The sequence below is a fragment of the Eriocheir sinensis genome, chromosome 56 (assembly GCF_024679095.1).
Source record: "Eriocheir sinensis breed Jianghai 21 chromosome 56, ASM2467909v1, whole genome shotgun sequence".
NCBI classification, from domain to species: domain Eukaryota; kingdom Metazoa; phylum Arthropoda; class Malacostraca; order Decapoda; family Varunidae; genus Eriocheir; species Eriocheir sinensis.
In genome coordinates, this window is record NC_066564.1 from 242131 (window position 1) to 357611 (window position 115481).

Genomic DNA, 115481 nt, shown 5'->3' on the forward strand with positions numbered 1-115481 from the left:
TATGTGTTCATCACCACAGCCCTGTTGTATTCTGTTGTATTATCTTTATTCTGTTGTATTCTGTTGTATTCTCTTTCTGCTGTATTCTGTTGTATTCTGTTGTATTATCTTTTATTCTGTTGTATTCTGTTGTATTCTCTTTTATTCTGTTGTATTCTCTTTATTCTGTTGTATTCTGTTGTATTCTCTTTTATTCTGTTGTATTCTGTTGTATTCTTTATTCTGTTGTATTCTGTTGTATTAACTTTTATACTGTTGTATTCTGTTGTATACTCTTTAATTCTGTTGTATTCTGTTGTATTATCTTTTATTCTGTTGTATTCTGTTGTATTATCTTTTTATTCTGTTGTATCTTCTTTTATTCTGTTGTATTCTGTTGTATTCTTTTATTCTGTTGTATTCTGTTGTATTCTCTTTTATTCTGTTGTATTCTGTTGTATTATCTTTATTCTGTTGTATTCTGTTGTATTATCTTTTATTCTGTTGTATTCTGTTGTATTCTGTTGTATTCTTTTATTCTGTTGTATTCTGTTGTATTCTCTTTTATTCTGTTGTATTCTGTTGTATTCTCTTTATTCTGTTGTATTCTGTTGTATTCTCTTTTATTCTGTTGTATTCTGTTGTATTCTTTATTCTGTTGTATTCTGTTGTATTATCTTTATTCTGTTGTATTCTGTTGTATTCTCTTTTATTCTGTTGTATTCTTTATTCTGTTGTATTCTGTTGTATTCTCTTTATTCTGTTGTATTCTGTTGTATTCTCTTTTATTCTGTTGTATTCTGTTGTATTCTCTTTTATTCTGTTGTATTCTTTTTTATTCTGTTGTATTCTGTTGTATTCTCTTTTTATTCTGTTGTTTTATGTTGTATTCTCTTTTATTCTTTTGTATTCTGTTGTATTATCTTTTATTCTGTTGTATTCTGTTGTATTCTCTTTTATTCTGTTGTATTCTGTTGTATTATCTTTATTCTGTTGTATTCTGTTGTATTCTTTTATTCTGTTGTATTCTCTTTTATTCTGTTGTATTCTGTTGTATTCTCTTTTTATTCTGTTGTATTCTCTTTATTCTGTTGTATTCTGTTGTATTATCTTTTATTCTGTTGTATTCTGTTGTATTCTCTTTTATTCTGTTGTATTCTCTTTATTCTGTTGTATTCTGTTGTATTCTGTTGTATTCTCTTTTATTCTGTTGTATTCTCTTTTATTCTGTTGTATTCTGTTGTATTATCTTTATTCTGTTGTATTCTGTTGTATTTCTTTATTCTGTTGTATTCTGTTGTATTCTCTTTATTCTGTTGTATTCTCTTTATTCTGTTGTATTCTGTTGTATTCTTTATTCTGTTGTATTCTTGTTGTATTCTCTTTTATTCTGTTGTATTCTGTTGTATTATCTTTTATTCTGTTGTATTCTGTTGTATTCTTTTATTCTGTTGTATTCTCTTTTATTCTGTTGTATTCTGTTGTATTCTCTTTATTCTGTTGTATTCTGTTGTATTATCTTTTATTCTGTTGTATTCTGTTGTATTCTTTATTCTGTTGTATTCTCTTTTATTCTGTTGTATTCTGTTGTATTCTTTTATTCTGTTGTATTCTCTTTTATTCTGTTGTATTCTGTTGTATTCTCTTTTATTCTGTTGTATTAAATATCTTTTATTCTGTTGTATTCTGTTGTATTTCTTTTATTCTGTTGTATTCTGTTGTATTCTCTTTTATTCTGTTGTATTCTCTTTTATTCTGTTGTATTCTGTTGTATTCTTCTTTATTCTGTTGTATTCTGTTGTATTCTCTTTTATTCTGTTGTATTCTGTTGTATTATCTTTTATTCTGTTGTATTCTGTTGTATTCTCTTTTATTCTGTTGTATTCTCTTTATTCTGTTGTATTCTGTTGTATTCTCTTTTATTCTGTTGTATTCTGTTGTATTCTCTTTATTCTGTTGTATTCTGTTGTATTATCTTTTATTCTGTTGTATTCTGTTGTATTCTTTTTATTCTGTTGTATTCTCTTTTATTCTGTTGTATTCTGTTGTATTCTCTTTATTCTGTTGTATTCTGTTGTATTCTCTTTTATTCTGTTGTATTCTGTTGTATTCTCTTTTATTCTGTTGTATTCTGTTGTATTCTCTTTATTCTGTTGTATTCTGTTGTATTATCTTTTATTCTGTTGTATTCTGTTGTATTCTTTTATTCTGTTGTATTCTGTTGTATTCTCTTTATTCTGTTGTATTCTGTTGTATTATCTTTTATTCTGTTGTATTCTGTTGTATTCTTTTATTCTGTTGTATTCTGTTATTCTTTTATTCTGTTGTATTCTGTTGTATTCTTTTATTCTGTTGTATTCTCTTTATTCTGTTGTATTCTGTTGTATTCTTTTATTCTGTTGTATTCTCTTTTATTCTGTTGTATTCTGTCTTTATTCTGTTGTATTCTGTTGTATTATTCTGTTGTATTCTGTTGTATTCTTTTATTCTGTTGTATTCTGTTTATTCTGTTGTATTCTGTTGTATTCTGTTGTATTCTTTTATTCTGTTGTATTCTGTTGTATTCTCTTTATTCTGTTGTATTCTCTTTATTCTGTTGTATTCTGTTGTATTCTGTTGTATTCTGTTGTATTCTGTTGTATTCTTTTATTCTGTTGTATTCTGTTGTATTCTCTTTTTATTCTGTTGTATTCTTTTATTCTGTTGTATTCTGTTGTATTCTTTTATTCTGTTGTATTCTGTTGTATTCTCTTTATTCTGTTGTATTCTTTTATTCTGTTGTATTCTCTTTTATTCTGTTGTATTCTGTTGTATTCTTTTATTCTGTTGTATTCTGTTGTATTCTTTTATTCTGTTGTATTCTGTTGTATTATCTTTTATTCTGTTGTATTCTTTGTATTCTGTTGTATTCTCTTTTATTCTGTTGTATTCTGTTGTATTCTTTTATTCTGTTGTATTCTCTTTTATTCTGTTGTATTCTGTTGTATTCTCTTTTATTCTGTTGTATTCTGTTGTATTCTCTTTTATTCTGTTGTATTCTGTTGTATCTCTTTTATTCTGTTGTATTCTGTTGTATTCTTTATTCTGTTGTATTCTGTTGTATTCTTTTATTCTGTTGTATTCTCTTTTATTCTGTTGTATTCTGTTGTATTCTCTTTATTCTGTTGTATTCTCTTTTATTCTGTTGTATTCTGTTGTATTCTGTTGTATTCTGTTGTATTCTGTTGTATTCTTTTATTCTGTTGTATTCTGTTGTATTCTCTTTTATTCTGTTGTATTCTGTTGTATTCTCTTTATTCTGTTGTATTCTTTATTCTGTTGTATTCTGTTGTATTCTGTTGTATTCTCTTTATTCTGTTGTATTCTGTTGTATTATCTTTTATTCTGTTGTATTCTGTTGTATTCTCTTTTATTCTGTTGTATTCTGTTGTATTCTCTTTATTCTGTTGTATTCTGTTGTATTCTGTTGTATTCTCTTTTATTCTGTTGTATTCTGTTGTATTCTCTTTATTCTGTTGTATTCTGTTGTATTCTCTCTTTATTCTGTTGTATTCTGTTGTATTATCTTTTATTCTGTTGTATTCTCTTTTATTCTGTTGTATTCTGTTGTATTCTCTTTATTCTGTTGTATTCTGTTGTATTCTCTTTATTCTGTTGTATTCTCTTTTATTCTGTTGTATTCTCTTTTATTCTGTTGTATTCTCTTTATTCTGTTGTATTCTGTTGTATTCTCTTTATTCTGTTGTATTCTGTTGTATTCTCTTTTATTCTGTTGTATTCTGTTGTATTCTTTATTCTGTTGTATTCTGTTGTATTCTCTTTTATTCTGTTGTATTCTGTTGTATTCTCTTTTATTCTGTTGTATTCTCTTTTATTCTGTTGTATTCTGTTGTATTCTCTTTATTCTGTTGTATTCTGTTGTATTCTTTTATTCTGTTGTATTCTGTTGTATTCTCTTTTATTCTGTTGTATTCTGTTGTATTCTCTTTTATTCTGTTGTATTCTGTTGTATTCTCTTTTATTCTGTTGTATTCTGTTGTATCTTTTTATTCTGTTGTATTCTGTTGTATTCTCTTTTATTCTGTTGTATTCTGTTGTATTCTCTTTTATTCTGTTGTATTCTCTTTTATTCTGTTGTATTCTGTTGTATTCTTTTATTCTGTTGTATTCTGTTGTATTTCTTTTATTCTGTTGTATTCTGTTGTATTCTCTTTTATTCTGTTGTATTCTGTTGTATTCTTTTATTCTGTTGTATTCTGTTGTATTCTCTTTTATTCTGTTGTATTCTGTTGTATTCTGTTGTATTCTTTATTCTGTTGTATTCTGTTGTATTCTTTTTATTCTGTTGTATTCTCTTTTATTCTGTTGTATTCTCTTGTATTCTGTTGTATTCTGTTGTATTCTGTTGTATTCTTTTATTCTGTTGTATTCTGTTGTATTCTTTTATTCTGTTGTATTCTGTTGTATTCTCTTTATTCTGTTGTATTCTGTCATTATCTTTTATTCTGTTGTATTCTGTTGTATTCTCTTTTATTCTGTTGTATTCTGTTGTATTCTCTTTTATTCTGTTGTATTCTGTTGTATTCTCTTTATTCTGTTGTATTCTCTTGTATTCTGTTGTATTCTCTTTATTCTGTTGTATTCTGTTGTATTATCTTTATTCTGTTGTATTCTGTTGTATTATCTTTTATTCTGTTGTATTCTTTTATTCTGTTGTATTCTTTTATTCTGTTGTATTCTGTTGTATTCTGTTGTATTCTTTTATTCTGTTGTATTCTGTTGTATTCTCTTTTATTTTGTTGTATTCTGTGTTATTCTCTTTTATTCTGTTGTATTCTGTTGAATAATCTTTTATTCTGTTGTATTCTGTTGTATTCTTTATTCTGTTGTATTCTCTTTTATTCTGTTGTATTCTGTTGTATTCTGTTGTATTCTGTTGTATTCTCTTTTATTCTGTTGTATTCTGTTGTATTCTCTTTTATTCTGTTGTATTCTGTTGTATTCTCTTTATTCTGTTGTATTCTGTTGTATTCTCTTTTATTCTGTTGTATTCTTTGTATTCTGTTGTATTCTCTTTTATTCTGTTGTATTCTGTTGTATTCTCTTTATTCTGTTGTATTCTCTTTTATTCTGTTGTATTCTGTTGTATTCTCTTTTATTCTGTTGTATTCTGTTGTATTCTTTTTATTCTGTTGTATTCTGTTGTATTCTCTTTATTCTGTTGTATTCTGTTGTATTCTTTTATTCTGTTGTATTCTGTTGTATCTTTTATTCTGTTGTATTCTGTTGTATTCTTTTTATTCTGTTGTATTCTCTTTTATTCTGTTGTATTCTGTTGTATTCTCTTTATTCTGTTGTATTCTTTTATTCTGTTGTATTCTGTTGTATTCTCTTTTATTCTGTTGTATTCTGTTGTATTCTTTTTATTCTGTTGTATTCTGTTGTATTCTGTTGTATTCTCTTTATTCTGGTGTATTCTGTTGTATTCTGTTGTATTCTGTTGTATTCTGTTGTATTCTCTTTTATTCTGTTGTATTCTGTTGTATTCTCTTTTTATTCTGTTGTATTCTCTTTATTCTGTTGTATTCTATTCTTTTTATTCTGTTGTATTCTGTTGTATTCTTTTATTCTGTTGTATTCTGTTGTATTCTCTTTTATTCTGTTGTATTCTCTTTTATTCTGTTGTATTCTGTTGTATTCTCTTTATTCTGTTGTATTCTGTTGTATTCTCTTTTATTCTGTTGTATTCTGTTGTATTCTCTTTATTCTGTTGTATTCTGTTGTATTCTTTTATTCTGTTGTATTCTGTTGTATTCTCTTTTATTCTGTTGTATTCTTTGTATTCTGTTGTATTCTCTTGTATTCTGTTGTATTCTGTTGTATTCTGTTGTATTCTGTTGTATTCTCTTTTATTCTGTTGTATTCTTTTATTCTGTTGTATTCTCTTTATTCTGTTGTATTCTGTTGTATTCTCTTTATTCTGTTGTATTCTGTTGTATTCTCTTTATTCTGTTGTATTCTGTTGTATTCTCTTTATTCTGTTGTATTCTGTTGTATTATCTTTTATTCTGTTGTATTCTGTTGTATTCTTGTATTCTGTTGTATTCTGTTGTATTCTCTTTATTCTGTTGTATTCTGTTGTATTCTCTTTTATTCTGTTGTATTCTGTTGTATTATCTTTATTCTGTTGTATTCTGTTGTATTCTGTTGTATTCTCTTGTATTCTGTTGTATTCTCTTTATTCTGTTGTATTCTGTTGTATTCTCTTTTATTCTGTTGTATTCTGTTGTATTCTCTTTATTCTGTTGTATTCTGTTGTATTCTCTTTTATTCTGTTGTATTCTCTTTATTCTGTTGTATTCTGTTGTATTCTCTTTATTCTGTTGTATTCTGTTGTATTCTGTTGTATTCTCTTTATTCTGTTGTATTCTGTTGTATTCTCTTTTATTCTGTTGTATTCTCTTTATTCTGTTGTATTCTGTTGTATTCTCTTTTATTCTGTTGTATTCTGTTGTATTCTCTTTTATTCTGTTGTATTCTGTTGTATTCTCTTTTATTCTGTTGTATTCTTATGTATTGTGTTGTATTCTGTTATATTCTTTGTATTCTGTTGTATTCTCTTTATTCTGTTGTATTCTGTTGTATTCTCTTTTATTCTGTTGTATTCTCTTTTATTCTGTTGTATTCTGTTGTATTCTTTTATTCTGTTGTATTCTGTTGTATTCTCTTTTATTCTGTTGTATTCTGTTGTATTCTCTTTTATTCTGTTGTATTCTGTTGTATTCTCTTTTATTCTGTTGTATTCTGTTGTATTCTCTTTTATTCTGTTGTATTCTCTTTTATTCTGTTGTATTCTGTTGTATTCTCTTTTATTCTGTTGTATTCTGTTGTATTCTTTTATTCTGTTGTATTCTGTTGTATTCTTTTATTCTGTTGTATTCTCTTTTATTCTGTTGTATTCTGTTGTATTCTCTATTATTCTGTTGTATTCTGTTGTATTCTCTTTTATTCTGGTGTATTCTGTTGTATTCTTTTATTCTGTTGTATTCTGTTGTATTATCTTTTTATTCTGTTGTATTCTGTTGTATTCTCTTTATTCTGTTGTATTCTTTTATTCTGTTGTATTCTGTTGTATTCTCTTTTATTCTGTTGTATTCTGTTGTATTCTCTTTTATTCTGTTGTATTCTTTTTATTCTGTTGTATTCTCTTTATTCTGTTGTATTCTGTTGTATTCTTTTATTCTGTTGTATTCTGTTGTATTATCTTTTATTCTGTTGTATTCTCTTTTATTCTGTTGTATTCTGTTGTATTCTCTTTATTCTGTATTCTGTTGTATTATCTTTATTCTGTTGTATTCTGTTGTATTCTCTTTATTCTGTTGTATTCTCTTTTTATTCTGTTGTATTCTGTTGTATTCTCTTTTATTCTGTTGTATTCTGTTGTATTCTCTTTTATTCTGTTTTATTCTGTTGTATTCTCTTTTATTCTGTTGTATTCTGTTGTATTATCTTTTATTCTGTTGTATTCTGTTGTATTCTCTTTTATTCTGTTGTATTCTGATTATTATCTTTTATTCTGTTGTATTCTCTTTTATTCTGTTGTATTCTGTTGTATTCTGTTGTATTCTCTTTTATTCTGTTGTATTCTGTTGTATTCTCTTTTATTCTGTTGTATTCTGTTGTATTCTGTTGTATTCTCTTTTTATTCTGTTGTATTCTGTTGTATTTCTTTTATTCTGTTGTATTCTTTTATTCTGTTGTATTCTGTTGTATTATCTTTATTCTGTTGTATTCTGTTGTATTCTCTTTTATTCTGTTGTATTCTCTTTTATTCTGTTGTATTCTGTTGTATTCTCTTTTATTCTGTTGTATTCTCTTTATTCTGTTGTATTCTGTTGTATTCTTTTATTCTGTTGTATTCTGTTCTTTATTCTGTTGTATTCTTTTATTCTGTTGTATTCTGTTTATTCTGTTGTATTCTCTTTATTCTGTTGTATTCTGTTGTATTATCTTTTATTCTGTTGTATTCTGTTGTATTATCTTTTATTCTGTTGTATTCTGTTGTATTCTTTTATTCTGTTGTATTCTCTTTATTCTGTTGTATTCTCTTTTATTCTGGTGTATTCTTTTTTATTATCTTTTATTCTGTTGTATTCTGTTTTATTCTGTTGTGTTCTCTTTATTCTGTTGTATTCTGTTGTATTCTCTTTATTCTGTTGTATTCTGTTGTATTATCTTTTATTCTGTTGTATTCTGTTGTATTCTCTTTATTCTGTTGTATTCTGTTGTATTCTCTTTATTCTGTTGTATTCTGTTGTATTCTCTTTTATTCTGTTGTATTCTGTTGTATTCTGTTGTATTCTTTTATTCTGTTGTATTCTGTTGTATTATCTTTTATTCTGTTGTATTCTGTTGTATTCTCTTTTTATTCTGTTGTATTCTGTTGTATTCTCTTTTATTCTGTTGTATGCTGTTGTATTATCTTTTATTCTGTTGTATTCTGTTGTATTCTCTTTTATTCTGTTGTATTCTCTTTATTCTGTTGTATTCTGTTGTATTCTCTTTTATTCTGTTGTATTCTGTTGTATTCTCTCTTATTCTGTTGTATTCTGTTGTATTATCTTTTATTCTGTTGTATTCTGTTGTATTCTCTTTTATTCTGTTGTATTCTCTTTATTCTGTTGTATTCTGTTGTATTCTCTTTATTCTGTTGTATTCTGTTGTATTCTCTTTTATTCTGTTGTATTCTGTTGTATTATCTTTTATTCTGTTGTATTCTGTTGTATAATCTATTATTCTGTTGTATTCTGTTGTATTCTCTTTTATTCTGTTGTATTCTGTTGTATTCTCTTTTATTCTGTTGTATTCTGTTGTATTCTGTTGTATTCTCTTTTATTCTGTTGTATTCTGTTGTATTCTGTTGTATTCTCTTTTATTCTGTTGTATTCTGTTGTATTCTCTTTTATTCTGTTGTATTCTGTTGTATTCTCTTTTATTCTGTTGTATTTTGTTGTATTCTCTTTTATTCTGTTGTATTCTGTTGTATTCTCTTTTATTCTGTTGTATTCTCTTTTATTCTGTTGTATTCTGTTGTATTCTGTTGTATTCTCTTTTATTCTGTTGTATTCTCTTTTATTCTGTTGTATTCTGTTGTATTATCTTTTATTCTGTTGTATTCTGTTGTATTATCTTTTATTCTGTTGTATTCTGTTGTATTCTGTTGTATTCTCTTTTATTCTGTTGTATTCTGTTGTATTCTGTTGTATTCTCTTTTATTCTGTTGTATTCTGTTGTAGGTATTCTCTTTTATTCTGTTGTATTCTCTTTTATTCTGTTGTATTCGCTTTTATTCTGTTGTATTCTCTTTTATTCTGTTGTATTCTGTTGTATTCTCTTTTATTCTGTTGTATTCTGTTGTATTCTCTTTTATTCTGTTGTATTCTGTTGTATTCTCTTTTATTCTGTTGTATTCTCTTTTATTCTGTTGTATTCGCTTTTATTCTGTTGTATTCTCTTTTATTCTGTTGTATTCTGTTGTATTCTCTTTTATTCTGTTGTATTCTGTTGTATTCTCTTTTATTCTGTTGTATTCTGTTGTATTCTCTTTTATTCTGTTGTATTCTGTTGTATTCTCTTTTATTCTGTTGTATTCTCTTTTATTCTGTTGTATTCTGTTGTATTCTCTTTTATTCTGTTGTATTCTGTTGTATTTTGTATTCTGTTGTATTCTCTTTTATTCTGTTGTATTCTGTTGTATTCTCTTTATTCTGTTGTATTCTGTTGTATTCTCTTTATTCTGTTGTATTCTGTTGTATTTTTTTATTTTGTTGTATTCTGTTGTATTCTCTTTTATTCTGTTGTATTCTGTTGTATTCTCTTTTATTCTGTTGTATTCTCTTTATTCTGTTGTATTCTCTTTATTCTGTTGTATTCTGTTGTTTTGTGTTGTTTTCTATTATTCTGTTGTATTCTCTTTTATTCTGTTGTATTCTGTTGTATTATCTTTTATTCTGTTGTATTCTGTTGTATTATCTTTTATTCTGTTGTATTCTCTTGTATTCTGTGGTATTCTCTTTATTCTGTTGTATTCTGTTGTATTCTTTTTATTCTGTTGTATTCTCTTTTTATTCTGTTGTATTCTGTTGTATTCTCTTTTTATTCTGTTGTATTCTGTTGTATTCTGTTGTATTATCTCTTATTCTGTTGTATTCTCTTTTATTCTGTTGTATTCTGTTGTATTCTCTTTTATTCTGTTGTATTCTCTTTATTCTGTTGTATTCTCTTTATTCTGTTGTATTCTGTTGTATTCTCTTTTATTCTGTTGTATTCTGTTGTATTCTCTTTTATTCTGTTGTATTCTGTTGTATTCTCTTTTATTCTGTTGTATTCTGTTCTATTCTCTTTTATTCTGTTGTATTCTGTTGTATTCTCTGATATTCTGTTGTATTCTCTTTATTCTGTTGTATTCTGTTGTATTCTCTTTTATTCTGTTGTATTCTGTTGTATTCTCTTTATTCTGTTGTATTCTGTTGTATTCTCTTTTATTCTGTTGTATTCTCTTTTATTCTGTTGTATTCTGTTGTATTCTCTTTTATTCTGTTGTATTCTGTTGTATTCTGTTGTATTCTCTTTTATTCTGTTGTATTCTCTTTTATTCTGTTGTATTCTCTTTTATTCTGTTGTATTCTGTTGTATTCTCTTTTATTCTGTTGTATTCTGTTGTATTCTCTTTTATTCTGTTGTATTCTCTTTTATTCTGTTGTATTCTGTTGTATTCTCTTTTATTCTGTTGTATTCTGTTGTATTCTCTTTTATTCTGTTGTATTCTGTTGTATTATCTTTTATTCTGTTGTATTCTGTTGTATTCTGTTGTATTCTCTTTTATTCTGTTGTATTCTGTTGTATTCTCTTTTATTCTGTTGTATTCTGTTGTATTCTATTTTATATTGTTGTATTCTGTTGTATTCTCTTTTATTCTGTTGTATTCTGTTGTATTATCTTTTATTCTGTTGTATTCTGTTGTATTATCTTTTATTCTGTTGTATTCTCTTTTATTCTGTTGTATTCTGTTGTATTCTCTTTTATTCTGTTTTATTCTGTTGTATTCTCTTTTATTCTGTTGTATTCTATTTTATTCAATTGTATTCTCTTTTATTCTGTTGTATTCTGTTGTATTATCTTTTATTCTGTTGTATTCTGTTGTATTATCTTTTATTCTGTTGTATTCTCTTTTATTCTGTTGTATTCTGTTGTATTCTCTTTTATTCTGTTGTATTCTGTTGTATTATCTTTTATTCTGTTGTATTCTGTTGTATTATGTTTTATTCTGTTGTATTCTGTTTTATTCTGTTGTATTCTGTTGTATTCTCTTTTATTCTGTTGTATTCTCTTGTATTCTCTTTTATTCTGTTGTATTCTGTTGTATTCTCTTATTCTGTTGTATTCTGTTGTATTATCTTTTATTCTGTTGTATTCTGTTGTATTATCTTTTATTCTGTTGTATTCTGTTGTATTATCTTTTATTCTGTTGTATTCTGTTGTATTCTCTTTTATTCTGTTGTATTCTGTTGTATTCTGTTGTATTCTCTTTTATTCTGTTGTATTATCTTTTATTCTGTTGTATTCTGTTGTATTATCTTTTATTCTGTTGTATTCTCTTTTATTCTGTTGTATTCTGAAGTATTCTCTTTTATTCTGTTGTATTCTCTTTTATTCTGTTGTATTCTCTTTTATTCTGTTGTATTCTGTTGTATTATCTTTTATTCTGTTGTATTCTGTTGTATTCTCTGTTATTCTGTTGTATTCTCTTTTATTCTGTTGTATTCTGTTGTATTCTCTTTTATTCTGTTGTATTCTCTTTTATTCTGTTGTATTCTGTTGTATTCTCTTTTATTCTGTTGTATTCTGTTGTATTCTCTTTTATTCTGTTGTATTCAGTTGTATTCTCTTTTATTCTGTTGTATTCTGTTGTATTCTCTTTTATTCTGTTGTATTCTCTTTTATTCTGTTGTATTCTGTTGTATTATCTTTTATTCTGTTGTATTCTGTTGTATTATCTTTTATTCTGTTGTATTCTGTTGTATTCTCTTTTATTCTGTTGTATTCTCTTTTATTCTGTTGTATTCTCTTTTATTCTGTTGTATTCTGTTGTATTATCTTTTATTCTGTTGTATTCTGTTGTATTATCTTTTATTCTGTTGTATTCTGTTGTATTCTCTTTTATTCTGTTGTATTCTCTTTTATTCTTTTTTATTCTGTTGTATTATCTTTTATTCTGTTGTATTCTGTTGTATTCTCTTTTATTCTGTTGTATTCTGTTGTATTCTCTTTTATTCTGTTGTATTCTGTTGTATTCTCTTTTATTCTGTTGTATTATGTTGTATTCTGTTGTATTCTCTTTTATTCTGTTGTATTCTGTTGTATTATCTTTTATTCTGTTGTATTCTCTTTTATTCTGTTGTATTCTGTTGTATTCTCTTTTATTCTGTTGTATTCTGTTGTATTATCTTTTATTCTGTTGTATTCTGTTGTATTCTCTTTTATTCTGTTGTATTCTCTTTTATTCTGTTGTATTCTGTTGTATTCTCTTTTATTCTGTTGTATTCTGTTGTATTCTCTTTTATTCTGTTGTATTCTGTTGTATTATCTTTTATTCTGTTGTATTCTGTTGTATTCTCTTTTATTCTGTTGTATTCTGTTGTATTCTCTTTTATTCTGTTGTATTCTGTTGTATTATCTTTTATTCTGTTGTATTCTGTTGTATTATCTTTTATTCTGTTGTGTTCTGTTGTATTCTCTTTTATTCTGTTGTATTCTGTTGTATTCTGTTGTATTCTCTTTTATTCTGTTGTATTCTGTTGTATTCTCTTTTATTCTGTTGTATTCTATTGTATTCTCTTTCATTCTGTTGTATTCTCTTTTATTCTGTTGTATTCTGTTGTATTCTGTTGTATTCTCTTTTATTCTGTTGTATTCTGTTGTATTCTCTTTTATTCTGTTGTATTCTGTTGTATTCTCTTTTATTCTGTTGTATTCTGTTGTATTCTCTTTTATTCTGTTGTATTCTGTTGTATTCTGTTGTATTCTCTTTTATTCTGTTGTATTCTGTTGTATTCTGTTGTATTCTCTTTTATTCTGTTGTATTCTGTTGTATTCTGTTGTATTCTCTTTTATTCTGTTGTATTCTCTTTTATTCTGTTGTATTCTGTTGTATTATCTTTTATTCTGTTGTATTCTGTTGTATTATCTTTTATTCTGTTGTATTCTGTTGTATTCTGTTGTATTCTCTTTTATTCTGTTGTATTCTGTTGTATTCTGTTGTATTCTCTTTTATTCTGTTGTATTCTGTTGTAGGTATTCTCTTTTATTCTGTTGTATTCTCTTTTATTCTGTTGTATTCGCTTTTATTCTGTTGTATTCTCTTTTATTCTGTTGTATTCTGTTGTATTCTCTTTTATTCTGTTGTATTCTGTTGTATTCTCTTTTATTCTGTTGTATTCTGTTGTATTCTCTTTTATTCTGTTGTATTCTCTTTTATTCTGTTGTATTCTCTTTTATGCTGTTGTATTCTCTTTTATTCTGTTGTATTCTGTTGTATTCTCTTTTATTCTGTTGTATTCTGTTGTATTCTGTTGTATTCTCTTTTATTCTGTTGTATTCTCTTTTATTCTGTTGTATTCTGTTGTATTCTCTTTTATTCTGTTGTATTCTCTTTTATTCTGTTGTATTCTATTGTATTCTCTTTCATTCTGTTGTATTCTCTTTTATTCTGTTGTATTCTGTTGTATTCTCTTTTATTCTGTTGTATTCTGTTGTATTCTCTTTTATTCTGTTGTATTCTGTTGTATTCTCTTTTATTCTGTTGTATTCTGTTGTATTCTCTTTTATTTTGTTGTATTCTGTTGTATTCTCTTTTATTCTGTTGTATTCTGTTGTATTCTCTTTTATTCTGTTGTATTCTCTTATTCTGTTGTATTCTCTTTTATTCTGTTGTATTCTGTTGTATTCTGTTGTATTCTCTTTTATTCTGTTGTATTCTCTTATATTCTGTTGTATTCTGTTGTATTATCTTTTATTCTGTTGTATTCTGTTGTATTATCTTTTATTCTGTTGTATTCTCTTGTATTCTGTTGTATTCTCTTTTATTCTGTTGTATTCTGTTGTATTCTCTTTTATTCTGTTGTATTCTGTTGTATTCTCTTTTATTCTGTTGTATTCGCTTTTATTCTGTTGTATTCTCTTTTATTCTGTTGTATTCTGTTGTATTCTCTTTTATTCTGTTGTATTCTCTTTTATTCTGTTGTATTCTGTTGTATTCTCTTTTATTCTGTTGTATTCTCTTTTATTCTGTTGTATTCTCTTTTATTCTGTTGTATTCTGTTGTATTCTCTTTTATTCTGTTGTATTCTGTTGTATTCTCTTTTATTCTGTTGTATTCTGTTGTATTCTCTTTTATTCTGTTGTATTCTGTTCTATTCTCTTTTATTCTGTTGTATTCTGTTGTATTCTCTTTTATTCTGTTGTATTCTCTTATTCTGTTGTATTCTGTTGTATTCTCTTTTATTCTGTTGTATTCTGTTGTATTCTCTTTTATTCTGTTGTATTTTGTTGTGTTCTCTTTAATCTGTTGTATTCTCTTTTATTCTGTTGTATTCTGTTGTATTCTGTTGTATTCTGTTGTATTCTGTTGTATTCTCTTTTATTCTGTTGTATTCTCTTTTATTCTGTTGTATTCTCTTTTATTCTGTTGTATTCTGTTGTATTCTCTTATTCTGTTGTATTCTGTTGTATTCTCTTTTATTCTGTTGTATTCTCTTTTATTCTGTTGTATTCTCTTTCATTCTGTTGTATTCTCTTTTATTCTCTTTATTCTGTTGTATTCTGTTGTATTCTCTTTTATTCTGTTGTATTCTGTTGTATTCTCTTTTATTCTGTTGTATTCTCTTTATTCTGTTGTATTCTGTTGTATTCTTTTATTCTGTTGTATTCTGTTGTATTCTATTTTATATTGTTGTATTCTGTTGTATTCTCTTTTATTCTGTTGTATTCTGTTGTATTATCTTTTATTCTGTTGTATTCTGTTGTATTATCTTTTATTCTGTTGTATTCTCTTTATTCTGTTTTATTCTGTTGTATTTAGCTTTTATTCTGTTTTATTCTGTTGTATTCTCTTTTATTCTGTTGTATTCTCTTTTATTCTGTTGTATTCTGTTGTATTCTCTTTTATTCTGTTGTATTCTGTTGTATTATCTTTTATTCTGTTGTATTCTGTTGTATTATCTTTTATTCTGTTGTATTCTCTTTTATTCTGTTGTATTCTCTTTTATTCTGTTGTATTCTGTTGTATTATCTTTTATTCTGTTGTATTCTGTTGTATTATGTTTTATTCTGTTGTATTCTCTTTTATTCTGTTGTATTCTGTTGTATTCTCTTTTATTCTGTTGTATTCTCTTGTATTCTCTTTTATTCTGTTGTATTCTGTTGTATTCTGTTGTATTCTCTTATTCTGTTGTATTCTGTTGTATTATCTTTTATTCTGTTGTATTCTGTTGTATTATCTTTTATTCTGTTGTATTCTGTTGTATTATCTTTTATTCTGTTGTATTCTGTCATATTCTCTTTTATTCTGCTGTATTCTGTTGTATTCTCTTTTATTCTGTTGTATTCTGTTGTATTATCTTTTATTCTGTTGTATTCTGTTGTATTATCTTTTATTCTGTTGTATTCTCTTTTATTCTGTTGTATTCTGAAGTATTCTCTTTTATTCTGTTGTATTCTGTTGTATTCTCTTTTATTCTGTTGTATTCTCTTTTATTCTGTTGTATTCTGTTGTATTATCTTTTATTCTGTTGTATTCTGTTGTATTCTCTGTTATTCTGTTGTATTCTCTTTTATTCTGTTGTATTCTGTTGTATTCTCTTTTATTCTGTTGTATTCTCTTTTATTCTGTTGTATTCTGTTGTATTCTCTTTTATTCTGTTGTATTCTGTTGTATTCTCTTTTATTCTGTTGTATTCAGTTGTATTCTCTTTTATTCTGTTGTATTCTGTTGTATTCTCTTTTATTCTGTTGTATTCTGTTGTATTCTCTTTTATTCTGTTGTATTCTGTTGTATTATCTTTTATTCTGTTGTATTCTGTTGTATTATCTTTTATTCTGTTGTATTCTGTTGTATTCTCTTTTATTCTGTTGTATTCTCTTTTATTCTGTTGTATTCTCTTTTATTCTGTTGTATTCTGTTGTATTATCTTTTATTCTGTTGTATTCTGTTGTATTATCTTTTATTCTGTTGTATTCTCTTATTCTGTTGTATTCTGTTGTATTCTCTTTTATTCTGTTGTATTCTGTTGTATTATCTTTTATTCTGTTGTATTCTGTTGTATTCTCTTTTATTCTGTTGTATTCTGTTGTATTCTCTTTTATTCTGTTGTATTCTGTTGTATTCTCTTTTATTCTGTTGTATTCTCTTTTATTCTGTTGTATTCTGTTGTATTCTCTTTTATTCTGTTGTATTCTGTTGTATTCTTTTTTATTCTGTTGTATTCTGTTGTATTCTCTTTTATTCTGTTGTATTCTCTTTTATTCTGTTGTATTCTCTTTTATTCTGTTGTATTCTGTTGTATTCTCTTTTATTCTGTTGTATTCTCTTTTATTCTGTTGTATTCTCTTTTATTCTGTTGTATTCTCTTGTATTATCTTTTATTCTGTTGTATTCTGTTGTATTCTCTTTTATTCTGTTGTATTCTCTTTTATTCTGTTGTATTCTCTTTTATTCTGTTGTATTCTCTTTTATTCTGTTGTATTCTGTTGTATTCTCTTTTATTCTGTTGTATTCTCTTTTATTCTGTTGTATTCTCTTTTATTCTGTTGTATTCTGTTGTGTTCTCTTTTATTCTGTTGTATTCTGTTGTATTCTCTTTTATTCTGTTGTATTCTGTTGTATTCTCTTTTATTCTGTTGTATTCTGTTGTATTATCTTTTATTCTGTTGTATTCTGTTGTATTATCTTTTATTCTGTTGTATTCTCTTTTATTCTGTTGTATTCTCTTTTATTCTGTTTTATTCTGTTGTATTCTCTTTTATTCTGTTGTATTCTCTTTTATTCTGTTGTATTCTGTTGTATTCTGTTGTATTCTCTTTTATTCTGTTGTATTCTGTTGTATTATCTTTTATTCTGTTGTATTCTGTTGTATTATCTTTTATTCTGTTGTATTCTCTTTTATTCTGTTGTATTCTGTTGTATTCTCTTTTATTCTGTTGTATTCTGTTGTATTCTCTTTTATTCTGTTGTATTCTCTTTTATTCTGTTGTATTCTGTTGTATTATCTTTTATTCTGTTGTATTCTGTTGTATTCTCTGTTATTCTGTTGTATTTTGTTGTATTCTCTTTTATTCTGTTGTATTCTGTTGTATTCTCTTTTATTCTGTTGTATTCTGTTGTATTCTTTTTATTCTGTTGTATTCTTTTATTCTGTTGTATTCTGTTGTATTCTGTTGTATTCTTTATTCTGTTGTATTCTGTTGTATTCTCTTTATTCTGTTGTATTCTGTTATATTCTCTTTTATTCTGTTGTATTCTGTTGTATTCTCTTTTATTCTGTTGTATTCTGTTGTATTATCTTTTATTCTGTTGTATTCTGTTGTATTATCTTTTATTCTGTTGTATTCTGTTGTATTCTCTTTTATTCTGTTGTATTCTGTTGTATTCTTTTATTCTGTTGTATTCTGTTGTATTCTTTATTCTGTTGTATTCTCTTTTATTCTGCTGTATTCTGTTGTATTATCTTTTATTCTGTTGTATTCTGTTGTATTATCTTTTATTCTGTTGTATTCTGTTGTATTATCTTTTATTCTGTTGTATTCTCTTTTATTCTGTTGTATTCTGTTGTATTATCTTTTATTCTGTTGTATTCTGTTGTATTATCTTTTATTCTGTTGTATTATCTTTTATTCTGTTGTATTCTGTTGTATAACTGATTTTTATGTTTTGGGGGGAATTTCACGCAAGTTTTCCAGGCCGATATTACCCTTAATATTGAGTGTAGCGTTATGCAGAGGCCAGAAATGAACTCCCGTATCGTTTTACCCAAGAAGAGTCACCGTTTTCATGAAAATAACCTCAAATAACATAAATATAGCTGATTTTCATGTTTTTGGAGGAATTTCACGCGAGCTTTCCGGGCCAATATCTTCCTTAATATTGAGTGTAGCGTTATGCCGAGGCCAGAATTGGATTCCTCGTCTCGTTTTACTAAAAAAAAAGTCACCGTTTGCATGAAAATAACATAAATATAGGTTATTTTTATGTTTTGGGGTGAATTTCACGCGAGCTTTCCGGGCCGATATCTCCCTTAATATTGAGTGTAGCGTTATGACGAGGCCAGAAATGGATTCCTCGTCTTATTTTACCCAAGAAGAGTCGCCGTTTGCATGAAAATAGCTTCAAATAACATAAATATAATTGATTTTCATGTTTTTTTGATAATTTCACGCTAGTTTTCCGTGCCGATATCTCCCTTAATATTTAGTGTATCGTTATGCCGAGGCCAGAAATGGATTCCTCGTCTCGTTTCCTTCTCGTTTAGTCGCCTTTTGCAGGACATGGCCGCTTTTTATTTTTTTATTTTTTATTTTTCTAGGGACCCAAAGTATAACACTTTCACCTCAAGTACGAGAGTCCAGTGCGGGACACCTGGCGATTTCTGAGCCCCACACTGCTTTTATCACCCAAATAACCGCCTTCTCATATGATTATTGTTTAAAGGGTTAATTATTGGGGCTTCTTGGCATCAGGTATGGGTCAGAAGCCGGTAAATGCGCGGCTTTGAGTACGATAATCTAGCATCGGTGCGCGGTAAAAAATCATAACACAGCTGATCGTCCACGCAGTTCCTCCTTCACGACGTGTTTTGAGAGGTGTTTGCAGTGTTTTTGGCGGTAAGACAGTGTATTTTTACGTTCATGGTACAGAGGAAGGGTCAAACTACCACCAGGGTCATTGAATACCCCTGAAAATGCTTACAACGCCTACGGAAGCCTTGTCAAATACGTGTTTATAGGTGACGAGTTTTGACCCCGCGCCGTATCAGCTGTTCTTAAGAGGTCATAAAGGAGATGAATCGTGTTCCCGTGAGTGACTTTTAACGTTCATGGTACAGAGGAAGGGTCAAGCTACCACCAGGGTCATTATCTACCTCTGGAAATGTCCCCCACAACGCCTACGAAAGCCTTGTCAAATATGTGACTCATTGACCTCAAGCATCACCCGCCCCAAAATCATGTTACCGTTGATGAGGTTTCAGGCCCTGCTGCTGCTCTGCTTCTAAAAGGTGAAAAAAAAAGAGATTAATCGCTTTCCCGTGAGTGTTTTCTCACCTTCATAGTACAGAGTTACGTCATGTGACGGACGAGTGTGTGACGTGACAGCAGTGTTTAAATGTGTTACGTGATCCCAGAGAGTGTTACACGTTGTGACATTAGTAGTATTCTGTTACCTGGATACATGATAGGGCTGTTACTGGCTGTGTTACATCACTGTGTTTAGGTGAAGTGGGCTCAGGTGTTATGCAGTGTTAACAGTGCCACCGACAGTTCCATGTTCAGCAGGTGTTACGTGATGCAAGACAGATTAGTTACCCAGTGTTACAGTGTCTTGTTAACCACCTACCTGGTGTGACCCCCCTCCTGTGATGTGGGCTCAGCCAGGGTGTTTAATATGCAGTGCCACAGACAGTGTTATGTTACCAGGCAGTGTTCACAGTGGCATAGATTCGTGTGGTGCCAGAATCAGTGTGATGCCAGCCATTCGTGTCGGGGACGGCAAATGTATAGAATAACACCCATGTGACCCTGGGACCCTGTACAGAGGCTTCGGGAATATTCGCACTGCTGTGATGTAGTACTCTTGTTAATTAAAGTTAATCTCACGTCAAGGCTGACCTGACCAGGGCTACAGCAGGTCACACAGGGCTGTCACCTACCAAAACAACCCTCGCTTATCATCACCACAAGCTCTTTAGTGGGTGTGCGTTTAGGGCAGGCTGTGGTGGTAATTACAACATTTCTAGCACATCCAGCCTGGTTTTGACAAGCCAGCAGACGTGTTTAGGTTACAAGGGGTGTTCTTTTCTGCGCGGGCTCTTCCCTTTCCTCACCCCGGAGCTCGCAGTCTCTCTCTCTCTCTCTCTCTTTTCCTTCAATTTTCCTCTTTTGTCCTTCTTTTTCCTCCATATTCTTTTTAATTGCCTTCTGTTCTCCTCTCTTTTCCTTCTGTATTCCTCTCTTTTCCTTCTATACTTCTATATATCAAAGAATTTGTGATCAGATTATGTATCATCTATTTTGGAGGTTTAAATCATGGCACAAATTTGGCCCGTCGCTGCTACATGGTAAAGCCACAAATTTGGCCCGTCGCTGCTACACGGTTAATTAACGGCTGTGTCCCCCCAACATACCTTCTCCTCACCTCAGTCTTCCCCCTCAGGAGCGTGACACCAAGATGACCTACCAGAATGTGAGCATCGTGCTGTCGCCCACCATGCAGATTTCTCACCGGGTGCTCAATGTCTTCTTGCTCAACCGTGCCTACCTCTTTGGGGGAGTCGCCATCAAAAAGTGAGCCTTCGGGGACTTGGGGGAAGGGACACACCCACACAGAAGCATGGAATAGACTGGAGGAGGAGGTGGTTTGTTCAAGAAACATTTTAAGGAAAGGCACGGCATGGTGGTAATTACAAGATTTCTAGCACACACGACGGGGTTTTGACAAGCGGACAGGTGGCGTGTTTATGTCACAAGGGTGTATTTCTCCACGCTGGCCTCACGGTCTCTTTCAGGTCGATGGGCGGTGAGACTGCCAGCTCCAGGGTGAAGAAAGGGAACAGCTAAAAAATCCCCCCTTGTAACATAAAAACGACACCTGTCCGCTTGTCAAAACCCATCGTAGTTGCTGGAAATGGAAAAGAATGCTGCTATCCAGTTTAAAATGTTGCCCCTGATGTTATAACTTTTTTCTCAATTAATCTCCTGTGTGGAACTTTATCAAATGCTTTAGCAGAATCGCAATATGCAACATCCACTGCGCTGCCTTCGTCCAGATACTGTGTCCATTGGTCCAGCACGGCAATGAGCTGCAGCCGGCACCGTTCATCATCTGCCCGTCTGTAGTATTGTTTTCTGCTGAGTGGTTGATAATTCTTCAAATGCTCTGAAAATTTTCTCTTATTATGGTTTCCATTATTTTGCATATGACAGGTCAAACTCACTGGTCTGTAATTACCTGGTTCATTTGTATCAGCCTTCTTATAGATGGGTGTAATGTTGGCCAGTCTTCATTAACTCACTGGTCTGTAATTACCTGGTTCATTTGTATCAGCCTTCTTATAGATGGGTGTAATGTTGGCCAGTCTTCATGTAACTCACTGGTCTGTAATTACCTGGTTCATTTGTATCAGCCTTCTTATAGATGGGTGTAATGTTGGCCAGTCTTCATGTAACTCACTGGTCTGCAATATCTTCCTGAGTGTCCCTCCCTTTTTATCACCTGTGGGCCTGGAGTGCCAGGCAGTGTTAACAGTGCCACAGACAGTGTTATGTGATGCAAGACAGATTAGTTACCCAGTGTTAGGCTGTCTTGTTACCTGACCTGCCTACCCTCTCCTGTGACATGGGGTCAGGTGTTATGCAGTGCTATGTGATGCCAGGCAGTGTTCATAGTGGCATAGATTTGTGTGGTGCCAGAATCAGTGTGGTGCCAGTCATTGGTGCCAGGGACGGTATATGTATAGAATAACACCCAGGTGGCCCTAGGACAAAGCTTTATTATTCTCCTCACTCCCTCAATGTTACCAGCTTACTGTAGGCATAACATTGTATCTTTCTGTTTCTGGCCCATAAATATTGCAAAAAGAGCATCAGTATCACCGACGTTAACAATAATTATAAATGCATATTGTTATCTTTATGGGGCGATAGTTTGGGGTCAGAAAAGACAATACGCCAAGTACTACTAAGGGCTGGTAACCCTAAACTACCACTTGAGCCAGCTAAACGTAATATATGGAGGAGAAAAGAGAATAAATGAACCCGTGGACATACCCACAACTCCTGTGAAAGCCTTGTCAAATATGTGTAGGCCTACTTGTGTGCCAACATATGTAAGAGCATGGGCCTAACTTTTCTTCTTCCTCCTCAGGTTTCGGGCGCCCAGCCGTACACGTGAACTAACAGTCTTGGCTTCAGGGCAGGTCGCTAAAATGGTATGTGTGTGTGTGTGTGTGTGTGTGTGTGTGTTACGAAGGTTTTCATCATTAATATAAAAGCTTGTTGGGGTGAGAGGTGGAGTCAGAGGTCAGCGATGAATAGATACGTTTATTGGGGTAGTGAGAACAGACTCACGCCGTGAGGGGCGGCATGGCTAACTGAGGCTTTCGCACTAATTAATTTTTTTCTTGGTAGATGGTGGCTTGCGCTAATTGCGGTTCGCTCTAATTGATCTCGCTCTAACTGTAATTACCTGGTTCATTTGTATCAGCCTTCTTACAGATTGACGCACCAGTCACTGTTTGGCGATGTGAGGAAATAGAGGGAAATGAGAGGGGGTGAAAGGTGGAATAGTGAAGAGGAAGAATAAGGGAGAGGTTTACCATCACAAGGGCAATTTATCATCGGTAATGTTATGACAGTATGGTCAGAGGTCACCAAATATATTAGGCTGGTGTACGAAGGCACCCTTGTTCACAGCCCTGGGTAAGCACACATGTTTGCGCGTGATGAAAATAAGAAGCGCAATTAAGGTATGCGAATGACTGTTGATAAGTTGTGTTAAACGCATCTGGTGGTAGGCGTTGGATGTGATTGTTGAAAGGTGGTTGATGACACCAGCGCCATCCTGTCAGTGTCGAGTTTGCCTCCGTCGCCGGTGTTGGGCACGATGAGCCTCTTGGCTGTCTTGACGGCGACCTCGGCCCTTCCGTTGGATTGTGGGTATTGGGCGGACATGCGCACCAACACGCCCCACTTTTTCAGGAACTCCATCATCTCGTCGCTGGCCAGGTTCGTGCCGCCATCCGTGGATACTTGCTCCGGGGCCCCCCAGCAGGCGAAGTATCGCCGCAGTTGCGTCTTGATTCTCTGGGACGTGGCGCCGTGTGGGAAGTGAGCTATTTCCAGCCAGCCGGCAAGCCTGTCGGCGTAGGCCATGTACGTGTGTCCTTCGTGCTGGAACATGTCGGCCACCGTCTGCTGGAACGGGTACTCAGGGGGCGGCGTCATCGCCAGCGTTTCAGCGGGCTGCGATGGGGCGCGTGTTTCGCATTCTGTGCATGCGGAGCGGTGGTGCCGCAGGTCCCCCTCAATCCCCGGCCAGTATACACACTGCCTCGCCCTCCGCAGCATGGAACCGAGGCCCTGGTGGCTGGCGTGTAGGTTTGCTGCTACCTGCTGTCGGAGAGCTTCGGGATGACGAGGCGCACGTACCCTGGTCAAACATGTATGTCACTACGTCGTGCATCACTGCCAGCCTGTCCTCGCCCCATAGAAGGGACGCAGGATGCCACTTCTTGTGCTTTATGCTGGTGCCAGTCACCCGCCATGACCTTGGCGACTAACATCTGGTACGTCGGGTCGTCGGCGGCCTTCCGCTTGACCTCCTCTTCGTCCACCACGCGTCCCTCCTGATCGGTGCAGGCTATGACTGCGGCGGCGACTGCCCCGATGATATCCTCGTCCGAGTCGAGGTCCGCTGTTGTCGGGGTGCCCTGAGAGCTGGGTAGCGGGACAGGAAATCGGCGGCGGTGTTGCTCTTCCCAGGCAGGTATTTGATTTGGAACCGGAACTGTAGTGTTCGCTCCTTGAGCCTGAAGAGCCTGGGGTTGATAACGCTCGTCAGAGCTGTCTCCTAGGAGCTTCACAAGGGGGCGGTGGTCGGTCACGATGGTGAGGTTTGGGCATCCCAGCAGGAACAACCTCGAGGCACCACGCCACCGCCAGAGCCTCCCCTTCCACAGCTGCGTATCCAGCCTCGGCGGTGGTGAGGTGCCGGCTGCCGCACAGGGCCAGGTGCCACCCGCCCTTACAGCAGTATGGGGCGGAGGCCGATGCACAACTGCAGTACTGCTGGAGGATGACGAATCCGATGCCCTCTCGGCTCCAGTCGGTGATGGCAGCGGTGGGGCGGGTTTTATCGTAATACGTCAGACCGTCCTTGGCCAGCTGGCATATAGTGTCCTGGGCTTGGCGGAATTTCTACTGAAGCTGGTCGTCCCAGTACACGTGTCTTCCGGTTGGTTTCTTCAGTAACTCCCGGAAGGCGTTCATGATCGCGCGGTGGCGAGGAAGGGGCGAGCTGGTTTACGGCCATACCACAATCTGATGTCCGTGATGGATGGCTTGCCCGGCATGTGGAAGCCCCTGACGTGGAAGGCTGACGGGCGTACGGGCGTGATCTTAAGTGTCTTCCTCTGTGAGAAAATAAGGATATATATTTTCATGGCGGGCTTGGGGCAGATACTTAGCCCGTAACATAGTTTTCGTTTTCACGGCTAAAATAGATCTTTCCTGCACTAGTCTCATGTACCCACGTGTGCACGGGCGTGGAAGGCTAATGGGAGTAGGTGGAATTCGTAATTAGGTCATGTTCGATGTCGAATAATGGGTAAATGGGGTCAGTAAATTGCGTGGTGATAATTAAAGGGCGGGGCTAACGGTAATGGAGGGGGGGCTAATGGGTGTAGGTGAAACTCGAAAATGGATCATGTGAGGTGTCAAATACTGGAATAATGGGGTCAGTAAATTGCGTGGTGATAATGAGAGGGGGCGGGGGTTAATGGTAATGGGGGGCTAATGGGTAGGTGAAACTCGAAATGGATCATGTGAGGTGTCAAATACTGGGTTAATGGGGTCAGTAAATTGCGTGGTGATAATGAGAGGGGGCGGGGGTTGATGGTAATGGGGGGCTAATGGGAGTAGGTGGATTTCGTAATTAGGTGATGTTCGGTGTCGAATAATGGGTAAATGGGGTCAATAAATTGCGTGGTGATAATTAAAGGGCGGGGTTAATGGTAATTGGGGAGGGGGCTAATGGGAGTAGATGAAACTTGGAAATAGGTCATGTGAGGTGTCAAATACTGGGTAAATGGGGTCAGTAAATTGCGTGGTGATAATCAGAGGGGGCGGGGGTGAATGGTAATGGGGGGGGGGGGGTGCCATTGGGTGTAGGTGGAATTCGTAATTTGTTCATGTTCGGTGTCGAATAATGGGTAAATGGGGTCAGTAAATTGCGTGGTGATAATTAAAGGGGGCGGGGGTTAATGGTAATGGGGGGGGGGGTCATTGGGAGTAGGTGGAATTCGTAATTTGGTCATGTTTGGTGTCGAATTATGGGTAAATGGGGTCAGTAAATTGCGTGGTGATAATTAAAGGGGGTGGGGGCTAACGTTAATGGAGGGGGGCTAATGGAGTACGTGAAACTCGAAAATGGGTCATGTGAGGTGTCAAATACTGGGTTAATGGGGTCAGTAAATTGCATGGTGATAATCAGAGGGGGCAGGGGCTGATAGTAATGGAGGGGGCTAATGGGAGTAGGTGGAATTCGCAATTTGGTCATGTTCGGTGTCGAATAATGGGTAGATGGGGACAGTAAATTGCGTGGTGATAATTAAAGGGGGCGGGGGTTAATGGTAATGGGGGGGCTAATGGGAGTATGTGGAATTCATAATTAGGTCATGTTCGGTGTCGAGTAATGGGTAAATGGGGTCAGTAAATTGCGTGGTGATAATTAAAGGGTGCGGGGATTTATGGTAATGGAGGGGGGCCCAATGGGTGCAAGTGAAACTCGAAAATATGTCATGTTCGGTGTCGAATGATGGGTAAATGGGGTCAGTAAATTGCGTGGTGATAATTAAAAAAGGCGGGGGTTAATGGTAATGGAGGGGGCTAATGGGAGTAGGTGGAATTCGTAATTAGGTCATGTTCGGTGACGAATAAGGGGTAAATAGGGTCAGTAAATTGCGTGCTGATAATTAAAAGGGGCGGGGGTTAACGGTAATGGGGGGGGGCTAATGGGAGTAGGTGTAATTCGTAATTACCACGGCCTGATCATGTGCTAGACTCATGATATGTATTCACCAAGGCCTGATCATGTACTAGACTCGTGATATGGATTCACCATGGCCCGATCATGTGCTAGACTCGTGGTATGAGTTCACCATGGCCTGATCATGTGCTGGACTCTTTTATTCTGTTGTATTCTGTTGTATTCTCTTTTATTCTGTTGTATTCTGTTGTATTCTCTTTTATTCTGTTGTATTCTCTTTTATTCTGTTGTATTCTGTTGTATTCTCTTTTATTCTGTTGTATTCTGTTGTATTATCTTTTATTCTGTTGTATTCTTTTGTATTCTCTTTTATTCTGTTGTATTATGTTGTATTCTGTTGTATTATCTTTTATTCTGTTGTATTCTCTTTTATTCTGTTGTATTCTGTTGTATTCTCTTTTATTCTGTTGTATTCTGTTGTATTATCTTTTATTCTGTTGTATTCTGTTGTATTCTGTTGTATTCTCTTTTATTCTGTTGTATTCTGTTGTATTCTCTTTTATTCTGTTGTATTCTGTTGTATTCTCTTTTCTGTTGTATTCTGTTGTATTCTCTTTATTCTGTTGTATTCTATTGTGTTCTGTTGTATTCTCTTTTATTCTGTTGTATTCTGTTGTATTATCTTTTATTCTGTTGTATTCTCTTTTATTCTGTTGTATTCTGTTGTATTCTCTTTTATTCTGTTGTATTCTGTTGTATTATCTTTTATTCTGTTGTATTCTGTTGTATTCTCTTACTCTGTTGTATTCTGTTGTATTCTGTTGTATTATCTTTTATTCTGTTGTATTCTTTTGTATTCTCTTTTATTCTGTTGTATTCTGTTGTATTCTCTTTTATTCTGTTGTATTCTCTTTTATTATGTTGTATTCTGTTGTATTCTCTTTTATTCTGTTGTATTCTGTTGTATTCTCTTTTATTCTGTTGTATTCTCTTTTATTCTGTTGTATTCTGTTGTATTATCTTTTATTCTGTTGTATTCTGTTGTATTCTCTTTTATTCTGTTGTATTCTCTTTTATTCTGTTGTATTCTCTTTTATTCTGTTGTATTCTGTTGTATTATCTTTTAATCTGTTGTATTCTGTTGTATTCTGTTGTATTATCTTTTATTCTGTTGTATTCTGTTGTATTCTCTTTTATTCTGTTGTATTATCTTTTATTTTGTTGTATTCTGTTGTATTCTCTTTTATTCTGTTGTATTCTCTTTTATTCTGTTGTATTCTGTTGTATTCTATTTTATTCTGTTGTATTCTGTTGTATTATCTTTTATTCTGTTGTATTCTGTTGTATTCTGTTGTATTCTCTTTTATTCTGTTGTATTCTCTTTTATTCTGTTGTATTCTGTTGTATTCTCTTTTATTCTGTTGTATTCTGTTGTATTCTCTTTTATTCTGTTGTATTCTCTTTTATTCTGTTGTATTCTCTTATTCTGTTGTATCCTCTTTTATTCTGTTGTATTCTGTTGTATTCTCTTTTATTCTGTTGTATTCTCTTTTATTCTGTTTTTTTCTCTTTTATTCTGTTGTATTCTGTTGTATTCTCTTTTATTCTGTTGTATTCTGTTGTATTCTCTTTTATTCTGTTGTATTCTGTTGTATTCTCTTTTATTCGGTTGTATTCTCTTTTATTCTGTTGTATTCTGTTGTATTCTCTTTTATTCTGTTGTATTCTGTTGTATTCTCTTTTATTCTGTTGTATTCTGTTGTATTCTCTTTTATTCTGTTGTATTCTCTTATTCTGTTGTATTCTGTTGTATTCTCTTTTATTCTGTTGTATTCTGTTGTATTATCTTTTATTCTGTTGTATTCTGTTGTATTCTCTTTTATTCTGTTGTATTCTGTTGTATTATCTTTTATTCTTTTGTATTCTGTTGTATTCTGTTGTATTATCTTTTATTCTGTTGTATTCTGTTGTATTCTCTTTTATTCTGTTGTATTATCTTTTATTCTGTTGTATTCTGTTGTATTATCTTTTATTCTGTTGTATTCTGTTGTATTCTCTTTTATTCTGTTGTATTCTGTTGTATTCTCTTTTATTCTGTTGTATTCTGTTGTATTCTCTTTTATTCTGTTGTATTCTGTTGTATTATCTTTTATTCTGTTGTATTCTCTTTTATTCTGTTGTATTCTGTTGTATTATCTTTTATTCTGTTGTATTCTGTTGTATTATCTTTTATTCTGTTGTATTCTGTTGTATTATCTTTTATTCTGTTGTATTCTCTTTTATTCTGTTGTATTCTGTTGTATTCTCTTTTATTCTTTTGTATTCTCTTTTATTCTGTTGTATTCTGTTGTATTCTCTTTTATTCTGTTGTATTCTGTTGTATTATCTTTTATTCTGTTGTATTCTGTTGTATTCTGTTGTATTATCTTTTATTCTGTTGTATTCTGTTGTATTATCTTTTATTCTGTTGTATTCTGTTGTATTCTCTTTTATTCTGTTGTATTCTGTTGTATTCTATTTTATTCTGTTGTATTCTGTTGTTGTATTCTCTTTTATTCTGTTGTATTCTCTTTTATTCTGTTGTATTCTGTTGTATTCTCTTTTATTCTGTTGTATTCTGTTGTATTCTCTTTTATTCTGTTGTATTCTGTTGTATTATCTTTTATTCTGTTGTATTCTGTTGTATTATCTTTTATTCTGTTGTATTCTGTTGTATTCTCTTTTATTCTGTTGTATTCTCTTTTATTCTGTTGTATTCTGTTTTATTCTGTTGTATTCTCTTTTATTCTGTTGTATTCTGTTGTATTATCTTTTATTCTGTTGTATTCTGTTGTATTCTGTTGTATTCTCTTTTATTCTGTTGTATTCTGTTGTATTCTCTTTTATTCTGTTGTATTCTGTTGTATTCTCTTTTATTCTGTTGTATTCTGTTGTATTCTCTTTTATTCTGTTGTATTCTGTTGTATTCTCTTTTATTCTGTTGTATTCTGTTGTATTCTCTTTTATTCTGTTGTATTCTGTTGTATTCTCTTTTATTCTGTTGTATTCTCTTTTATTCTGTTGTATTCTGTTGTATTCTCTTTTATTCTGTTGTATTCTGTTGTATTCTCTTTTATTCTGTTGTATTCTGTTGTATTCTCTTTTATTCTGTTGTATTCTCTTTTATTCTGTTGTATTCTGTTGTATTCTCTTTTATTCTGTTGTATTCTTTTGTATTCTCTTTTATTCTGTTGTATTCTGTTGTATTCTCTTTTATTCTGTTGTATTCTGTTTTATTCTCTTTTATTCTGTTGTATTCTGTTGTATTATCTTTTATTCTGTTGTATTCTGTTGTATTCTCTTTTATTCTGTTGTATTATCTTGTATTCTGTTGTATTCTGTTGTATTATCTTTTATTCTGTTGTATTCTGTTGTATTCTCTTTTATTCTGTTGTATTCTGTTGTATTATCTTTTATTCTGTTGTATTCTGTTGTATTCTCTTTTATTCTGTTGTATTCTGTTGTATTCTCTTTTATTCTGTTGTATTCTGTTGTATTCTCTTTTATTCTGTTGTATTCTGTTGTATTCTCTTTTATTCTGTTGTATTCTGTTGTATTATCTTTTATTCTGTTGTATTCTCTTTTATTCTGTTGTATTCTGTTGTATTATCTTTTATTCTGTTGTATTCTGTTGTATTCTCTTTTATTCTGTTGTATTCTGTTGTATTCTCTTTTATTCTGTTGTATTCTCTTTTATTCTGTTGTATTCTGTTGTATTCTGTTGTATTATCTTTTATTCTGTTGTATTCTGTTGTATTCTCTTTTATTCTGTTGTATTCTGTTGTATTCTCTTTTATTCTGTTGTATTCTGTTGTATTCTCTTATTCTGTTGTATTCTGTTGTATTCTCTTTTATTCTGTTGTATTCTGTTGTATTCTCTTTTATTCTGTTGTATTCTGTTGTATTATCTTTTATTCTGTTGTATTCTGTTGTATTCTCTTTTATTCTGTTGTATTCTCTTTTATTCTGTTGTATTCTGTTGTATTCTCTTTTATTCTGTTTTATTCTGTTGTATTCTGTTGTATTCTCTTTTATTCTGTTGTATTCTCTTTTATTCTGTTGTATTCTGTTGTATTCTGTTGTATTCTCTTTTATTCTGTTGTATTCTGTTTTGTTCTGTTGTATTCTGTTGTATTCTCTTTTATTATGTTGTATTCTCTTTTATTCTGTTGTATTCTGTTGTATTCTCTTTTATTCTGTTGTATTCTGTTTTATTCTGTTGTATTCTCTTTTATTCTGTTGTATTCTCTTTTATTCTGTTGTATTCTGTTGTATTATCTTTTATTCTGTTGTATTCTGTTGTATTATCTTTTATTCTGTTGTATTCTGTTGTATTATCTTTTATTCTGTTGTATTCTGTTGTATTATCTTTTATTCTGTTGTATTCTGTTGTATTATCTTTTATTCTGTTGTATTCTGTTGTATTATCTTTTATTCTGTTGTATTCTGTAGTATTCTCTTTTATTCTGTTGTTCTCTGTTGTATTCTCTTTTATTCTGTTGTATTCTCTTTTATTCTGTTGTATTCTGTTGTATTCTCTTTTATTCTGTTGTATTCTGTTGTATTCTCTTTTATTCTGTTGTATTCTCTTTTATTCTGTTGTATTCTGTTGTATTATCTTTTATTCTGTTGTATTCTGTTGTATTCTCTTTTATTCTGTTGTATTCTGTTGTATTATCTTGTATTCTGTTGTATTCTGTTGTATTATCTTTTATTCTGTTGTATTCTGTTGTATTCTCTTTTATTCTGTTGTATTCTGTTGTATTATCTTTTATTCTGTTGTATTCTGTTGTATTCTGTTGTATTATCTTTTATTCTGTTGTATTCTGTTGTATTCTGTTGTATTCTGTTGTATTCTGTTGTATTCTCTTTTATTCTGTTGTATTCTGTTGTATTCTCTTTTATTCTGTTGTATTCTGTTGTATTCTCTTTTATTCTGTTGTATTCTGTTGTATTCTCTTTATTCTGTTGTATTCTGTTGTATTATCTTTTATTCTGTTGTATTCTGTTGTATTCTCTTTTATTCTGTTGTATTCTCTTTTATTCTGTTGTATTCTGTTGTATTCTCTTTTATTCTGTTGTATTCTGTTGTATTCTCTTTTATTCTGTTGTATTCTGTTGTATTCTCTTTTATTCTGTTGTATTCTGTTGTATTATCTTTTATTCTGTTGTATTCTGTTGTATTCTGTTGTATTCTCTTTTATTCTGTTGTATTCTGTTGTATTCTCTTTTATTCTGTTGTATTCTGTTGTATTCTCTTTTATTCTGTTGTATTCTGTTGTATTCTCTTTTATTCTGTTGTATTCTGTTGTATTCTCTTTTATTCTGTTGTATTCTCTTTTATTCTGTTGTATTCTGTTGTATTCTCTTTTATTCTGTTGTATTCTATTTTATTCTGTTGTATTCTGTTGTATTCTCTTTTATTCTGTTGTATTCTGTTGTATTCTCTTTTATTCTGTTGTATTCTCTTTTATTCTGTTGTATTCTGTTGTATTCTCTTTTATTCTGTTGTATTCTCTTTTATTCTGTTGTATTCTGTTGTATTCTGTTGTATTATCTTTTATTCTGTTGTATTCTGTTGTATTATCTTTTATTCTGTTGTATTCTGTTGTATTATCTTTTATTCTGTTGTATTCTGTTGTAATCTCTTTTATTCTGTTGTATTCTGTTGTATTATCTTTTATTCTGTTGTATTCTGTTGTATTATCTTTTATTCTGTTGTATTCTGTTGTATTCTCTTTTATTCTGTTGTATTCTGTTGTATTCTCTTTTATTCTGTTGTATTCTGTTGTATTCTCTTTTATTCTGTTGTATTCTGTTGTATTCTGTTGTATTCTCTTTTATTCTGTTGTATTATCTTTTTTTCTGTTGTATTCTCTTTTATTCTGTTGTATTCTGTTGTATTATCTTTTATTCTGTTGTATTCTGTTGTATTCTCTTTTATTCTGTTGTATTCTGTTTTATTCTCTTTGTTTTTCTGTTGTTTTCTTATGTTTTCTGTTGTTTTTCTTTTGCTTTCTGTTGGTTTTCTTTTGTTTTATGTTGTTTTTCTGTTGTTTTCGGTTGTTTTCTTTTGTTTTGTGTTGTTTTTCTTTTGCTTTCTGTTGTTTTTCTGTTGTTTTCCGTTATTTTTCTGTTGTTTTTCTGTTGTTTTCTAATCTTTTCTGTTGTATTTCTGTTGTTTTCCGTTATTTTTCTGTTTTTCTGTTGTTTTCCGTTATTTTTCTGTTGTTTTTCTGTTGTTTTCTGTTGTTTTTCTGTTGTTTTCTGTTCATTTCATTTGTTTTTCTGTTGTTTCCTGTTGTTTTTCTTTTGTTTCCTGTTGTTTTTCTGTTGTTTCCTGTTGTTTCTTGTTGTTTTTCTGTTGTTTCCCGTTGTTTTCTGTTGTTTTTTCTGTTGTTCTCTGTTGTTTCCTGTTGTTTTCTGTTCTATTCTGTTGTTTTCTGTTGTATTTTAATGTATTCTGTTCTATTCCGTTGTTTTTCTGTTGTTTCCTGTTGTTTCTTGTTGTTTTTCTGTTGTTTCCCGTTTTTTCTGTTGTTTTCTGTTGTTTCCTGCTGTTTTCTGTTCTATTCTGTTGTATTTTAATGTATTATGTTCTATTCCGTTGTTTTTTGTTGTATTCTGTTGTATTCTGTTGTATTTTAATATATTATGTTCTATTCCGTTGTTTTTTGTTGTATTCTGTTGTATTCTGTTGTATTTTAATGTATTATGTTCTATTCCGTTGTTTTTTGTTGTATTCTGTTGTATTTTAATGTATTCTGTTGTCTATTCTGTTGTATTCCAGTGGTGTCATCAGAATCGGTGTACGTTTAGAAATAAGGAACGTTTATGCATTTTTATCATTGACCTGGAAAAAACACAAACGTTTGCTTAATTATGGATGAACGGCTTAGAGTTGCCTCGTGCAATATCAGGTAATGTGGCCCAAATACTGGCCACTGGGGGGCGTGGACTATTACAACATAATTTAGAGGTGTGCCGGCAGGTGTGTGAGGTGCCAGGTCAGGTGTGCCAGCGTTAGTTACCCCGTTAGGAGCGATTCTAACACCCGCGTCATCGGGGGCCGCCGGACTTGACCCCAGCCCCGTACAGACAGTTTTTCTTACGCTGTGTCACTAATTATCGTTTGCAAGAGTCGCCACAACGCCCCACGCATTCACTGTCGATGGGGAAAGGCTTGCCTACACTGGCGTTAGCGTAGATGATGTAATATTGCAGAAAACAAGCAAAATTGTTCGGGGGGGGCGGGGGGGGGGGGGGGGGGGGCAGTTTGACATCCACCTCGTAACAAAATTTTCGTCTTCACGGCTAAAATACATCTTTCCTGCACTACTCTCATGTATCCACGTGTGCACGGGCGTGGAAGGCTGTCGTGGGCTTATGGGCGTGATGTTAAGTGTCTTCCTTTTTGAGAAAATAAGGATATCTCTTTTGCGTGGCGGGCTGGGACAGTAACCTAGCCCGCAACATATTTTTTCGTCTTCACGGCTAAAATACATCTTTCCTGCACTAATCTCATGTATCCACGTGTGCACGGGCGTGGAAGGCTGTCGTGGGCGTACGGGCGTGATCTTAAGTGTCTTCCTTTTTGAGAAAATAAGGATATATATTTTTGTATGGCTGGGGCAGTAACCTAGCCCGTAACATATTTTTTCGTCTTCACGGCTAAAATACATCTTTCCTGCACTAATCTCATGTATCCACGTATGCACGGGCGTGGAAGGCTGTCGTGGGCTTATGGGCGTGATGTTAAGTGTCTTCCTTTTTGAGAAAATAAGGATATATATTTTTCGTGGCGGGCTTGGGCAGAAACCTAACCCGTAACATTTTTTGTTTTCACGGCTAAAATACATCTTTCCTGCACTACTCTCATATATCCACGTGTGCACGGGCGTGGAAGGCTGTCGTATGAATCGAACTCGAGCTCTCTCGTTTGTGAGCCGAGTGTGCTAACCACTGCACCACGAAGCCCCCTGCTGGGTTGGGGGGGGGGGGGTTAGTTTGCATATGTGGACATTTTTTGTGGTGTGTAGTGGGCTGGTGTAATAGTGGTTTGGGTCTGGTAATTCCTTGTATTTTACAGAAACCACTACATGCCTGAGATGCCCCGTTAACACCTCGCCCCCACCTTCCTGGCCTGCCCGCCCCCTGGCATAACTTGGTAAGAAATGCCTGCTGTTAATGGATATTCCAGTCCATAGCTATGTGGGGTGTGTTATATATACCTTTGACCATAGCTGGGCGTTATCGCGATACTTTAGCGTTGATGACAAAATCGGGTTATCGGCCATCCGCTACGTATTTAAATATATATTGGTATCTTCCTTACTTTTTTAACCAAACTAGTGATAAATCAATACTTTTTTTCCGCCTCTCAGGAAAAACCGTTGTCTCCTCCCTGTGCATGCGTGGCCCGGTGTTGTGGGGAAAACTTTGGGGTATGAAATATCTCCGGTGATGAGGTTTCATACTTAGATCATCAACATTAAAACACTAAGTAATGTTTTATGTTACTCAAAAATCAATATATCATAGAGAAAAATCATTTAACTTTGCCCCAAAAATGATTATTCACTGCCTCAAATTTGATATTCCATATTCGTTGGTGAGCATGCCATGGTATTGAAGGCACCCGGTGTTGTGTTATTTGGTGTCCCATTGTCAAAAGCTGGCGCTTTTGTGTACAAACACTGGTCTCTCGTGAACTGCGCATGCTCAGACCATTAAGTGTAGACCTGTACAGTCTCACAATGTTTTTTTAACACATTAAGAGTTGCTGGAAAAGGCGGAAAATGTGTGATATATACAAGATAAGAGGCGGCCATCAGCTTAACGTGTGAACTTTTATCATCGATACTCAGTAAGCCCTTTGACCTCTACCGAGTGAAGAATTAAGGGGGATCGACCTGATATATGAGGTCAGATGAGGCGTGAATGTCGTAAACAATGAATTAGGTTTAGGGGTGAGCTCACAAAGGCGACCGTGTGACCTTATTTAAATGGCCGCCGTGGTCGTTCAGAAGCTCATCGTTTTTTACTGATTTCCGGTAAAGTAGAGTACGTGGCGGCACGGGGCTTGAGGGGCAGGGCGACACGTGCATTGTATTCCTGTGTGTGAAGTTGGAGAGCGGGATATAAGCCGGTAAGGTCAGAAAGGTCACGTATATAACTGGCTTGGGGTGTCCGGCTCCATATATGACCTTAATTATTAATGACCTCTAAGACCTTCGGGCACTATGATAGGGAGAACTAAGATGAATGACCTAATGTATGGGGTCAAATGAGGTGTGAGTGTCTTAAATATTGAATTATGGGCGTTTAGCGGTGAGGTCATAAGGGCGTGATGGAGCGAACCATATGTGACGTATTTTCTCAGTTATCAATAACACCTAAGAACTTTGAACGCTATGAGAGGGAGAACTAAGCTGAATGACCTAATGTATGGGGTCAAATGAGGTGTGAGGGTCTTAGATATTGAATTATGGGCGTTTAGCGGTGAGGTCATAAGGGCGTAACCGGCGGATGTGACGTATTATCTCGGTTATCAATGACACCTAAGAACTTTGAACGCTATGATAGGGAGAACTAAGCTGAATGACCTAATGTATGGGGTCAAATGAGGTGTGAGTGTCTTAAATATTGAATTATGGGCGTTTAGCGGTGAGGTCATAAGGGCGTAACCGGCGGCGGATGGGAGCGAACCATACGTGACCTTATATCCGTGAGTTTTGACCAGTGTAAGACGCCTGGGTACTCCTATATTAAGGGTTAGGGTGTATTTGTGTTGTATTATTGCAGACATGAGGTGTGGGTTGTGTTACTCAGGAAATATTGAAGGTTAACGTGAGCTAGAAGTGTTTAAAGGGTGACTCGTCTAGCGGGCGGGGTGAATTTTACGAATTTTTCAGATTTATTTATTTCAGTGTTATTTCTCTTGATTTTTTTGCGTTTTCATCGTCATGGTTGTGATTTCGTGTGTGTTTGAGGTGGTATTGATGGTGATTGTGGTGATTTTAGGTGATGCATGTGGTGGTGATGACCCGGGGTGGTGAACCTATTAACTCTAAGGGGAATATGTAGGTTAGCGTTGTTGCCTTGACCACATGTGCTTACCCTAGACCATCGGGTGTCATTCTAGAGTTATACATGCTCCTGGTACTGCGAAGGCTGGCATGAACTTATATTTTGCCTGTCAATATTTACTTTGCTCTCACAGGAGGTTAAGGTTAAAATCTAAGTTTAATCCAAGGTTAGGATAACTTAGTGATGACCAGTATCTTATCCTAGACCTGGGGCTTCTGTGCAGTGGTTATCAGTTAGCACACCCGGCTCACAACCGAGAGAGCCTGGGCTCGATTCCCGGGCAGAGTGGGAAAATTTGGGAGGCTTTTCCGATACCCTATGCCCCTGTCCACCCAGCAGTGTACCAGATATTAATTGGGGGTTGTGTCCCATCTCCTGGGATCTGTTCCCTTCTTTAATTCCTTCCCCTTCTGTCTCTCTCCGGCATATGACCACAGATGTTGCGCCGACTAAATGAAATTTTCGAACTTTTTTATCCTAGACCATCGGGTGTTATTCTGGAGGTCTGCTCATGATACCGTGAGGTCTGGAATTGACCTATTTTGTCTGTCAATTTTTATCTTGCTCTCACAGGAGGTTATGTTAAAATCTAAGTTTAATTCAAGGTTAGGATAACTTAGTGCTGACCGGGCATTTTTTGTTAATGTTTCCGATATTTTTCAGCCCTTGAATATATAAATAAGTGTGAAGTGATGAGACTTGGGTGTTTTTTCTGGAATAACACCCACTTGTTTAGGATAAATAGGCAGGATAGGCCTCTCACAGTCACCACACTGCCGTTGATGTCACTGGCGGGAGAGGTGGCTACGGTCATCTCCATACTCACCGCCTCTTAAAATATTGTCTTGGGGTGCAACGCTGTATATATTTGTTTTATTTCATTGTGGTAGTAGAGCGCACGGCAGGTACGGTTAACCCGGTAGCTGTGGGGATCATGTTTCTTAACTTGGTAGCAGCGACACATCAAATTTGTGTCTTTACTGTGTAGCAGCGACGGGCCAAATTTATGTCTTTGCCGTGTAGCGACGGGCCAAATTTGTGGCTTTACTGTGTAGCAGCGACGGGCCAAATTTGTGTCTTTACCGTGTAGCAGCGACGGGCCAAATTTGTGGCTTTACCGTGTAGCAGCGACGGGCCAAATTTGTGCCATGATATAAACCCCCCAAAATAGATGATACATAATCTGATCACAAATGCTTTATATATAATATGAAATGGTTTGTGTGAGGGGAGATTTTTTTCTATTTTTCTTGCTTGGAGGGACCATTAAGAAACATGATCCCTGCTGCTTCCACCACTAGGTTAAAGGCCCTTCCCTCTAAGCGAGAAAAATGAGAAAAAAATCATCACTCACACAAACCACTTCATAATATCAATTCATTTGTGATCAGTTTATTCATCATCCATTTATTTTTTTTTTTTTTTTTACGTCTTGACCTATTGCGCCGGTAGGCTTCTTCCCGGTGGATCCTAATGGTCGGTGGTGGGGTTTATATCCTTCTTAATATATCAAGTTACATATCATGGCAAGAATTTGGCCCGTCGCTGTCGCTGGTACACTGTAAAGCCACAAATTTGGGCCCTTGTTGCTACCGGGTTAAGTTAGGTCTTGTTAGGATAGCTCAGCAAGTTTGGGCAGGTTAGGATAGCTTAGATTTAATTCTCTAAATATATGGTCTTGGGGGGGGACACACCTGGAGATACATTTCTGTTTATATTGTGTTTTGATAGTGGCTTGCTAAGACTAGATTAGGTTCATTAAAGTTTGGTTAGGTTAGGATAGCTTAGATTTAATTCTCAAAATATATGGTCTTGGGGGGGACACACCTGGAGATACATTTCTGTTTATATTGTGTTTTGATAGTGGCTTGCTAAGGCTAGATTAGTTTCATTAAAGTTTGGTTAGGTTAGGATGACTTAGATTTAATTCTCTTTATATATAGTCTGGGATGACACATTGAAGCATATGTTTTTACTTTTTGCATATTTGGCGTCAGAACACAGGCTGGGGAAGGAGACGGTGGCTGAGTGGTTAGCGTGCCGGTCCTGCGTTCGCCGCATCATGGATGAGGAGGGTTTGAATCCACTGCTGCCACAGGCTACTTGTCCTGAAGACCACCACCATCATCCTGGACTGTATGGGACTGTCCAAGGGAAAGCAAGATGGGGCCGCTATAAACACTTGCCGGCTTGGGCCCACCACCAGGCCCAGCCAAGGGAGGTAAGGAAAAAAAATATGGCTAGGTTTGAATAAGTTTTAGGTTAGAATAGCTTAGTATTAAATTATCTTGTAACTATTATTATTGTCAATATTATCATTCCTATTACGTGTAATATTATCCAGCTTGTAAGGGACTGTATGCATATACAAATACACTGTATTGCCAAGAAACAAGAGGAATTAACTATTTTAATGATAAATATAAGTGAATCTCGTTATTGAGGACCAGGAGACAGATTTTGTGTTGGAAGTCAGTAAATATAAGAGGCTGAGTACAACTGTCTGGCAATGTTGGCACTGCCTCAAAGTATAGGCCTGGCTGTATGTATAGACTTATGAGGGGAGAGAGAGAGAGAGGGAGGGTAGAGGAAGAAAAGTATGTAAAAAAACAAATATGAGAGAGAGAGTATCAATTAATTATCTTAATTATACAGCCCTTGATAGAGAGAGAGATTTTATAATATATTATCCCATGCTGTCTTTCCCAGTACAAGACTTTGAGAGTGGACACATATTTGCAGGTTGGTGTAGCAGTGCCGGGAGGTGCCATAACACAGGGCACTCCTCACCTCAACAACAGTCTCTTCACCGACAAGTAATTCTTCACCAACAAGCTTTTCAGCAGCCTGGAGAAATAGGTAAGCTTTCTCTACTCATTTCCTGCCCTGCCTTCATTACCCCCGCCAGAAGCCTCCAAAGGGTGAACCCGTTATATTGAGCTGTAAAATGTTCAGCAGCTCACTTAGTAACCCAGTGTGTTGTAAAATGTTCACTACCTCCCCTTGCTTAGAGGGAAAGGCCTTTAACCCAGTGGTGGTGGTGGTAGCAGCGGGGATCATGTTTCCTAACCCGGTAGCAGCGGGGATCATGTTTCTTAATGGTCCCCCCAAGCGAGAAAAATGAGAAAAAATCACCCCTCACACAAACCATTTCATAATACATATCAAAGCATTTGTGATCAGTTTACACATCATCTATTTTGGGGGGTTTAAATCATGGCACAAATTTGGCCCGTTGCTGCTACACGGTAAAGCCACAAATTTGGCCCGTTGCTGCTACACGGTAAAGCCAAAAATTTGGCCCGTTGCTGCTACACGGTAAAGCCACAAATTTGGCCTGTTGTTTACACACGGCAAAGCCACAAATTTGGCCCGTTGCTGCTACACGGTAAAGCCACAAATTTGGCCCGTTGCTGCTACACGGCAAAGCCACAAATTTGGCCCGTTGCTGCTACACGGTAAAGCCACAAATTTGGCCCGTCTCTGCTACCGGGTAAGAAACATGATCCCCGCAGGGTTAAGCATAGGGTGCATGATATATGTTTCCCAAAGTGCTTACTACACACTGGATACATATTATACATGCAAGATTGGTTTTGCTTTATAATATAGTTAGATTAATTTGATTTATTTATTCAGCCCTTGACAGAGAGGAAAGTAATATTTCTTATTGTACAAGGGACTTACCACAGACATGTCGCCAACCTGATTTTGTATAAGTTTAAACCCAGGAATAAGTCACCTCCAATCCTGGCATCAAAGTTCCTTAAGCCCCTAACTCACTCACCGGTGCTAATGCAGGAGTCAAGTCATCATTATACAGTAAATATTGGTGTGAAAAAGACTCCTAATATTGGCCGCATCATGTGTGGAAATACATATTAAAAGGAAGCCTAGCCAGCAGGGAGGGAGGAGGAGGCTCACTACATGGTTTGGTCTCAAAAGCTAACAGGCTATATTTTCACCTGCAAGGGTAGATATATATTTTTCTGCTTACTTTTTGCCTTATTTTACAGCCTTTGACAGAGAGGAAAGTAATACACATAAACTGATCACAAATGCTTTGATATATAATATGAAATGGTTTGTGTGAGGGTGATTTTTTCTCATTTTTCTTGCTTGGAGGGACCATTAAGAAACATGATCCCTGCCACCACCGGGTTAAGTTAAAGTTTTCTAAAGAAAGAATTGCTACATTACATTTGTAAGTCACTGACACAACAAAAACACGTCCTCACACTCACCACCATCACTTTGTTGATGCGTCATGGACAGCGATATTAGGTAGGGTTAGATACACGGAGCCAAGGTTCAGAGGAGCTGCTTCGTGCAGACTCCTATGTTCTTATGTCACTGGACGAGGTGGAAGGATGCTTGGGTGCCATAGTAGGGGTCAAAATGCAGTGTGTGTATTCCAGAGAAATGTTCCACTCACAGTGCTGGCTAGCTTCAGACTGAGGAGAAAGACAGCGTCTCCGCCATAGCAGGGCACGATAACAGAAAACCTTATTCCCGATAACCGATAACTGATAATGAAAAACCTTAACAACACCCTGCGCCGTATCCGAGATCGCCACGCGCGCTAAATTTCAAATGTCGCTATTGAATATGACAAGCTTTCAGCCATAAACTCAACATAATCATCATGTATTATATATGAAAACATGCAGAATTAAATGGTACACATAAAGAAACTCACTACGGCCAGGCCAAAACAACTACCCGCACTGTATCCGAGATCGCCACGCGCGCTAAATTTCAAATGTCGCTATTGAATATGACAAGCTTTCAGCCATAAACTCAACATAATCATCATGTATTATATATGAAAACATGCAGAATTACATGGTGCACATAAAGAAACTCACTACGGCCGGGCCAAAACAGCGCCCTCTGCTGTGTCCGAGATCGCCGCTAAATTTCAAAAATTTCAAATGTCGCTATTGAATATAACAAGCTTTCAGCCATAAACTCAACATAATCATCATGTATTATATATGAAAACATGCAGAATTAAATGGTGCACATAAAGAAACTCATTACGGCCGGGCCAAAACAGCGCCCTGCGCCGTATCCGAGATCGCCACGCGCCAAATTTCAAATGTCGCTATTGAATATAACAAGCTTTCAGCCATAAACTCAGCATAATCATCATGTATTTTATATGAAAACATGCAGAATTAAATGGTACACATAAAGAAACTCACTATGGCCGGGCCAAAACAACACCCCGCACCGTATCCGAGATCGCCATTCGCGCTAAATTTCAAATGTCGCTATTGAATATAACAAGGTTTCAGCCATAAACTCAACATAATCATCATGTATTATATATGAAAACATGCAGAATTACATGGTGCACATAAAGAAATTCACTACGGCCGGGCCAAAACAGTGCCCTGCGCCGTATCCGAGATCGCCACGCTCGCCAAATTTCAAATGTCGCTATTGAATATAACAAGCTTTCAGCCATAAACTCAGCATAATCATCATTTATATATGAAAACATGCAGAATTAAATGGTGCACATAAAGAAACTCACTACGGGCAGGCCAAATGAACACCTCGCACCGTATCCGAGATCGCCGAGTGTGCCAAATTTCAAATGTCGCTATTGAATATAACAAGCTTTCAGCCATAAACTCAACATAATCATCATGTATTATATATGAAAACATGCAGAATTACATGGTGCACATAAAGAAACTCACTACGGCCGGGCCAAAACAGCGCCCTCTGCTGTGTCCGAGATCGCCGCGCGCTAAATTTCAAATGTCGCTATTGAATATAACAAGCTTTCAGCCATAAACTCAACATAATCATCATGTATTATATATGAAAACATGCAGAATTAAATGGTGCACATAAAGAAACTCACTACGGCCGGGCAAAACAGCGCCCTGCGCCGTATCCGAGATCGCCACGCGCGCCAAATTTCAAATGTCGCTATTGAATATAACAAGCTTTCAGCCATAAACTCAGCATAATCATCATGTATTATATATGAAAACATGCAGAATTAAATGGTACACATAAAGAAACTCACTGCGGCCGGGCCAAAACAACGCCCCGCACCGTATCCGAGATCGCCATTCGCGCTAAATTTCAAATGTCGCTATTGAATATAACAAGGTTTCAGCAATAAACTCAACATAATCATCATGTATTATATATGAAAACATGCAGAATTACATGGTGCACATAAAGTAATTCACTACGGCCGGGCCAAAACAGTGCCCTGCGCCGTATCCGAGATCGCCACGCTCGCCAAATTTCAAATGTCGCTATTGAATATAACAAGCTTTCAGCCATAAACTCAGCATAATTATCATTTTTATATATGAAAACATGCAGAATTAAATGGTGCACATAAAGAAACTCACTACGGCCAGGCCAAAACAACACCTCGCACCGTATCCGAGATCGCCGCGTGTGCCAAATTTCAAATGTCGCTATTGAATATAACAAGGTTTCAGCCATAAACTCAACATAATCATCATGTATTATATATGAAAACATGCAGAATTACATGGTGCACATAAAGAAACTCACTACGGCCGGGCCAAAACAGCGCCCTCTGCTGTGTCCGAGATCGCCGCGCGCTAAATTTCAAATGTCGCTATTGAATATAACAAGCTTTCAGCCATAAACTCAACATAATCATCATGTATTATATATGAAAACATGCAGAATTAAATGGTGCACATAAAGAAACTCACTACGGCCGGGCCAAAACAGCGCCCTCTGCTGTGTCCGAGATCGCCGCGCGCTCTAAATTTCAAATGTCGCTATTGAATATAACAAGCTTTCAGCCATAAACTCAACATAATCATCATGTATTATATATGAAAACATGCAGAATTAAATGGTGCACATAAAGAAACTCACTACGGCCGGGCCAAAACAGCGCCCTGCGCCGTATCCGAGATCGCCATTCGCGCTAAATTTCAAATGTCGCTATTGAATATAACAAGCTTTCAGCCATAAACTCAGCATAATCATCATGTATTATATATGAAAACATGCAGAATTAAATGGTACACATAAAGAAACTCACTACGGCCGGGCCAAAACAACACCCCGCACCGTATCCGAGATCGCCATTCGCGCTAAATTTCAAATGTCGCTATTGAATATAACAAGGTTTCAGCCATAAACTCAACATAATCATCATGTATTATATATGAAAACATGCAGAATTACATGGTGCACATAAAGAAATTCACTACGGCCGGGCCAAAACAGTGCCCTGCGCCGTATCCGAGATCGCCACGCTCGCCAAATTTCAAATGTCGCTATTGAATATAACAAGCTTTCAGCCATAAACTCAGCATAATCATCATTTTTATATATGAAAACATGCAGAATTAAATGGTGCACATAAAGAAACTCACTACGGACATGAAAAAACAACACCTCGCACCGTATCCGAGATCGCCGCGTGTGCCAAATTTCAAATGTCGCTATTGAATATAACAAGCTTTCAGCCATAAACTCAACATAATCATCATGTATTATATATGAAAACATGCAGAATTACATGGTGCACATAAAGAAACTCACTACGGCCGGGCCAAAACAGCGCCCTCTGCTGTGTCCGAGATCGCCGCGCGCGCTAAATTTCAAATGTCGCTATTGAATATAACAAGCTTTCAGCCATAAACTCAACATAATCATCATGTATTATATATGAAAACATGCAGAATTAAATGGTGCACATAAAGAAACTCACTACGGCCGGGCCAAAACAGCGCCCTGCGCCGTATCCGAGATCGCCACGCGCGCCAAATTTCAAATGTCGCTATTGAATATAACAAGCTTTCAGCCATAAACTCAGCATAATCATCATGTATTATATATGAAAACATGCAGAATTAAATGGTTCACATAAAGAAACTCACTACGGCCGGGCCAAAACACCGCCCCGCACCGTATCCGAGATCGCCATTCGCGCTAAATTTCAAATGTCGCTATTGAATATAACAAGGTTTCAGCCATAAACTCAACATAATCATCATGTATTATATATGAAAACATGCAGAATTACATGGTGCACATAAAGAATTCACTACGGCCGGGCCAAAACAGTGCCCTGCGCCGTATCCGAGATCGCCACGCTCGCCAAATTTCAAATGTCGCTATTGAATATAACAAGCTTTCAGCCATAAACTCAGCATAATCATCATTTTTATATATGAAAACATGCAGAATTAAATGGTGCACATAAAGAAACTCACTACGGCCAGGCCAAAACAACACCTCGCACCGTATCCGAGATCGCCGCGTGTGCCAAATTTCAAATGTCGCTATTGAATATAACAAGCTTTCAGCCATAAACTCAACATAATCATCATGTATTATATATGAAAACATGCAGAATTACATGGTGCACATAAAGAAACTCACTACGGCCGGGCCAAAACAGCGCCCTCTGCTGTGTCCGAGATCGCCGCGCTAAATTTCAAATGTCGCTATTGAATATAACAAGCTTTCAGCCATAAACTCAACATAATCATCATGTATTATATATGAAAACATGCAGAATTAAATGGTGCACATAAAGAAACTCACTACGGCCGGGCCAAAACAGCGCACTCTGCTGTGTCCGAGATCGCCGCGCGCGCTAAATTTCAAATGTCGCTATTGAATATAACAAGCTTTCAGCCATAAACTCAACATAATCATCATGTATTATATATGAAAACATGCAGAATTAAATGGTGCACATAAAGAAACTCACTACGGCCGGGCCAAAACAGCGCCCTGCGCCGTATCCGAGATCGCCACGCGCCAAATTTCAAATGTCGCTATTGAATATAACAAGCTTTCAGCCATAAACTCAGCATAATCATCATGTATTATATATGAAAACATGCAGAATTAAATGGTACACATAAAGAAACTCACTACGGCCGGGCCAAAACAACGCCCAGCACCGTATCCGAGATCGCCATTCGCGCTAAATTTCAAATGTCGCTATTGAATATAACAAGGTTTCAGCCATAAACTCAACATAATCATCATGTATTATATATGAAAACATGCAGAATTACATGGTGCACATAAAGAAATTCACTACGGCCGGGCCAAAACAGTGCCCTGCGCCGTATCCGAGATCGCCACGCTCGCCAAATTTCAAATGTCGCTATTGAATATAACAAGCTTTCAGCCATAAACTCAGCATAATCATCATTTTTATATATGAAAACATGCAGAATTAAATGGTGCACATAAAGAAACTCACTACGGCCAGGCCAAAACAACACCTCGCACCGTATCCGAGATCGCCACGAGAGCCAAATTTCAAATGTCGCTATTGAATATAACAAGCTTTCAGCCATAAACTCAACATAATCATCATGTATTATATATGAAAACATGCAGAATTACATGGTGCACATAAAGAAACTCACTACGGCCGGGCCAAAACAGCGCCCTCTGCTGTGTCCGAGATCGCCGCTAAATTTCAAATGTCGCTATTGAATATAACAAGCTTTCAGCCATAAACTCAACATAATCATCATGTATTATATATGAAAACATGCAGAATTAAATGGTGCACATAAAGAAACTCACTACGGCCGGGCCAAAACAGCGCCCTGCGCCGTATCCGAGATCGCCACGCGCGCCAAATTTCAAATGTCGCTATTGAATATAACAAGCTTTCAGCCATAAACTCAACATAATCATCATGTATTATATATGAAAACATGCAGAATTAAATGGTGCACATAAAGAAACTCACTACGGCCGGGCCAAAACAGCGCCCTGCGCCGTATCCGAGATCGCCATGCGCGCCAAATTTCAAATGTCGCTATTGAATATAACAAGCTTTCAGCCATAAACTCAGCATAATCATCATGTATTATATATGAAAACATGCAGAATTAAATGGTACACATAAAGAAACTCACTACGGCCAAAACAACACCCCGCCGTATCCGAGATCGACATTAGCTATAAATTTCAAATGTCGCTATTGAATATAACAAGGTTTCAGCCATAAACTCAACATAATCATCATGTATTATATATGAAAACATGCAGAATTACATGGTGCACATAAAGAAATTCACTACGGCCGGGCCAAAACAGTGCCCTGCGCCGTATCCGAGATCGCCACGCTCGCCAAATTTCAAATGTCGCTATTGAATATAACAAGCTTTCAGCCATAAACTCAGCATAATCATCATGTTTATATATGAAAACATGCAGAATTAAATGGTGCACATAAAGAAACTCACTACGGCCAGGCCAAAACAACACCTCGCACCGTATCCGAGATCGCCGCGTGTGCCAAATTTCAAATGTCGCTATTGAATATAACAAGCTTTCAGCCATAAACTCAACATAATCATCATGTATTATATATGAAAACATGCAGAATTACATGGTGCACATAAAGAAACTCACTACGGCCGGGCCAAAACAGCGCCCTCTGCTGTGTCCGAGATCGCCATTCGCTAAATTTCAAATGTCGCTATTGAATATAACAAGCTTTCAGCCATAAACTCAACATAATCATCATGTATTATATATGAAAACATGCAGAATTAAATGGTGCACATAAAGAAACTCACTACGGCCGGGCCAAAAGTATCCGAGATCGCCCAAATTTCAAATGTCGCTATTGAATATAACAAGCTTTCAGCCATAAACTCAACATAATCATCATGTATTATATATGAAAACATGCAGAATTAAATGGTGCACATAAAGAAACTCACTACGGCCAGGCCAAAACAACACACCGCAACGTATCCGAGATCGCCTCGCTCGCTAAATTTCAAATGTCGCTATTGAATATAACAAGCTTTCAGCCATAAACTCAACATAATCATCATGTATTATATATGAAAACATGCAGAATTACATGGTGCACATAAAGAAACTCACTACGAAAACAGCGCCCTCTGCTGTGTCCGAGATCGCGCTAAATTTCAAATGTCGCTATTGAATATAACAAGCTTTCAGCCATAAACTCAACATAATCATCATGTAAGTCTAGGTGAGTAGGGTAGTAGTAGCCTAGTATAGTAAAATCACTGAGAGCTGATGCCTACATATATATATATATATATATATATATATATATATATATATATATATATATATATATATATATATATATATATATAGCCACACACACACACACACACACACACACACACACACACACGTCAATATGGTCACTGGGCACAGCAAGGTGAGCTCTCTTCCTCTCCTTGCCAGCCTCACTGGTTATTTGTTTTCCTGAGACAGATTTATTTACGATAATGACCAGTTTTTAGGACGTATTAAACTGTTTGCATGGAGAAAATAAGGAGAAAGAAAAGGTGTGAAATATGCACTTTAAATTTGGTATTGGCCAGCAGCCTCATCAGTGGCTGTCAGCCAGTGAGGAACAGGAAAACTGACACGCTCTCCCTGTGGAAGGTGCTTCTCCTCAGCCAATCCATTTTAGTAAGACTGGGAATGAGGAGGCGCAACAGAGGTGAGCGGGGGAGGACAGGTCGACTGGTGTTCAGTAAAATTGTAAGATACGAATACCCTACGACGTGACGTGTTATATTAAGTGTCAGCAGTACTACATTCAGCTGTAATTGCAGGAAGGTGGGTGGTGAGTTATGCGCATAGCTGGGCGTTATCGCGATACTTTATCGCTGATAACAAAATCGGGTTGTCGGCCATCCGCTGCTTATTTAAATATATATCGGTATCTTCGTTATTTTTGTAACCAAACTAGTGATAATCGCTACTTTTTTTCTGCCTCAGAAAAAAAAAAACGTTGTCTCCTCCTACTCGCATGCGTGGCCGGGTGCCCGGTATTTTATGAAAAACTTGGGGTATGAATTATCTTTGGCGAAGAGATTTCGTACTTAGATCATCAACATTAAAATACTAGGTTATTTTTTTATGTTAGACTCAAAATCAATACATCAAAGAGAAAAATCATTTAGCTTTGCCCCAAAATGATTATTCACTGCCTCAAATTTGATATTCCATATTCGTTTGTGAGCATGCCATGATATTGAAGGCACCCGGTGTTGTGTTATTTGGTGTCCCATCGTCAAAAGCTGGCGCTTGTGTTAACAAACACTGGTCTCTCGTGAACTGCGCATGTTCAGACCAGTAAGCATAGACCTGTACAGTATCACAAAGCTTTTTAACACATTAAGACCAGTTGCTGGAAGGCTGAATCAGACATACAGTACAACCATCCTCGCTGTTTCTAGAACGACACTGTACATATAAATACAACTCGTACAGAGTGTCGATCTAGAAACATAGGGGATGGTGGTAGTGGTACTGTATGTCTGATTCAGCCTTCCAGCAACTCTAAATTACGGTTAAAAAGCTTTGTGAGACTGTTCAGGTCTACGCTTGCTGGTCTGAGCATGTGCAGTTCACGAGAGACCAGTGTTTGTCGGTGGGGACGCCAAATAACACAACACCGGTTCAGGCGTTTCTAGTATTACCGTCCATATGCACGTGTCAACGTGTGGTTTTCAGATTTTGTAAGTTTTTAAAAATACAGATAATGAAAATATGAATTCATCTATGTTTTTTATTTGAAATATCAATATAGTATCGTTTTCGCCTATCGGACTTGTCGCTAGATAGTATCGGAATTGTGGATTAATATCGGGTGTCGGTTATCGCCTATATTTGTGTTTCCAGTTAATGAATATCGGTTATCACTGATAAGGTTTTCCATTATCAGTTATCGGTTATCGGGAATAAGGTTTTCTGTTATCGTGCCCTGCTATGGTTATGCGAGCCAGGGTGGGCACCTGCTGGAGGCTAGGTGGGCGCGGGGTGGATAGGTTTAGTAGGGTTGAGTAAACGTGAGAATTACAATAACATTAATCCTCATGATTCCCTGGTAGCACGTATATAATTTGTTTAATATTATTAGGTAGTATTAATGGTTTATATGGATCATGTGTCCCTCGTTCAGTAAAAATAGTAGTTGCTAATAGGCGCACCTAACACAACCAAAATATGGGGTACACACTTGGCGCAGGGACTGTTTTGGGGTGTCATTGAAGGTAACAGGCTCAAGAGTGGCCTGTCCAGATATTTTGTTTTTTATTTATTGATGATCCACGAGACATCCTAGAGTTAAATCAAAGTATGTGTTATCATTGTATTCATTCCTACACACTCTGGTAATATCTCTGTGGGGTCTGATTCACTTATTAGAGTGAAATTCTATTGTGAAAAACAGCCACAAATTCGTGTCACTGGTGAAAATGAAACTGATAATTTAAATTTTGCCACCATGAAATATATACAAATAGATAAATTTGAGTGACTTCACCTGCTTTGCACAGTAAAAATATGCTATTTCAGGCATCTGACACCCTCAAAAAGGCGTGCGCACTCCTCTGGCCTAGGAGCTTCAGCCTGGACATTGTGGTTAGGTCATTACATACTCAAATCAGGACTAGGTTTTGGGAGACAGGTCAGGTCATTTTGTAGACTTGTGATACTGGGCTAGACTGCACTGGGTACACCACACGCTGGAGTTGCACCCAGTTTATAATGATATCATTTTGGAGCAGTGAGTGATGGGCTTTTTTTTTACTGTAAAAATAAAAAGTATGTTGATGTTTACACAGTTAATTGACACCAAACTTGATTTGCAGACACTACCAAACGAAGAAGAGGAGGAGGAGGAGGACTGGGAAGAAGACGAGGAACACAGGAGGAACCCATTGGTGAGTGTTAATTTATTTTTTCTAAAATGGTTAACGAGCAGTCAAGGAATTTTGATAATAAGGAGGGAAAGTTTGCAGCCAGGAACACCTTGGTACTGCAAACACAAACACACACACACACACACACACACACACACACACACATCAACTGGAATGTTTTCAAGATGCCTTAATACCACAATGTTGTTTTAAATTTGTAAGTTTGGGCAGGAAAATGTTTAAAACTATGACCCTGTGTCTTGGGAAGGTTCTGACCCCGACCCCTGAAGTGACCCTCTGGTGGTAGTGGCTGTGTGGAAGGAAGGAAGGAAGGAAGGAAGGGTTCAAAGTTGAAAGGAATTTATATTTATATGTAAAATGTATCTTAAGGTTTACTCAGAGCAATGACTCCTTACTTGAATTACAGAGAGAACAAGAAGAAGAAGAAGAAGAAGAAGAAGAGGAGGACACAGGAATTCCTTGGTAAGTGTTAATTTATTTTCCTCTATTTCTTTTCCATTTATCAATATTTTCCTTGCTTCTTTGTTTTCCTGTCTTCATTTTCTTTCTGTAATGGATTGTTCTGAGGAAGGAAGGAAGGAGGGAGGGAGGGAGAAGGAAGGAAGGAAGGAAGGAAGGAAGGAGCAATGGGAAGGGAAAGAAGGGAGGAAGGAAGGAGGGAGGGAGGGATGAAGGAAGGAAGGGAAAGAATGGAAGGAAGGAGGGAGAGAAAGAAGGAATGAAGGAGGGAAGGAAGGAAGGAAAAAGATAGGAAGGAAAGGGAAGGAGAGAAGGAAGGAACAGAGAGAGAAAAGAACAAGTGAATAACAGAAAGAACAGTAATAAAGGAAGGAAGGAAGGGAGGGAGGGAAGGAAGGAAGCTCAGTAAGAATGTATCAGTTTGTAAGAACACAAACATGGGATCAATTTTTTTTTACTAAACACAGAAATAGCAATTAAAAGGTCAAGGAGAGGTCAGGGGTGTGGTCACCTTCCTGCCTTCCTTCACTATGTATGTATGTATGTATGTAGGAGGGGAAGGGAAGGAAGGAAGGAAAGAGGGAAGGGAGGGAGAGGAATGAGGGAGGAAAGGATGGAATGAAGGAAGGGAGGAAAGGACTTAAGGAGGGAGGGAGGGAAGGAAGGAGGGATTGAAGGAAAGAAGGAGGGAAAGAGGCAGAGAAAAGGAAAGGAAGTAATGGAGGAAAGGATGGAATGAAGGAAGGGAGGCAAGGACTAAAGGAGGAGGGGAGGGATGGAAGGAGGGATTGAAGGAAAGAAGGAGGGAAAGAGGAGAGAAAAGGAAAGGAAGGAATGGAGGAAAGGATGGAATGAAGGAAGGGAGGCAAGGACTACAGGAGGGAGGGAGGGACGGAAGGAGGATTGAAGGAAAGAAGGAGGGAAGAGGAAGAGAAAAGGAAAGGATGGAATGAAGGAAGGGAGGCAAGGAATAAAGGAGGGAGGGAGGGAAGGAAGGAAGGAAGGAGGGAGGGAAAGGGAGAAAATGAATGTAGGACTATCTTGTGCGTCAGTCAGTTGTTGGCAATGTCCGCCATTTCTTTCCCACATTCAAGATTGGTTACTCAAGGAAAAAAATCCAAGACGCGTCCGACACAGGCGTAAGTGACCACAAGGTGTCGTATTTGCCGACACTTTACGGTCAATGTTACGCGCCCATGACCCAGCCCAGCCTGAGACAGCCTTGGTGTGGGCAGACCACCGCCCGTGTTCAGTCATTGCATGTGGCCACTGAAATGAACCCAGTCAGAGTGGGGTACACCGTCCACCAATTGAATCCCATGTCCGCCATACCCGAAATGTCCTCCGCAGTGCCCCCAAAAGTGAAGTTTGTTATATAGCAGTGCGGTGTAATACTACTAACAGAGCTTTTCATGGGTGGTTTTCCTGTTCCAGGTGCAGAAGTCTTGTGAAACTGTCAGCAGGGTCACATTAAACTCTAGCAGATGAACCTGACTCAGTAAAGGTGGTATATCACTCATCAGGCAACAACAACATGACAAAATAATAATAGGCCGAAGTGATAGCGTACTGGACCCACATTCGTCGCGTGATGGACGACGCGGGTTCGAATCCTCACGCTACCACGCTGTGTGGGGCCGGGAAGATGTGCCGTGGGCTCAACCCCCCCCAAGCGACTCCCCCTGACCAGGGAGGGAGGGGATACAATTACTTCAAATTACATTGAATACATATGAAGTTGTTTTAATATGAATACAAATACCTTCTTGTCATAATTGGGTTTAGCAGTGTTGTAAAGTTATCTAAGATCAGGGAGGGAATACAAGTGTTGTGGATTACAATACCAATACAGTACTTCAAATTACAGTGAATAGAAATACTGTTTTGATATGAATGAATACACCTTCTTGGCATAACAGCAGTGTTGTAAAGATGTACAAGGTAGTGTAGCTCATAACCCTGTACTCAACACAGTGCTAACAAGAAGGCTGTTTTGATATGAATGAATACACCTTCTTGGCATAACAGCAGCAGTGTTGTAAAGATGTACAAGAGCTCATAACCCTGTACTCAACACAGTGCTAACAAGTCCCCCGGGAGGCTGTGTGGACTTGTAATGCCTGCTATTACAGATGATAGATTTTGAAGTGTTCCTCAGATAATTATTTGCACAATACAAATACTTTTCCCTTGTATTCCTATCACAATGAGAATGCTTTGATTTCTATCAATAGTTATACCAATACAAACACACCCAAATATGGTATTCCAGTGTATTTGAATAGGAATGGGGGTGGAGGCGGCCTTGGCCCTGAACTGTCAAGCCGCTCAAGTGTCATTTCCCTCATTGTTAAGGTGGTGGTCAGCTGTCAGGTGCTTGTCAGGGCAGGCTCGTCAGGTCACCTGCTGTGTGGAGCGATGACTCGTGTTCAGGTGAGGCCACTCACTGGCAGCACTGTTGATGAAGACCCGTCACAGCCGAGGCATTCATGTGCAGGGAAACAGTTCACAGGGAGAGAGAAACACTGCTGTACAAGATGTTAATTAAAAGTGGGAATACTACTATGAGCTATGTTAGTACAGTAGAGCCCCATTTAGCGTGAGAATTAGGTGGATGAACGCGGTCGCGCTAACTAAATTTGCGCTAATTGAATAAAGTAACCAATATGAAAAAAAGTTATTTGGTGCACACGTGGGTCTGACTTTTGGGTTTGATAATTACTCAAAATACGCAGTCATCAGTTATGCGGTTCACGCTAATTGATCTCGCGCTAAGTGGGGCTCTACTGTAGTTATGTTAGTGCAGTATTGGTATACAAGAATACCATAGTACTAGTGTTTGTTAGATAAACATGCAGGAAGCAAAGAAATATCGCTGAATTAGCGCCGGGATGAGCTTACAAAATATCCAAGTTGGTGTTTGTTTGCATTTAGTGTGTGGGAAAATATACCAGTAGAGTACTTGCAAAACCTCCATCCATGGCTATGATCTGCCCATGAAAACCTTCTCTGTGGCCTTGGGAAAAACATGTAATGACACATTGAAGGAGATGGAGAGATGGTACCTTATTTCAATGTGCTAAAATGGTACCATGAAGGCAGCCTGCACACACACACACACACAATGTCTGGGGCCCTCACATGCATGGACTTCATCTCATATAATCTTGTGGGCCTGTACTTCAGTTGCTTGCACTATAATCCATGTAATTTCCTCTAAAATCTATGTAATTTCCTTTAAAATCCATGTCTTTGCCATTCCCAAACTGGGGCCCATAAAGCAGACTGAAGGAGCCCATAGTTCAAGGTTAGTTTAAGTCTTGAACTAACCTTAACCTACGGCGCCCTTCATTGTGCTATATGGTCCCCAGTTTGGGAACCAGTGGATAGAAGGATAGATAGATAAAGGGTGATAGATAGTTATAAATAGATAGTTTTTGTGTGTTTGCAGGGGTCACTGTTCCTTAATGGCACAGAGGAAGGGTCACACCGCCACCAGGCTCTTAAAACTACCCCTGGAAATGCACTAAATTCCTAGAAAAAGTGTGTCAGATATGTGTTTTTTGGCTTCACGGCACAGACCTATGGTCATACTACCACCTCCAGTGTCTTAAAACTATCCTTGGAAATGCCCCTAAACTCCCTTGAAAGCCTTGTCAAATGTTTTCTTTATGTAAAAAAACAAATATGAGAGAGAGAGTATCAATTAATTATCTTATACAGCCCTTGATAGAGAGAGAGATTTTATAATATATTATCCCATGCCGTCTTTCCCGGTACAAGACTTTGAGAGTGGACACATATTTGCAGGTTGGTGTAGCAGTGCCGGGAGGTGCCATAACACAGGGCACTCCTCACCTCAACAACAGTCTCTTCACCGACAAGTAATTCTTCGCCAACAAGCTTTTCAGCAGCTTGGAGAAATAGGTAAGCTTTCTCTACTCACTTCCTGCCCTGCCTTCATTACCCCCGCCAGAAGCCCCCAAAGGGTGAACCCGTTATATTGAGCTGTAAAATGTTCAGCAGCTCACTTAGTAACCCAGTGTGTTGTAAAATGTTCAGTACATCCCCTTGCTTAGAGGGAAAGGCCTTTTAACCCAGTGGTGGTGGTAGCAGCGGGGATCGTGTTTCTTAATGGTCCCTCTAAGCGAGAAAAATGAGAAAAAATCACCCCTCACACAAGCCATTTCATAATACATATCAAAGCATTTGTGATCAGTTTACACATCATCTATTTTGGGGGGTTTAAATCATGGCACAAATTTGGCCCGTTGCTGCTACACGGTAAAGCCACAAATTTGGCCCGTTGCTGCTACACGGTAAAGCCACAAATTTGGCCTGTCGCTGCTACACGGTAAAGCCACAAATTTGTCCCATTGCTGCTACACGGTAAAGCCACAAATTTGTTCCATTGCTGCTACACGGTAAAGCCACAAATTTGTTCCATTGCTGCTACACGGTAAAGCCACAAATTTGTTCCATTGCTGCTATACGGTAAAGCCACAAATTTGGCCCGTCGCTGCTACCGGGTAAGAAACATGATCCCCGCAGCTACCGTGTTAAGCATAGGATGCATGATATATGTTTGCCAAAGTGCTTACTACACACTGGATACATATTATGCATGCAAAATTGGTTTTGCTTTATAATATAGTTAGATTAATTTGATTTATTTATTCAGCCCTTGACAGAGAGGAAAGTAATATTTCTTATTGTACAAGGGACTTACCACAGACATGTCGCCAACCTGATTTTGTATAAGTTTAAACCCAGGAATAAGTCACCTCCAATCCTGGCATCAAAGTTCCTTAAGCCCCTAACTCACTCACCGGTGCTAATGCAGGAGTCAAGTCATCATTATACAGTAAATATTGGTGTGAAAAAGACTCCTAATATTGGCCGCATCATGTGTGGAAATACATATTAAAAGGAAGCCTAGCCAGCAGGGAGGAGGAGGCTCACTACATGGTTTGGTCTCAAAAGCTAACAGGCTATATTTTCACCTGCAAGGGTAGATATATATTTTTCTGCTTACTTTTTGCCTTATTTTACAGCCTTTGACAGAGAGGAAAGTAATACACATAAACTGATCACAAATGCTTTGATATATAATATGAAATGGTTTGTGTGAGGGGTGATTTTTTCTCATTTTTCTTGCTTGGAGGGACCATTAAGAAACATGATCCCTGCCACCACCGGGTTAAGTTAAAGTTTTCTAAAGAAAGAATTGCTACATTACATTTGTAAGTCACTGACACAACAAAAACACTCACCACCATCACTTTGTTGATGCGTCATGGACAGCGATATTAGGTAGGGTTAGATACACGGGAGCCAAGGTTCAGAGGAGCTGCTTCGTGCAGACTCCTATGTTCTTATGTCACTGGACGAGGTGGAAGGATGCTTGGGTGCCATAGTAGGGGTCAAAATGCAGTGTGTGTATTCCAGAGAAACGTTCCACTCACAGTGCTGGCTAGCTTCAGACTGAGGAGAAAGACAGCGTCTCCGCCATAGCAGGGCACGATAACAGAAAACCTTATTCCCGATAACCGATAACTGATAATGAAAAACCTTAACAACACCCTGCGCCGTATCCGAGATCGCCACGCTCGCCAAATTTCAAATGTCGCTATTGAATATAACAAGCTTTCAGCCATAAACTCAGCATAATCATCATTTTTATATATGAAAACATGCAGAATTAAATGGTGCACATAAAGAAACTCACTACGGCCGGGCCAAAACAACACCCACAACAGTATCCGAGATCGCCACGCTAAATTTCAAATGTCGCTATTGAATATAACAAGCTTTCAGCCATAAACTCAACATAATCATCATGTATTATATATGAAAACATGCAGAATTACATGGTGCACATAAAGAAACTCACTACGGCCGGGCCAAAACAGCGCCCTCTGCTGTGTCCGAGATCGCCGCGCGCTTAATTTCAAATGTCGCTATTGAATATAACAAGCTTTCAGCCATAAACTCAACATAATCATCATGTATTATATATGAAAACATGCAGAATTACATGGTGCACATAAAGAAACTCACTACGGCCGGGCCAAAACAGCGCCCTCTGCTGTGTCCGAGATCTCAGCTAGCGCTAAATTTCAAATGTCGCTATTGAATATAACAATCTTTCAGCCATAAACTCAACATAATCATCATGTATTATATATGAAAACATGCAGAATTAAATGGTGCACATAAAGAAACTCACTACGGCCGGGCCAAAACAGCGCCCTGCGCCGTATCTGAGATCGCCACGCGCGTCAAATTTCAAATGTCGCTATTGAATATAACAAGCTTTCAGCCATAAACTCAGCATAATCATCATGTATTATATATGAAAACATGCAGAATTAAATGGTACACATAAAGAAACTCACTACGGCCGGGCCAAAACAACACCCCGCACCGTATCCGAGATCGCCATACTCGCTAAATTTCAAATGTCGCTATTGAATATAACAAGGTTTCAGCCATAAACTCAACATAATCATCATGTATTATATGTGAAAACATGCAGAATTACATGGTGCAGCTAAGAAATTCACTACGGCCGGGCCAAAACAGTGCCCTGCGCCATATCCGAGATCGCCGCGTGTGCCAAATTTCAAATGTCGCTATTGAATATAACAAGCTTTCAGCCATAAACTCAGCATAATCATCATTTTTATATATGAAAACATACAGAATTAAATGGTGCACATAAAGAAACTCACTACGGCCGGGCCAAAACAACACCTCGCACCGTATCCGAGATCGCCGCGTGTGCCAAATTTCAAATGTCGCTATTGAATATAACAAGCTTTCAGCCATAAACTCAACATAATCATCATGTATTATATATGAAAACATGCAGAATTAACCCTTTATCAGGCACTCATTGAAATCGGAGTTATATCATAATAAAACTATAGTAGGTCAAAAGTACAATAAAATATAAGACACTTTTACTGATGAACAGTTTTCAAAATTTAAAAGTCTTGGGGCATTTAACTCCACCCGAAGTGACTACAAACGGTAACCTTCCCGGCTCGCGGTAAACCATGCATGACTGCTGACAGTCACTTGGCCCAGGCCACGGTGAAATGCATTTGAACATATCTTATTATATTATATGACCAAAAGGCTACACCAGTATTATGTAATAAACAATTTTTATTTACTGAAACTCATATAGACATTTGAAGCTTTATTGAAGCACATAAATGTATTTAATTAATATATTTATATAAAAATATATGCATAATCATGACCCTTCCTCATAAACTTGGCATGAAATTATAATCTTCACAGTTTATAGATCTGTATATTTTCTCACCTAAAGATATGGCAAAAAATAATATATAACAGATCCAGTTTATCCTTGAAAATATGATATGACTAATTTTTAATCACATACCACATTACCATCATAAATAGAAATTACTAGTAGTTTCATCAGAAATATATGCAAATGATTCACATGTCTCTAACAATGTACTGAACAGAAAAAAAATATTTGTTTCTTGAGTAAATACATTGTTAGGTTGCAGAGAAAGAAAAAATAAAACATGAAATGCTTTCCACAAACCCATTACTTCACCTACATGATTCATTAGACTGTTTAGTGAAATCTATTTAGCTTGATGAAAGTCTACAAAGCAGTTATTGGTCTGCTTTAGACATAGGTTTACTTTGCAAACAGAGCAGGCTATGTGTGATCATATGATGTTACCCTTTCTGCTACAGTGCTTGCAGGTTTGCCTGTCAACTTACATAGGGAAATGAAATTTCCTGCTGTCCAGTTTAATGCAGTCTTCTGGGATGGTGACTCTTTGTCCCCTGACTGCAACAGGCATTTCAAAGTCAGGAGCTGAGCTTGAGGAGTCTGAGTTCCTCAAAACTCGACCAAGAGTTGGTTTGGTACACCTTGTGAAGCTAGACACTGCTAGCCTGAATTTCTTGAGAGACATGAATTGAGTCTTCAGTGCCTCACAATCTCTCTTGTAAAGGAGCCAGGAATTAACAGAGCATAGGTCCAAGACATAGGCAAAGAGCCTTAGATAGTATCTCTTTGACTTCATTGGAGTCCTGTAAAGCTGTACAAGCATGTTACTCTTATCAATCCCCCCCATATGAGCATTGTACTCTGACACAACAAGGGGACAGTCCACCTCCTCCTTCTTCTTTTCCTTGATGTACCGCTGTATCTTCTTCAGTGGGAAGACACCTTTGTCATTTGTTACTAGTGTCACAACCTTATTGTCCTTCCACCTTACTACTAATATCCCATTACTTGAACAATAGTCAAAACAACCTCTTTTGGTTTTAGTGTTTCCCATATCTTTAGGTGACATAAGTGGAGGTCTCCCAACTCTATTCTCCCTTGCAGTGCCTGTGTACCTACAGTTATAATGCTTCTTGAGCATATTGGCTAGATGTAGGCTGGTGAAAAAGTTGTCTGCATATATAGAACTAGTAGTATTGCTGGTGATTGTTTTAGCAAGGGTCAAAACAACCTTAGTGTTTATCTTTTCACTACTCTCAGCTTGTGTAAGGGAAACTGGGTGTGCAGTGAATGTAGTTCCCCCTTGATACAAAATAATGTCATGTATAAAACCATCATCACTGGCACGACAGTAGAGTTTGAAACCCCACTTGGTTGGCTTAGATTTGATATACTGTCTGAGATTTCCTGCTCTTGTGCCTTTATAACCTACCATAACTTCATCAATGGATTGTTTGGTAGAAGGAGGAACTTGCTGAAATGTTTTTCTAATGAAGTTAAACATTGGTCTGATCTTATAAAACCTGTCATCTGACTCCTCAGCAAACTCATTATCATTGAAATGTATATGTCTTCTCAGGTATTTGAATTGTTTGGATGACATCACATTAGCTACTTGGGGGACTCTTGTCTCATTTGCCCAGTAATCCTCCAAAGATGGTAATTCACAAACTCCCATATACAAGAGTATGCCTATGAAGTTCATAATTTCATCCCTGTTAGTGGCAAATGACGTGTTTATGTCTATTTGTTTCACATACAAATTTGTTTGGTAAACAATATGATCTATGACTTCTAAGGGAAAAAGCTTCAGGAAATATTCATATGGTGTAGAGATATGATCAGGCTGTGGGTATGGCTTCTCGGGAAGAGGAGGTGGGTATATATCATTTTTTCCCATGACGGTGATGAAGCTGAAGTGGTGTTTTCTTGATCGCTTCCATCCTCTCCAGAGTCATCTTCCACATCAGCTATTGCAAGGTTCCTTGTTTGAGAAGAAGCTGCAAATAAATAACAAAAGAATAACATAAAGCCTTACCTTAATATTCTTACAAAATAAAATAGAAATAAATTACCCTACTTCGGTGGCAAAGATGACTTTGCAAGACTAGCTTACAATAAAGCAAAATGTGTCATACACAGATGCAAATATAGCCTAGTCTTAGCTGAGTACGTATAACTTTTCTTACAATAAAGAGAGCAAAATATATACGGTTCGTTAACAAATAATATAACATTACCATTTTCTAACTCTGTCGTAAAACAACAGCTGAATGCATCAATTACAATAATGTACACTATATATAAGTATAAATGAAATTTAAAGTACCGACAGCCAATACGACGATGATTTAAAGCCCATTTAAAAGGGATTTTGAAAGAAAAAAGGTAGCCTATTTAAAGTGTTTAGAAATTATCATCGTAGATTGATGCTTGCATTTGTCACACGCTCAATAATAATAATGATAACTAAAAGTAGCAATAATAATAATAATAATAACAGCAACAACAACAACAAGAGCAATAACACCTTACCTTTCTGACGCTTGAGCTGGTGGCTAGGCCTGAGTTCATCTTCACTGGAAGAATCCTGGGATAGCACAGGCTCGAAGTCAGGGTCAGCGTCATCATCAGCAGATAGGTCAAGCTCTTGGTCATCATCACTACCAGCAGGGTTGGTTGGTACAATGACTTTGCGGTTTTGACCGTAAAATGAAGTGAGGCTGATCTGTAAGATAAAAAAAAATATTCACACTGTGTTATGCGGAACTACGTAATATAGAAATTCAGCTTTAACTCTGACCTCATTATACGAATTTCTTAGTGTATATATATGTATTAATCATAAAAAATATTATATATGTGTGTAATGACGAGCAAGCGTCAATCCTGAAGCCCCGGGCAAAGTGACCGCCAGCAGTCAAGCATCATGCTCGACGCTCCGGGCATGTTGTCACCAGCAGTCACTTCATATTTCACTACATATTTATCAAAGTAAGTTTATCACTTACCAAAACTTTTTATGTATCATTAGTTAGCACAACTCTTCAACTATCCACAGTAAAGAATACAGACACTTACCGACATTCTGTAGTATGCAGAGACGAGATGAGTGGAGAGCACTCAACGTTAGATGCACCACGTCTCGAAGCCGATCACACACTGCCGTGTTTGTCTTGCTGCCCAGCCAATAAAAACAAAGGATTCCGTCTGCTTCATGAGTCACAACATAGAAGAGTGTTTTGTGATTGGCTGACGCCCAGAACACATCAGCTTGGAGTTAACGGATATATACGAGGAGGCCGAGAAGATGGCCGTTTTAAGTGACTGTTGACAGTCACTTGCCCGATAAAGGGTTAAATGGTACACATAAAGAAACTCACTACGGCCAGGCCAAAACAACACCCCGCACTGTATCCGAGATCGCCACGCGCGCTAAATTTCAAATGTCGCTATTGAATATGACAAGCTTTCAGCCATAAACTCAACATAATCATCATGTATTATATATGAAAACATGCAGAATTACATGGTGCACATAAAGAAACTCACTACGGCCGGGCCAAAACAGCGCCCTCTGCTGTGTCCGAGATCGCCGCGCGCGCTAAATTTCAAATGTCGCTATTGAATATAACAAGCTTTCAGCCATAAACTCAACATAATCATCATGTATTATATATGAAAACATGCAGAATTAAATGGTGCACATAAAGAAACTCATTACGGCCGGGCCAAAACAGCGCCCTGTGCCATATCCGAGATCGCCACGCGCGCCAAATTTCAAATGTCGCTATTGAATATAACAAGCTTTCAGCCATAAACTCAGCATAATCATCATGTATTATATATGAAAACATGCAGAATTACATGGTGCACATAAAGAAACTCACTACGGCCGGGCCAAAACAGCGCCCTCTGCTGTGTCCGAGATCGCCGCGCGCGCTAAATTTCAAATGTCGCTATTGAATATAACAAGCTTTCAGCCATAAACTCAACATAATCATCATGTATTATATATGAAAACATGCAGAATTAAATGGTGCACATAAAGAAACTCACTACGGCCGGGCCAAAACAGTGCCCTGCGCCGTATCCGAGATCGCCACGCGCGCCAAATTTCAAATGTCGCTATTGAATATAACAAGCTTTCAGCCATAAACTCAGCATAATCATCATGTATTATATATGAAAACATGCAGAATTAAATGGTACACATAAAGAAACTCACTACGGCCGGGCCAAAACAACACCCCGCACGTATCCGAGATCGCCATTCGCTAAATTTCAAATGTCGCTATTGAATATAACAAGGTTTCAGCCATAAACTCAACATAATAATCATGTATTATATGAAAACATGCAGAATTAAATGGTGCACATAAAGAAACTCACTACGGCCGGGCCAAAACAGTGCCCTGCGCCATATCCGAGATCGCCACGCTCGCCAAATTTCAAATGTCGCTATTGAATATAACAAGCTTTCAGCCATAAACTCAGCATAATCATCATTTTTATATATGAAAACATGCAGAATTAAATGGTGCACATAAAGAAACTCACTACGGCCAGGCCAAAACAACACCCCGCACCGTATCCGAGATCGCCGCACGTGCCAAATTTCAAATGTCGCTATTGAATATAACAAGCTTTCAGCCATAAACTCAACATAATCATCATGTATTATATATGAAAACATGCAGAATTACATGGTGCACATAAAGAAACTCACTACGGCCGGGCCAAAACAGCGCCCTCTGCTGTGTCCGAGTTCGCCTTTCGAGCTAAATTTCAAATGTCGCTATTCAATATAACAAGGTTTCAGCCATAAACTCAACATAATCATCATGTATTATATATGAAAACATGCAGAATTACATGGTGCACATAAAGAAATTCACTACGGCCGGGCCAAAACAGTGCCCTGCGCCGTATCCGAGATCGCCACGCGCGCCAAATTTCAAATGTCGCTATTGAATATAACAAGCTTTCAGCCATAAACTCAACATAATCATCATGTATTATATATGAAAACATGCAGAATTACATGGTGCACATAAAGAAACTCACTACGGCCGGGCCAAAACAGCGCCTTCTGCTGTGTCCGAGATCGCCGCTTAAATTTCAAATGTCGCTATTGAATATAACAAGCTTTCAGCCATAAACTCAACAGAATCATCATGTATTATATATGAAAACATGCAGAATTAAATGGTGCACATAAAGAAACTCACTACGGCCGGGCCAAAACAGCGCCCTGCGCCGTATCCGAGATCGCCACGCGCGTCAAATTTCAAATGTCGCTATTGAATATAACAAGCTTTCAGCCATAAACTCAGCATAAACATCATGTATTATATGAAAACATGCAGAATTAAATGGTACACATAAAGAAACTCACTGCGGCCGGGCCAAAACAACGCCCCGCACCGTATCCGAGATCGCCGCGAGAGCCAAATTTCAAATGTCGCTATTGAATATAACAAGGTTTCAGCCATAAACTCAACATAATCATCATGTATTATATATGAAAACATGCAGAATTACATGGTGCACATAAAGTAATTCACTACGGCCGGGCCAAAACAGTGCCCTGCGCCGTATCCGAGATCGCCACGCTCGTCAAATTTCAAATGTCGCTATTGAATATAACAAGCTTTCAGCCATAAACTCAGCATAATTATCATTTTTGTATATGAAAACATGCAGAATTAAATGGTGCACATAAAGAAACTCACTACGGCCAGGCCAAAACAACACCTCGCACCGTATCCGAGATCGCCGCGTGTGCCAAATTTCAAATGTCGCTATTGAATATAACAAGGTTTCAGCCATAAACTCAACATAATCATCATGTATTATATATGAAAACATGCAGAATTACATGGTGCACATAAAGAAACTCACTACGGCCGGGCCAAAACAGCGCCCTGCTGTGTCCGAGATCGCCAGCTTAAATTTCAAATGTCGCTATTGAATATAACAAGCTTTCAGCCATAAACTCAACATAATCATCATGTATTATATATGAAAACATGCAGAATTAAATGGTGCACATAAAGAAACTCATTACGGCCGGGCCAAAACAGCGCCCTGTGCCATATCCGAGATCGCCACGCGCGCCAAATTTCAAATGTCGCTATTGAATATAACAAGCTTTCAGCCATAAACTCAGCATAATCATCATGTATTATATATGAAAACATGCAGAATTACATGGTGCACATAAAGAAACTCACTACGGCCGGGCCAAAACAGCGCCCTCTGCTGTGTCCGAGATCGCCGCGCGCGCTAAATTTCAAATGTCGCTATTGAATATAACAAGCTTTCAGCCATAAACTCAACATAATCATCATGTATTATATGAAAACATGCAGAATTAAATGGTGCACATAAAGAAACTCACTACGGCCGGGCCAAAACAGTGCCCTGCGCCGTATCCGAGATCGCCACGCGCGCCAAATTTCAAATGTCGCTATTGAATATAACAAGCTTTCAGCCATAAACTCAGCATAATCATCATGTATTATATATGAAAACATGCAGAATTAAATGGTACACATAAAGAAACTCACTACGGCCGGGCCAAAACAACACCCCGCACCGTATCCGAGATCGCCATTCGCGCTAAATTTCAAATGTCGCTATTGAATATAACAAGGTTTCAGCCATAAACTCAACATAATCATCATGTATTATATGAAAACATGCAGAATTACATGGTGCACATAAAGAAATTCACTACGGCCGGGCCAAAACAGTGCCCTGCGCCATATCCGAGATCGCCACGCTCGCCAAATTTCAAATGTCGCTATTGAATATAACAAGCTTTCAGCCATAAACTCAGCATAATCATCATTTTTATATATGAAAACATGCAGAATTAAATGGTGCACATAAAGAAACTCACTACGGCCAGGCCAAAACAACACCTCGCACCGTATCCGAGATCGCCACGTGTGCCAAATTTCAAATGTCGCTATTGAATATAACAAGCTTTCAGCCATAAACTCAACATAATCATCATGTATTATATATGAAAACATGCAGAATTACATGGTGCACATAAAGAAACTCACTACGGCCGGGCCAAAACAGCGCCCTCTGCTGTGTCCGAGATCGCCATTCGCGCTAAATTTCAAATGTCGCTATTGAATATAACAAGGTTTCAGCCATAAACTCAACATAATCATCATGTATTATATATGAAAACATGCAGAATTACATGGTGCACATAAAGAAACTCACTACGGCCGGGCCAAAACAGCGCCCTCTGCTGTGTCCGAGATCGCCAAATTTCAAATGTCGCTATTGAATATAACAAGCTTTCAGCCATAAACTCAGCATAATCATCATGTATTATATATGAAAACATGCAGAATTAAATGGTACACATAAAGAAACTCACTGCGGCCGGGCCAAAACAACGCCCCGCACCGTATCCGAGATCGCCATTCGCGCTAAATTTCAAATGTCGCTATTGAATATAACAAGGTTTCAGCCATAAACTCAACATAATCATCATGTATTATATATGAAAACATGCAGAATTACATGGTGCACATAAAGTAATTCACTACGGCCGGGCCCAAACAGTGCCCTGCGCCGTATCCGAGATCGCCACGTCAAATTTCAAATGTCGCTATTGAATATAACAAGCTTTCAGCCATAAACACAGCATAACAATCAGTTTTGTATATGAAAACATGCAGAATTAAATGGTGCACATAAAGAAACTCACTACGGCCAGGCCAAAACAACACCTCGCACCGTATCCGAGATCGCCTGGAGTGCGAAATTTCAAATGTCGCTATTGAATATAACAAGGTTTCAGCCATAAACTCAACATAATCATCATGTATTATATATGAAAACATGCAGAATTACATGGTGCACATAAAGAAACTCACTACGGCCGGGCCAAAACAGCGCCCTCTGCTGTGTCCGAGATCGCCACGCTCGTCAAATTTCAAATGTCGCTATTGAATATAACAAGCTTTCAGCCATAAACTCAACATAATCATCATGTATTATATATGAAAACATGCAGAATTACATGGGGCACATAAAGAAACTCACTACGGCCGGGCCAAAACAGCGCCCTCTGCTGTGTCCGAGATCGCCAGCATAAATTTCAAATGTCGCTATTGAATATAACAAGCTTTCAGCCATAAACTCAACATAATCATCATGTATTATATATGAAAACATGCAGAATTAAATGGTGCACATAAAGAAACTCACTCGGCCGGGCCAAAACAGCTCCCTGCGCCGTATCCGAGATCGCCACGCCAAATTTCAAATGTCGCTATTGAATACAACAAGCTTTCAGCCATAAACTCAGCATAATCATCATGTATTATATATGAAAACATGCAGAATTAAATGGTACACATAAAGAAACTCACTGCGGCCGGGCCAAAACAACGCCCCGCACCGTATCCGAGATCGCCAATAGAGCAAAATTTCAAATGTCGCTATTGAATATAACAAGGTTTCAGCCATAAACTCAACATAATCATCATGTATTATATATGAAAACATGCAGAATTACATGGTGCACATAAAGTAATTCACTACGGCCGGGCCAAAACAGCGCCCTGCACCGTATCCGAGATATCGCCACGCGTCAAATTTCAAATGTCGCTATTGAATATAACAAGCTTTCAGCCATAAACTCAGCATAATTATCATTTTTATATATGAAAACATGCAGAATTAAATGGTGCACATAAAGAAACTCACTACGGCCAGGCCAAAACAACACCTCGCACCGTATCCGAGATCGCCCGTCGTGCGAAATTTCAAATGTCGCTATTGAATATAACAAGGTTTCAGCCATAAACTCAACATAATCATCATGTATTATATGAAAACATGCAGAATTACATGGTGCACATAAAGAAACTCACTACGGCCGGGCCAAAACAGCGCCCTCAGCGGTGTCCGAGATCGCCCAGCGCTCTAAATTTCAAATGTCGCTATTGAATATAACAAGCTTTCAGCCATAAACTCAACATAATCATCATGTATTATATATGAAAACATGCAGAATTAAATGGTGCACATAAAGAAACTCACTACGGCCGGGCCAAAACAGCGCCCTGCGCCGTATCCGAGATCGCCACGCGCCAAATTTCAAATGTTGCTATTGAATATAACAAGCTTTCAGCCATAAACTCAGCATAATCATCATGTATTATATATGAAAACATGCAGAATTAAATGGTACACATAAAGAAACTCACTACGGCCGGGCCAAAACAACACCCCGCACCGTATCCGAGATCGCCATTCGCGCTAAATTTCAAATGTCGCTATTGAATATAACAAGGTTTCAGCCATAAACTCAACATAATCATCATGTATTATATATGAAAACATGCAGAATTACATGGTGCACATAAAGAAATTCACTACGGCCGGGCCAAAACAGTGCCCTGCGCCGTATCCGAGATCGCCACGCCAAATTTCAAATGTCGCTATTGAATATAACAAGCTTTCAGCCATAAACTCAGCATAATCATCATTTTTATATATGAAAACATGCAGAATTAAATGGTGCACATAAAGAAACTCACTACAGCCAGGCCAAAACAACACCTCGCACCGTATCCGAGATCGCCGCGTGTGCCAAATTTCAAATGTCGCTATCGAATATAACAAGCTTTCAGCCATAAACTCAACATAATCATCATGTATTATATGAAAACATGCAGAATTACATGGTGCACATAAAGTAAGTCACTACGGCCGGGCCAAAACAGCGCCCTCTGCTGTGTCCGAGATCGCATACGTTAAATTTCAAATGTCGCTATTGAATATAACAAGCTTTCAGCCATAAACTCAACATAATCATCATGTAAGTCTAGGTGAGTAGGGTAGTAGTAGCCTAGTATAGTAAAATCACTGAGAGCTGATGCCTACATATATATATATATATATATATATATATATATATATATATATATATATATATATATATATATATATATATATATTTATATATGTAGGTATTGGTATATACACACACACACACACACACACACACACACACGTCAATATGGTCACTGGGCACAGCATGGTGAGCTCTCATCCTCTCCTTGCCAGCCTCACTGGTTATTTGTTTTCCTGAGACAGATTTATTTACGATAATGACCATTTTTTAGTAAGTATTAAACTGTTTGCATGGAGAAAATAAGGAGAAAGAAAAGGTGTGAAATATGCACTTTAAATTTGGTATTGGCCAGCAGCCTCATCAGTGGCTGTCAGCCAGTGAGGAACAGGGAAAACTGACACGCTCTCCCTGTGGAAGGTGCTTCTCCTCAGCCAATCCATTTTAGTAGGACTGGGAATGAGGAGGCGCAACAGAGGTGAGCGGGGGAGGACAGGTCGACTGGTGTTCAGTAAAATTGTAAGATACGAATACCCTACGACGTGACGTGTTATATTAAGTGTTCGCAGTACTACATTATCAGCTGTAATTGCAGGAAGGTGGGTGGTGAGTTATGCGCATAGCTGGGCGTTATCGCGATACTTTATCGCTGATAACAAAATCGGGTTGTCGGCCATCCGCTGCTTATTTAAATATATATCGGTATCTTCGTTATTTTTGTAACCAAACTAGTGATAATCGCTACTTTTTTTCCGCCTCAGAAAAAAAAAAAAACGTTGTCTCCTCCCTACTCGCATGCGTGGCCCGGGTGCCCGGTATTTTATGAAAAACTTGGGGTATGAATTATCTTTGGCGAAGAGATTTCGTACTTAGATCATCAACATTAAAATACTAGGTTGTTTTTTTATGTTAGACTCAAAAATCAATACATCAAAGAGAAAAATCATTTAGCTTTGCCCCAAAATGATTATTCACTACCTCAAATTTGATATTCCATATTCGTTTGTGAGCATGCCATGGTGTTGAAGGCACCCGGTGTTGTGTTATTTGGTGTCCCATCGTCAAAAGCTGGCGCTTGTGTTAACAAACACTGGTCTCTCGTGAACTGCGCATGTTCAGACCAGTAAGCATAGACCTGTACAGTATCACAAACGCATTAAGAGCAGTTGCTGGAAGGCTGAATCAGACATACAGTACCACCATCCTCGCTGTTTCTAGAACGACACTCTGTACATGTAAATACAACTCGTACAGAGTGTCGGATCTAGAAACATCGAGATGGTAGTGGTACTGTATGTCTGATTCAGCCTTCCAGCAACTCTAAATTACGGTTAAAAAGCTTTGTGAGACTGCTCAGGTCTACGCTTGCTGGTCTGAGCATGTGCAGTTCACGAGAGACCACTGTTTGTCGGTGGGGACGCCAAATAACACAACACCGGTTCAGGCGTTTCTAGTATTACCGTCCATATGTACGTGTCAACGTGTGCTTTTCAGATTTTGTAAGTTTTTAAATACAGATAATGAAAATATGAATTCATCTATGTTTTTTATTTGAAATGTCAATATAGTATCGTTTTCGCCTATCGGACTTATCGCTAGCTAGTATCGGAATTGTGGATTAATATCGGGTATCGGTTATCGCCTATATTTGTGTTTCCAGTTAACGAATATCGGTTATCACCGATAAGGTTTTCCATTATCAGTTATCGGTTATCGGGAATAAGGTTTTCTGTTATCGCACCCTGCTATGGTTATGCGAGCCAGGGTGGGCACCTGCTGGAGGCTAGGTGGGCGCGGGGTGGATAGGTTTAGTAGGGTTGAGTAAACGTGAGAATTACAATAACATTAATCCTCATGATTCCCTGGTAGCACGTATATAATTTGTTTAATATTATTAGGTAGTATTAATGGTTTATATGGATCACGTGTCCCTCGTTCAGTAAAAATAGTAGTAGTTGCTAATAGGCACACCTAACACAACCAAAATATGGAATTTTACACACTTGGCGTAGGGACTGTTTTGGGGTGTCATTGAAGGTAACAGGCTCAAGAGTGGCCTGTCCAGATATTTTGTTTTTTATTTATTGATGATCCACGAGACATCCTAGAGTTAAATCAAAGTATGTGGTTATCTTTGTATTCATTCCTACACACTCTGGTAATATCTCTGTGGGGTCTGATTCACTTATTAGAGTGAAATTCTATTGTGGAAAACAGCCACAAATTCGTGTCACTGGTGAAAATGAAACTGATAATTTAAATTTTGCCACCATGAAATATATACAAATAGATAAATATGAGTGACTTCACCTGCTTGATGTTTACACAGTTAATTGACACCAAACTTGATTTGCAGACACTACCAAACAAAGAAGAGGAGGAGGAGGAGGAAGAAGAAGACGAGGAACACAGGAGGAACCCATTGGTGAGTGTTAATTTATTTTTTTCTAAAATGGTTAACGAGCAATCAAGGAATTTTCATAATAAGGAGGGAAAGTGTGATGTTTTTTTGTCGTTTTCTTAAGTTGTTGAGGGGGAGAAGGCCCCCATTAGATAGCTTACACTATAGCTGGTCTGTTTCGTTAGGGGGGTCCATGGGCGCAAAGGGGGGATTATATACATCCATTTAGACTTTGTGGATCATTTTAGTGGAGGTAATTCTCTCTCTCTCTCTCTCTCTCTCTCTCTCTCTCTCTCTCTCTCTCTCTCTCCATTATCTATCTTGGCCGCTTCCATTAAAATCTTTCTTATATTTTCTCCCTCTCAGCAACAGCTTTCTCCCTCTCTGTTCCGTCCTTCTTGGCTCGGGGGCCTCTTAAACAAGGCGTCACAGTGCAGGGCGGCGTTAACATGAGCCCAATCAGAGTGGGATGGACGCAGGAGAGGTTTGAATTTAATCTGGGTTTTGATGACACAATATTAACTATATCCTGGGATTGGTATTATAAGACACTTTTGCTTCTCATGTCAACTATGTTCTGTATTTCTGAAGGTCAAAGAGGGGGCAATCGGGTTCTAATGAGTGTTTCTTCATGTTCATGGTACAGAGGAAGGGTCAAACTACCACCTGGTCATAAAACTATACTCCTGGAAATGTCAAAGACTCCTAGGAAAGCCTTGCCAAATATGTGTTTCTTCATGTTCAGGGTACAGAGGGTCACACTACCACCTGGTCATAAAACTATACTCCTGGAAATGTCAAAGACTCCTAGGAAAGCCTTGCCAAATATGTGTTTCAATAGGTTCAGGGTACAGAGGAAGGGTCAGACTACCACCTGGTCATAAAACTATACTCCTGGAAATGTCAAAGACTCCTAGGAAAGCCTTGCCAAATATGTGTTTCTTTAGGTTCAGGGTACAGAGGAAGGGTCAGACTACCACCTGGTCATAAAACTATACTCCTGGAAATGTCAAAGACTCTTAGGAAAGCCTTGCCAAATATGTGTTTCTTTAGGTTCAGGGTACAGAGGAAGGGTCAAACTACCACCTGGTCATAAAACTATACTCCTGGAAATGTCAAAGACTCCTAGGAAAGCCTTGCCAAATATGTGTTTCTTTAGGTTCAGGGTACAGAGGAAGGGTCAAACTACCACCTGGTCATAAAACTATACTCCTGGAAATGTCAGACTCCTAGGGCCGGTCTTACAGTCCTTTCAGGAGCGGCAAAACGAAAACGCGCACCAGGTTTGTTGGCTGGCGTACGAGAGCCAGGCGCCCGTCTTACACTCAAAGATTTACGCTCCCCAACGAGACCCGCACCGAACCTAAATCGTCGGCAGTGTTGGTATAACTGGTCGGGCGAGGTTGGCGAGCGTGAGCGTGAAAACGTAAACAAAGTCACGTGATTTCTCGGCGCGTACCATGAACTGTACGGCGACCAAAGTCGTTTTTCTCGAGATAAATCATGTTTTCAGGATTACCTCGTCTCCAGGTAAAGTTGTGGGCATTCCTCAAAGCTGCGTGCGGCCTCTGTGTTTGTCCGCCTTACTTGTCCTTGAGTCTGTGGTGGGTAATAATAATAATAATGACAGGGCCAGTGTGATATTCCTGCTACCCACAGTTTATCTTCCCAAAGTTTTCCTAGATACCCATTAGTTGGTCAGCCCAAAAGGGTCCATGAACAGCTGGGTGAGCTGCGTGTCGACTAATCAAGCTGAGATTCATACACGGACACAGGGATTTGCTGCTGAACCTGCTAACCAATGTACCAGTGTTTCTTTAATCTTCTCCTGGGCATTTTTGACGTGCGGCCCTCCCAGCTGATCATTCTCCTTTTCAGTGTGATAAAAAAAGGGGGAGTAGAGGATAAAACACCCCAAGGACGAATATTTACAAAATTTTTGGTAAATATTTTAGCTCTGCCACTTCAAAATATCATGTACTCTTCCAAACTGTGGGCAAAGGGCAAAAATAAATGCACTTGAACCATAATATGAAGGTGTACATTATAAGTAACTAACCTAAGCAGACGTAACATAACCAAACCAAAACCAAAAGTGTTTTAATTATGTTTTACCATGTAGATATCATTACAAAATAAAATTTCTACAGTGTAGATACTTTTCCTTATAGATAACAAGCCAAAGTATGGTGTAGATATTTTTGTTCTTGTAGATAACGAGCCAAAGTAGCACCACCTAACCACTCCTTCCTAACTCCCTCCAATCTTTCCTCCTTCCCTCCAATCTTTCCTCCTTCCCTCCAATCTTTCCTTCTTCCCTCCAATCTTTTCTCCTTTCCTCCAATCTTTCCTTCCTAACTCCCTCCACCCCTCCAATCTTTCCTCCACCCCTCCAATCTTTCCTCCACCCCTCCAATCTTTCCTCCTTCCCTCCAATCTTTTCTCCTTCCCTCCAATCTTTTCTCCTTTACTCCAATCTCTCCTTCCTAACTCCCTCCACCCCTCCAATCTTTCCTTCCCTCCAATCTTTTCTCCTTTCCTCCAATCTCTCCTTCCTAACTCCCTCCAATCTTTCTTCCTTCCCTCCAATCTTTCCTCCACTCTCTGTTCCCAGGAGGAGTGTTATCATGGTGTCATAAAAGGTGCTAGATAATGGTACAATAGATAAATATAGGTAACAGATACAGTGTCTCCAAATTACTATATAATCTATATTTGGTAAAATTGTACACTGCTTTTTAATATGTATGTATATTTCAACTATGTGTAAATCTATGTGTTTATTTTTGTATATGTATCTTATCTATTATCTATCTATCTATCTGTCATCCAATATACTTTGAAAGAGTCTAAATCGTCAAGGAGTAATAGTTGATGTGAGGGTCAGGTCATATTAATTGCCCACCTGGAACACACATTTAACAAGGCGTTCGTTGGAGTTTGAGGTCGTTCCAGGGGTACTAGCTTCATGACCCAGGTGGTGGTTTAATAACCCTTCCTATGTACCATGAACCTAAAAGAAACACTCAATAGTCTAATTAGTCTCCTTTTTGTCCTTTGGAAATAGTTGATGTGAAAGGTAGAAGTGTCTGATGGTCACATTCTTATATATAGCCAAGACAAGACGGCTTTCCTAGGAGTCATAGGCATTCCCAGGGGTTGGCCCAGGTGGTGGTTTAACCCTTCCTCTGTACCATGAACCTAAGAAAACACTCATTAGAAACCGACTGACCACCTTTTCGGCCTTTAAAATTGGTTAACTTGAGGGGCTCAGAATGCCGCCCTAGGCCCGGATTCATCAATCTTACCAACCACGCCTTTGGTATCCCTCACATTTACCGGAGCGCTACCAGAGCTGCGGCATCTTTCAAACACGGCATTCATCAACAGTATGGTAACGCTCCGGTAACTCGCACCCTAGCAACAATTGGTTGGGCTGGACAGCCAATCACGTGCGACCTTTGATGCTGTATTTCAGCTTTCACGTGTCGTTTGTTTACTAATACACAGACTTCAAAATCAAGACATGTGTATTGTACAGGCGTAAATACTGCCTTAAAACAAATAATTAGCGTGGTGATCCCTCAATTAGATGTGGCGTTTTTTACGAATGAATGCCGTTACTTGTATATTTATTCTTGAAATAAAAATATACTTGCTTATGTAGCCTAGCAATATTCTGAACATTTTTGTATGTTACCTACATAGTTTTCCATCGCCAACGCCAGCTGCGTGCCTCGCTATCACAAGATTGGGTATTATTCTAATGTTTGCCCATACTCACCCCTCGCAACCAAAACTGACTAGGGGGCCATTGTCATCATGCCTCACTGGTGCAGCCAAGCAATGGGTGTGGGCGTGGGAAGTTGTGGCTGCTGAGGTGAATGGCGTGATCAAGTGGCTTCGTGAGTAGTGTGGAGGAGGTCAGAGCAAAATTTTACGACATTAAACTCCACAGCAAGAATATTGGAGACTTGAGACGGGAGGTGACTGTCACAGGCAGAACATTATTCCCTCTGCAGTGTTTTAACAAGTAGGGAAAAGTCATGTGGGTGGACAGTTCCACAGACTTACATACTATAGAGTGCGGCCTGCAAGTGAAGCCAGCCTGAGGCTGTGCACGGGTGTGCCCAGTTCATCCCAAACCGACGACTTCACACACCTCACTCCCACCCCGTTTCCTGACCCCAACATTCATTTTTGAGAAAAATGTAGACCATCATCTTCTTGAGAAAATTCTGCATCACACTAGCATAAAATTGTAACAATAATGTGTAAATACACATACGAAAATCAAAGTTAAATGAATAGGGAGTACACATTTTCTTGCATTTATTTCTCTTCAACTCCTTCATACTCAGCTGGTTTTCGTCACATCGCTTCTATAAGCCCAGATCCTAAATCTGCATACTTTTCTGCTTCTGATGGTGTAGGGCACGTTACGAGGTAAAAAATACATTGGCTCAAAATCGCCTCCGAACATGAGCCACGGCAGTGTCTAAGCACTTACCACGCCTGTGGTAACTCAGTTACGGGTGCTCCGAGCCGCAGTAACTTTTGGCCTTACCACGGCTCCGGTAAGTGGTTGATGAATGCCGATTTACCGGGTGGGCGGAGATACCGCGAGACTTACCAGACAGAGGTCCGGTAAATGGTTTGATGAATCCCGCCCCTAAGCTACAATGGGTGTGTGCCATGACTGACCTAAATTGTACACTGCCATATTACATTATTATAAGTCCACAGTGTTCCCATTACAGCAACACTGTACTCAGCGTTGCCATGTACTCAAATCATTGCATATATTGTTTCAAGGCCCTAAAACTATTGTACATGCACCAATAACGCCCTAAAATTAAAGTTAATGTTATTAGTGTCAAGTATTGATGCTTTTGTGGCAATACTTGTGAGTAAAAATACGTGAAATACGATATATGTTCACGGTGGTTCATGGTGAGCCGGCAACGTTGACTGTACCTCATATATCGCACTTGACTGGGGCTGCCAAACCCTTAGGAGAAGCTAAATTGCACTTGCCAAACAGTAGAATCAATGGGGTTTACTCTAATGGGGTCCAGGCCCTCCCCAAGGTACCCATTCCTCCCCCATTACACTCACTCTCCTAGGCAATGGTGGGATACATACAGCGTGTTAGTTGAAGGGTTAACCCAGTGGTAGCAGCGGGGATCATGTTTCTTAATGGTCCCTATTCATTGCCAGTAAAAGTATACAGAATTATAATATCTGCCAAAATTAATACGTAAAGCACATACTGCACCATAGCTATACGATATATGACGATGATAGGTATTTATTTAATAATGAGTCTATGCACCCCTGCTGTGATTACACTGTTAAAAATCTGCTGCAAGGCTTTGAGGCCTGTCACTAGTGGAGCCTGTGGCCACGTGTTGTCTGCAGACCCATTCATACGTTAGAGACAGACACACCAGTCGGCTGTGCTATTTGACGATGACTGAGGCCTTCACCGTCAAGGATAATGATGACTTTGTGCCGGTCTTGTGGGGTCTGCATTGCCACCAACTTGGGCATGTCTTTGGCCAGTATAGTAAGACAGTTTTGCTTCTTACATCAGCTATTTCTAAGGGCCAAAGAGGGGATCAGTTGGGTTGCAATGAGTGTTTTTTGGGTTCATGCAACTGAAGAAGGGTTAGGCCAGCACCAGGGTTATAAAACTACCCCTGGAAATGCCCACAACTCCTTGGAAAGCCCTGCCAGATGTGTGTTTCTCCTCCACTTCCCTTCCTTCCCATCCCTTTCCTTCCTTCCCATCCCATCCCATCCCTTCCTCTCCCATCCCTTCCTTTCCCATCCCTTCCTCTCCCATCCCTTCCCTTCCAATCCTATCCTTCCCTTCCTCTCAGGGAATTTTGATGCTTGTAAATCCAAACACTCGTACAACTTGTATAATGTAACCCTCGTAAGAAGATGGCTCCACTATAAACACTTGCCTGCGCCATGATGGGCTGGGGCCGAATACCATCCAGGCCCCTCAAGCAAGCCTACCGGCGCAATAGGAGGAGATGTAAAAAAACAAAAACAAAAGCAGAGGTATCACTGTGCCGTCAATTATCGAGTTAAAAATTCCTTGTTCTGCCGCATACAACTGTTTCCTTAATATAAAGCATGTTAATTTTCTTGGGGGGGGGACTTAGGGCCGCTTTCACAGTCGTTATGTTTGTTTTGATCGCTACCAATGATCGCCGCTGTAGAATTTCCACTTAAAACTGGCCGATGGGGTGGTAGTGGGGTTAGCCTAGCCTTGCCACACACTCTCAACTCCTCTCGCTTCCTCTGCAGCCGCCACCACCCCATAGGCCAGTTTCACGTGGAAAACTATAGCATCGATCGGCGCCATTGGTAACGATCAAAACAAAGCTTCACTAAGTGCCGAAAGTCTCTCATAAGCAGCGTGAACTTCATCTAATACACCCCAAAGTAACCTAACTCTGTCTTGAATGACCATAAACTAATGTAATTCACTCTCATCTTACATAAAACTACAGTTGAATTAACCTAAACTTGCATTAAAATATTCCCCTTAACGTAATTCACTCCAAGGTAACCTGAATCTGACCTATCCTGACCTTACCTTAATATCCTAACCTTACCTTAACTTATCCTGACCTTACCCTTAAGTGAGGGTTTCAGGACGGTACAGAATTCTGCTAATATTTTCTGCACCTGTACATGTATGTTCATAAGCCCAGCATAATTTTTCATTAACACTATTATTATTATTATTATTATTATTATTATTATTATTATTATTATTATGCACTATATTCAAAGGTTAGGTTATATATTATGCATTCAAAGATTGTTTTACTAAAGTTATGATTAAATTTTTTTATTATTGTAGGGCTATTGTATGTGTGAATTGTTTGGATTCTCTCTCTCTCTCTCTCTCTCTCTCTCTCTCTCTCTCTCTCTCTCTCTCTCTCTCTCTCTCTCTCTCTCTCTCTCTCTCTCTCTCTCTCTCTCTCTCTCTCTCTCTCTCTCTCTCTCTCTCTCTCTCTCTCTCTCTCTCTCTCTCTCTCTCTCTCTCTCTCTCTCTCTCTCTCTCTCTCTCTCTCTCTAATTTTAGCCTGAAAAGAATTTATAATGACCTCAAAAAATGAATTATCAACTGTACTAATATCTTTACTTATCTTTAGAGACAAGAAGAAGAAGAAGAGGAAGAAGAGGAAGAGGAAGACTGACAGACAGACATTCCATTGGTGAGTGTTAAATAATTTTCCTTCCTTCCTTCCTTCCTTCCTTCCTGGCTCTTGGATAGGTTAGGTTAAAGGGGCTGATTATTAAACATTTCAACGTTGACTGTACCTCATATATCGCACTTGACTGGGGCCATAAACCCTTAGGAGAAGCTAAATTGCACTTGCCAAACAGTAGAATCAATGGGGTTTACTCTAATGGGGTCCAGGCCCTCCCAAAGTACCCATTCCTCCCCATTACACTCAGGCAATGGTGGGATACATACAGCATGTTAGTTGAAGGTTAACCCAGTGGTAGCAGCGGGGATCATGTTTCTTAATGGTCCCTATTCATTGCCAGTAAAAGTATACAGAATTATAATATCTGCCAAAATTAATACGTAAAGCACATACTGCACCATAGCTATACGATATATGACGATGATAGGTATTTATTTAATAATGAGTCTATGCACCCCTGCTGTGATTACACTGTTAAAAATCTGCTGCAAGGCTTTGAGGCCTGTCACTAGTGGAGCCTGTGGCCACGTGTTGTCTGCAGACCCATTCATACGTTAGAGACAGACACACCAGTCGGCTGTGCTATTTGACGATGACTGAGGCCTTCACCGTCAAGGATAATGATGACTTTGTGGCGGTCTTGTGGGGTCTGCATTGCCACCAACTTGGGCATGTCTTTGGCCAGTATAGTAAGACAGTTTTGCTTCTTACATCAGCTATTTCTAAGGGCTAAAGAGGGGATCAATTGGGTTGCAATGAGTGTTTTTTGGGTTCATGCAACTGAAGAAGGTTAGGCCAGCACCAGGGTTATAAAACTACCCTGGAAATGCCCACAACTCCTTGGAAAGCCCTGCCAGATGTGTGTTTCTCCCACTTCCCTTCCTTCCCATCCCTTTCCTTCCCTTCCATCCCATCCCATCCTTCCTCTCCCATCCCATCCTTTCCCATCCCATCCCTTTCCCATCCCTTCCTTCCAATCCTATCCCTTCCCTCTCAGGGAATTTTGATGCTTGTAAATCAAACACTCGTACAACTTGTATAATGTAACCCTCGTAAGAAGATGGCTCCACTATAAACACTTGCCTGCGCCATGATGGGCTGGGGCCGAATACCATCCAGGCCCCTCAAGCAAGCCTACCGGCGCAATAGGAGGAGATGTAAAAAAAAACAAAAAAAGCAGAGGTATCACTGTGCCGTCAATTATCCCGAGTTAAAAATTCCTTGTTCTGCCGCATACAACTGTTTCCTTAATATAAAGCATGTTAATTTTCTTGGGGGGGGGACTTAGGGCCGCTTTCACAGTCGTTATGTTTGTTTTGATCGCTACCAATGATCGCCGCTGTAGAATTTCCACTTAAAACTGGCCGATGGGGTGGTAGTGGGGTTAGCCTAGCCTTGCCACACACTCTCAACCCCTCTCGCTTCCTCTGCAGCCGCCACCACCCCATAGGCCAGTTTCACGTGGAAAACTATAGCATCGATCGGCGCAATTGGTAACGATAAAATCAATGCTTACCTAAGTTACGAAAGTCTGTCATAAGCAGCGTGAACTTCATCTAATTCACCCTAAAGTAACCTTACTCTGTCTTGAATGACCCTAAACTAATGTAATTCACTCTCATCTTACCTAAAACTACAGTTGAATTACCTAAACTTGCCTTAAAATATTCCCTTAACGTAATTCACTCCCAGGTAACCTGAATCTGACCTATCCTGACCTTACCTTAATATCCTAACCTTACCTTAACTTATCCTGACCTTACCCTTAAGTGAGGGTTTCAGGACGGTACAGAATTCTGCTAATATTTTCTGCACCTGTACATGTATGTTCATAAGCCCAGCATAATTTTTCATTAACACTATTATTATTATTATTATTATTATTATTATTATTATTATTATTATTATTATGCACTATATTCAAAGGTTAGGTTGTATATTATGCATTCAAAGATTGTTTTACTAAAGTTATGATTAAATTTTTTTTATTATTGTAGGGCTATTGTATGTGTGAATTGTTTGGATTCTCTCTCTCTCTCTCTCTCTCTCTCTCTCTCTCTCTCTCTCTCTCTCTCTCTCTCTCTCTCTCTCTCTCTCTCTCTCTCTCTCTCTCTCTCTCTCTCTCTCTCTCTCTCTCTCTCTCTCTCTCTCTCTCTCTCTTTCTATAATTTTAGCCTGAAAAGAATTTATAATGACCTCAAAAAATGAATTATCAACTGTATACTAATATCTTTACTTATCTTTAGAGACAAGAAGAAGAAGAAGAGGAAGAAGAGGAAGAGGAAGACTGACAGACAGACATTCCATTGGTGAGTGTTAAATAATTTTCCTTCCTTTCTTCCTTCCTTCCTGGCTCTTGGATAGGTTAGGTTAAAGGGGCCGATTATTAAACATTTCAACGCCCAAACTCACTTCTGTAAGGCTTTCATAGTAGGGCTTTTTGGGCATGTCCTGGGGTAGTTTTTGGACCCTTGAGGGAGTGTGACCCTTCCCCTGCACCATGAACCTAAAGAAACACATTTGACGAGGCTTTGGGAGGAGTTTTTGGCATTCCCACGGATAGTTCTGGCACGTGAGGAAGGGCGTCAGATGGTACATGGCGGACACGTTCTTTTCCTGCACAGAAGGGCACACACACACACACACACACACACACACAGAAAAAGGGCTTCAAAGTACGGCCTTTCTTTCCGTACTTTCTTGCGCAAAAAATACATGAAAGAGGTCGTTAAAAATAACAGAAAAGTGCTCACCCTTCCTCTTGTATGCACTTTGTTAGGCACTTTTCTGTGTTATAAAAGTATGTACAGCAGGTGACCCTTTTCAACTGGACCGTAATTCAGTGGTTCGCCAGACACACCCAGTTGTCAATATGCAGATTTACCCCGTCTCCACACTACTAAACGTGGTACTGTGTCATTGTATTACCAGCTCATTATTACAACTCTGAACAACGGTCCGTTCTCTCATGTGGGACACACTGGTTCGTCCAACGTCCACACTCTGGGTGACCAATAAGGAGGGTAACCGTTGTGGTGTGGCTGGTGGAGTGTGCCGCTCCTCCACCAAGACCTGGCTCACTCTCCACCCTTTAACCAGGCCAGGCAATCCCTCCCACATGATTCTCATTTAGATATCGCTGAGAGCCATGACTGGCATAATGGTTGGTCTGTGGTATTGACTCCATATCCTGACCACTTAGTTAGCCTTGAAATAAGGGAGTTGTATGCAGAAATTATGGAGCGCTTGAACCGGTGAGTGTGATGATTTCTAGTGAGCGTCTCCGTGGGGCGGCAACGCTATTGTTCAATGGTGTCTGGCATTTACAGCTTCTTGTTTACCACCAGTTAGGTGAGTGTAGGAAATGATTGAGGTGTTACTTACAGGGTTAAGGATCATGAAAATATTACAGCCTCTTGTTTACCAGCAGTTAGGTGAGTGTAGGAAATGATTGAGGTGTTACTTACAGGGTTAAGGATCATGAAAATATTACAGCCTCTTGTTTACCAGCAGTTAGGTGAGTGTAGGAAATGATTGAGGTGTTACAGGGTTAACCCGGTAACAGCGACGGGCCAAATCTGTGGCTTTACTGTGTAGCAGCGACGGGCCAAGTTTGTGGCTTTACCGTGTAGCAGCGACGGGCCAAATTTGTGGCTTTACCGTGTAGCAGCGACGGGCCAAATTTGTGGCTTGTAGCAACGACAGGCCGTTGTGGCTTTACCGTGTAGCAACGATGGAGCCATTTTGTGGCTTTACCGTGTAGCAGCGACGGGCCAAATTTGTGGCTTTACCGTGTAGCAGCGACGGGCCAAATTTGGGGCTTTACCGTGTAGCAGCGATGGGCCAAATTTGTGCCATGATATAAACCCCCCAAATTATATGATACATAATCTGATCACAAATGTTTTGATATATATTATTAAATGGTTTGTGTGAGGGGTGATTTTTTCTCATTTTTCTCGCTTGGAGGGACCATTAACCCTTTCATTGCTAAATGCTGGCAGCAAGCGTAAGGCGTATTTGCTGGCGTTGTTAAACACTCGCTGCGAGCTCCAGCCGCACTCAAATCTCCCACGGATGAGTGTGTTCCAACACTGATTCTCACAACACAGGATTGCCAATTGAGTGTGTTCTTCACTAAATTTGGTGGAAAATCATGTCAGCCCAGCGCGGCAAATCTGCGGACGAGCAACTGGTGGATGTTGTTGACCAATGTAGCGACATTTTTGCATAGTTTCACATGACTGATATTTTGATCAAATAGTTGTAAATATTGCAGTTGTCAATACTGCCCTGCCAGCACCCCATCATCAAGAGATCTACAGTAGTTGCCTTACAGCTGACCGTCGCGCATGTATAAATGTACGTCTTCACAGGCAACACCCCTCAACGTGCCTGTACTTTCGCAGAGAGGTTTACATTACTGAATTGTATAGATCTTGGCCTCCTCTTTCCAATGGTGGTTTGTTTTGTAACTGATGAATAGTTTTTGAGATATAGCAGTTAAAGAGATGCCCCTTTAAGGTGCCGAGCGTGCCTGAGGGATAGTCTCGTTGCGAGCGCTTAGCAATGAAAGGGTTAGCCCTTCTATGTACCATAAACCTAAAGAAACACTCAATAGAACCTAATTATTCTCCTTTTGGCCTTTGGAAGTAGTTGATGTGAGGTCGGGTCATAGTAATTGCCCTCCTGAAATACATATTTAACAAGGCGCTCGTAGAAGTTTGAGGTCATTCCAGGCGTACCAGCTTCATGACCCAGGTGGTGGTGGTGGTTTAATGACCCTTCCTATGCACCATGAATCTAAAAGAAACACTCAATAGAGTCTAATTATTCTCCTTTTTGTCCTTTTGAAATATTAGATGTGAAAGTCAGAAGTGTCTGATGGTCACATTCTTAAATATAGCCAAGACAAGACGGCGGCTTTCCTAGGAGTCGCAGGCATTCCCAGGGGTTGGCCCAGGTGGTGGTTTAACCCTTCCTCTGTACCATGAACCTAAGAAAACACTCATTAGAAACCGACTGACCATCTTTTCGGCCTTTAAAATTGGTTAACTTGAGGGTCTCAGAATGCCGCCCTAAGGGTGTGTGCCATGATTGACCTAAATTGTACACTGCCATATTACATTATTATAAGTCCACAGTGTTCCCATCATAGCAACACTGTACCCAGCGTTGCCATGTACTCAAATCATTGCCTATATTGTTTCAAGGCCCTAAAACTATTGTACATGCACCAATAACGCCCTAAAATTAAAGTTAATGTTATTAGTGTCAAGTATTGATGCTTTTGTGGCAATACTTGTGAGTAAAAAAACAGGAAATACGATATATGTTCATGGTGGTTCATGGTGAGCTGGCAACGTTGACTGTACCTCATATATCGCACTTGACTGGGGCCGCCAAACCCTTAGGAGAAGCTAAATTGCACTTGCCAAACAGTAGAATCAATGGGGTTTACTCTAATGGGGTCCAGGCCCTCCCCAAGGTACCCATTCCTCCCCCATTACACTCAGGCAATGGTGGGATACATACAGCATGTTAGTTGAAGGGTTAACCCAGTGGTAGCAGCGGGGATCATGTTTCTCAATGGTCCCTATTCATTGCCAGTAAAAGTATACAGAATTATAATATCTGCCAAAATTAATACGTAAAGCACATACTGCACCATAGCTATACGATATAGGACGATGATAGGTATTTATTTAATAATGCACCCATGCTGTGATTACACTGTTAAAAATCTGCTGCAAGGCTTTGAGGCCTGTCACTAGTGGAGCCTGTGGCCACGTGTTGTCTGCAGACCCATTCATACGTTAGAGACAGACACACCAGTCGGCTGTGCTATTTGACGATGACTGAGGCCTTCACCGTCAAGGATAATGATGACTTTGTGGCGGTCTTGTGGGGTCTGCATTGCCACCAACTTGAGCATGACTTTGGCCAGTATAGTAAGACAGTTTTGCTTCTTACATCAGCTATTTCTAAGGGCTAAAGAGGGGATCAGTTGGGTTGCAATGAGTGTTTTTTGTGTTCATGCAACTGAAGAAGTGTTAGGCCAGCACCAGGGTTATAAAACTACCCCTGGAAATGCCCACAACTCCTTGGAAAGCCCTGCCAGATGTGTGTTTCTCCCACTCCACTTCCCTTCCCTTCCCATCCCTTTCCTTCCCATCCCATCCCATCCCTTCCTCTCCCATCCCATCCTTTCCCATCCCATCCCTTCCCATCCCTTCCCTTCCAATCCTATCCCTTCCCTCTCAGGGAATTTTGATGCTATAAATCCAAACACTGTACAACTTGTATAATGTAACCCTCGTAAGAAGATGGCTCCACTATAAACACTTGCCTGCGCCATGATGGGCTGGGGCCGAATACCATCCAGGCCCCTCAAGCAAGCCTACCGGCGCAATAGGAGGAGATGTAAAAAAAAACAAAAAAACAAAAAAAGCAGAGGTATCACTGTGCCGTCAATTATCCCGAGTTAAAAATTCCTTGTTCTGCCGCATACAACTGTTTCCTTAATATAAAGCATGTTAATTTTCTTGGGGGGGGGACTTAGGGCCGCTTTCACAGTCGTTATGTTTGTTTTGATCGCTACCAATGATCGCCGCTGTAGAATTTCCACTTAAAACTGGCCGATGGGGTGGTAGTGGGGTTAGCCTAGCCTTGCCACACACTCTCAACTCCTCTCGCTTCCTCTGCAGCCGCCACCACCCCATAGGCCAGTTTCACGTGGAAAACTATAGCATCGATCGGCGCCATTGGTAACGATCAAAACAAAGCTTCCCTAAGTGCCGAAAGTCTGTCATAAGCCTCTCTTAGCCGTTTCGGTGAAACTTTTGCTATTGCGCTGGACATATCAAAAGCTTTTGATAGGGTCTGGCACAAATCTTTGCTTTCTAAACTACCCTCCTACGGTTTCTATCCTTCTCTCTGTACCTTTATCTCCAGTTTCCTTTCTGACCGTTCTATTTCTGCCGTGGTAGACGGTCACTGTTCTTCCCCTAAATCTATTAACAGTGGTGTCCCACAGGGTTCTGTCCTATCTCCCTCTTTTCTGTTGTTCATTGATGATCTTCTTTCCAAAACGAACTGTCCTATCCATTCCTACGCCGATGATTCCACTCTGCATTATTCAACTTCTTTTAATAGAAGACCCACCCTTCAGGAACTTAACGACTCAAGGCTGGAGGCTGCAGAACGCTTAGCCTCAGACCTTACTATTATTTCCGATTGGGGCAAGAAGAACCTGGTGTCCTTCAACGCCTCAAAAACACAGTTTCTCCACCTATCCACTCGACACAATCTTCCAAACAACTATCCCCTATTCTTTGACAACACCCAGCTATCACCTTCCTCAACACTAAACATCCTCGGTCTATCCTTAACTCAAAATCTCAACTGGAAACTTCATATCTCATCTCTTACTAAATCAGCTTCCTCGAGGCTGGGCGTTCTGTACCGTCTCCGCCAGTTCTTCTCCCCTGCACAGTTGCGGTCCATATACAGGGGCCGTGTCCGCCCTCGTATGGAGTATGCATCTCATGTGTGTGGCTCCCTCACAGCTCTTCTGGACAGAGTGGAGGCAAAGGCTCTTCGTCTCATCAGCTCTCCTCCTCATACTGATAGTCTTCTACCTCTTAAATTCCGCCGCAATGTTGCCTCTCTTTCTATCTTCTATCGATATTTCCACGCTGACTGCTCTTCTGAACTTGCTAACTGCATGCCTCCCCCCCTCCCGCGGCCCCGCTGCACTCGACTTTCTACTCATGCTCATCCCTATACTGTCCAAACCCCTTATGCAAGAGTTAACCAGCATCTTCACTCTTTCATCCCTCACGCTGGTAAACTCTGGAACAATCTTCCTTCATCTGTATTTCCTCCTGCCTACGACTTGAACTCTTTCAAGAGGAGGGTATCAGGACACCTCTCCTCCCGAAACTGACTTATCTTTCGGCCACCTCTTTGGATTCTTTTTAGGAGCAGCGAGTAGCGGGGTTTTTTTATTTTTTTATTAATGTTTACTTTTTTGTGCCCTTGAGTTGTCTCCTTTGCTGTAAAAAAAAAAAAAAAAAAAAAAGCAGCGTGAACTTCATCTAATTCACCCCAAAGTAACCTTACTCTGTCTTGAATGACCCTAAACTAATGTAATTCACTCTCATCTTACCTAAAACTACAGTTGAATTACCCTAAACTTGCCTTAAAATATTCCCCTTAACGTAATTCACTCCAAGGTAACCTGAATCTGACCTATCCTGACCTTACCTTAATATCCAAACCTTACCTTAACTTATCCTGACCTTACCCTTAAGTGAGGGTTTCAGGACGGTACAGAATTCTGCTAATATTTTCTGCACCTGTACATGTATGTTCATAAGCCCAGCATAATTTTTCATTAACACTATTTTATTATTATTATTATTATTATTATTATTACTATTATTATTATTATTATTATTATGCACAATATTCAAAGGTTAGGTTATATATTATGCATTCAAAGATTGTTTTACTAAAGTTATGATTAATTTTTTTTATTATTGTAGGGCTATTGTATGTGTGAATTGTTTGGATTCTCTCTCTCTCTCTCTCTCTCTCTCTCTCTCTCTCTCTCTCTCTCTCTCTCTCTCTCTCTCTCTCTCTCTCTCTCTCTCTCTCTCTCTCTCTCTCTCTCTCTCTCTCTCTCTCTCTCTCTCTCTCTCTCTCTCTCTCTCTCTCTCTCTCTCTCTTTCTAATTTTAGCCTGAAAAGAATTTATAATGACCTCAAAAAATGAATTATCAACTGTTTACTTATCCTTACTTATCTTTATAGACTAGAAGAAGAAGAAGAGGAAGAGGAAGAGGAAGACTGGCAGACAGACATTCCATTGGTGAGTGTTAAATAATTTTCCTTCCTTTCTTCCTTCCTTCCTGGCTCTTGGATAGGTTAGGTTAAAGGGGCTGATTATTAAACATTTCAACGCCCAAACTCACTTCTGTAAGGCTTTCATAGTAGGGCTTTTTGGGCATGTCCTGGGGTAGTTTTATGACCCTTGAGGTAGTGTGACCCTTCCCCTGCACCATGAACCTAAAGAAACACATTTGACGAGGCTTTGGGAGGAGTTTTGGCATTCCACGGATAGTTCTGGCACGTGTGGTAGGGCGTCAGATGGTACATGGCTGACACGTTCTTTTACTGCACAGAAGGTCACACACACACACACACACACACACACACACAGAAAAAGGGCTTCAAAGTACGGCCTTTCTTTCCGTACTTTCTTGCGCAAAAAATACATGAAAGAGGTCGTTAAAAATAACAGAAAAGTGCTCACCCTTCCTCTTGTATGCACTTTGTTAGGCACTTTTCTGTGTTATAAAAGTATGTACAGCAGGTGACCCTTTTCAACTGGACCGTAATTCAGTGGTTCATAGACACACCCAGTTGTCAATATGCAGATTTACCCCGTCTCCACACTACTAAACGTGGTACTGTGTCATTGTATTACCAGCTCATTATTACAACTCTGAACAACGGTCCGTTCTCTCATGTGGGACACACTGGTTCGTCCAACGTCCACACTCTGGGTAACCAATAAGGAGGGTAACCGTTGTGGTGTGGCTGGTGGAGTGTGCCGCTCCTCCACCAAGACCTGGCTCACTCTCCACCCTTTAACCAGGCCAGGCAATCCCTCCCACATGATTCTCATTTAGATATCGCTGAGAGCCATGACTGGCATAATGGTTGGTCTGTGGTATTGACTCCATATCCTGACCACTTAGTTAGCCTTGAAATAAGGGAGTTGTATGCAGAAATTATGGAGCGCTTGAACCAGTGAGTGTGATGATTTCTAGTGAGCGTCTCCGTGGGGCGGCAACGCTATTGTTCAATGGTGTCTGGCATTTACAGCTTCTTGTTTACCACCAGTTAGGTGAGTGTAGGAAATGATTGAGGTGTTACTTACAGGGTTAGGATCATGAAAATATTACAGCCTCTTTTTTACCAGCAGTTAGGTGAGTGTAGGAAATGATTGAGGTGTTACAGGGTTAACCCGGTAACAGCGACAGCCAAATCTGTGGCTTTACTGTGTAGCAGCGACGGGCCAAGTTTGTGGCTTTACCGTGTAGCAGCGACGGGCCAAATTTGTGGCTTTACCGTGTAGTAGCGTTGGGCCAAATCTGTGGCTTTACTGTGTAGCAGCGACGGGCCAAGTTTGTGGCTTTACCGTGTAGCAGCGACGGGCCAAATTTGTGGCTTTACCGTGTAGCAGCGATGGGCCAAATTTGTGGCTTTACCGTGTAGCAACGACGGGCCAAATTTGTGGCTTTACCGTGTAGCAGCGACGGGCCAAATTTGTGGCTTTACCGTGCTTTACCGTAGCAGCGATGGGCCAAATTGTGCCATGATATAAACCCCCAAATTATATGATACATAATCTGATCACAAATGTTTTGATATATATTATTAAATGGTTTGTGTGAGGTGATTTTTCTCATTTTCTCGCTTGGAGGACCATTAACCCTTTCATTGCTAAATGCTGGCAGCAAGCGTAAGGCGTATTTGCTGGCGTTGTTAAACACTCGCTGCGAGCTCCAGCACTCAAATCTCCCACGGATGAGTGTGTTCCAACACTGATTCTCACAACACAGGATTGCCAATTGAGTGTGTTCTTCACTAAATTTGGTGGAAAATCATGTCAGCCCAGCGCGGCAAATCTGCGGACGAGCAACTGGTGGATGTTGTTGACCAATGTAGCGACATTTTTGCATAGTTTCACATGACTGATATTTTGATCAAATAGTTGTAAATATTGCAGTTGTCAATACTGCCCTGCCAGCACCCCATCATCAAGAGATCTACAGTAGTTGCCTTACAGCTGACCGTCGCGCATGTATAAATGTACGTCTTCACAGGCAACACCCCCTCAACGTGCCTGTACTTTCGCAGGAGAGGTTTACATTACTGAATTGTATAGATCTTGGCCTCCTCTTTCCAATGGTGTTTTTGTTTTGTAACTGATGAATAGTTTTTGAGATATAGCAGTTAAAAGAGATGCCCCGCTGGGTGCCTGAGCGTGCCTGAGGGATAGTCTCGTTGAGCGCTTAGCAATGAAAGGGTTAGCCCTTCCTATATACCATAAACCTAAAAGAAACACTCAATAGAACCTAATTATTCTCCTTTTTGGCCTTTGGAAGTAGTTGATGTGAGGGTCGGGTCATAGTAATTGCCCTCCTGAAATATATATTTAACAAGGCGCTCGTAGAAGTTTGAGGTCATTCCAGGCGTACCAGCTTCATGACCCAGGTGGTGGTGGTGGTTTAATGACCCTTCCTATGCACCATGAATCTAAAAGAAACACTCAATAGAGTCTAATTATTCTCCTTTTTGTCCTTTTGAAATATTAGATGTGAAAGTCAGAAGTGTCTGATGGTCACATTCTTAAATATAGCCAAGACAAGACGGCGGCTTTCCTAGGAGTCGCAGGCATTCCCAGGGGTTGGCCCAGGTGGTGGTTTAACCCTTCCTCTGTACCATGAACCTAAGAAAACACTCATTAGAAACCGACTGACCATCTTTTCGGCCTTTAAAATTGGTTAACTTGAGGGTCTCAGAATGCCGCCCTAAGGGTGTGTGCCATGATTGACCTAAATTGTACACTGCCATATTACATTATTATAAGTCCACAGTGTTCCCATCATAGCAACACTGTACCCAGCGTTGCCATGTACTCAAATCATTGCCTATATTGTTTCAAGGCCCTAAAACTATTGTACATGCACCAATAACGCCCTAAAATTAAAGTTAATGTTATTAGTGTCAAGTATTGATGCTTTTGTGGCAATACTTGTGAGTAAAAAAACAGGAAATACGATATATGTTCATGGTGGTTCATGGTGAGCTGGCAACGTTGACTGTACCTCATATATCGCACTTGACTGGGGCCGCCAAACCCTTAGGAGAAGCTAAATTGCACTTGCCAAACAGTAGAATCAATGGGGTTTACTCTAATGGGGTCCAGGCCCTCCCCAAGGTACCCATTCCTCCCCCATTACACTCAGGCAATGGTGGGATACATACAGCATGTTAGTTGAAGGGTTAACCCAGTGGTAGCAGCGGGGATCATGTTTCTTAATGGTCCCTATTCATTGCCAGTAAAAGTATACAGAATTATAATATCTGCCAAAATTAATACGTAAAGCACATACTGCACCATAGCTATACGATATATGACGATGATAGGTATTTATTTAATAATGAGTCTATGCACCCCTGCTGTGATTACACTGTTAAAAATCTGCTGCAAGGCTTTGAGGCCTGTCACTAGTGGAGCCTGTGGCCACGTGTTGTCTGCAGACCCATTCATACGTTAGAGACAGACACACCAGTCGGCTGTGCTATTTGACGATGACTGAGGCCTTCACCGTCAAGGATAATGATGACTTTGTGGCGGTCTTGTGGGGTCTGCATTGCCACCAACTTGGGCATGTCTTTGGCCAGTATAGTAAGACAGTTTTGCTTCTTACATCAGCTATTTCTAAGGGCTAAAGGGGATCAGTTGGGTTGCAATGAGTGTTTTGGGTTCATGCAACTGAAGAAGGGTTAGGCCAGCACCAGGGTTATAAAACTACCCTGGAAATGCCCACAACTCCTTGGAAAGCCCTGCCAGATGTGTGTTTCTCCTCCACTTCCTTCCCTTCCATCCCTTTCCTTCCTTCCCATCCCATCCCTTCCTCTCCCATCCCATCCTTTCCCATCCCATCCTTCCCATCCTTCCTTCCAATCCTATCCCTTCCCTCTCAGGGAATTTTGATGTAAATCAAACACGCGTACAACTGGAATAATGTAACCCACGTAAGAAGTTGGCTCCACAATAAACCCTTGCCTGCGCCATGATGGGCTGGGGCCGAATACCATCCAGGCCCCTCAACCAAGCCTACCGGCGCAATAGGAGAGATGTAAAAAACAAAAAACAAAAAAGCAGAGGTATCACTGTGCCGTCAATTATCGAGTTAAAATACCTTGTTCTGCCGCATACAACTGTTTCCTTAATATAAAGCATGTTAATTTTCTTGGGGGGGGGACTTAGGGCCGCTTTCACAGTCGTTATGTTTGTTTTGATCGCTACCAATGATCGCCGCTGTAGAATTTCCACTTAAAACTGGCCGATGGGGTGGTAGTGGGGTTAGCCTATCCTTGCCACACTCTCAACTCCTCTCGCTTCCTCTGCAGCCGCCACCACCCCATAGGCCAGTTTCACGTGGAAAACTATAGCATCGATCGGCGCCATTGGTAACGATCAAAACAAAGCTTCCCTAAGTGCCGAAAGTCTGTCATAAGCAGCGTGAACTTCATCTAATTCACCCCAAAGTAACCTTACTCTGTCTTGAATGACCCTAAACTAATGTAATTCACTCTCATCTTACCTAAAACTACAGTTGAATTACCCTAAACTTGCCTTAAAATATTCCCCTTAACGTAATTCACTCCAAGGTAACCTGAATCTGACCTATCCTGACCTTACCTTAATATCCTAACCTTACCTTAACTTATCCTGACCTTACCCTTAAGTGAGGGTTTCAGGACGGTACAGAATTCTGCTAATATTTTCTGCACCTGTACATGTATGTTCATAAGCCCAGCATAATTTTTCATTAACACTATTATTATTATTATTATTATTATTATTATTATTATTATTATTATTATGCACTATATTCAAAGGTTAGGTTGTATATTATGCATTCAAAGATTGTTTTACTAAAGTTATGATTAATTTTTTTTTATTATTGTAGGGCTATTGTATGTGTGAATTGTTTGGATTCTCTCTCTCTCTCTCTCTCTCTCTCTCTCTCTCTCTCTCTCTCTCTCTCTCTCTCTCTCTCTCTCTCTCTCTCTCTCTCTCTCTCTCTCTCTCTCTCTCTCTCTCTCTCTCTCTCTCTCTCTCTCTCTCTCTATAATTTTAGCCTGAAAAGAATTTATAATGACCTCAAAAAATGAATTATCAACTGTTTACTTATCCTTACTTATCTTTATAGACTAGAAGAAGAAGAAGAGGAAGAAGAGGAAGAGGAAGACTGACAGACAGACATTCCATTGGTGAGTGTTAAATAATTTTCCTTCCTTTCTTCCTTCCTTCCTGGCTCTTGGATAGGTTAGGTTAAAGGGGCTGATTATTAAACATTTCAACGCCCAAACTCACTTCTGTAAGGCTTTCATAGTAGGGCTTTTTGGGCATGTCCTGGGGTAGTTTTATGACCCTTGAGGTAGTGTGACCCTTCCCCTGCACCATGAACCTAAAGAAACACATTTGACGAGGCTTTGGGAGGAGTTTTTGGCATTCCCACGGATAGTTCTGGCACGTGAGGAAGGGCGTCAGATGGTACATGGCGGACACGTTCTTTTCCTGCACAGAAGGGCACACACACACACACACACACACACACACAGAAAAAGGGCTTCAAAGTACGGCCTTTCTTTCCGTACTTTCTTGCTTAAAAAATACATGAAAGAGGTCGTTAAAAATAACAGAAAAGTGCTCACCCTTCCTCTTGTATGCACTTTGTTAGGCACTTTTCTGTGTTATAAAAGTATGTACAGCAGGTGACCCTTTTCAACTGGACCGTAATTCAGTGGTTCGCCAGACACACCCAGTTGTCAATATGCAGATTTACCCCGTCTCCACACTACTAAACGTGGTACTGTGTCATTGTATTACCAGCTCATTATTACAACTCTGAACAACGGTCCGTTCTCTCATGTGGGACACACTGGTTCGTCCAACGTCCACACTCTGGGTGACCAATAAGGAGGGTAACCGTTGTGGTGTGGCTGGTGGAGTGTGCCGCTCCTCCACCAAGACCTGGCTCACTCTCCACCCTTTAACCAGGCCAGGCAATCCCTCCCACATGATTCTCATTTAGATATCGCTGAGAGCCATGACTGGCATAATGGTTGGTCTGTGGTATTGACTCCATATCCTGACCACTTAGTTAGCCTTGAAATAAGGGAGTTGTATGCAGAAATTATGGAGCGCTTGAACCAGTGAGTGTGATGATTTCTAGTGAGCGTCTCCGTGGGGCGGCAACGCTATTGTTCAATGGTGTCTGGCATTTACAGCTTCTTGTTTACCACCAGTTAGGTGAGTGTAGGAAATGATTGAGGTGTTACTTACAGGGTTAAGGATCATGAAAATATTACAGCCTCTTGTTTACCAGCAGTTAGGTGAGTGTAGGAAATGATTGAGGTGTTACAGGGTTAACCCGGTAACAGCGACGGGCCAAATCTGTGGCTTTACTGTGTAGCAGCGACGGGCCAAGTTTGTGGCTTTACCGTGTAGCAGCGACGGGCCAAATTTGTGGCTTTACCGTGTAGCAGCGTTGGGCCAAATCTGTGGCTTTACTGTGTAGCAGCGACGGGCCAAGTTTGTGGCTTTACCGTGTAGCAGCGACGGGCCAAATTTGTGGCTTTACCGTGTAGCAGCGATGGGCCAAATTTGTGGCTTTACTGTGTAGCAGCGACGGGCCAAATTTGTGGCTTTACCGTGTAGCAGCGACGGGCCAAATTTGTGGCTTTACCGTGTAGCAGCGACGGGCCAAATTTGGGGCTTTACCGCGTAGCAGCAAGGGGCCAAATTTGGGGCTTTACCGTGTAGCAGCGATGGGCCAAATTTGTGCCATGATATAAACCCCCCAAATTATATGATACATAATCTGATCACAAATGTTTTGATATATATTATTAAATGGTTTGTGTGAGGGGTGATTTTTTCTCATTTTTCTCGCTTGGAGGGACCATTAACCCTTTCATTGCTAAATGCTGGCAGCAAGCGTAAGGCGTATTTGCTGGCGTTGTTAAACACTCGCTGCGAGCTCCAGCCGCACTCAGATCTCCCACGGATGAGTGTGTTCCTAAACTGTTTCTCACAACACTGGATTGACAATTGAGTGTGTTCTTCACTAAATTTGGTGGTAAATCATGTCAGACCAGCGCGGCAAATCTGCGGACGAGAAACTTGTGGATGTTGTTGACCAATGTAGCTACATTTTTTCATAGTTTCACATGACTGATATTTTGATCAAATAGTTGTAAATATTGCAGTTGTCAATACTGCCTGCCAGCACCCCATCATCAAGAGATCTACAGTAGTTGCCTTACAGCTGACCGTCGCGCATGTATAAATGTACGTCTTCACAGGCAACACCCCCTCAACGTGCCTGTACTTTCGCAGGAGAGGTTTACATTACTGAATTGTATAGATCTTGGCCTCCTCTTTCCAATGGTGTTTTGTTTTGTAACTGATGAATAGTTTTTGAGATATAGCAGTTAAAGAGATGCCCGCTGGGGTGCCGGCGTGCCTGAGGGGATAGTCTCGTTGCGAGCGCTTAGCAATGAAAGGGTTAGCCCTTCCTATGTACCATAAACCTAAAAGAAACACTCAATAGAACCTAATTATTCTCCTTTTTGGCCTTTGGAAGTAGTTGATGTGAGGGTCGGGTCATAGTAATTGCCCTCCTGAAATACATATTTAACAAGGCTCGTAGAAGTTTGAGGTCATTCAGGCGTACCAGCTTCATGACCCAGGTGGTGGTGGTGGTTTAATGACCCTTCCTATGCACCATGAATCTAAAAGAAACACTCAATAGAGTGTAATTATTCTCCTTTTTGTCCTTTTGAAATATTAGATGTGAAAGTCAGAAGTGTCTGATGGTCACATTCTTAAATATAGCCAAGACAAGACGGCGGCTTTCCTAGGAGTCGCAGGCATTCCCAGGGGTTGGCCCAGGTGGTGGTTTAACCCTTCCTCTGTACCATGAACCTAAGAAAACACTCATTAGAAACCGACTGACCATCTTTTCGGCCTTTAAAATTGGTTAACTTGAGGGTCTCAGAATGCCGCCCTAAGGGTGTGTGCCATGATTGACCTAAATTGTACACTGCCATATTACATTATTATAAGTCCACAGTGTTCCCATCATAGCAACACTGTACCCAGCGTTGCCATGTACTCAAATCATTGCCTATATTGTTTCAAGGCCCTAAAACTATTGTACATGCACCAATAATGCCCTAAAATTAAAGTTAATGTTATTAGTGTCAAGTATTGATGCTTTTGTGGCAATACTTGTGAGTAAAAAAACAGGAAATACGATATATGTTCACGGTGGTTCATGGTGAGCTGGCAACGTTGACTGTACCTCATATATCGCACTTGACTGGGGCCGCCAAACCCTTAGGAGAAGCTAAATTGCACTTGCCAAACAGTAGAATCAATGGGGTTTACTCTAATGGGGTCAGGCCCTCCCAAGGTACCCATTCCTCCCCATTACACTCACTCTCCTAGGCAATGGTGGGATACATACAGCATGTTAGTTGAAGGGTTAACCCAGTGGTAGCGGGGATCATGTTTCTTAATGGTCCCTATTCATTGCCAGTAAAAGTATACAGAATTATAATATCTGCCAAAATTAATACGTAAAGCACATACTGCACCATAGCTATACGATATATGACGATGATAGGTATTTATTTAATAATGAGTCTGTGCACCCCTGCTGTGATTACACTGTTAAAAATCTGCTGCAAGGCTTTGAGGCCTGTCACTAGTGGAGCCTGTGGCCACGTGTTGTCTGCAGACCCATTCATACGTTAGAGACAGACACACCAGTCGGCTGTGCTATTTGACGATGACTGAGGCCTTCACCGTCAAGGATAATGATCACTTTGTGGCGGTCTTGTGGGGTCTGCATTGCCACCAACTTGGGCATGTCTTTGGCCAGTATAGTAAGACAGTTTTGCTTCTTACATCAGCTATTTCTAAGGGCTAAAGGGGATCAATTGGGTTGCAATGAGTGTTTTTGGTTCATGCAACTGAAGAAGGGTTAGGCCAGCACCAGGGTTATAAAACTACCCTGGAAATGCCCACAACTCCTTGGAAAGCCCTGCCAGATGTGTGTTTCTCCACTCCACTTCCCTTCCTTCCCATCCCTTGCCTTCCCTTACCATCCCTTAACTTACTCTCCAATCCCATCCTTTCCCATCCATTGCCTTCCCATCCCTTCCCTTCCAATCCTATCCCTTCCCTCTCAGGGAATTTTGATGCTTGTAAATCCAAACACTCGTACAACTTGTATAATGTAACCCTCGTAAGAAGATGGCTCCACTATAAACACTTGCCTGCGCCATGATGGGCTGGGGCCGAATACCATCCAGGCCCCTCAAGCAAGCCTACCGGCGCAATAGGAGGAGATGTAAAAAAAACAAAAAAAACAAAAAAAGCAGAGGTATCACTGTGCCGTCAATTATCCCGAGTTAAAAATTCCTTGTTCTGCCGCATACAACTGTTTCCTTAATATAAAGCATGTTAATTTTCTTGGGGGGGGGACTTAGGGCCGCTTTCACAGTCGTTATGTTTGTTTTGATCGCTACCAATGATCGCCGCTGTAGAATTTCCACTTAAAACTGGCCGATGGGGTGGTAGTGGGGTTAGCCTAGCCTTGCCACACACTCTCAACTCCTCTCGCTTCCTCTGCAGCCGCCACCACCCCATAGGCCAGTTTCACGTGGAAAACTATAGCATCGATCGGCGCCATTGGTAACGATCAAAACAAAGCTTCCCTAAGTGCCGAAAGTCTGTCATAAGCAGCGTGAACTTCATCTAATTCACCCCAAAGTAACCTTACTCTGTCTTGAATGACCCTAAACTAATGTAATTCACTCTCATCTTACCTAAAACTACAGTTGAATTACCCTAAACTTGCCTTAAAATATTCCCCTTAACGTAATTCACTCCAAGGTAACCTGAATCTGACCTATCCTGACCTTACCTTAATATCCTAACCTTACCTTAACTTATCCTGACCTTACCCTTAAGTGAGGGTTTCAGGACGGTACAGAATTCTGCTAATATTTTCTGCACCTGTACATGTATGTTCATAAGCCCAGCATAATTTTTCATTAACACTATTTTATTATTATTATTATTATTATTATTATTATTATTATTATTATGCACTATATTCAAAGGTTAGGTTATATATTATGCATTCAAAGATTGTTTTACTAAAGTTATGATTAAATTTTTTTATTATTGTAGGGCTATTGTATGTGTGAATTGTTTGGATTCTCTCTCTCTCTCTCTCTCTCTCTCTCTCTCTCTCTCTCTCTCTCTCTCTCTCTCTCTCTCTCTCTCTCTCTATCTCTCTCTCTCTCTCTCTCTCTCTCTCTCTCTCTCTCTCTCTCTCTCTCTCTCTCTCTCTCTCTCTCTCTCTCTCTCTCTCTCTCTCTCTCTCTCTCTCTCTCTCTCTCTCTCTCTCTCTCTCTCTCTCTCTCTCTATCTCTCTCTCTCTCTCTCTCTCTCTCTCTCTCTCTCTCTCTCTCTCTCTCTCTCTCTCTCTCTCTCTCTCTCTCTCTCTCTCTCTCTCTCTCTCTCTCTCTATAATTTTAGCCTGAAAAGAATTTATAATGACCTCAAAAAATGAATTATCAACTGTTTACTTATCCTTACTTATCTTTATAGACTAGAAGAAGAAGAAGAGGAAGAAGAGGAAGAGGAAGAGGAAGACTGACAGACAGACATTCCATTGGTGAGTGTTAAATAATTTTCCTTCCTTTCTTCCTTCCTTCCTGGCTCTTGGATAGGTTAGGTTAAAGGGGCTGATTATTAAACATTTCAACGCCCAAACTCACTTCTGTAAGGCTTTCATAGTAGGGCTTTTTGGGCATGTCCTGGGGTAGTTTTATGACCCTTGAGGTAGTGTGACCCTTCCCCTGCACCATGAACCTAAAGAAACACATTTGACGAGGCTTTGGGAGGAGTTTTTGGCATTCCCACGGATAGTTCTGGCACGTGAGGAAGGGCGTCAGATGGTACATGGCGGACACGTTCTTTTCCTGCACAGAAGGGCACACACACACACACACACACACACACACACACACAGAAAAAGGGCTTCAAAGTACGGCCTTTCTTTCCGTACTTTCTTGCGCAAAAAATACATGAAAGAGGTCGTTAAAAATAACAGAAAAGTGCTCACCCTTCCTCTTGTATGCACTTTGTTAGGCACTTTTCTGTGTTATAAAAGTATGTACAGCAGGTGACCCTTTTCAACTGGACCGTAATTCAGTGGTTCGCCAGACACACCCAGTTGTCAATATGCAGATTTACCCCGTCTCCACACTACTAAACGTGGTACTGTGTCATTGTATTACCAGCTCATTATTACAACTCTGAACAACGGTCCGTTCTCTCATGTGGGACACACTGGTTCGTCCAACGTCCACACTCTGGGTGACCAATAAGGAGGGTAACCGTTGTGGTGTGGCTGGTGGAGTGTGCCGCTCCTCCACCAAGACCTGGCTCACTCTCCACCCTTTAACCAGGCCAGGCAATCCCTCCCACATGATTCTCATTTAGATATCGCTGAGAGCCATGACTGGCATAATGGTTGGTCTGTGGTATTGACTCCATATCCTGACCACTTAGTTAGCCTTGAAATAAGGAGTTGTATGCAGAAATTATGGGCGCTTGAACCAGTGAGTGTGATGATTTCTAGTGAGCGTCTCCGTGGGGCGGCAACGCTATTGTTCAATGGTGTCTGGCATTTACAGCTTCTTGTTTACCACCAGTTAGGTGAGTGTAGGAAATGATTGAGGTGTTACTTACAGGGTTAAGGATCATGAAAATATTACAGCCTCTTGTTTACCAGCAGTTAGGTGAGTGTAGGAAATGATTGAGGTGTTACAGGGTTAACCCGGTAACAGCGACGGGCCAAATCTGTGGCTTTACTGTGTAGCAGCGACGGGCCAAGTTTGTGGCTTTACCGTGTAGCAGCGACGGGCCAAATTTGTGGCTTTACCGTGTAGCAGCGACGGGCCAAATTTGTGGCTTTACCGTGTAGCAGCGACGGGCCAAATTTGTGGCTTTACCGTGTAGCAGCGACGGGCCAAATTTGGGGCTTTACCGCGTAGCAGCAAGGGGCCAAATTTGGGGCTTTACCGTGTAGCAGCAAGGGGCCAAATTTGGGGCTTTACCGTGTAGCAGCGACGGGCCAAATTTGGGGCTTTACCGCGTAGCAGCAAGGGGCCAAATTTGGGGCTTTACCGTGTAGCAGCGATGGGCCAAATTTGTGCCATGATATAAACCCCCCAAATTATATGATACATAATCTGATCACAAATGTTTTGATATATATTATTAAATGGTTTGTGTGAGGGGTGATTTTTTCTCATTTTTCTCGCTTGGAGGGACCATTAACCCTTTCATTGCTAAATGCTGGCAGCAAGCGTAAGGCGTATTTGCTGGCGTTGTTAAACACTCGCTGCGAGCTCCAGCCGCACTCAAATCTCCCACGGATGAGTGTGTTCCAACACTGATTCTCACAACACAGGATTGCCAATTGAGTGTGTTCTTCACTAAATTTGGTGGAAAATCATGTCAGCCCAGCGCGGCAAATCTGCGGACGAGCAACTGGTGGATGTTGTTGACCAATGTAGCGACATTTTTGCATAGTTTCACATGACTGATATTTTGATCAAATAGTTGTAAATATTGCAGTTGTCAATACTGCCTGCCAGCACCCATCATCAAGAGATCTACAGTAGTTGCCTTACAGCTGACCGTCGGCGCATGTATAAATGTACGTCTTCACAGGCAACACCCCTCAACGTGCCTGTACTTTCGCAGGAGAGGTTTACATTACTGAATTGTATAGATCTTGGCCTCCTCTTTCCAATGGTGTTTTTGTTTTGTAACTGATGAATAGTTTTTGAGATATAGCAGTTAAAAGAGATGCCCCGCTGGGTGCCAGCGTGCCTGAGGGATAGTCTGCGAGCGCTTAGCAATGAAAGGTTAGCCCTTCCTATGTACCATAAACCTAAAAGAAACACTCAATAGAACCTCATTATTCTCCTATTTGGCCTTTGGAAGAAGTTGATGTGAGGGTCGGGTCATAGTAATTGCCCTCCTGAAATACATATTTAACAAGGCGCTCGTAGAAGTTTGAGGTCATTCCAGGCGTACCAGCTTCATGACCCAGGTGGTGGTGGTGGTTTAATGACCCTTCCTATGCACCATGAATCTAAAAGAAACACTCAATAGAGTCTAATTATTCTCCTTTTTGTCCTTTTGAAATATTAGATGTGAAAGTCAGAAGTGTCTGATGGTCACATTCTTAAATATAGCCAAGACAAGACGGCGGCTTTCCTAGGAGTCATAGGCATTCCCAGGGGTTGGCCCAGGTGGTGGTTTAACCCTTCCTCTGTACCATGAACCTAAGAAAACACTCATTAGAAACCGACTGACCATCTTTTCGGCCTTTAAAATTGGTTAACTTGAGGGTCTCAGAATGCCGCCCTATGGGTGTGTGCCATGATTGACCTAAATTGTACACTGCCATATTACATTATTATAAGTCCACAGTGTTCCCATCATAGCAACACTGTACCCAGCGTTGCCATGTACTCAAATCATTGCCTATATTGTTTCAAGGCCCTAAAACTATTGTACATGCACCAATAATGCCCTAAAATTAAAGTTAATGTTATTAGTGTCAAGTATTGATGCTTTTGTGGCAATACTTGTGAGTAAAAAAACAGGAAATACGATATATGTTCATGGTGGTTCATGGTGAGCTCGCAACGTTGACTGTACCTCATATATCGCACTTGACTGGGGCCGCCAAACCCTTAGGAGAAGCTAAATTGCACTTGCCAAACAGTAGAATCAATGGGGTTTACTCTAATGGGTCCAGGCCCTCCCAAGGTACCCATTCCTCCCCCATTACACTCAGGCAATGGTGGGATACATACAGCATGTTAGTTGAAGGGTTAACCCAGTGGTAGCAGCGGGGATCATGTTTCTTAATGGTCCCTATTCATTGCCAGTAAAAGTATACAGAATTATAATATCTGCCAAAATTAATACGTAAAGCACATACTGCACCATAGCTATACGATATATGACGATGATAGGTATTTATTTAATAATGAGTCTATGCACCCCTGCTGTGATTACACTGTTAAAAATCTGCTGCAAGGCTTTGAGGCCTGTCACTAGTGGAGCCTGTGGCCACGTGTTGTCTGCAGACCCATTCATACGTTAGAGACAGACACACCAGTCGGCTGTGCTATTTGACGATGACTGAGGCCTTCACCGTCAAGGATAATGATGACTTTGTGGCGGTCTTGTGGGGTCTGCATTGCCACCAACTTGAGCATGACTTTGGCCAGTATAGTAAGACAGTTTTGCTTCTTACATCAGCTATTTCTAAGGGCCAAAGAGGGGATCAGTTGGGTTGCAATGAGTGTTTTTTGGGTTCATGCAACTGAAGAAGGTTAGGCCAGCACCAGGGTTATAAAACTACCTGGAAATGCCCACAACTCCTTGGAAAGCCCTGCCAGATGTGTGTTTCTCCACTCCACTTCCCTTCCTTCCCATCCCTTTCCTTCCTTCCCATCCCATCCCATCCCTTCCTCTCCATCCCATCCTTTCCCATCCCATCCCTTCCATCCCTTCCTTCCAATCCTATCCCTTCCTCTCAGGGAATTTTGATGCTTGTAAATCCAAACACTCGTACAACTTGTATAATGTAACCCTCGTAAGAAGATGGCTCCACTATAAACACTTGCCTGCGCCATGATGGGCTGGGGCCGAATACCATCCAGGCCCCTCAAGCAAGCCTTCCGGCGCAATAGGAGATGTAAAAAAAACAAAAAAACAAAAAAAGCAGAGGTATCACTGTGCCGTCAATTATCCCGAGTTAAAAATTCCTTGTTCTGCCGCATACAACTGTTTCCTTAATATAAAGCATGTTAATTTTCTTGGGGGGGGGACTTAGGGCCGCTTTCACAGTCGTTATGTTTGTTTTGATCGCTACCAATGATCGCCGCTGTAGAATTTCCACTTAAAACTGGCCGATGGGGTGGTAGTGGGGTTAGCCTAGCCTTGCCACACACTCTCAACACCTCTCGCTTCCTCTGCAGCCGCCACCACCCCATAGGCCAGTTTCACATGGAAAACTATAGCATCGATCGGCGCCATTGGTAACGATCAAAACAAAGCTTCCCTAAGTGCCGTAAGTCTATCATAAGCAGTCTGAATTTAATCTAATTCACCCTAAAGTAACCTTACTCTGTCTTGAATGACCCTAAACTAATGTAATTCACTCTCATCTTACCTAAAACTACAGTTGAATTACCCTAAACTTGCCTTAAAATATTCCCCTTAACGTAATTCACTCCAAGGTAACCTGAATCTGACCTATCCTGACCTTACCTTAATATCCTAACCTTACCTTAACTTATCCTGACCTTACCCTTAAGTGAGGGTTTCAGGACGGTACAGAATTCTGCTAATATTTTCTACACCTGTACATGTATGTTCATAAGCCCAGCATAATTTTTCATTAACACTTATTATTATTATTATTATTATTATTATTATTATTATTATTATTATTATTATTATTATTATTATTATGCACTATATTCAAAGGTTAGGTTATATATTATGCATTCAAAGATTGTTTTACTAAAGTTATGATTAAATTTTTTTATTATTGTAGGGCTATTGTATGTGTGAATTGTTTGGATTCTCTCTCTCTCTCTCTCTCTCTCTCTCTCTCTCTCTCTCTCTCTCTCTCTCTCTCTCTCTCTCTCTCTCTCTCTCTCTCTCTCTCTCTCTCTCTCTCTCTCTCTCTCTCTCTCTCTCTCTCTCTCTCTCTCTCTCTCTCTCTCTCTCTCTCTCTCTCTCTCTCTCTCTCTCTCTCTCTCTCTCTCTCTCTCTCTCTCTCTCTCTCTCTCTCTCTCTCTCTCTCTCTCTCTCTCTCTCTCTCTCTCTCTCTCTCTCTCTCTCTCTCTCTCTCTCTCTCTCTCTCTCTCTCTCTCTCTCTCTCTCTCTCTCTCTCTCTCTCTCTCTCTCTCTCTCTCTCTCTCTCTCTCTCTCTCTCTCTCTCTCTCTCTCTCTCTCTCTCTCTCTCTCTCTCTCTCTCTCTCTCTCTCTCTCTCTCTCTCTCTCTCTCTCTCTCTCTCTCTCTCTCTCTCTCTCTCTCTCTCTCTCTCTCTCTCTCTCTCTCTCTCTCTCTCTCTCTCTCTCTCTCTCTCTCTCTCTCTCTCTCTCTCTCTCTCTCTCTCTCTCTCTCTCTCTCTCTCTCTGTGTGTGTGTGTGTGTTGTTCAGGCTTCTCTTGCCGACATTTGTTTAATTTCATTTGGCGTTTTTGTAATTGTTTATACGTCTACGCTCCTCTCATTACCACTCCTCTCTTCTGCTCTCTCTCCAAGCTGCTCCTCTCAACTTTTCCTTGTTTTGATTCTACTTTTAACTCATTTCTCCCCTCATTTTGACTCATCTTTACTCATCTCCTCTTTCCATTCCTCTTCTAATAGGTTTTGTTAAGAACTTTAAACATTTTACTTACTATTATATTGTTGTGTTATAGTATATATATATATATATATATATATATATATATATATATATATATATATATATATATATATATATATATATATATATATATATATATATATATATATATATATATATATATATATATATATATATATATATATATATATATATATATATATATATATATATATATATATATATCTATATATATATATATATATATATTGCTAACTTATTGCTTAGTATTGCAACATATGAAAAAAGTGAGACATATAATTTTTCTAAAATAAATACAAAATTATTTTTTTGTCAATCATTTATTAAATAAATAGAGCACATTTCCTTCACTAAGAGGCTGATTATGCAGGAACTTGACATCTTGGTGTTCTTTCTTGTTCCAGAGTGTGCGGTGTCCCGCAGGCAGGCAGACCGAGACGCCAGCCATTCAATTCTGCCGAGGGAAGGAAGTCGTGTTAGTCAACTCTGATGACTTGTACTTTTCTCTGCAAGGGACTGTTCTGTAAGCCAGTCACAGAAGATGTGAACTGTATCTGTACTATGAAGTCTTATAAATAAAGTTAAAGGCTACACCTATGACTTTATCTTGCCCCAAACCCATTTAGCTAATATCCCTAGACACTTTTTTAGGTATAATTGACTTAAGCTAATTCTATATATTTTAAAGGGAGGAACCAATTTTCATACAGAAAAGAAAACTTATAATATAAAAAGAATTATATATGAATTGGAAACAAGATATTGAGATATAAGAGAAGACAACGAAGGGAACTAACAAGAGGAGAGATTGTATACATAAAGAGCTCAAAAGTCATTGAAAAAGCAATGGAAATTAAGAGACAATAAGAACATATGAAATAAAAGACGTGGAAACAAGAAGAAAATAAGACAGACATGAGATTATTACTATGACATAAATACCTTAGACAAAGAGAAAGCAGATAACATATCACAGACTAAAACATTTGAGGCGTACAGCAGAGAAGTGAGGTGACATTAGGAATGGCGACCCTTGTGTAAAGCGTACGAAGGTCTCTTTCCCTTACAATTAGTATTTTAACAGCAATTTAACTCTAATTTGCACTGGGAAAGACAGACAGACAGACTACCCCTCCAAGGATGAACGAGGGACGAATGAAAATGGAAGCTCAACTTTTATGGGGCAGACGGAGGGTCACTTTCCCTCGTAACATACATCATGACAAGAGCAATATGGCAATAATTATGTTCTAGTTAGCAAGGGGGGAAAGGAAGAACAAGATATAGTAACTTGCAAGGGAAAATAAACCTTGTATAGAATGTACAGAGGGCTGGAAGTCTCGTAATCTGTTCTCAGTGTGTTACCGTACTCTAATATACGTAACAATAGGTCGTGCCTTAGGATTTCTCTGCCGGAAGCCTCGTTTATATGTTAAGAGATGAGGAGGAAGGGAAACAAGTAAATAATGGAACTCTATATATACGATAGTGAAAAGGATTTACCGAGAAGGATGTACGTATGAGAGGAGGAGGAGGCGGAGAAGAGAGAGATTACAGTAAGTATAGGGAAGTAAAACAGATGAGGATATATATATAAATAAAACTAAATAAAGAAGGAATGATTAGAACTGAGAGAGAGAAAGGTACATCACAGAGGAGGAAAGTCTGGAATTTGAGGAAGGAACGCCAGCCGTGGAGTCTACTGTCGTCAAGGAGCCGATTCAAGATACGTCTCAAACTTCCCTTCCTAAGATCTATGAAGCAGACCCTTCCGCCCCTTATGTCAGCTACTTGCAAAGGTCAATAAGGAGATCAATCAAGTTCTCACGAGTCTTGTTTTAAGATTCACGGTAAGGAGAAAGTTAAAACTACCACCTGGGTCATCAAACTGCCCCTGGAAATTCTCACAACTCCTACAAAAGCCTGTCAAATGTGTGCACTTGGAACAATATTTTTTAAGAATGTGACTGTCAGATGCCAAAAAGGAGATCAATCGGGTTCTAATTGAGTGGTTTTGAAGGTTCATGGTACATAGGAAGGGTTAATCTATCACCAGGGTCATAAAACTACCCCTGGAAATGCCCAAACCTCCTACGGAAGCCTTAAATACAAGTCTCTCGGGATGGCTTTTTCAAGAATGTGAGCCTCGGACATTTCCGCTCCTCACATCAGCTACTTCCAAAGGCCGTAAAGGAGATGAATTGAGTTCTTTTGACTTGTTTTATAGGTTCATGGTAAAGAGGAAAGGTCTTGCTACAACCAGGGTTATAAAACTACCCCTGGAAATGCCCACAACTCCTATGAAAGCCCTGTCAGTTGACCTCACTCAGGGACAAAATGTTTTGAATACGACACTAATACAACCAATACAATGTTTGAGGTTCTTGGTACAGTAGAAGGTTACACTCCCTCTGCACGATGAACGGTTAAACCACCCATGAAAACCAGTTAGCCTTCTCTGTGGCTTTGGGAAACAGTCATAACAGCTTTCAAACAAGCAAACTGCGGTGTCATGAAGTTCAAGAATACAGGCTTTATTCAGAAGGTAATTCCTCGTACAGTAAGCAGTATAATCTGACTTACAGTGGACTACACAGACTCTGGAGATAGAGAGTAAAGATCAGCACTCGTAGCTCACCCAAACAGGTCCCAATGTTAGGTACCACATACCCGTAACCGCATATATGTAACCTATACAGCACACTTCCCTTCAATACCAGGAGGCTGGGTCCCACACGGTACAATAATATCATGTTTAAGGAGAATGAAAGATGCTTGGCGTGAGAACAGGGTAACTTTTGATATGAAAAGTGGCACTGTACGGAAACATCTGAACATGGACCGGGGCTTTCAGAAGGTGCACCCAAGGAGAAAGACTTAACTAGCAGATGCTTGGCGTGAGAACAGGCTAACTTTTGATAAGAACTATAAAGGAAGTGAATCAAGGTACTTTGGACTCATGAAAGTACCCTCTTGGTGACTGAATGGAGTGGCGAGTGTGTGTAGGGTATGTCCAGGGGTAGTTTTAAGACACAGGTGGTAGTGTGACCCTTCCTCTGTACCATGAACCTAAAGAAACACACATTTGGCAAAGCTTTCATAGGAGTTTTGGTCATCTCCAGGGGTAGTTTTATGGCCCTGGTGGTAGTGTGACCATTCTTCTGTACCGTGAACCTAGAGAAACACACATTTGACAAGGCTTTCAAGGGAGTTTAGGGCATTTCCAGGGGGTAGTTTTATGACCCTGGTGGTAGTAGTGTGACCCTTCCTCTGTACCATGAACCTAAAGAAACATATTTGGCAAGGCTTTCGTAGGAGTTTGGGGCATTTCCAGGGATAGTTTTAGGACACTTGTGGTAGTTTGATCATTCTTCTGTACCCTGAACCTAAAGAAACATATTTGGCAAGGCTTTCGTAGGAGTTTGGGGCATTTCCAGGGGTAGTTTTATGACCCTGGTGGTAGTTTGACCCTTCCTCTGTACCATGAACCTAAAAAAACATATTTGGCAAGGCTTTCATAGGAGTTTGGGTATTTCCAGGGGTAGTTTTATGACCCTGGTGGTAGTGTGACCCTTCCTCTGTACCCTGAACCTAAAGAAACACATATTTGGCAAGGCTTTCCTAGGAGTCTTTGACATTTCCAGGAGTATAGTTTTATGACCTGGTGGTAGTGTGACCCTTCCTCTGTACCATGAACCTAAAAAAACATATTTGGCAAGGCTTTCGTAGGAGTTTGGGTATTTCCAGGGGTAGTTTTATGACCCTGTTGGTAGTTTGACTCTTCCTCTGTACCCTGAACCTAAAGAAACACATATTTGGTAAGGCTTTCCTAGGAGTCTTTGACATTTCCAGGAGTATAGTTTTATGACCTGGTGGTAGTGTGACCCTTCCTCTGTACCCTGAACATGAAGAAACACTCATTAGAACCCGATTGCCCCCTCTTTGACCTTCAGAAATACGGTACATAGTTGACGTGAGAAGGGAAAGTGTCATTTAATACCAATCCGAGGATATAGTTAATATTGTGTCATCAAAACCCAGATTAAATTCAAACCTCTCCTGCGTCCATCCCACTCTGATTGGGCTCATGTTAACGCCGCCCCGCACTGTGACGCCTTGTTTAAGAGGCAAGAAGGATGGAACGGAGAGGGAGAAAGCTGTTGCCGAGAGGGAGAAAATGTACGAGGGATTTTAGTGGAAGGGAAGAAGGGGAGAGAGATTTAAGCAGGGGAGAGAAGGGGGGAAGAGGTGTCAGCAAGGAGGGAGGGAGGGGAGAACAGTATGGAGAGAAATATCAGCAGGGAGGAAAGGGGAGGGGAAAACAGAACAGTCTGGAGAGAGAGATTCCAGCAGGCGAGGAAGGGGGAAGAGATGTTTCAGCAGGGAGGGAGGGAGGGAGGGAGGATTGGGGAGAGGGATTTAAGCAGGGGAGGAGAGAGAAGAAAACTTGAGGGTAGGGTAGGGAAGGGAGGAGGGGGAGGCATTCCTGCATCAACTGGTGGAATGTTTAAGGTTCTCATACTGATGTACACACTTAACATCAGCCCACCAGAGGGGTTCAAAATTTCTGAGTGACTGTTCTAAAGTCTAAAGCCATGTGAGTGGGATTAAACAGTAGCCCAGTGTGAGGTTTTTGTTCATATATGACCCAGGAAACATTCAACAGTCACATCAAAGTACTGTATTTTAGCGACTTTTAACCCTGTAGCAGCGAGGATCACGATTCTTAACCCGTACAGTGTTTAGTACATACATATACATACCTCTTAGGGCAGTGTTTAGTACTTATATATACGCAAGCTCTTTTGAGGGCTTATGCGCCATTTATTTTTGCTTGTGTATGTAACATTGTTCATTGACAGTGAAGAGCAATAATTTGACAAGTCTTGGTAGTTTTAAATGGATGTTAAAGGCCCTTTCTGTAAATTTGTCTGCATTCCAACAAAAATCATTATACAAGAAGGTAAGTTACTTTCTTCTAGGTAATTACTCCTCGATTCCATAATCAGTAAGGCATAAGGAATTGTAAATTACGCTTCAGAGTAATCGGAAATGAAAACTGAGAGTCGGAAGCATCACAGTACTATGTTGAAGTTGGAAAGTTTGGTTTAGTGGGCAGCGCATCATCTGTGGTCATATGCCGGAGAAAGACAGAAGGGGAAGGAATTATAGAAGGCAACAGGGAAAGTTTTGTTTAGGTGGCACAACATCTGTGGTCATATGCTGGAGAGAGACAGAAGGGGAAGGAATTATAGGAGAAGGGAACAGTTGGAAAGTTTGGTTTAGGTGGCACAACATCTGTGGTCATATGCTGGAGAGAGACAGAAGGGGAAGGAATTATAGGAGAAGGGAACAGTTGGAAAGTTTGGTTTAGGTGGCACAACATCTGTGGTCATATGCTGGAGAGAGACAGAAGGGGAAGGAATTATAGGAGAAGGGAACAGTTGGAAAGTTTGGTTTAGGTGGCACAACATCTGTGGTCATATGCTGGAGAGAGACAGAAGGGGAAGGAATTATAGGAGAAGGGAACAGTTGGAAAGTTTGGTTTAGGTGGCACAACATCTGTGGTCATATGCTGAGAGAGACAGAAGGGAAGGAATTATAGGAGAAGGAACAGTTGGAAAGTTTGGTTTAGTCCGCGCAACATCTGTTGTCATATGACGGAGACAGAAGGTGAAAGAATTACAGGAGAAGGGAACAGGGAAAGTTTTGTTTAGGTGGCGCAACATCTGTGGTCATATGCCGGAGAGAGACAGAAGGGGAAGGAATTATAGGAGAAGGGAACAGTTGGAAGTTTGGTTTAGTGGGCGCAACATCTGTGGTCATATGCCGGAGACAGAAGGGGAAAGAATTACAGGAGAAGGGAACAGGGAAAGTTTTGTTTAGGTGGCGCAACATCTGTGGTCATATGCCGGAGAGAGACAGAAAGGGAAGGAATTATAGGAGAAGGGAACAGTTGGAAAGTTTGGTTTAGTGGGCGCAACATCTGTGGTCATATGCCGGAGACAAAAGGGGAAAGAATTACAGGAGAAGGGAACAGGGAAAGTTTTGTTTAGGTGGCGCAACATCTGTGGTCATATGCCGGAGAGAGACAGAAAGGGAAGGAATTATAGGAGAAGGGAACAGTTGGAAAGTTTGGTTTAGTGGGCGCAACATCTGTGGTCATATGCCGGAGACAAAAGGGGAAAGAATTACAGGAGAAGGGAACAGGGAAAGTTTTGTTTAGGTGGCGCAACATCTGTGGTCATATGCCGGAGAGAGACAGAAGGGGGAGGAATTATAGGAGAAGGGAACAGTTGGAAAGTTTGGTTTAGTGTGCTAAACATCTGTGGTCATATGCCGGAGACAGAAGGGGAAAGAATTACAGGAGAAGGGAACAGGGAAAGTTTTGTTTAGGTGGCGCAACATCTGTGGTCATATGCCGGAGAGAGACAGAAGGGGGAGGAATTATAGGAGAAGGGAACAGTTGGAAAGTTTGGTTTAGTGGGCGCAACATCTGTGGTCATATGCCGGAGAGAGACAGAAGGGGAAGGAATTACAGAAGGGAACAGGGAAGTTTCTTTAGGGGGCACAACATCTGTGGTCATATGCCGGAGAGAGACAGAAGGGGAAAGAATTACAGAAGGGAACAGGGAAAGTTTCTTTTAGTGGGCGCAACATCTGTGGTCATATGCCGGAGAGAGACAGAAGGGGAAGGAATTATAGGAGAAGGCAACAGACCCCAGGAGACAGGACACAACCCCCGATTAATAACTGGTACACTGCTGGGTGGACAGAGGCGTAGGGTATCGGAAAAGCCGCCCAAATTTTTCCACTCCGCCCGGGAATCGAACCCGGGCTCTCTCAGTTGAGCCGAGTGTGCTAACCACTGCACCATTAAGCCCCCAGTATTATGTTGAGCTTGAGAACTACGGTTGAAGTACAGACGGCCTTGAAGCGAGCGGTGTTGCCTGACCCAACCATTTTCTTGTACTTATAATTACAGTCACCCCCCGCCGTTCGCGGTCTCACCCATCGCGGTTTCGCGTATTCATGATCAACTAATTGGACCCCTGCTTATACGCGGCCCCAGATTCGCGTGTCATGGATGCATTGACGCTAAATAGGAAGGCAGAGAGGAGGAGGGAGGCAGAGAGGGGGAAGGGAGAGAGGAGGGGGAAGGAGAGAGGAGGAAGGCAGAGAGGAGGGAGGGAGGCAGAGAGGAGGGAAGGAGAGGGAGGGAGGAAGGCAGTTAGGAGGGAGGGAGGGAGGCAGAGGGAGGGAGGGAGGCAGAGAGGAGGGGGAAGGGAGAGAGGAGTTAGGAAGGCAGAAAGGAGGGGAGGGAGGGAGGCAGAGGAGGGGAAGGGAGAGGAGGAGGAAGGCAGAGGAGGGAGGAGGGAGGCAGAGGAGGAGGGGAAGGGAGAGAGGAGGAGGAAGGCAGAGAGAGGAGGGAGGGAGGGAGGCAGAGAGGAGGAGGAGGGAGGCAGAGAGGAGGGGAAGGAGAGAGGAGGGAGGAAGGCAGAGGAGGGAGGGAGGGAGGCAGAGGAGGGGGAAGGGAGAGAGGAGGAAGGCAGAAAGGAGGGAGGAGGAGGGAGAGAGGAAGGCAGAGGAGGGAGGGAGGAAGGCAGAGAGGAGGGGAAGGGAGAGAGGAGGGAGGAAGGCAGAGAGGAGGAGGGAGGGAGAGGAGGGGGAAGGAGAGAGAGGAAGGCGGGGCAATGGACGTTAGGTTGCTCCTGAGTGACGTCACGGTTAGACTGTGACGTCATGCTTTCTATTATTGGCCAGCAGCTCACTCAGGGACGACTGCTATTGGTCGAGATTTTCTCAACATTATCCTAAAAAAAATTCACGCGCCACACTGCAGTGTTGCCAGATTGGGCTACTTATCACAAATTGGCTGCACTGGGGTGAGTTCTGATTACATGTGTTGTCAGTCTTATCTCATTTGGTTATTACAAGAACGAAAAAAGCATATTTTATGACGTGTCAGAAGTGACTTCCCCAAAGCTGTTTTCCCCATAGGGTTATAGTCCATGATGTGCCGTTCGTACCATGTATGATCCGAAGACGAAATACTCCCACAGGCAAGGATAGCTACCTAATATTTTTTTGTGATGCAAAGCTACTTTTGGGTCTACTTTTACTACTTTTGGACTCCCCCAGGTTGATGTTATTTACATATTGTTGTCTAACAAGGTCTTATTTCAGTTATTATTTCAAACGAAAAAAAAAAACAAAATATATGACGTGTCAGAGGTGTCTTCCCAAATGCTAATTTCCCATAGGGTAGGTTATAGTCCCGCAGTCATGGTTTCGCATCAGCGCCGAAGTCAACGATTCATGAACGCTGGGCGGGGGGATGACTGTACTGTTATTTTTTTGTGATGCAAAGAAGTACTAATACATTACTCACGCTATAGGGTAGTGGGAAGTGTTTATAATGGAAAGAACATAGGCTCTAAAAAATTAAAATAAATTTCCCTTTCCTGGTATGACATGGTTAGCTTTGAGATGCAGAAAACTCTATCTATGACAAAAGACCACACTGTATGGGTTAATGGTCCCTCTAAGTGAGAAAATTGAGAAAAAATCACCCCTCACACAAACCATTTCATAATATATATCAAAGCATTTGTGATTAGATTATGTTTTATTTATTTTGGGGGGTTTATATCATGGCACAAATTTGGCCCGTCGCTGCTACTGGGTTAACATCAGCCCACCAGAGGGATTCAAACTTGCTGAGGGACTGTTCTAATGTCTCAAGCCAGGGGAGTGGGATTAAACAGTAGCCTAGTGTGAGGTTTTTGTTCATATACGACCCAGGAAACATTCTACAGTTACATCAAAGTACACCACATGGTATTAGTTATATGCGAGGGTTATGTTCTGCAAAAAGCTCGCATAATGTGAATTCACATATCGAACTTATCATCCCATTAATTATAGGGGGTTATGTTCCACGACCCGTTTTAGAACCCTCTAACTATTTATTTCGGCACCGTTTCAGAATAATAAAGCACTAAAGCAACAATAAAGCACATTGATTGCTTCCGGGGAGACACACCCAAAGTCTACGATACATGCTGATAATTAGGTACCTGAGGATTAACTTTAGGATCAGAGAGAGGAAAAGGTTAATTATAGGCGAGAAAAGTGCAGGAAAACATTTGCACCCTCTAGTGTGTCACCATACCTCACCAACCAGTCGCACCAGCGCCGATATTCGCATATGAGCGAATTTTTCTCGCATAAAATGAATACAGGTAACTCTCGATTGACGCGAGTTTTGTTTATGAGTTTTTGAAATAACGCTGGGTCCAAAATCCAAATAAATGTTTAATTTACACATTTTTTTCACTTATACGTGATATTTTCTGGAGTGTCCACCAGATGTCTCACGCAACAGTACTCACACGGCCACACAGCTGAGCTCAGTTCTTCCCGCACGCCACTTGAACAACAATACAGTACCCACGCTGCTCAACAACAACAACAACAACAGGATGAGACTGAGTGCCTGAGTGGATATCTCGGTGATATGGATTTTCTCTCTCTCTCTCTCTCTCTCTCTCTCTCTCTCTCTCTCTCTCTCTCTCTCCACTGAATGAAGTGAATATTTATTTTTCGATAAAAACCTACCTCTTGTTTGATTTACATTGTTTTTGATTTACGTGACCTCTTCAAGGACACAATACTCGTGTAAATTGTGTTACCTGTACTTGGCTCATTAAGGTTAGTCGAATATAACTGAACTCACATATATTGAATACCCGGTGTACTGTATTTTAACGACTTTTAAGACGCACTTTTCCCCCATAAAAAATGCCCTATCCATGTGTCCTCCAGGGTGAATGTTGTAGGTGGCCTTACACAGCTTTTCAATTCAGCCTCTTGTATGATATAACCTCTATGCTTACGTCTTACAGGTACAGGTAACACGATTGATGCGAGTATTGTGTCCTTGAAGAGGTCATTGCGTAAATCAAAAACAATGTAAATCAAACAAGAGGTAGTTTTTTTATCGAAAAATAAATATTCACTTCCTTCAGTGGGGAGAGAGAGAGAGAGAGAGAGAGAGAGAGAGAGAGAGAGAGAGAGAGAGAGAGAGAGAGAGAGAGAGAGAGAGAGAGAGAGAGAGAGAGAGAGAGAGAATTACATTATTACTTACATTAATTACATAGAATTGCCTTATTTTGATGTTTTTATCCACCTGTGAGAGAGAGAGAGAGAGAGAGAGAGAGAGAATATCCATATCACCGAGATATCCACTCAGGCACTCAGTCTCAGCCTCACTCGAGTGAGGAAGAAATGAGGGACACCATGAGCGACTGGCTAGTATTGGTACCGGTACTGAGCAGTCTGATACTGGTACCGTACCATATAGCTGGTACCATTTGTACCGATACCTGCCCACCCCTATTGTTGAGTAGTGTGGCAACGTGGGTACTGTATTGTTGTTCAAGTGGCGCGCGGGAAGAACTGAGCTCAGCTGTGTGGCCGTGTGAGTCCAGTTGCATGAGACATCTGGTGGACACTCCATAAAATATCACGTATAAGTGAAAAAAATGTGCAAATTAAACACTTATTTGTATTTTGGATATAAAGGACACACTTACATTGAGAAAGTTGGAAAGTTTTGTTTAGTGGGCAGCACAACATCTGTGGTCATATGCCGGAGAGAGACAGAAGGGGAAGGAATTATAGGAGAAGGGAACAGACCCCAGGAGATGGGACACAACCCCCCCCGATTAATATCTGGTAATCACTCACTGCTGGGTGGACAGGGGCGTAGGGTATCAGAAAAGCCGCTCAAATTTTTCCACTCCACCCAGGAATCGAACCCGGGCTCTCTCAGTTGCGAGTCGAGTGTGCTAACCACTGCACCATGAAGCTCCCCTTTTATATCGAGAAATCCACGGACCCAATTCCAGTAAGTACAATAGCGTCTGCCAGCCACCTCGCCCTCGTCCCTTCATCCCATCCTTGGGGTACTGTAGTCTGCCTCAGCCCACTGTTCAGCCTCGGCAGATTGGTGCCAACAGTCTGCTGGTGTTAACCCGGTAGCTTCACCTATCACCTGACTGATTCTTTGACCAAATAGTTGTAAATATTGCAGTTGGCAATACTCCCTTGCCAGAGTCTGAAGGAGAGATATCCGCAGTTCCCTCAATACGGCTGATCATCCCGCACGCACCGACGTAAGTGTTAACGTTCAACACTCCCAGAACGTGCATGTACGTTCGCAAGAGTGGCATACATAACCGACTCCTATAGATCTGGACCTCCTCTTTCCAATAGTGTTTTTGGTTTTTAGCTGTGATGAATAGTTTTTGAGATACAGAGGTTAAAAGGGACCCCCCAATGGCCTGCTAAATCATAGAAAGGAAGTCCATTTTGGGTGGAAAACTGTATATAAAAATGTGCTCCCAGTAATCCTACTTCAATGTTCTGTACTTGTTCTGCCAATGGTCATACAGTCTTCAACTTAACGTCAAAGGACAGTTAACCCTTCAACACCAGTATACTGCATCCTTGCGTGCCCCGTACCATATCCGAGGACATGCATACTGGCTCGCTTTAGCCAATACACAAGTTATTCTATTTCTATATTTATGCTTACATCTCAAAACTATCAATCAAATTATGTTTCTTTATGTGCACCATTTAATTCTGCATGTTTTCATTTATAATACATGATGATTGTGTTGAGTTTATGGCTGAAAACTTGTTATATTCAATAGCAACATTTCAAATTTGGTGCGCGCGGCGATCTCGGATACGGTGCGGGGCGCTGTTTTGGCCCGGCCGTAGTGAAGGGGTTAAGGGTATGTACTTTACAAGGATACTTCATTCAGTTAGGTAAGCTAGGTAGGAGTGAAGGTATGGAAGGCTGAAGTGAGGTATGTTTTTGCCTGCGCTCTACGGATTAACGTTCACGGTACAGAGGAAGGGTACCACCAGGCTCATAAAACTATAGTCCGGCAAATCCTAAGTGGCGGCTCTGACGTAGACAGCCCGCTAGACCCTGTTGCCACGTTTCCAACTGACCTCGCACACCGTGCCTCTCACACCCTTTCTCTTTCTCTCTCTCTCTCTCTCTCTCTCTCTCTCTCTCTCTCTCTCTCTCTCTGTGTGTGTGTGTGTGTGTGTGTGTGTGTGTGTGTGTGTGTGTGTGTGTGTGTGTGTGTGTGTTCCTCTCTCTCTCTCTCTCTCTCTCTCTGTGTGTGTGTGTGTGTGTGTGTGTGTGTGTGTGTGTGTGTGTGTGTGTGTGTGTGTGTGTGTGTGTGTGTGTGTGCGCGCGAGAAAAGTGGGGGTGTACTCTCATTCGGGGAGTATGGTGCACGACGATGCATAATAATAATAATAATAATAATGATAAACCTCTTTTAAAAAATGCACCAAGACTCTTTACCCCTTGGGTGATATGGAAATAAGGTCAAAGTGTAATATTTTAATGTTCTTAGCGACCACTCCTTCCCCACTCCTTGGCCCAAGCGGAACCTCACCATTCACCTGCATGACTCACATCAAAATTTGCTTGACGGTCATGGCATTCCATATATAGGTACAGTCTGTCTCCATATTTTAACATAATTGTGCCATATGGCTGACATTGTATGGCAGATGGCAGACACACACCAAAAAATGGCAGAAATGCGATAATTAAAGCAGGCAGAGCAACTGGCAACTGCGGTGTGTTGGGTTGACTTGAGCTGACAACGCCGCGGTGGCAACGCTGCCAAGTGTTGTACAAATTTCTTTGTATTCACTCACAGGTAGATAATTAATCATAAAAACCATATTTGTTTTTATACTAAAGTGAGAGAGAAAGAGAGAGACACGGGGGGAGAGAGAGAGAAGGGTGTGAGAGGCACGGTACGCGAGGTCAGTTAGAGACATAGCACCAGTGTCTAGCGGGCTGTCTACGTCAGAGCCGCCACTTAAGATTTGCCGGACTATAGCCCTGGAAATAA

At 39.5% G+C, this 115481-nt stretch overlaps 1 protein-coding gene and 1 long non-coding RNA gene across 3 annotated transcripts; one reads left to right on the forward strand and one right to left on the reverse strand.

Moving 5' to 3' along the window:
* The first annotated feature begins 34659 nt into the window (after nt 1-34659).
* LOC126984140 (uncharacterized) lies at nt 34660-103118 on the forward strand. 2 transcript variants are annotated; one of them, XR_007736440.1, is made up of 10 exons: nt 34660-35198; nt 38144-38360; nt 38882-38998; nt 49792-49863; nt 50270-50325; nt 54133-54249; nt 69856-69924; nt 77079-77141; nt 79385-79447; nt 102930-103118. It is a non-coding gene; the product is annotated as an uncharacterized LOC126984140 (long non-coding RNA). The 2 variants fall into 2 exon arrangements; XR_007736439.1 differs by having other exon boundaries at nt 34661-35198; nt 38137-38360.
* LOC126984139 (uncharacterized) lies at nt 57892-61857 on the reverse strand. The gene is made up of 3 exons (XM_050837516.1): nt 60689-61857; nt 60143-60335; nt 57892-59607 (listed from the first exon to the last, which is right to left on the reverse strand). Exons 1-3 carry the CDS (start codon nt 60692-60694, stop codon nt 59417-59419), a joined length of 390 nt encoding a protein of 129 aa, XP_050693473.1. The 5' UTR covers nt 60695-61857; the 3' UTR covers nt 57892-59416.
* Nucleotides 103119-115481: the final 12363 nt, after the last annotated feature.

Excerpts from the sequence above, each read along its gene's own strand:
- LOC126984139 (XM_050837516.1), bottom strand. Across the intron at positions 59,608-60,142 it reads CCAGCTCAAGCGTCAGAAAG|CTTCTTCTCAAACAAGGAAC; the intron begins GTAAGGTGTTAT and ends ATTTATTTGCAG.